General features: G+C 43.2%; 4 protein-coding genes across 8 annotated transcripts; all 4 read right to left on the bottom strand.

Moving 5' to 3' along the window:
- Nucleotides 1-21,825: 21,825 nt before the first annotated feature.
- On the bottom strand, nucleotides 21,826-24,519 carry LOC125168541 (cathepsin G-like). Its single transcript, XM_047863661.1, has 5 exons — nucleotides 24,393-24,519; nucleotides 23,476-23,623; nucleotides 22,900-23,035; nucleotides 22,478-22,732; nucleotides 21,826-22,078 (listed from the first exon to the last, which is right to left on the bottom strand). Exons 1-5 carry the CDS (start codon nucleotides 24,445-24,447, stop codon nucleotides 21,905-21,907), a joined length of 768 nt encoding a protein of 255 aa, XP_047719617.1. The 5' UTR covers nucleotides 24,448-24,519; the 3' UTR covers nucleotides 21,826-21,904.
- Nucleotides 24,520-37,266: 12,747 nt separating this feature from the next.
- On the bottom strand, nucleotides 37,267-40,607 carry LOC125168540 (granzyme H-like). Of its 4 annotated transcripts, none has more exons than XM_047863657.1 (5): nucleotides 40,328-40,598; nucleotides 39,095-39,281; nucleotides 38,428-38,563; nucleotides 37,967-38,224; nucleotides 37,267-37,538 (listed from the first exon to the last, which is right to left on the bottom strand). In XM_047863657.1, exons 1-5 carry the CDS (start codon nucleotides 40,380-40,382, stop codon nucleotides 37,383-37,385), a joined length of 792 nt encoding a protein of 263 aa, XP_047719613.1. In that variant the 5' UTR covers nucleotides 40,383-40,598; the 3' UTR covers nucleotides 37,267-37,382. The 4 variants fall into 4 exon arrangements, with proteins under 4 accessions (XP_047719613.1, XP_047719615.1, XP_047719614.1 ...); XM_047863659.1 differs by having other exon boundaries at nucleotides 39,095-39,255; nucleotides 40,328-40,595; XM_047863658.1 differs by having other exon boundaries at nucleotides 39,095-39,242; nucleotides 40,328-40,594.
- A 998-nt stretch (nucleotides 40,608-41,605) lies between these two features.
- Nucleotides 41,606-45,077, bottom strand: LOC125168539 (mast cell protease 1A-like). 2 transcript variants are annotated; one of them, XM_047863654.1, is made up of 5 exons: nucleotides 44,958-45,077; nucleotides 43,671-43,821; nucleotides 43,306-43,441; nucleotides 42,848-43,111; nucleotides 41,606-42,490 (listed from the first exon to the last, which is right to left on the bottom strand). In XM_047863654.1, the coding sequence occupies exons 1-5, from the start codon at nucleotides 45,010-45,012 to the stop codon at nucleotides 42,218-42,220; spliced, it is 879 nt and encodes a 292-aa protein (XP_047719610.1). In that variant the 5' UTR covers nucleotides 45,013-45,077; the 3' UTR covers nucleotides 41,606-42,217. The 2 variants fall into 2 exon arrangements, with proteins under 2 accessions (XP_047719610.1, XP_047719612.1); XM_047863656.1 differs by lacking the exon at nucleotides 42,848-43,111.
- Nucleotides 45,078-59,922: 14,845 nt separating this feature from the next.
- On the bottom strand, nucleotides 59,923-63,492 carry LOC125168542 (granzyme B(G,H)). The gene is made up of 5 exons (XM_047863662.1): nucleotides 63,360-63,492; nucleotides 61,640-61,787; nucleotides 61,050-61,185; nucleotides 60,589-60,846; nucleotides 59,923-60,106 (listed from the first exon to the last, which is right to left on the bottom strand). The coding sequence occupies exons 1-5, from the start codon at nucleotides 63,412-63,414 to the stop codon at nucleotides 59,936-59,938; spliced, it is 768 nt and encodes a 255-aa protein (XP_047719618.1). The 5' UTR covers nucleotides 63,415-63,492; the 3' UTR covers nucleotides 59,923-59,935.
- Nucleotides 63,493-142,856: the final 79,364 nt, after the last annotated feature.

Raw genomic sequence — 142,856 nt, forward strand, 5'->3', positions numbered from 1 at the left:
TAGATTAATTTTGCCTATTTATTTTTAAACTTTATACATTTAGAATCAATCAGTATGTATTCTTTTGTGTATGGCTTCTTTTATTCAACATTGTTTTTATTATTTTTTTTAATTTTTTTTTTAATGTTTACTTATTTTTGAGAGAGAGAGAGAGACAGAGTGTGAGCAGGGGAGGGGCAGAGAGAGAGGGAGACACAGAATCGGAAGCAGGCTCCAGGCTCTGAGCTGTCAGCGCGGAGTCCAATGTGGGGCTCGAACTCACAGACTGTGAGGTCATGACCTGAGCTGAAGTCGGACGCTTAACCGACTGAGCCACCCAGGTGCCCCAACATTGTTTTTATTTTTTATTACTTTTTTCAACATCATGTTTTTGAAGACTCATCTTTGTGGGTTGTTTGGAATGGTTTTTCTTTCATTCTCATTGATGATTCATGTTCTATTATGATTATTCTACAATTTATATGCCCATTTTACTGGATATTGGAATTTCCAGAGTTTTTGCTATTGGCAATAGAGCTGCTGTGAACACCATGTATCAGTATCTTATTGCAGTTTTTATCTTTTTTGTCTTTAGCCATCTCTGAAGACTAATACTGTTGCAAAATTTTTTACATACTTATGGGCCATTTTGGTATTATTTTGCAAAATGTGTGAGATTTTGCTCATTTAAAATATTACGTTGCTGAGGAGTGCCAGGGTGGCTCAGTCAGTGGAGCGTGTGACTCTCGATCTCGGGGTTGTGAATTTTGAGCCATGTGTTGGGTGTAAACATCACTTAAAAATAAAATCTTAAAAAAATTACATTGCCTGTATTTATCTCAGTGATTTGTGGAAGTTGTGTGGCTTTATATATTCTGGATGTAAGTCCTTTGTCAAATATATGCCTTGCAAAGGTTTTCTCCCACTTTACGGTTTGCCTTTTCACTCTCTCATCTTTTCATAAACAAAAATGCTTTTTAAAGATATTTTTCCTTATGATTAGTGTTTTTTTGTGCCTTATTTAAGAAAATTCTTACCCACCTGGAGGTCATGAAGATAGTCTTCTATATTAACTTCTGAAGTTTTCTTTGGGAGAATATTTTATTTTTATTTTTAAAAGAGATTTTATTCATTTATTTATTTATTTATTTTTATTTTTATTTTTATTTTATTTTTATTTTATTTTTTTTATTTTTTTTTTTTCTGAAATTTATTGACAAATTGGTTTCCATACAACACCCAGTGCTCATCCCAAAAGGTGCCCTCCTCAATACCCATCACTCACCCTCTCCTCCCTCCCACCCCCCATCAACCCTCAGTTTGTTCTCAGTTTTTAACAGTCTCTTATGCTTTGGCTCTCTCCCATTCTAACCTCTTTTTTTTTTTTTTCCTTCCCCTCCCCCATGGGTTCCTGTTCAGTTTCTCAGGATCCACATAAGAGTGAAACCATATGGTATCTGTCTTTCTCTGTATGGCTTATTTCACTTAGCATCACACTCTCCAGTTCCATCCACGTTGCTACAAAAGGCCATATTTCATTTTTTCTCATTGCCACGTAATATTCCATTGTGTATATAAACCACAATTTCTTTATCCATTCATCAGTTGATGGACATTTAGGCTCTTTCCATAATTTGGCTATTGTTGAGAGTGCTGCTATGAACATTGGGGTACAAGTGGCCCTATGCATCAGTGCTCCTGTATCCCTTGGATAAATTCCTAGCAGTGCTATTGCTGGGTCATAGGGTAGGTCTAGTTTTAATTTTCTGAGGAACCTCCACACTGCTTTCCAGAGTGGCTGCACCAATTTGCATTCCCACCAACAGTGCAAGAGGGTTCCCGTTTCTCCACATCCTCTCCAGCATCTATAGTCTCCTGATTTGTTCATTTTGGCCACTCTGACTGGCGTGAGGTGATACCTGAGTGTGGTTTTGATTTGTATTTCCCTGATAAGGAGCGATGCTGAACATCTTTTCATGTGCCTGTTGGCCATCCGGATGTCTTCTTTAGAGAAGTGTCTATTCATGTTTTCTGCCCATTTCTTCACTGGGTTATTTGTTTTTTGGGTGTGGAGTTTGGTGAGCTCTTTATAGATTTTGGATACTAGCCCTTTGTCCGATATGTCATTTGCGAATATCTTTTCCCATTCCGTTGGTTGCCTTTTAGTTTTGTTGGTTGTTTCCTTTGCTGTGCAGAAGCTTTTTATCTTCATAAGGTCCCAGTAATTCACTTTTGCTTTTAATTCCCTTGCCTTTGGGGATGTGTCGAGTAAGAGATTGCTACGGCTGAGGTCAGAGAGGTCTTTTCCTGCTTTCTCCTCTAGGGTTTTGATGGTTTCCTGTCTCACATTTAGGTCCTTTATCCATTTTGAGTTTATTTTTGTGAATGGTGTGAGAAAGTGGTCTAGTTTCAACCTTCTGCATGTTGCTGTCCAGTTCTCCCAGCACCATTTGTTAAAGAGGCTGTCTTTTTTCCATTGGATGTTCTTTCCTGCTTTGTCAAAGATGAGTTGGCCATACGTTTGTGGGTCTAGTTCTGGGGTTTCTATTCTATTCCATTGGTCTATGTGTCTGTTTTGGTGCCAATACCATGCTGTCTTGATGGTGACAGCTTTGTAGTAGAGGCTAAAGTCTGGGATTGTGATGCCTCCTGCTTTGGTCTTCCTCTTCAAAATTCCTTTGGCTATTCGGGGCCTTTTGTGGTTCCATATGAATTTTAGGATTGCTTGTTCTAGTTTCGAGAAGAATGCTGGTGCAATTTTGATTGGGATTGCATTGAATGTGTAGATAGCTTTGGGTAGTATTGACATTTTGACAATATTTATTTTTCCAATCCATGAGCAGGGAATGTCTTTCCATTTCTTTAAATCTTCTTCAATTTCCTTCATAAGCTTTCTATAGTTTTCAGCATACAGATCCTTTACATCTTTGGTTAGATTTATTCCTAGGTATTTTATGCTTCTTGGTGCAATTGTGAATGGGATCAGTTTCTTTATTTGTCTTTCTGTTGCTTCATTGTTAGTGTATAAGAATGCAACTGATTTCTGTACATTGATTTTGTATCCTGCAACTTTGCTGAATTCCTGTATCAGTTCTAGCAGACTTTTGGTGGAGTCTATCGGATTTTCCATGTATAATATCATGTCATCTGCAAAAAGCGAAAGCTTGACTTCATCTTTGCCAATTTTGATGCCTTTGATTTCCTTTTGTTGTCTGATTGCTGATGCTAGAACTTCCAGCACTATGTTAAACAGCAGTGGTGAGAGTGGGCATCCTTGTCGTGTTCCTGATCTCAGGGAAAAAGCTTTCAGTTTTTCCCCGTTGAGGATGATGTTAGCTGTGGGCTTTTCACAAATGGCTTTTATGATCTTTAAGTAGGTTCCTTCTATCCCGACTTTCTCAAGGGTTTTTATTAAGAAAGGGTGCTGGATTTTGTCGAAGGCCTTTTCTGCATCGATTGACAGGATCATATGGTTCTTCTCTCTTTTTTTGTTAATGTGATGTATCACGTTGATTGATTTGCGAATGTTGAACCAGCCCTGCATCCCAGGAATGAATCCCACTTGATCATGGTGAATAATTCTTTTTATATGCCGTTGAATTCGATTTGCTAGTATCTTATTGAGAATTTTTGCATCCATATTCATCAGGGATATTGGCCTGTAGTTCTCTTTTTTTACTGGGTCTCTGTCTGGTTTAGGAATCAAAGTAATACTGGCTTCATAGAATGAGTCTGGAAGTTTTCCTTCCCTTTCTATTTCTTGGAATAGCTTGAGAAGGATAGGTATTATCTCTGCTTTAAACGTCTGGTAGAACTCCCCTGGGAAGCCATCTGGTCCTGGACTCTTATTTGTTGGGAGATTTTTGATAACCGATTCAATTTCTTCGCTGGTTATGGGTCTGTTCAAGCTTTCTATTTCCTCCTGATTGAGTTTTGGAAGAGTGTGGGTGTTCAGGAATTTGTCCATTTCTTCCAGGTTGTCCAATTTGTTGGCATATAAGTTTTCATAGTATTCCCTGATAATTGTTTGTATCTCTGAGGGATTGGTTGTAATAATTCCATTTTCATTCATGATTTTATCTATTTGGGTCATCTCCCTTTTCTTTTTGAGAAGCCTGGCTAGAGGTTTGTCAATTTTGTTTATTTTTTCAAAAAACCAACTCTTGGTTTCGTTGATCTGCTCTACAGTTTTTTTAGTTTCTATATTGTTTATTTCTGCTCTGATCTTTATTATTTCTCTTCTTCTGCTGGGCTTAGGCTGCCTTTGCTGTTCTGCTTCTAGTTCCTTTAGGTGTGCTGTTAGATTTTGTATTTGGGATTTTTCTTGTTTCTTGAGATAGGCCTGGATTGCAATGTATTTTCCTCTCAGGACTGCCTTTGCTGCGTCCCAAAGCGTTTGGATTGTTGTATTTTCATTTTCGTTTGTTTCCATATATTTTTTAATTTCTTCTCTAATTGCTTGGTTGACCCACTCATTCGTTAGTAGGGTGTTCTTTAACCTCCATGCTTTTGGAGGTTTTCCAGACTTTTTTCTGTGGTTGATTTCAAGCTTCATAGCATTGTGGTCTGAAAGTAAGCATGGTATAATTTCAATTCTTGTAAACTTATGAAGGGCTGTTTTGTGACCCAGTATATGATCTATCTTGGAGAATGTTCCATGTGCACTCGAGAAGAAAGTATATTCTGTTGCTTTGGGATGCAGAGTTCTAAATATATCTGTCAAGTCCATCTGATCCAATGTCTCATTCAGGGCCCTTGTTTCTTTATTGACCGTGTGTCTAGATGATCTATCCATTTCTGTAAGTGGTGTATTAAAGTCCCCTGCAATTACCACATTCTTATCAATAAGGTTGCTTATGTTGATGAGTAATTGTTTTATATATTTGGGGGCTCCGGTATTCGGTGCATAGACATTTATAATTGTTAGCTCTTCCTGATGGATAGACCCTGTAACTATTATATAATGTCCTTCTTCATCTCTTGTTACAGCCTTTAATTTAAAGTCTAGTTTGTCTGATATAAGTATGGCTACTCCAGCTCTCTTTTGGCTTCCAGTCGCATGATAAATAGTTCTCCATCCCCTCACTCTCAATCTAAAGGTGTCCTCAGGTCTAAAATGAGTCTCTTGTAGACAGCAAATAGATGGGTCTTGTTTTTTTATCCATTCTGATACCCTATGTCTTTTGGTTGGCGCATTTAATCCATTTACATTCAGTGTTATTATAGAAAGATACGGGTTTAGAGTCATTGTGATGTCTGTATGTTTTATGCTTGTAGTGATGTCTCTGGGACTTTGTCTCACAGGGTCCCCCTTAGGATCTCTTGTAGGGCTGGTTTAGTGGTGACAAATTCCTTCAGTTTTTGTTTGTTTGGGAAGACCTTTATCTCTCCTTCTATTCTAAATGACAGACTTGCTGGATAAAGGATTCTTGGCTGCATATTTTTTCTGTCTAGCACCCTGAAAATCTCGTGCCAATTCTTTCTGGCCTGCCAAGTTTCAAAAGAGAGATCAGTCACGAGTCTTATAGGTCTCCCTTTATATGTGAGGGCACGTTTACCCCTTGCTGCTTTCAGAATTTTCTCTTTATCCTTGTATTTTGCCAGTTTCACTATGATATGTTGTGCAGAAGATCGATTCAAGTTACGTCTGAAGGGAGTTCTCTGTGCCTCTTGGATTTCAATGCCTTTTTCCTTCCCCAGTTCAGGGAAGTTCTCAGCTATGATTTCTTCAAGTACCCCTTCAGCACCTTTCCCTCTCTCTTCCTCCTCTGGGATACCAATTATGCGTATATTATTTCTTTTTAGTGTATCACTTAATTCTCTAATTTTCCCCTCATACTCCTGGATTTTTTTATCTCTCTTTTTCTCAGCTTCCTCTTTTTCCATAACTTTATCTTCTAGTTCACCTATTCTCTCCTCTGCCTCTTCAAGCCGAGCTGTGGTGGTTTCCATTTTGTTATGCATTTCGTTTAAAGCGTTTTTCAGCTCCTCGTGACTGTTCCTTAGTCCCTTGATCTCTGTAGCAAGAGATTCTCTGCTGTCCTGTATACTGTTTTCAAGCCCAGCGATTAATTTTATGACTATTATTCTAAATTCACTTTCTGTTATATTATTTAAATCCTTTTTGATCAGCTCATTAGCTGTTGTTATTTCCTGGAGATTCTTCTGAGGGGAGTTCTTCCGCTTGGTCATTTTGGATAGTCCCTGGTGTGGTGAGGACCTGCAGGGCACTTCCCCTGTGCTGTGGTGTATAACTGGAGTTGGTGGGCGGGGCCGCAGTCAGACCTGATGTCTGCCCCCAGCCCACCGCTGGGGCCACATCAGACTGGTGTGTGCCTTCTCTTCCCGTCTCCTAGGGGTGGGATTCACTGTGGGGTGGTGTGGCTCGTCTGGGCTACTTGCACCCTGCCAGGCTTGTGATGCTGGGGATCTGGCGTATTAGCTGGGGTGGGTAGGCAAGGTGCTCGGGGGCAGGAGGGGCAGGCTTAGATCGCTTCTCCTTAGGTGATCCACTTCAGGAGGGGCCCTGTGGCAGCGGGAGGGAGTCAGATCCTCTGCCGGAGGTTTGGCTCCGCCGAAGCGCAGAGTTGGGTGTTTGCGCGGAGCGAGCAAGTTCCCTGGCAGGAACCGGTTCCCTTTGGGATTTCGGCTGGGGGATGGGCGGGGGAGATGGCGCTGGCGAGCGCCTTTGTTCCCCACCAAACTGAGCTCTGTTGTCAGGGGGCTCAGCAGCTCTCCCTCCCTTTGTCCTCGAACCTTCCCGCTTTCCGAGCAGAGCTGTTAATTTATGACCTCCCAGACGCTAAGTCGCGCTTGCTGTCGGAACACAGTCCGCCCGGCCCCTCCGCTTTTGAAAGCCAGACTTGGGGGCTCTGCTTGGCCGGCGAGCCGCCCCTCCGCCCCGGCTCCCTCCCGCCAGTCCGTGGAGCGCGCACCGCCTCGCCGCCCTTCCTACCCTCTTCCGTGGGCCTCTCGTCTGCGTTTGGCTCTGGCGACTCTGTTCTGCTAATCCTCTGGCGGTTTTCTGGGTTATTTAGGCAGGTGTAGATGGAATCTAAGTGATCAGCAGGACGTGCGGTGAGCCCAGCGTCCTCCTAAGCCGCCATCTTGCCGCAACTCTCATTTATTTATTTTAAGAAGTCTCCACACCCAGCCTGGGGCTCAGTCTCACAACCCAAAGATCAAGAGTTGTGTGCTCTATGGACTGAGCCAGCCAGGCACCCCCTCTGGGGGAAGATTTAAAATCAGATTCTATCTCTTCAACAGACATTGGGCTAGTCATATTTTCAAAGTTTCTTGTGTCAGTTTCGATGAGTTATGTTTTTCTAAGAATCCATGAATTTTCTAATCTAGAATTTCAAATTAGTTATCATCAAGTTTTATTATGTACAATTATAATATCATTTAAAAATATGTTTATTGTCTGCAAAATGTGGAATGATGCCAAACTTAGGAGATAGGAAGAAACTGAAACAGCATTAGGGTGGGAAAGTCAGGGTAAGGCAGTAGGGGCATAGCAAGGATTCAGAAACCAGGCCACGGTATTCCAAAAGAGTGTCCAGAATCTGCTGGGGAAGGTGGACAGATGATGACACATGTAAGAAATAGGCAGAGGTCTTACCCTTCAGGGGCTCTGAGCATACCAGGGCTCAGGAAAAAGGTCTGCTCAGTCCAAGTTGAGTTGGGATGGGGAGTAACTTCTTTCTTCCTTCTCTCTCTCTCTCTCTCTCTCTCTCTCTCTCTCTCTCTTTTTCTTTTGAGCCCCCAGCAGGAAAATGAAATGCCCCTTAAGCATTTTCTCCTGGGCAGAGTAGCTGGGGGTGGGGTGGGGGTGGGAATGTGAGGTCTGGACATTTTTTAGTGTGAAATTTTAGTGCTGGTCCTGGTGGGGACTGGGGAAGTCCTAAATATGTAATGATTTGCATTTAACAAATTGCAGGGTGGGAGTGACCATCTTTCTCCAGACTGCTTCTTGAATTGGGGGAAATCCTGGGAGTAACAAAATGAAGTGAAAACCAGATAAGGATGTTGGTTTTCTTGAGTTCATCACTTTCTCATCACGAGTCTCATCAAGATCATGGCAAGTTCTCACTTGCATGGTGGCATTCTTTTCTCTATCCTGTCCATCACTTTTCAGAAAGCTGATAAATGAAGTCACATTTTTTTCCCCCAAAGGAAACATAAAAAAGTCTTAAGGGTGTAACCCTAAGCCTGTGCTCCTCATCTACTCTTTCTTCAAAGGTCACTGCCTAAGGAGCTTTACAAAGATGGGTCCCTTGGCTCACTCTTGGACCTGAGGCTTACGGAAGCTTCCCTCTGGGCTTCTTCTCCCATTGAATTTCTTTGCTTTTCCTGTCAGATTGTCTCAGTATCAGCTAGACACAATTCAGGAGAACTTGGTCCTAGGAACATCCCAGCCCTGGGCTCTGAGAGAGTTTTCAGGGAGGGTCTTGTGTGGTGAATGGGCTCCCTGCTATCTCACAGAGCAAATGAAGAACTGAGAGTGAGGGTGTTTAACTCAGAACACAGTGGAATTGCCTGGGTTGGGATGGGGCAGGTGTGTGTGGCAGCTGACTGGAAGCATTATATGGACTGTCATATGGTTTGTGTTTTGTTTGGACCTATGCTTTCATATGTATGGTGGAAAAGGGAAGAGGTTGAATTCCATGTACTTTCTGTCCAGGTTGTTGTCTGAGTAGCCAGATGGGGGAGGTTGGGATGCAGGCTGGTGAGGAAGGAGGTGGCTACGCGAACTGAAGCTCTCTTGCTGCTGAAATGGTTGCGTCTTGGAGAGTACTGGCCTGGAAGTTGGGATACCAAGGTTCCCATCTGGGGACAGCTCTCTGAATGGCCCCATGTGGTTACTTCCCTTTCTGTGCCTCAGTTTCTTCATATTTCAAAGGAGGAAGTTGTTATACATCAATGGGTTTCAAAATTATTAATTTTATAATGCCAGGTATATCTTTTATCAAAGAAAATTTTATACCTATGCCTCTACCTGAAAGAGCTAGAGATAGGCTCTTCTGATAGAATCAGAAGTGAGGGACTGGGACCTGAGATTATTTCATTCATTACCATTCTCTTCCTGTTTAAAAGCCATGGAACAAGATGATAAATTACACAAACAACCTTCTGTTCTAGTGCCAATAGAATGTATGTTTAGGACTAATGAGCAAAGGAACTGAAACCTTGACAATTTTGAGTCTTTCTATCCATGATCATGGAATACCTCTTCATTTATTTAGTTTTTCTGTGACATCACTCATCAGAGTTTTGTTGTTTTCCTTATATAGATCTTGCACACATTTTGTTAAGTTTATACTTAAGTATTCCATTTTTTTGTGCCAATAATGTAAATAATATTGTGTTTTTAATTTTGAATTCCACTTGTTCATTGCTAGTATATAGAAAAGTGATTGATTTGTGTTTATTAATCTTGCACCCTGCAACCTTGTTATAATGGCTTATTAGTTCCGGCTGTGTTTTTGTCAATTCCTTTAGATTTTCTACATAGATAATTATCTCCTCTGTAAATATAGACTTTATTCTTTCTTCCCAATCCATTTACCTCCTTCCCACCCTTTCTTATTTCATTAGCTAGAACTTCCAGTATGATGTTGAAAAGAAGTGGTGAGAGGGGACATCCTTGCCTTGTAGCTGATCTTAATTGGAAACTTTCTCGTTTTTCACCACTAAGTATGATAATAGCTGCAGGTTTTTTGTAGATATTCTTTATAAAGTTGAAGAAGTTCCCCTGCATATCTAGTTTACAGTAAGTTTTTATCATAAATTGGTGTTAGATTTTGTCAAATGTTTTTCTATATCTATTGATATGGTCACGTGAGTTTTATTTTTCAGCTTGTTGATGTGATGGATTACATTAATCGACTTTCAAATGTTGAACCAGCCTTGAACACCTGAGGTGAACCCCACTCATTTGGGGTGTATAATTCTTTAAAAAACATTATTGGATCTGATTTGATCATGTTTTATTGAGGATTTTTGCATCTATGTTCATGAGAGTTAATTGGTCTGTAGTTTCTTTTCTTGTAATGTCTTTGTCTGGTTTTGGTATTTAGGTATAGCTGGCTCCAAAGAATGAGTTAGGAAGTAATCCCTGTACTTCTATCTTCTGAAAGAGATTACAGAGAATTGGCATAATTTCTTCCTTAAATGCTTGGTAGAATTTACTAGTGAATCCATCTGGGCCTGGTGCTTTCTGTTTCAGAAGGCTATTAATTTATTGGTAATCTCTTTAGTAGATATAGACCCATTCAGATTGCCTATTTCTTCTTGGGTGGGGTTTGGCATATTATGCCTTTCAAAAATTGTTCCATTTCATCTAGGTTGTCAAATTTGTGGGCACAGCGTTATTCAAGGAATTCCTTGATTATTCTTTTAATGTCCATGCAATTTGTGGTGATGTCCCTCTTTTATTTCTGGTTTTCATGACCTATGTCCTCTCTTTTTTTCTTAGTTAGCTAGAGGCTAATTGATTTTATTAATCTTTTCAAAGAGTCAGACTTTGGTTTAATTGATTTTCTGTATTGATTTCCTGTTTTCAATTTCATTGATTTTTGCTCTAATTCTTATTATTTCTTTTCTTCTGTTTACTTTGCATTAATTTGGTTGATTTTAGAGATTTCTTCTTTTCTAATAATATAGGCATTGACTGCTATAAATTTCCCGTAAGCATTGCTTTTGCTACATCTCACTAATTAAAACAATTTTTTAATGTTTATTTATTTTTGAAGAAAGAGAGACAGAGCGTGAGTGGGGAAGGCAGAGAGAGAGGGAGACACAGAATCCAAAGCAGGCTCCAGACTCTGAGCTGTCAGCACAGAGCCTGACATGGGGCTCGAACTCACAAACTGCGAGATTATAACCTGAGCCGAAGTCGGACACCTAACTGACTGAGCCACCCAGACACCCCAACATCTCACTAATTTTAGATAAGTCATGTTTTCATTTAGTTCAAAATATTTTAAAATTTTTTGTGAGATTTCTTTTTTGACTATATGCTCTTTAGAAGTTTTTTTTTTTAAATGTTTATTTTTGAGAGAGACAGAGTGAGTGGAAGAGGGGCAGAGAGAGAAGGAGACACAAAATCTGAAGCAGGCTCAAGGTTCTGAGCTGTCAGCACAGAGCCGACGTGGGACTCGAATCCCTGAACTGTGAGATTCTGACCTGGGCTAAAGTCGGCTGCTTAACTGACAGAGACACCCAGGTGCTCCAGAAGTTTAATCTCCATGTACTTTATGATTTTCTAGTTATCTTTGTGTTATTGATTTTTAGTTAAATTCCATTGTGGTGCAAGAGCAAACATTGTATGATTCCCATGATTTTATTTTTTTTTTAAAGGGTATGTATATTAAGAAATTTTTTTATGTTTATTTATTTTTAAAGGAGAGAAAGACACAGTGTGAGTGGGGGAGGGGCAGAGAGAGAGAGGGAGATACAATCCAAAGCAGGGTCCAGGCTCCAAGCTGTCAGCACAGAGCCTGACTCAGAGCTCGAACTCGCAAGCCATGAGATCATGACCTGAGCTGAGGTCAGATGCCCAACCGACTGAGTCACCCAGGTGCCCCAGGATATGTATATTTTAAAAGTTTGTTTACTTTGAGAGAGAAAGCGAGCATGCATGTGGAGGAGAGGGGCAGAGAGAGAGAGTGAGAGAGAGAATCCCAAGCAGGATCTGCAATGTCAGCGAAGAGCCCAATTATGTGAGATCTTGACCAGAGCTGAAATTAAGAGTCAGACACTTTACTGACTGAGCCACCCAGGCGCCCTGATTTCCATTCTTTTAAATTTGCTAAGGTGTGTTTTATGGCCCAGAATGTGGTTTATCTTGGTGAATGTTCCATGTGATCATGAGAAGAATACATATTCTGCTGCTGTTGGATAAAAGAGTCTAGAGATGTCCCTTGTATCAAGTTGATTGATGGTATTGTTGAGTTCAACTATGTCCTTACTGATTTTCTACCCCTGGATCTGTCCACTTCTGAGACAGAGGTGTTGGAAGTCTCCAGTTATGATAGTGGATTCATCTGTTTCTTTTTTCAGTTCTATAGTTTTTGCTTCAAATAGTGTGATGCTCCTGTGGTTAAGCAAATGCATCTTTAGAATTGTTATATCTTCATGGAGAATTAGCCCCTTTATCATTATGTAGTGCCCTTCTTTATCCCTGATAACTTTCCATGCTTTGAAGTCTGGTCTGGTGAAATATAGCTATCCCTGCTTTCTTAAAAAAATTTTTTTTAATGCTTATTTACTTTTGAGAGACAGTGAGAGCCATGGAGAGGCAGAGAAAGAGAGGGAGACACAGAATCCAAAATAGACTCCAGGCTCCGAGCTGTCAGCACAGAGCCCAACGTGGGGCTCAAACCCATGAGCTGTGAGATCATGACCTGAGCTAATCCACCAACTGAGCCACCCAGGCGCCTTTCCCTGATTTCTTTTGATTAGTGTTACCATAGTATATTATTTTTCTCTATCCATTTACTTTTAATCTATATGTGCTTTTAAGTGTAAAATGGGTTTGTAAACAACATATAGTTGAGTCTTCTTTTTTGATAGACTCTGACAATTTCTGTATTTTAATTTTTTTTTTAACGTTTATTTATTTTTGAGACAGAGAGAGACAGAGCATGAATGGGGGAGGGTCAGAGAGAGAGGGAGACACAGAATCTGAAACAGGCTCCAGGCTCTGAGCAGTCAGCACAGAGCCTGACGCGGGGCTTGAACTCACGGCCCGTGAGATCATGACCTGAGCCGAAGTCGGACGCCTAACCGACTGAGCCACCCAGGCGCCCCAATTTCTGTATTTTAATTGGTGCATTTTGACCACTGACATTCAAAATGATTATTGACCTACCATATTTGTTACTGTTTTCTTTCTTTCTTCTTTGCTTTTTGTAGTGGTTGACCTACAGTTTGCAATATATTTACAACCAATCCCAAGTCCTCTTGCAAATAATACTGTACCATTTCACAGGTAGTGTGCCTCCCTTATAATAACAAAATAATCCTAATTCCTCCCTCCCATCCCTGTATCATTACTGTCATTCATTTCGCTTATGTATAAACTTACATTCCATAATATATATATATATATATATATATATAATATTCTATTATGTCCACTTACACATGTCATATATATATCACATACATATATAACATTTATGTATTAAGTATATATATATAGGATCTCACTACAGACACCATGGACATTGCAAGGATAATCAAGGAACACTATAAACAGTTCTTTGCCCACAAACTTGATAATCTAGATGAAATGGGCCTATTTGAAAGATACCACTTGCCAGCCTGCATGGTTTCTGAGGAGAAGTTGGATGTAATTCTCGTCTTTGTTCCTCTATAGGTTAGGTGTTTCTTTCCTCTGGATTTTTTAGGGATTTTTCCCCTTTATCTTTGATTTTCTGTAGTTTGAAGATGAGATGCTTTGGTGTAGTTTTTTGGGGCAGTTATCCTGCTCCATGTTCTCTGAGCTTCCTGGACCTTTGGTTTGGTGACATGAAATTTGTGGGAAATTCTCAGTCATTATTATTTCAAATATGTCTTCTGTTCCTTTCTCTTTTTTCCTTTTCTGGCATTCTCATTATGCATGTTACATATTTTGTAGTTGTCTCACAGTCCTTGGATGTTTGTTTGTTTTTTTTTTCAGTCTTTGTTCTCTTTGTTTTTCAGTTCTGGATGTTTCTGTTGAGATACGCTTAAGCATTGAGATTCTTTCCCCAGTTTCAATCTACGAATAAAACTCATCCAGTTTCAATTTACAAATAAGCTCATCAAAGACATTCTTCATTTCTGAAAAGCATTTTTGATCTCTAGCCTTTCTTTTTGGTTCTTTCTTGGCATTTTCACCTCTCTGCTTACATTGCCCATCTGTTCTTGTGCCCTGCCTTCTTCTCCATAGAGCTCTTGGCATATTAACCATAGTTGTTTAAATTCTTGCTCTGATAATTCCAATATCCCTGCCATATATGGCTTTGATGCTTGCTCTCTCTCTTAAAATTTTATTTTTTGATTTTTGGTATGCCTTGTCATTTTTCTCTTGATAACTAGACATGATGGTAAAAGGAACTGCTATAAATAGGCCTTTAATTATGTGGCAGTAAGATATGGGGAGAGGGGAAGCATTCTGTAGTCCTTTGATTCCGTCTCAGTCTTTTAGTGAGACTGTGCCTCTGGACTGTGAATTTCACGTGTCTCCCTGGGGGGGACAGGATAGCTAGGGGGGCTGGAGTTGGGTATTTCCTTTCTCCCGGGTCAGTTAGGTCTGACAGTACCCCAGCAAGTTAGGCTTAGGAGAAACTGGTTTCTCCTGAGGGCAAGGCTTTTTAAGAAGAACAGAGTCTTCTGTTTTCTTTCAGAATGGCTCATTTTCCTTCTTTCCCTGCCAGGAGCACGAGGGGATTTTCCTCCAGGATTTACTGTGAAAATCTGATCGAGCACTAGGAGGTAAATCTCACCAAAGTGTGGGGTCCCTCTGTGGCCAGGTCGTCCTGCAGTTTTTAACTCTCAGCCTTGTCCACACTGAGCCTCCAGCAGTCTGTCAATTACAGCTCAGGTTTTTCTGCACCAGCACTGGTTCCCACAGTGGTTCTTGCTCCGGGAATCTCGACTCCATTGAGCTGTGGCTCCCTGTATTTGCCTGTTAGTTTTTCCAAATCACAGGGGTAGTGGTTTGCCCTCTCCCCCCCACCTCTTATGACCCCAAGAAGGGTTTGCTGATTGTGTAGTCTGTCAGCTTTTTACTTGTTGTTTGGATGGTCTGTCAACTTCCAAGCTCCTTACATTCTTAACTTTAGGCGCTAGCTGATTGTGTCAAGTTGGATTGGATGTTGCCAGATAAGTGCCTTTAGACCTGGGGTTTTGTGGCCGCATATTGAAATCATGTCTAATTTGATCACTTTCATATTATCAAAAACAGTTTTGTATTTTCTAAGATTTTATGATGCTTTTTCAGGTTACTTGTTTTTAATTTGGGGACTTCCTTTTCTTTTTCTTTTTGTGTTATTTATTTATTTATAAAATTTAAATCCAAATTAGTTAACATAGAGTGTAATAATGATTTCAGGAATCGAATTTAGTGATTCATCACTTACATATAACACCTAGCGCTCATCCCAATAAGTGCCCTCCTTCATGCCCATTTGAGCCATCCCCGTACCCAACACCCCCCAGCAACTCTCAGCTTGCTCTCTGTATTTAAGAGTCTCTTATGATTTGTCTCCCTCTCTGTTTTTATCTTATTTTTCTTTCCCTTCCCCTATGTTCATCTATTTTATTCTTAAATTCCACAAAGGACTGAAATCATATGATATTTGTCTTTCTCCAACTGACTTATTTTGCTTAGCATAATACTCTCTAATTCCATCCATGTAGTGGCAAATGGCAAGATTCCATTCTTTTTGATAACCAATATTCCATTGTATATATATACCACATCTTCTTGATCTATTCATCAGTTGATGGACATTTGGGTTATTTCCATACTTTGGCTATTGTCAATAGTACTGCTATAAACATTGGGGTGTGTGTGTAATTTGGGGACTTTCTGACAGTAGCTCCTGGGATAGATAACCACTTTCAGCTTTGGAGAATGAGAAGTTCCAGCCCTCGTTTTCAGCTTTCCTCTGCTGCCAGGATCCTGTGGCATCCTAGTAATGTCACTTTTTGGGTGACAGGGTATGACCCATCTAGGGGAGAGGACACATTATGTCTCTTTGGAAGCAGTTTTCTGTTCTGTAATTTCTGTACGTTGTATATCCAATGACAGACCTGGGGCTCAGAAAATTTATGGGAGTGAGGCAAGAAAGAATCATAGTAATAACCTCCCTGGGATGCTGGGGAAGTGTCACTGCTGGCATAAGCCAGGCCTCTGAGTCTAGGGATTGTTACATAACAAACATTCAGCTGAGGAAAGTTTAAGGATCTAATTGGCTTTATTAAATGATTTATGAGTCAGGCAGCATCGCATCTAGAAAACAGAGGGTCGCTCCGAAGAGATGCACAAAATGGAGGGTTTTTATAGAAGGAGGATGGGGCAAGAAAGCAGAAGGAAACGATTTGTTTCAGGCAAGGTGGCTTTTCCTTAGGGAAAAAACAGATTACCTCATCTTCCTTAGGGGCCTGGAGAGGACCCACAAGGCAGACTCAATGGAAAAATTCCTGACTGACAGGTTTAGACAACATTTCTGAGGGAGGTTGAAACTGCAGTTAGATTAGGTATCAAGCCCTGGTTTGGGGACTGGATCTAAGTGAAGCCATTTGGGGCCTGTGGTTTTCTTTTTAACAGAATGGTCCCTTACCTCCTGGAGGGTAGGAGATCAGCCAAGAAAAACAGGAGTAGAAGTAAATTCTTGAAAGGCATTAATGGGTCTGTTAAGAGGTTTTCTTTTTCCAGGCTTTTCAGTCCTTGAGGGGAAGTAAAAAAAGGGGCTGGCTCAGTGACCACCAATTTTCTCCTGGTTCTGATTCTCAGGCTATGAGCTTTCACTATATCGCCCTTCCCCTCACACGGAAAGATCTTTTCTGTGGTGAGGTTGTTGCAGGAACCACATTTCTAGGCTGTTGATAGTGTTATCAACAATGATAGTATCATTGCTCTGCAGTTCTCTGTACACAGGAGCTTCAGAGCTATCAGCTTTTTTTTTTTAATTTTATTTTTTTAAATTTACATCCAAGTTAGTTAGCATATAGTGCAACAATGATTTCGGGAGTAGATTCCTTAATGCCCCTTACCCATTTAGCCCATCCCCCCTCCCACAACCCCTCTAGTAACCCTCTGTTTGTTCTCCATATTTATGAGTCTCTTATGCTTTGTCCCCCTCCCTGTTTTTGTATTATTTTTGTTTCCCTTCCCTTATGTTCATCTACTTCGTCTCTTAAAGTCCTCATATGAGTGAAGCCATATGATATTTGTCTTTCCCTGACTAATTTCACTTAGCATAATACTCTCCAGTTCCATCCACGTAGTTGTAAATGGCAAGATTTCATTCTTTTTGATTGCCAAGTAATACTCCATTGTATATATATACTGCATCTTCTTTAGTCATTCCTCCATCGATGGACATTTGGGCTCTTTGCATACTTTGGCTATTGTCGATAGTGCTGCTATAAACATGGGGGTGCATGTGTCCCTTTGAAACAGCACACCTGTTCCTTGGATAAATACCTAGTAGCGCAATTGCTGGGTCATAGGGTAGTTCTATTTTTATTTTTTTGAGGAACCTCCATACTGTTTTCCAGAGTGGTTGTACCAGCTTGCATTCCCAGAGGGCTGTCAGCTTTTGGATAGAATACAATCAACCTGATACTTCCAATGACTTCTTTGTTCATTTATAACTTCATACAGATAAGAGAAGACCTCTGAAATCTTATCTCAGATTGGACATAATGTTGATGCTGCTTTTGTATCTGTTGGATAGGTCATCACTTGGAAGGTAGAACATATAAAGTAACTTCTTGTTTTCATTCTTGGCCCCTAACTCTCACAGAGGGTTAAGTAGCTTGGTAAGTCACACTAATACAGGGATTCCAGAAGATACTCAGGTTAGTCAAACACTGTCACTTGACAGAGCTGTACGGATTGTGGGAAGCCACAGGGAGGCAGGTTTCATTTCGGAGAAGGGAGAGACAGGATGGGTCCACTTGGCCTCAAAATACAGACATGAGAGTGGCAGGCCCACGGCCATGTGGCCAAGGGCCTGGGAGAGGAGAAAGTGTGAGGAACAATATCTTTTCATTGGCAGAACTGGCTGGGAGTTGGGAGCCAGGGTCCAGTGTTGTGCCTGAGAAGAACTCACCCCAGGGCCGTGCTGGTCGCTTTCCTTTCCGGGTTTCTCTTTTAATGGAGCTGGTTAGTGTCTATCAGTGTCCTTCAAAATTGTGACTTTCTTAAGCCATGAATATTTTCCTTAAGTAAAATTTGGACCTGTGCTAAGTATTTATAATTGATGAGCTGTTCTGATGGGGTGGTATGGGGTGAGGCTGGTCCCTTCGTTCTCCTCCCCTTTCAGGCGGTGCCCCAATTTGAAAACCATGTGACAGGATGGATTCTGACTAATGGCTTGCCCACCAGAGCAGTCCTGCAGGCCCAATGGAGACACAGTTTTGGAGAGCTGGGAACTAACTCCTGCAAATCAAATTGCCTGTTGCTGGTGAGAAGTAAAATCCTCAGTATTGCACACTCAAGCGTTTCTGCTGAGAGGCTGTTTAGCTTGAGGAGACCAGGAACCAGCCAGAACTGCAGGTCAAAGTATATGATGTTTGAATATAATTCACTCTGTTTTTACCAAAAGAAGGAAGGATGTTCTCAAGAGGCAGACAGTTAGATCATCTAGTATCATTGTAAAAGGAAACAAGAAAAATGGTGAGATTCTACTCTATCATAAGACAGAGATAACACAGCACTGCTATTTTAATCATATGTAGGCATTGTCTACCTAATCCTTATGTATTTATTTTTTCCTTTAGAATATTGATATACATAATGATATACTTTTTTTTGTATATTAAAGCAACACAATTAAGATACAACGAAGTGTAACTCTAAGAAAAGATGAAAAAAAAAGTGACAGAAACACAAAATAGCATACTTTACCATACATATTAATGTTTCATTAGTCTTAGTTACTAGTTAGTTACTAGCGGCCATAGTCAATAATCTATTGTTGATTAGTTTAAAAATAGCACATAAGAGAGAATTAAATAAGAATGAAATAAATTTTTGAAACACCTATGGAAACACTCAATCTTAAATAACTTAGATGTGTATAATTATTTATTACATATTATATTATTATGTTTTACTTTTTGTTGTCTATTTTGGCTAACTCCCCAGGTAGCACTCTAAAAATTAGTCTCCCTAGTACTGGGAGAAATATACTTGGGTAAATTTTGACTTTCTGTGCCTTTTTACAGGGGGCAACATGTTTCTCCTAAGACCATGTTGACAGTGAAGGGTGCAGAACACATTGTCCTGGGAGGGCAGAAGTGCAAGTGCAAATGGCGTGGTTTGGGTTGGCAGAGATGGGGTGACCCTAGTGCCCACGTCTTCAGTGTCCCCTACCTCTCAGCACACCTGTTTTTTAAAAAAAATTTTTTTTTTCAACGTTTATTTATTTATTTTTGGGACAGAGAGAGACAGAGCATGAACGGGGGAGGGGCAGAGAGAGAGGGAGACACAGAATCGGAAACAGGCTCCAGGCTCTGAGCCATCAGCCCAGAGCCTGACGCGGGGCTCGAACTCACGGACCAGATCGTGACCTGGCTGAAGTCAGACGCTTAACCGACTGCGCCACCCAGGCGCCCCAGCACACCTGTTTTTTTGGAGCAACAGTCTGGAGGCAAACTTCACTTTCTGTCAAGGCTGGGGTTCCCAGGTCCTGTGCATTCCGGTTCCATTTCTTCTGTCGCTGTTGACTCAAGGTCAGGGCTGTCCTGTGGAGGTGACAGAGCCACGCTCCTTGAAGAACCCCAGCCCTCAATATCCCTATCCTATGTCTAACTTTCCGTACCTGTCCAACTTGCTCTTGGAGCACCCACCTTTCCCCTCTTTTCCTCAGACACCATTATCAAGGTCACCACCCCTCACCTCTGTAGCTCTGCTATAGCTATGATGAACTGCCAGTGTCTAGTTTCTCCTGACTCTGATGCTCTGCCTTGGGGGTGGAGGGGAAGGTGGGGGGGGGGATGAGTGGAGACACCAAGTCTCTGTAGATAGGAAGTCTTCTGTAGCTATTGGTTTGGGAGAAGTTCCCAGTTGGGTTTCTGTGTACGAGCTTGTCATGGTTGTTTTATGGCTTTTCAGTCAAGTCAGGAGGGCATGTAATACAGAGTTTGCACCTGGAGAAAGAAAGTGGGAGAAACCGAGTCCTTTTGCACTAGTTTTCAGTGTGCAAAAGACTTGCTTCCCAAAGTTTTGCTGCTGCGGTTTACTTAATAGGGAAGAGTGCAGACCTGTGGAGGGGTGGGGATAGGCTTGGCTTCTGAGATGCTCATGATCAGAATTGTCCTCTGGAGGTGAACACTGTGAGGTCTGCGGCAATCTTCCCAGCAGGGCAGCGGGAGAGAGAGAGATGCCTTGGAAGTGCTGACTGGCAGAGAAAGACATGGAGGTGAGATGGGTCGGCCCTGGTGTTTCCTGGGCACTGAGTCCAGAGTGGTGCTCTTGGGCTCTGAGTAAATGTCACGGAGAGGCAGGGCTAAATGGACTCATTCGTCGCTCTGCCTTCCCTTTTCCCCACCAGCAAGTACTCTTTCTGTTTGCCAATGCAAACACTTAATAATGAGACTGTTATCCCCCAGAACATGCAAATAATAGATAATTCCTATGGATAGATGATAACAAATATAGAGAGTGCCTGTGTATTGTCAAAGATGTGATGTTGATTACAATTTGGTTGATAAATGGCTTACACTGAATATTATAGGCAAATGACTTTCTGATAAAAAATAGCCATACGATAATGATTAAATTTACTTCAAAGTATTTTTGTATATAGCCAGTTAGACTTGATAAAATATGAGTTCAGTGACTATTCCATTTAAGATGATGGAAACTGCAAAAAGTCAGATGGTAAATGTCACACTGCAAGGAGTAATTAGCATTTTGATGGATGTTAAAAAAAAAAAACCCTTCCAGCTGATTCTGTGCAGTTATCTTAAGAAGGTGTTTAAAGTATGGTTTAAATTATGCAATTTTTAGTAATCTTTTATTTGAATATAGTATTGGTATACACAGTTATGGGCTAATTTTTAGGATACACATCCTTATTTTAGTCAACATTTTGTGTGGAGTTTTGTGTAATGTTGGAGTATCAACATAAGAAAATGAGAGGGCCTAGGTGGCTCAGTCACTTAAGTGACTCTTGATTTTGGCTCAGGTCATGATCTCACGATTTGGTTCATGGGATGGAGCCCCGAGTGGGGCTCTGTGCTGACAGCGCATAGCTTGCTTAGGATTCTCTTTCTCCCTCTCTCTCTGCTCCTCCCCGACTTGCATGCATGCATGAGTGCACTCTCTCTCTCGAAATAAACATTAAGAAAAGAAAGATATTTAAAAAAAAAAAAAAGATGAGAACAGTGGTCTGTAATTCAGTGGGGTTTGGTTGTAGCCTAAGGGTTTAAGAGAAGAATGTTGGCTGTCCATAGGCCCTTGGATTGCTTCCATTTCTTGGCCATCGTGAATAACGGTGCTGTGAACGTGAGTGTTTGGTCGCTATTTTTAAGCAAGCAAATCTTTATTTTTTTCTTCCTTCAAGTACTTGTATGGTTTCATTTTTTTGCTTTTAGATATTTGATTCATTTGAGGTTTATTGTGGCTTACAGTGCAAGGAGTAGGTCCAATTTTATCTTTTTTCCCCCAAATGACTACTATCTCGTTGTTCCAATACCATTTATTGAAAATTCATTGTTTCTCAGTGATTTGAGATGCCACCTTTATCATGTATTAAATCAAGCTTTGTATTGAATTTCAATTCTGTCCGTTTGGTCTCCCTGCCCTACACATAGCACTGGCATACAGTTTTAGAGTCTACTTTAATACCTAGTAGGGGAATCTCTGGTAGGGTGAAGAGTAGAGAGCTTTGCCCTGAGAAGAGATATGTCTTTCCACCCTTCTCCCAGGTGGTGGGGGGAGGAGAAATGAGGGAATGGATGGCCGGGAGGAAGGAAGTAGCTCATCCTGATCTCCAGAGTGGTGTGGGAAGGGTTAATTTGTCCTGGGGAAGAACCCCATTTTCCTGGAGGAGCCCAGACTCTGTCCTGGCATGTGCTTGTTGTGTACCGAATGATGTTTAATGAACCCATGAAAAGTCAGTTAATTCCACTCTAGACATGGACATTTATTAAGGCTCTGGCCACCCCCTCTGGAGCCGCCCCAGAGCAGAATCAGTCACAGCGGCGTCCAGGTCTGGTTCTGCTGCTTGAAGCGTTCCATTGTTCTGGTTATCCAGTTCACGAAGCTGGACACCCTGGTGAAGACTGCGGGAGGAATCCCCCTCCTGTCTCCATAGGAGACAATCCCCTCGGCCACATTGTTACATATCAGGGGGCCTCCGGAGTCCCCCTGTGGACAAGGAGAGGAAAAGACCTTAAACCAGGCCTCTGGGCTCCTGCTGCCCTAAGGCCTGGCTCTCAGAGAAAGCAGGGGCGAGTGGGGGGAGGATGGAAGGGCGGTGGAAGTATGGAAGTCAGCCTTCCGGCCTTTCCATGGTTGGGCTTCAGGCCTGGCTAGAGTTACTGTCTCTAGCTCAACCCAAGTCAAGGTGCCTTTGCCTTCTCCAGGAAAACACTGCACACGTATATGTTGTGTGCCCAGTGCTCCTCCTGTTACCCTAGAGACCAGATTGATGGGAAAAGACCCTACCTCCCTCTACTCTGACCCCTCCAGACTGACGCCGTGGGGAATAGCCTGTTTCGACTGCCCAGCCTGTCAGGCAGTATTGGCAGATGCCCATGGCCTTACCAGGAAGGCGGACTTCCTCGAACTTGGGTTTCCCACACAAATTTGTGTTTGGCTGGTGTAGAAACTGAAGCGATCGCGGCACCTGCTATCCCTCTGCACGGTTAGCTGCACCTCATGGAGTCTGTTTGTACTCCTGCTCAGGCTCACCAGGCCCCAGCCTGCCACGGTGCACACGGCCCCAGGTCTCAGTCTGGCCTGTGCCTGAGGCAGAGACACTGTCCTCACAGCTTCACTCTGTTGGATTCTGTTTTCCAGCTGGCAGGAGAAGGGGAGGGGGCACTCAGGGGCGGTGTGTGCAGCACACCGTCCCCACCCTGCGGCTCTGCCCCTGCCTCCTCCTCGGCCTCCCAGGATGGCCAGGCCCCCCTGCACTGGGAGTGGACTGGCTCAGCAGGAGAACTGGAGGGTCGGGTGGGCTGTACCTGCAGTAACATGATGTCATTCACGTTGCTCTGTTGATTGTATTCAGGGTGGCGGATGGCTCTGAGCACAGACCTGCGCTGCTGGGTTCTTTCCTCCCTCCTGATGTTGTGGGCCCCCAGGATGACGGTGATAGGACTGCAAAGGAGAGGTGGCCTAGGGGTAGGCGTGAGCCTCAGGAGCTCAGCCCGCAGGCTCTGCAGGCCAGGTGGATGGCCCAGGGCGGCAAGACTGCAGCCGAGGGAACTGAGGGGACAGGAGGGTTTCAGGGGCTGAGTCCTCTGTGCTTCTCCTCAGCCCTGAGCTGAGGGTGGTGGGGGACGCAGTGACTGAGCCTTGCTTCCCCTGGAATAAGTTGAGAAATAGCTTGAACTCCTATTTTGAGCCCTACTGTGTGCTTTCATCTCCTCCTCCTGCTCTTTTTGATCATGTCCTCCTTTTCTCTTCATTCACCCTGGCCCGTTCTCCACCCCCAAATCCCACTCATCTCTTTTTCCCCTTTGTTGCTGGAAGCTTGCTTTCACATGGCTGGTCAGGGGCTCTCCTGGGCCTGCAGTACTGGCACACGAGCTGCTCACCTTCCCCAGCAGTGAGCTGCCGTCAGCACAAAGTCTTCTCTCACCAGGAAACCCCCGCAGGTGCTGTACCCCACTGGAGTCTGGATTATAAGAAAAGCCATGTAGGGGCGGGAATGAGGCCTGGCCTCTTGGCCTCCGATGATCTCCCCTGGAAGGAAGCATTGCGCACTTATCTCTGTGCTTGCTGACCCCGTGGTGTGGGCATCAGGGTGGTGGCTCCAGAAAGGCTGGCAGGTGAGGAGGCGGGAGACATGAGAGAGTGGAGGAGTTGCGGGTGAGAATTGGGTTTGCAGGGCACCACACGTTGGGGGAGGACTCCCGGGTTTGGCAGGAACCACTGCTGGCTCCCCATCCCAGACCTGAGCTCCCTCCCAGCTCCCCGGAGGATAGCTCTGGTTCCAGGCAGGGTCAGATTCAGGCTCCCACCATGAGGAGAGGTGGTCTGCTGCTGGGTGGCAAATCTGGAGCCCTCTGGGATGGCCTCTTCCGAAGTTCCCTGGTACTTTCTTCCTCAGGGAGCTTCCCAGGTCCCTCTGAGGCCTCCTCAAGGTCAGCACATGAGCAGCAGGGGACTGGTTTTTCAGATTCTAGACATGAGCTGATGGTATTGTTATTGCTGCATCCTTATTTCCTAGGCTCGGACACACGGACTGCAGAATGAATCTAGAGAGCACATGTATATCATGTGTCCTTTGTGCTGGCGGCAAGTCCAAGGGTTTCATGTACACCAACTAACTTAACTCTCATTGAACTCTAGGAGGTACACACTGGTATTCTTCCTAGTTTATAGATGAGGAATCTGAGGAACTGTGAATTCAAATAACTTGCCCAACGGTACAGAGTTAGGAAGTGTCTAGGCAGTCTGGCTCCAGGGTCTGTGAAAGGGGTCGGGCCTGAGGTTGGGGGTGGTCACTTACCTGCCCCAGCCCCGGGGGGTAGGAGAAAGGCCATCAGGAACAGGAGCAGCTGCATCTTCTTGGGAAGACTGCCCCAGTCAGATGCCGCTGCCGCTCTCACTTGCCAGACTTGTACCCCCCAAGAGAGGAAGGAAGTCTGGGGGTGGGGGCTCAAGAACAGTCCCGTACTCCTGCTGGTGTGACAGGTTTCGTCACCTGTGGCTGCCCAGGAAGCTTGCCCACCAACTGCCGGTGATGTGGGGGAAGAGAATAGTCCAAGCCAACGCTGTCCTGCACAGCTGCTGAGTCAGTGCTGGCGGCAGAAATGGGCACCTGGGGTGACAGGGAAGGGGGCTTGGGGCCCTGTGTCCCAGAACCCTAAACCCACCAAATTCAGTAATATCCCAACAAGGCAGGAAAACTGGTAGCTGCCTATCTCCTCTGTTTCCTGCCTTTCCAGGATGAGAGCCTCAGTCCTTTGGCACTTGAGTTTTTTAAATGAATGCACATTTCCTAGATTGCTTATTTATTTATTTTAATTTTTTTTAGGGAGAAAGAGAGCGCATGAGAGTGGGAGAGAGGGGCAGAGAGAGGGGCTGTGTGTGGAGCCTGACGTGGGGCTAGATCCCATGACCCTGGGATCATGACCTGAGCCAAAATCAAGAGTTGGATGCTCAGCCAACTGAGCCATCTGGGCACCCTCTAGATTTCTTTTTTTTTTTTTAATTTTTTTTTCAACGTTTTTATTTACTTTTGGGACAGAGAGAGACAGAGCATGAACGGGGGAGGGGCAGAGAGAGAGGGAGACACAGAATCGGAAACAGGCTCCAGGCTCCCAGCCATCAGCCCAGAGCCTGACGCGGGGCTCGAACTCACGGACCGCGAGATCGTGACCTGGCTGAAGTCGGACGCTTAACCGACTGCGCCACCCAGGCGCCCCTAGATTTCTTCTTTAAGTCATACTTAGTAAGGTGGGGCCATGGGTGAATGAAATATGGGTGTGGCGTGGTGGGGGGATGTGATGAGGACACTAGGAATAAGTCAGAAGAGGAGGCCAAAGAGTGAAGAGGAAGCCTGCCTATCTTTACCCTTTGGTCCCTGGACCCCCTGCTGGCACCTTTGCTACTCCCACTTCTTTCTAGAGGTTGTGGAGGCAGATCAAATAGCTCCCTCTCTTGAGTGGGTAGAGTGCACTGCCAGGGAAGGAAAAGGGCAGAACAAGGCTCTGCCACTGATAATTACTTTCTCAGGGCACTTGAGCCCCAACAAACTCTCCGTGAAAATTATCACACAGTTGAGAATTTCTGTTTTCCTGCTTCCTACTTAAGGTGAGGACCTTTTTGTCCCAGAATGTTCCCTGCGCACAGAAAAGACCTAGAGACTTAGTTTTGTTGAGAGCTGTCAGACCCTGGCTGAAAAACAGCGAAGATCCTTTTCATCCATGATATGAGTCCAATTAACTTAATCCCCGTTCTTTGCCCCCAGGGGCTTCTAACAAGGGAACGCGTGCTTGCTGTGCTCCCTGTAACACATAAAGCACCACCTACAATACATAAAGAACATGCAGTCCACGTTGAGAAGAAGGCAGTACAGAGTAACACAGACACACTTAAAAATACTTAGAAGATTCTGTGGGTGCACAGAAAAACATTGTAATATAGCATAATTTTTGCAAAAATGTCAGAATTAAAAACTAATACAATTCTCAAACTTTTATGGATATGATGGCCCCATTTGAACGTCTTATGAAAATTAAGAATCCTCTCCTTATATACAAATATACATGCTTTTCACAGCTGCAAACAACTTCATCCTTCCCTGATACATGCTTAATGATGGCAACCTTGTGAAATTTCTTTCTGCATCTAGAAAGAACTGTGTAGAGAAAAGAGAAACTATTATAAGGGCTTTATTAGTGCCTTAGCTTTTGGGACAATTTTAATTTATTGCTACTTAAATGTTTTCAACACTTTAAAAGCATTAGTCTATGGGAATGCAAGCTGGTGCATCCACTCTGGAAAACAGTATGGAGGTTCCTCAAAAAACTAAAAATAGTTTTTTTTTTATGACTATGACTCAGTTTTTTATGACCCAGCAATTGCACTACTGGGCATTTATCCAGGGGATACAGGTGTGCTGTTTCGAAGGGACACATGCGCCCCCATGTTTATAGCAGCACTATCAACAATAGCCAAAGTATGCAAAGAGCTCAACTGTCCACCAATGGATGAATGGATAAAGAAGATGTGGTATATATATTCAATGGAGTATTACTCAGCAATCAAAAAGAATGAAATCTTGCCATTTACAACTACGTGGATGGAACTGGAGGGTATTATGCTAAGTGAAATCAGAGAAAGACAAAAATCATATGATTTCACTCATATGAGGACTTTAAGAGACAAAACAGATGGACATAAGGGAAGGGAAACAAAAATAATATAAAAACAGGGAGGGGGACAAAACCTAAGAGACTCTTAAATATGGAGAACAAACAGAGGGTTACTGGAGGGCTTGTGGGAGGGAGGGATGGGCTAAATGGGTAAAGGGCATTAAGGAATCTACTCCTGAAATCATTGCTTCGCTATATGCTAACTAATTTGGATGTAAATTTTATTTATTTTTTTTATTTTTTAGAAAAATTTTTAACGTTTATTTATTTCTGAGACAGGGAGAGACAGAGCATGAACAGGGGAGGGTCAGAGAGAGGGAGACACAGAATATGAAGCAGGCTCCAAGCTCTGAGCTGTCAGCACAGAGCCCGACGCAGGGCTAGAACTCACGGACCGCAAGATCATGACCTGAGCTGAAGTCGGCCGCCCAACCGACTGAGCCACCCAGGCGACCCTGGATGTAAATTTTAAAAAATAAAAAAATAAAGTTAAAAACAAACAAACAAACAAACAAACAAACAAACATTAGTCTAACTCTTTTAAAAAGGGGAAAAGGATAAAGACCAGCCTGAGGGGAAAAGGGGAATAAAATGTATGCTCCCAATGATCTACATAGAAATGTGGACAGAAGAGTTCATGAACAGCGACCTAGGATTTCATGCCAACCTTCCCACGAGAAACAACCCCAAGCAAACCTGTTCAAAATATCCCAAACCTTATAAGCCTCAAAGAACTGCCAATGCAGGAGTGTTTATCACGCTAAAAAGGAAGGAATAATGGGCGTTAGGTGGCTACTATTGTTCTGAGGGAATTTACTGAACCTACAAAATTCAAAGCTCTGCTTTGATGGCCACATAAGGTGAAGGGTGTAGAAATCAAAGACCAAAACCCACACAACCAGGTCCAACCAGAGACACTCCTCACAATGAGCTGGGGCATTAAAACTGTATACTCTCAAAGTAACAAAGAAGAGGTAATGAGCTCATCCTTGCAAGTGATTTAATGAAAGATTGGAATTACTTGGACCTTTCATGGAATCTCAGACCTTGAACTTGCATTGATGTGGTTATGGACTGTGTCCCAAAGTGCCTGATGGAATCAAATGCAAATCTAGAGGAAATTCACTTAATTCCAGGGTTTGATTTATACCTAAAAATTATTTTTCAAGTAGAATGACAAGCATATAGTCAAGTATAAACAAGAGGATAAGCAAAGAGATAAGACAACAGAAGTAGGAAATGATAGACAATAAGAACAGAGAACAAATTTAATTATTGGGATAAGTGTATTAGAATAATAAAATATAGATAATAAGACAATTATGCCGAAATAAAAACAGGCTTTAAAAAAGCTGCAGGGAATATGAACCTTAAAAAAAGTGACATAACATTTGAAAAAGTGAAAAATGTAATAACCAAAATTAAAGTCACAGTGAAAAATGTAATAACCAAAATTAAAGTCACAGTGGAAAAACTTAATAACAGATTAGACAAAGCTAAAGAGAATTACTAACCTGAAATGGCTCAGAAAAAAGTGTTAAGAATGGAACCTAGACAGACCTAAAGATAAAAATATAGAAAATAATAGAATTAGAAGATTGTACATATATTTACTTGGAATTCTAGAGGAAGAAGAAAAAACAAGAGGTCATATAAAATAGAATAGTGGCTGAGATTTTTAAAAAGTTGATGAAAAATATCCAACTAGAGGTTAAAAAAAAACTTCAAGCAGAATAATACAAAGAAATTAATACCTAGAAATCATTGTCTTAAAGAAATGGCAGAAATCTTAAAAAAAAATTTTTTTTTATTAATTTATTAAGTCAGCTCCATGCCCAATGTGGGGCTTGAACTCTCAACCCTGAGATCAAGTGTTGCATACTCCATTGACTGAGCCAGCCAGGCGCCCCAAGAAATGGCAGAAATCTTAAGAACAATCAGAGAAAGAAAGATTACTTTCAAATTAATACTGGATTTGAGGCTGACTCCTTAGCAGCAGCAATGAGTGAATACTCTCCAGGAAGAAACAACTTCATAGTCATTTGGGAAGATTTTAAAAACACATCCTTTCTTAAAAAAAATTTTTTTTTAAGGTTTTATTTTACTTTTGAGAGAGAGAGAGAGAGTGCGAACAGGGGAGGGGCAGAGAGAGAGGGAGACAGAATCTAAAGCAGTCTCCAGGCTCTGAGCTGTCTGCACAGAGCCCAATGTGGGGCTTGAACTCACAAACCATGAGATCATGACCTGAGCTGAAGTCGGAGGCTTAACCAACTGAGCCACCCAGGTGCCCCTAAAAACCTAAACTTTTAGAAGATAAGATAGAAGAATTAATTTTTTTACAAACTTAAGGTAGGGAAAAAAAACTTGAAATAGGACATAAAAAGCCCTAATATAAATTATAATTACAAAGGAAAAAAATAGATAAATTGATCTATATAAAAATTTCAGAAATTCTGACCACTAAAGCCACTATTAGCATAGTGAAAAGTAAAGCTACAGAATGGAAGAAGATATTATCAATAACTGAGAAATGGTTTGTATTTGGGAGATACATGTGTGCATATTTGTATATAAAAGTCATATTTATATATAAGCCATTGGAAAACCATTATGTAATTTTGAAAATCTACATGAAATTGACAAATCCTCACAAAGTTTAACTTAATGAAACATATTCAAGAAATTTGCATTTTCTTATAAACACTAAATAAATTGTTCAGTTGTCAAAAATATTCCATTAAGGGCAGCTATAGACTCATATGGCTTCACTGGAAATCTCTACAAAATATTCAAAGAATACTACACAATTTCTTCTAGAGAGTAGATGGCACCTATCTCCTTTATGAGACTAGCAAAATGTTGAGGCCAAGCCCAATGAAGACAATATGGGAAAGAAACATTACAGGCCGTATCAGTTCAGAATATTGATGCAAACCAAATCAACCAATTAGTAAAAAGATACCATGACCTTCCTAGGAATGGGGAGGGATTTCATTCAAAACTCAGTTGCTGAAACACGTCACATTGATTGATGGGACAAGAAACATATGAATCTTCACTGGAAGCAAACCAAGGAAAACATTTGCCATAATTCACCCTCATTATTAAAAAAAAAATTTTGGTAATCTATGAATAGAAATGATGGCTTTAATCCGGTAAAAATTATCCACAAAAATCTCACAGCAGTCCTTATACTTGAAGGTGAAATGTTGAATTCTTTTTGTTCAAGAGCAAAACAATACAAGGACACCTGAGTACCCATAATTATCATTTCTCTTCAACATCAGACTGGAGATTTTAGCGAGTGCAGTTAGGCAGGAAATAGAAGTGAAAGTTATGGGGAACAGGAAAGAAGGAAACAAAACTGTCATTGTTTGAAGATATGATAGTGTACATAGAGAATGCCAAAGAATGGACAGATAGATTACCATAATTAAAAAGATAGTTTACCAGATTTGTTAGACACAAAATCAATTTAAAAATTAATCACATTTCTGGGGTGCCTCGGTGGCTCAGTTGGTTAAGTGTCTGACTCTTGATTTCCACTCAGGTCATGGTCTCACGGTTTGTGAATTCGAGCCCTGCATCTGGCTCTTGCTCTGTCTGCCTACCTCTCTCTGCCTCTCCCTCACTCTCTCTCTCAAAATAAATAAATAAATATTAAAAATTAATCACATTTCAATATAGATAGCAATACTGTTAGGAAATGAAATTTTGGAAAAGGTAATATTTAAATGACATGAAAATGATCAAATAACTAAACACAAATCTAAAACAAGATGTGCAAGATGTCTTTGGTGAAAATTATAACATTGCATTAAGAGACACTTGACAAAACCCAAACACAGAGAGATTCTATGTTTGTGGATTGGAAGACTAAATTAAAAAAAAATTTTTTTTTAACGTTTATTTATTTTTGGGACAGAGAGCATGAACGGGGGAGGGGCAGAGAGAGAGGGAGACACAGAATTGGAAGCAGGCTCCAGGCTCTGAGCCATCAGCCCAGAGCCTGACGCGGGGCTCGAACTCACGGACCGCGAGATCGTGACCTGAGCCGAAGTTGGACGCGTAACCGACTGAGCCACCCAGGCACCCCTAGAAGACTAAATTTTATAAAAATATCAATTCTCTAAAAGTGATCTGTAGATTCATTGTACTCAAGAAGTATTTCATACAGCTTAATCAGTTCTAAACATGTGTGGAAAAACAAATGGCTAATAGCCAAGACACTCTTGAAGAATAAGATGGGAGGTCATGCTTTTAGCAAATAAAGCCATAGTAAGGAAGATGGTGTGGTAGCGATATGGGCACAGGAACATAGACTGATGGTCTGGGAATAGAGATCCCATACACATTTGGGCACTGACATACACATATGGACACATGTGATATATGGACACTTGATTTATAATGGAGTTTGAATGCCAAAGCAGTGGGGAAAAGACTATTTTCTTGTTTCTCCCTGATAAACACAGCCAGGACAATAGATGTCTTTATGGTGTCCCATAGACACCCCCCAAAATAAAACATGACCTTTATCACATACCATATCCAAAAATCCATTTTCAGTGGATTATGGATCCGAGCATAAATAAAGATTTGAAAATATAATATAACAATATCTTCACAATAGGTAAAAATTTTAAATCATATGCATAAAAACACTAATCATAAAGAAAAGGATTGATGAACTGATACATTAAAATCAAGAGGAAACAAAGACAATAGGTAGAGGGGGCAAAGATGCTTATAACACACATAGCACTTACATTCCAATTATGTAAAGAACTTCTATAAATCAATAAGAAAAAGACAATTCAATAGAATAATAGGCAAAAAACTTGAACAGCTTCATCTCGAAAAAGAAAACATCCAAGTGGCCAACACACGTATGAAAAGATGTCACTCTCAGTAGATACCAGAGAACCAACCAGTTTAAATCACAGGGAGATACCGGTTACAGTCATCAGGTTGGCTCTTTTCCTAAGTATATATTCTAGAGAAGCATATGAACATTTCCACCAGATACATGTCCAAGAAGGTCATAGCAGCGTTATTCATGAAAGCCTCAGACTGGAAACAGCAGTAAGACTCATCAACAGCAGCACAAACATCAAATCGTGGTATAGTTATATAATGGAATATTGCATATCAATGAAAATAACTAATACCACATGCAGTCCCACAAATAAATCTTACAGACGTAATGTTGAGAGAAAAGTCCCTGAAGAATTACATTCACTGTGAAAATGAAACTATTTTGGATAGAAATGCGTCCATAGGGGGTAAGGGCATGATGCAAAGCAGGGAAGTGGTTATCACAAAAGTCACAACAGTAAGTTAATTCTGGGGTTGGAGGGCAGAGAGGGTATTTTTAGCAGGAAGAGACACATGGGGGCTTTCTGAAATTTGGCCAGCATTCTTAAGTGTATATATATTTCATGTGTGTATATTTTGCAATAAAAATTTCTTTTTTTATTAAAAATTTTTTTTAACATTTATTTATTTTTGAGAGAGACAGAGACAGAATGCGAGTGGGTTATGGGCAGAGAGAGAGGGAGACACAGAATCCGAAGCAGGCTCCAGGCTCTGAACTGTCAGCACAGAGCCCGACGCGGGGCTCAAACTCACCAGCTGTGAGATCATGACCTGAGCCGAAGTCGGATGCTCAACCGACTGAGCCACCCAGGCGCCCCTGCAATAAAAATTTCTTAAAAGTCGGTTTTCCAGTGGTTGGGGATTAGAGAGACCATTTGGACAGAGAATGGAATGTCAGAGAATAAATGGGGGCACATATTTTTTTTAATGTTTTGATTTTCCCTTTTAATAAAAATTGTGATATTTGAACAAACATGACTCTGGTACATTTCACAATATTCCTAGCTGGTTACATCTACATTTGACTGTTTTATTACATTTCCGTCAGTTACAATTGTTTTCTCCTCTGGGATATTGGGACATTAAAGTAGGATGTCTCCCACCTCCTCCCTGGGCCCCATATACCGCCAAAATGCAAAGCTCTGGGCAGGCAGTTGCCTGCTGAGGCTGGGACACTTCCTCTCCCTCCCTTTGATGCTGCTCTGGTCAGAAACCAATCTGGTTGCCCTTGGCATTGTAGGAGACCAGTGTACTACTGAGAAGTTCCGGACATTCTTAGGGCTGCCCTAATATCACAGTTAGAAGGACAGACTAGAAGCTCCTTGGGAAGTTTCTACTGATGAGCTGGTGATTGTTTTATGGAGTGCCAGCCCTGGGAGAAGTCTGTTTCTTCACTATTGTCTTCCCACCACACATGTCTGCTGGGAGTGAGGCACTTTCTTGCAAAGAACTGGCCCTTGTTTTGGTCTAGTAGGAAAGAGCAGGTGACAAAAGAAAGTCAATGGGATCTGCATACAATCTCCCCATCAGCGTAGTTTGAGGGAAAGAAGAACCCAGAAACCCTGGATGTGGCAGAGGAAGACTTGAAAAGAGGCTCAAGGACCTCAGTGTCTCCTGGAAGAAAAGGACACTAGTGAGATGGAGTGACTGGCCCTGGGGCCTTGGGTCAATGTGAGAAAGAGGTGGAGGTGGACATATACCTTGAGACTCTCTTCCCAATTGCTCAGGGCATCCAACTATTCAACAATAGGGGCTCAGTAATATTAATTCTGATATATTCATGGAATGAAATACTATCTGGCCATTAAATAGCATGTTTTGGAAGACTGCTTAGTGGCATGGAGCACTTTGCACCACCTAATAGTAAGTGGAAAAAGTAGAATATGATGTGGTGTATGCAATTTGATACTAATTCTGTTTAAAAAGAGCAACAGCCAGAATAATCATTTTATGACTCTTTTTTTTCACCTTTATATTATCCATTTTTTTCTGTCATCAGTGTGTATTAGTTTTATAGGCAGAACAAAATTTAGGGCCCATGATCCTTATAAACAGCAAACACTATAACGAATTGTGGTAGAGGCAAGCTAGCAGTTTAGCAAAACAATTTCCTTTTCTTGCAGAGGACCTGGGTGAACCCAGTCATCCAGCCTCACTTGAGGTGAGGTGTGACTGTGTGATTACTGTAGCAAATGGGGTGTGAATGGAGATGGTGTTGTACCTTTCAGACCGGCCTATAACGAACCTCTACCTGGGTTCCACTTGGATGAACAAGAGGGACTTGGAAGACATCGTTAGGAACTTGAGCCTGGTTTCCTTAATCATGGGCACACATGTAACTTTTGTCCCAGCTGGGATACTTGAGAGTAAAAAGGGGCATTACTCAGCAGGAACACTCATTTTGGACTGTGGGTGAGTGAGAAACAGGTTTCCATTGTGTGAGTCACTGAAATGCTAAAGTTTATCTGGTAGAGTAGTTAGGGTTGTCTTAACTAACACATGTATCAACTTTTTTTTTAATAACTTGCCTATTAATGTTTTTGGCTTAGTTTTCTTTCTTTTGTTTCCTTAGCCTAGTTTTCTAGAGCGGTGGACAATGTAGATGTCAATGGCTGCATAATACATAATATAAATGTGCCATATTTTACCATTTCTCCATTTTGGACATTAATAGTGATTCCAATCTGAGGTCCATTATTAAATAATGGTGTGATTAATGAACACCTTTTGAATAACTTTCCTACACACGTGCAGGCACACACACACACACACACACACACACACACACACTTTAAACCTTATATAGGATTAAGTTCTAGAAATAAAAATCACAAAAGCAAGAGAGAGAAATAGGTGTGAACTGACTTCAAAATTTTAAGGGAATGTCAACAGCAGCCCAGTCTTCATGATGCTACCGTCATTGTAAGGTAATAGTTTTTCTTCCTAACGTATGTCATACTGTGTCAAGTGCTTCTATCAGGTGTAAGGGAAAAACTGACCCATCAGGCTCTGTCTTTCAAGGTCACACACCTCTGCCCCTGGTGGTGGATGTCTTTGGTTACGCTGCCCTTGGCTCAACCTTGCATCCTGGGGCTCCATGGAGCTCTTCATGGCTGACTTTCTGAGGTCTCTACATTTCTTAGGTGTGATGGCTTCTCCTCAGAGGGTTGTTTTTTACTGCTGTGCCCAGAGCTGTCCCCTGGTCATCACCTTCTACTGTTCTCTTGCTCACCTCCATACATGCATTCAGCTTTAATCTCACCTGTGCTATTGCTTTGTGCTGTGAGCTCCAGGGAAGACTTGGCAGACGGACATAGGGACAGTCTTGTGTGAAACATTGGCTTTTATTTGCTTTTCACTTTTTTTTCAGTGTACTGGATTTTGTTTTTCACATCTATGTGGTTTGTTTCCTTTTTAGTGAAGTTCTTTCTTTCTCTCTCTCTCTTTTTTTGAGAGAAAGAGAGAGAGAGTGCATGTGTGGGGGAGAGGGACAGATGAGAGAGAGAGAGAGAGAATCTTTTTTTAATTTTTATTAAAAAATTTTTTTTAACGTTTATTTATTTTTGAGACAGAGAGAGACAGAGCATGAATGGTGGAGGGTCAGAGAGAGAGGGAGACACAGAATCCGAAGCAGGCTCCAGGCTCTGAGCTGTCAGCACAGAGCCCGATGCGGGGCTTGAACTCACGGACTGCGAGATCATGACCTGAGCTGAAGTCGGACGCTTAACCGACTGAGCCACCCAGGCGCCCCGAGAGAGAGAGAGAGAGAGAGAGAGAGAGAGAGAGAGAGAGAGAGAAAGAGAGAGAGAGAGAGAGAGAAAGAGAGAGAGAGAGAGAATCTTAAGCAGGCTCCATGCCCAGTGCTGAACCCAACCCAGGGCCTTATCTCACCACCGAGAGATCGTGACTTGAGCCCAAATCAAGAGTCGGACACTTAACTGACTGAGCCACCCAGGTGCCCCAGTTCTTTCTCCTTTTGATATGGGTCCTACTTGATTCAGTGTTTGTCTAGTTGTTCAGCTATCGTGAATTTGTTCTGTCACATTCAACTCACTAGTTGTGGTGTTTGAAGGATATGGGACCCTAAAATAAGGTTATCTGGTCACAATGAACTATCTTCCACCTGAAATGTGGCATTTCATGGGTCTGTGGACTAAAGTTCATGTCTTCTACGTGTGAAATAAAAATAAGCCTGCCTCTTCTCCCTCTCTCCCTCCCTCACTTCTGGGCATGGCGTCTATCGTGCATAGATTACAAACCTGAGGACCTGTGAGTCTCCCACTTTCTTCCAACTTCACATTGCCCTTCTGGAACCAAACAAAGTCATGCCTGTGAAACTGTGATGTGCGATACAGATAAAGTTTAGGGATGTCAATTATTTTCAAGGCAAGTTTTCTTGGGGCACCTAGGTGGCTCAGCCGGTTGAATGTCAGGCTTCGGCTCAGGTCATGATCTCATGGTTCATGAGTTCAAGCCCCATATCGGACTCTGGGCTGATGGCACAGAGCCTGCTATGGATCCTCTGTCCCCCTATCTCTGCTCCTCGCCAGCTCATCTCTGTCTCTCAAAAGTAAAATAAACATTAAAAAAAAAAAAAAGAGAGAGAGAGAGACAAGCTTTCTTGTGGATTCTAAAAACAGATCCATTTATGCCAAACTGAACTGCTTGGTGGGAGGAGAGAAACCAGGGGAATTTAGGAGAAATGTCTTATCACTGTGTGTTTCCCAATGGCAGGAACAGAGCCCCTTATATGCTTGGCACAAAGAGATCAATTTTGATCTGGTGGATGGCAATGTGGTACTTTACAGTCCAGCAGCCTGGAGCCGTCTGCCTCACAAAGCTGCCATAACCCAGGGTACCAGCAGGGAGAGTCTGGGTCCTGAGACTAGGCCAGGCTTAAAGGGGCTGAACTACTGAGTGAATGACTCCATAGGCTATAGTAGCTAAGCTCCTGGGGGATGCTGGTTTGGACTGAGGGACTCAGCAGGTCCTACTCCTTGGGAGGTGGGTACTGGCTCCTCTGACAGGCATTGGGTGGGTTGGCAGCTCCAGGTGTGGCAGGATGGAAAACAGAGGCTGTTGTGGGATGGTCAGCCAGGGAGGAAGGTTAACTGAATTTAGTCCTGGGCCCTGGGCAGTGCAGAAAAGTGAAACCTGGGTGGGGCTGGGGCTGCATCTCAGCCTCCTAAGCTGCAGAAAGTCTTGGCTGCAGGAGAAACCTGCCCCCATTGCCCCAGAAAGACCCCCCCCTGGAAAAAGGAAATGGAATGCTTGTGGCATGGTCCCCTGGAGTTATTCCCTTTCTACTGACCAAATTGTGGGGTTGGTGATGGTGGTTGGCTTAGAGAAGTTATGGCATTTTTATGGCACAGAAAAGATAATTTTTGGGGAGAGAGGATTGTCCTTTTAGAATAGAGTTTAGGCTGAACCCTTGCAGAGGGCTAAGCCCCAAAGAGGTGTTATTGAGAAACTGATGAGAAACTATGCAGCAAAGGGTTTAGGGAGGACCAAGGGCTGGGGGAGATAGGAGAAAGCAAAACCTGGAATTGATAGCAGAAAACTTCCTGGGACAGTGTTGCTGCATATTGAAAGTGGTTCAGTGAATAAATAAGACCGCAGCCATACTCGCTCTAGAGATCTATTTATTATGACCCTGCAATGCCCACTCCCCATCCCCCGAGCCCCAAGGGGTTCTTGCCTCTGCCCCAGAAAAGGTGGCCAAGCACAGAGGACAATTAGCCTCACGCCTGCTGAGAGAAGTGCTTCATTATTCTCTTTATCCAGGGCAGGAAGTGTGAGACCTTGTCGAAGACCCCTGGAGGTGTCCCATTCCCGTTTCCATAAGAGAAAGTCCCTTGGGCCACGTTGTTACACACGAGGGGTCCCCCAGAGTCCCCCTGTGGGCAGAGAGAGGAAGGACTTGGCTGGTGACCGCACTCCTGGTGGTCCTGCCCTCCCCACTGCCCTGGGGCTGGGGGTCTGTGTCAGGGGGCTGCATGGGAGATTGGGCCCTGGGCAGACCTTGTCCCCTCTCTCGGTCCCTGCACTCCATCCAGGCACTGACTGTTCTTTCCAGCACCACCCAGGCCAAACATTTCTCTCCAAACCTCAGGGAAACACAGGTGACAAGGCTGCTGTGAGGAGACTAAGCCTTCTTCCCCCAACAGGGGACCACTGGAAGGGGTGGGGAACTGAAGACTGGATTTGTAGACCCAGCTGCCCAGGCTCTCAGGCTGAGTCATGAAGGCACAGCCACTCCCATACCCTGGACATCCCTAGGTTCCTCAGCCCTGGGGCCTGTCTAGGTAGATGCTGGAAGCCTGACCTTGAAGCTGGTCTTCATCTTCTTCGGGTCTCCTACACAGATCTGGGTGGCCCCCATGTAATAGCCACGGAAGCGGGATCTGCACTCCCGATCCTCCTGCACGATCAGCTCTACCTCCTGCAGAGTGGTTGCTAGAGTGCCCATGGCCATGCGTCCCCAGCCGGCCACACTGCACACCTGTCCTGGCCTCACCCGGTCCTTGCCTTTGGGCAGGCCCAGGGGCCTCACAGCTGCAGTCAGCTTGGCCTTTTTCACCAGCTGATGGAAAGAAACAAGAGGGGCCAGCTCAGTCAGTGGTCTCTGGGCCCAGGTACTCTATGCGGCTGCCCTGTCTTCCTTCTCCCCTGAGCCACTGAGACTGGTCAGGTGGCCAGGCCAGGTATGAAGGAGGGGACAGGTCCCAGTGGGAGAGGAGACAATGTGGACCCAGGAGAGCGAGGGCAGTGGGGAGGTCTCCTTACCTGCAGTAACATGATGTCGTTGGAGTAGTTCTTTGGATTATAGTCTGGGTGGGGGATGGCTCTTCTCACGGGGATGATCTGCTGGGTCTTCTCCTGCTTCTTGATGTTGTGGGCCCCCAGGGTGACGTTGATGGAGCTGTGCGGAGAGCAGAGCGGGCAAGGGGGTGTGGGGTCACAGGACACAGCTCTGCCCAGGAACCAGGAAGGGCAGGTGACAACCGGGGTGGGCAGGACTGGAGCCGAGGGGCACATAGAGGTGACAGATGGCTCCGGGATTCTCTTTTTTTCAATGACACTGAGGGTAGGAGCTCTGGGAGCTCTCTTTTGCTCTCAAGTAATATCATAAAATTACTGTGAGTTTGCATTTTGGTGCTAGGGCATGCTTCTGTCCTCCACTGCTGCTTTATTTGCCTGGTGTGGTCCATCTCTTCTCCACTGTGCCACTTACTCTCACATCTGATCCACCGACTCCAAAGCTCACCTGTCCTATGTGTCAGCCTTAGCCCCAGCCACACTCTCAGCCACACTCTCAGCCCCAGCCACACTCTCAGCTGGCTCCTTTGATGAGCTCTCATAGGCTTGAGTGACCAGGAGCCTCGGATGGCCCCCTGGGCTTCAGCCCTGGGGAGGAAGGACAGGGGTCCCCCTAGGGGTCTTTGCCCCTCACCTTCCCAAGCAGTGAGCAGCCGTCAGAACAAAGTCCTCGTTCACAAGGGCACCGCCGCACCTCTTCTTGCTGTTCCCGACGAGAAACTGAACAAATACCATGTAGGGCCGAGAGTGGGGCTTGGCCTCATGGCCCCCGATGATCTCCTCTGAAAGAAAAGGCTGGTGGATGGGGTGACTGGGGGCAGCTGTGGTCAGGAGGGAAAGAGTAAGAAGGCGGTGACTGATGGTCTTCTCAGGTTCTCCTTGTAGCCAGAGGACCTTTCCTGAACCTCATGCCTCAGAACCCCCCTGAGAAGGGACAGTGCTTGTTCTCCACATCCTATTTCAGACAAGTGTGTGGGGGAGGTAAGATCTACCTTCAAGATGGTAGAATCTCAGAGGATCGTGGACAGGACTCCCCTGATGCCTTCTTTCTCAGTGAGTCCCCCCGGGCCCGTCTGAGCCTCTGCTAACATCCTGATGGGTGCCATTTTCTAATAAGCTACCTATGGCCTTAGGGAGTTGGATTCTCTAATATCCTCATGTTCCAGGGCCTCGCACATCCTAAGGTGTCAGTAGACGTTTTTAAGTTGCATGAATGCACAGCTTTCAATTAGCATTTGGCTGAGGTTGGATGGAGAGATAGGGCTGATGGGATTCAAGGCCGCAGGAATCAGGGAGGATATCGGCAAAGACAGTGGAGCAGCCGAGGGCCTAGGAAGGCAGGGGTGGGTGGCACTGACAATGGGTTACACGGGCCTGGGACTGAGGTTGGGGTACAGTCATCTAGCTGCTGCTGAGATCACCCTCTGTGGGCAGGATGGAGCACATGGAGAGCACTGAGAAATTTAATTGGCTTTTAAAGCTGAGTCCAGGGACAACACCCTCTACTGCAGCTGGTTGGTCTGAGCTTACCTTTCCTGGGTTGGAGCGAGCAATTTCAATGCCTGTCTTTTGTAGTTTCATATCTCCTACCAAATGTCTTTCTACAAACAACCCACTTTCCAAGCCATAAGAGAGAGGCTAACCCCTACCAAACCTTCTAGGGAGTACCCTTCCTGCTGGCCATCCTTGTTGAGTGTGTCTGTCGAGCATCAGACCTATCAGTCTTGGTTTGAGATAGGAGCTGGGGCTCAGAAAATTCCTGGGCTCAAAGGAGGACAATCCAGGGCCGCACTGGGCAGAAGGGTCAGGACTTACAGGGGGCTTTGTGGGATGGGCTCAGGCCTCTGGAATGGGGCTGGTCACTCACCTGTCCTGGCCTCAAGGGGCAGCAGAAGGGCCAGCAAAAGCAGAAGTGGTTGCATCTTCCCTGAAGTTCTGCCCAGGTCAGAGCAGCCTGTCTTTCTTCCTTCCAGAAGTGAAGCCCCGAGGGGAATGAAGGACAGGTGGCTCACTGACCGTCTAGGCCTCCTCGACTTGTGTTCCTGTAGAGCTGGGCGTCGTCATACAAAGTGGTTTTCTTGGGCTGGGTGACAACGGTACTGCCTCCACACTTGCACTCCCACTGCTGAGTCACGAGGTGAACGTGAGAAGAAATAACAAGAAAGTGACGGCTGGGACTGCAGCCCGCAGAAGGGCTGGTACCTCAGAAGCCACTCGGTGACTAAATCGAGACAAAAATGTCTTTATTTCTCGGCTCTTGGCTCTTTTTCCATTCTGAGGAAACCGTGAATAATAACTGAGCTAGCTGGGTGTGGGGACATGAGAGGCATGGCTCCTGAGCTTGAGATGCTGATGGTCACCAGGGGCAGACCAAGAATCTGCGCTGAGTGTACCTTTCCTCTCAGTCTAAGCATACTCATCAATGGCAGACATTCAGCAAACCGCTTCTTTTCAGGCTGCCTTCACTTAGGTGGGGGTTTTATTTTATTTTTTTGTTACTGTTTGCTTAAATGTTAATTTCTTTTGAGAGGGAGAGAGAATGAGTGGAGGAGGGGCAGAGAGTGAGGGGGAGAAAGAGAGAGAGAGAGAGAGAGAGAGAGAGAGAGAGAGAGAGAGAGATCCAGGCAGGCTTTGGGCTGTCAGCAAGGATCAGGACTGTGAGATCCTGACCTGAGCCGTAATGAAGGGTCAGATGCTTAACCACCTGAGCCACCCAGGTACCCCTGAGGTGGGTGTTTTTAATTTTTTTTTATGTTTATTTATTTTTGATGGAGAGAGACAGAGCCTGAGTGGGGAAGGGGCAGATAGAGAGGGAGACACATTATCCACAGCAGGCTGTCAGCACAGAGCCTGATGTGGGGCTCAAACTCATGAGCAATGATATCATGACCTGAGCCCAAGTCGCCCACTTAACTGACTGAGCCACCCAGGAGCCCCTAAGGTGGGTGTTTTTATATAAGAGACTTAGTGATGGTTGAAAAATGGGAGAAAAAATTTACTCGATAAGCTGTAAGCTATAGGACACCTTTGAAATAATAGGATACCTTTGAAACACAACTTTTTATTATAATTTTCCTTTGGAGACACACTCACACGTACACACACACACACACGCATGCACGCATGCACACACATGCGAATCAGTGTGAGGTGGGAAGAGGCTGGATTAGACCAAGATGGAAGAGCACCTGAAGGTCATTCAAGCCCATGGAAGATGGGTTGCAGCACACCAGAGGGTGCGACCATGGCAAGGCTGTGACAGGCACTCGGGCTAGGCTGGGAGTACCGAAGGGTCCTCTTGAAACTTCTCAGGCTCCAAGCTGCCACCCTGATTTGGGGAGGAAGTGCTGCATGGGGAGAGCTACAGCTCTCCAGAATCTTCTCGCCCATTTCTCTTAGGGTGGAGAAGTGGCCCCCTATCTCAGAGCTTCTGAGGTGGTCCTCCTTCCAAATGGATTTCTTTATGTTGCCATATTGAGGTAGGATGGGGTGGGAGTGTAGGTGTGGGAGGAGGTAGAGGGCAATATGGATGAGACAGAAGGGTGCTCTAGAAGAGGGTCATTTTTCCTGGGACAGTGTCTCCCTTTTCCCGATGGAGCTAACAGTCAGCCTGGCAGGGGGCTGTGGCGCTGGGAGGTGTATTTGGAAGGAGCCGGGTCTCAGTGCAGCAAAACTTTTTATTCTAGAGAATGTGAACCAATGGTCGCCATAACGAATGAATGTTGTTTTGGTGAATAAGGGAGGAATCTAATTTCCACTAGAGATGGAAGTTTATTAAGTCCCTGGCGGCCTCCTCTCCACCCCCTTTGCCCAGTGCAGTTCTGGCCTCTGCCCCAGAGAAGGTGGTTGCACTGATCCTGGAGGCGTCTGAGTCTGGTCCCAGTGGGCTGAAGTGTCTCATTATTTTTTCTATCCAGTGCATAAAGCCTGAAATCCTGGTGTAGACAAGTGGAGGTGTCCCACAGTGTTTTACACAGGAGACAATGCCCTGGGCCACGTTGTTGCACACAAGGGGGCCTCCGGAGTCTCCCTGTAGGCAGAGGGAGGAAAGGCTGAGCCAACCCTTCTTTGGTCCTGCCTCCCTGCTGTCCCTGGGGATAGGTGGTCTCTGTTAGGGGGCTGTGGGTGAGATCAGGGCCAGGGTAGGCCTGTGGCCTCACCTGGTCCTGGGGTTCCAGCCTGGTCCTTACACTCCCTTCCCTCTTCTCCCTCAGAAAACCTCTGCCCATAAGGAGCTGTGGGACAGTCTCTCACCCCTGCTACAGACACAGGGCCAGAGATGGGTTTGGATGGAAAGGCTGAAGACAGGGATATGGCTAGTTCTCACTGCCTCTTCTCAAAGCACGGCTGTCCCAGGGCTGGGCATGGACAGTACTGGGGATCTCACCTGAAGGGCAGACTTCTTCCTTCTTGGGTTCCCCACACACATCTGGGTGGCGGGGTTATACAGGTGATTGTAGTGTGACATGCATTGCTCATCCTTCTGGATTTCAAGCTCTACCTCATGCAGTTTCTCTGCCCCAGAGGAGCTGTCCATTCTGAATTGTCCCCAGCCGGCCACACTGCACACCATCCCTGGCCTCACCCTCACGTTCCTTTTGGGCAGCTTGATGGGCCTCACGCTGGCATCCAGGCGGGCCTTTTTTGACAGCTGAGTGCCAGAGGAAAGGCATTGTAATCTACCGATAGTCACAAAGAGCCCCGGGACAGTCATGGCATTGCCATCTTCACAGCCCCGGGTCAAGTGGAAGGTCATACTGGGAAGGAGGGAGAAGAATGAGGTCCCAGGGAATGCAAAGCCCCCAGGAATAAAGTGCACAAGAACCAGTGGAGCGAGGGCCCTACCTGCAGTAACATGATGTCATTGAGGAAGGTTTCAGAAGTGTAGCCTGAGGGGCGGATGATATCTCTCACGGGGATGCTCTGCTGGGTCCTCTCCTTCTTCTTGATGTTGTGGGCCCCCAGCGTCACAGTCATGAGGCTGCACACAGAGCAGGGTGGGGGGTGGGGTGACAGGAGGTACAGCCTCAAAGCCGTGGAAGGAACAGGACAGGACAGGAATTGGAGAGTAATTATAGGCAATGGGGCCCTGGGGCTGAGCATCTCTGTGCCCTCTGCTTCTTGGCAGCCCAGGCTGGGCGGAAGTTAACTTCACAGTTAACACCTGAGAGGTGTCACAGAAGGGCGGGGTTCCAGGTGTCCCTTCTTACCTTCCCCAGCAGTGAGCTGCTGTTAGCACAAAGTCCTCACGTACAAGGAAACCCCCGCACTGTTTCCAGGTTTTGTCTGGTTTGTAGATCCGGAGAAATGCCATGTAGGGACGAGAATGAGGGTTGGCTTCATGGCCCCCGATTATTTTCCCTGAAAGAAAAATTCTACCCTGCCTGCTGTGCTCATGAAACCAAAGGCTGGATGCAGAGAAACTGCGGCAGGTGGGAGTCGGGGTGGTGGAGAGCGCAGTCCCTAGTAGCCAGCAGCAACCCAGAAGGCTTCCTTGGGCAGCCTTCCTGGCTTGCTACATGACCCGTGAGACTCACATCTTCCCTCTGACAAAGAGCAGAGGAGCCCTTGTTCCTTATTTCCTGCTGCAGACACATAGGGTGGCAGACAGAATTTGCATTTGGAGCAAGCAGTGAAATCCCCATGGATCCTGGAAAATCCTTTCCCTGAATGTACCTACGTCCTCTCTCCCCTTTTGTTTCCCAGACCTTAATGAACTGCTCCTCGTTTGTCATGTTTGGAACGTGAGCTCAAAATGCTCATGTTGTATTGTGGGTTGCGTTTGATCTTTGCCAGAGCCCTGCACGTAGTAGGTGCTCAGTAAATGTCTTGGCCGCCTGAAACAATGGTTCTCGATGAGCCTCTCGATGAGGGCTGGTCATGGTTCTAAGTAGCAGGGAATACGGGGCCTGCCAAAGCCATTGTGCCCGTTGTGACTGACAAATTACCAGAGGGAACTTGAAACAAAAATGGTCCAACGTAAGTGTTATGGGGACCAGGATGCCACCAACTGTGAGATCAACTGGGTCCTCGACTTCTTTCGTGGACAGCATAAGAATGCCAAAGCTTGGAGAAATGAGTGAAGGTTGAGGGTAGATTTTAACACCTTGGGTTAGAAAGTTAGCGGGCGTTACTTTGACTACAGAAGCCGGTCCCCTTCTCCAAGCTGCCCTTTCCTGAGGCATTACTCATTTCTCATTCCTACCTTCCAACCTTCTTTCAGATGCCTTCGTAAAAGAACCCAAATTCCAGATGACTAGGTTAGGACCTGGGAAGGGGATGGTACCCACGGGCCCTCCTGGGGATCAGCCCCCTGCCCTGCCATTCCTGCTGAGGGTTCATCCCGCTTCAGATCTGCCCATCTCTGAGTGAGGTGGGCAGATCTGATGCGGGATGAACACTCAGCAGGGCTTGGATGTGCCTGAGTGTAGCATGTAGGCAGGGCTGAGCCACGGTGGGATGGGGCTGGGCCTCTGCTGGTGGGGACAGTCACTCACCCACTTCAGCCTTGGAGGCCAGAAGAAAGGTCAGCAAGAGCAGGAGCGGCTGCATCTTCTCAAGAAGGCTGCCCAGGTCGGAGCTGCTGGTGCCTCGTCCTAGTGTCCTCTCCCTGGTGTTCTTCTCTGGTGTTGTGGTATTCATCACATAAGGCTCCTCCCTCTGAGTGCCTCCTACTGCTGTCTGATCAAGTCCTGGACTGAGTGAAATAACTTATCAGTCACCATATTGGTATCCGTAGCTCTTGACCACACCAGCTGAAAACAGGAACCACAGGCTAGAGATGGGGTGGTTAAAAATGTCCCATCAGAGAGCAGCAAGTCCCTGAGTTGCAGAAATCTGAGCTTCATGATGATAGATCCAAGATGTTTCCTCTTCCTTGGCTCTCTTTAGCCCGTCAGGACGATCTTTTACGGAGGCCCCTTTCGAGTGAGACTCAGGGGTATTGGGGGTGAGATTCTTTGCTTCTGGTGGAGGAGACAAAATCATCAGTGACCTGATAAGGATGATAAAGGCCATGGCTAGAGAGATGGACAGAATGAATGGTGTGGGAGTCATGTTGAAGAGGGCTTGGTCCAGTTACTAAAGAACTGAGTGGTTTATTATTTAAAAAAAAAAAATTTTTTTTTCAATGTTTATTTATTTGTGGGACAGAGAGAGACAGAGCATGAACAGGGGAGGGGCAGAGAAAGAGGGAGACACAGAATCGGAAACAGGCTCCAGGGTCTGAGCCATCAGCCCAGAGCCTGATGCGGGGCTCGAACTCACGGACCGCGAGATCGTGACCTGGCTGAAGTCGGAAGCTTAACCGACTGCGCCACCCAGGCACCCCAAGAACTGAGTGGTTTAAAACAACAGCAGTGACACCACCAACACGACCACAACCACCACCACCATTTATTTTTTCCATGAATCTGCAAGTTGGTCAGGGTTTAACATGGAGAGCTTCCCTTTGCTCCCCTTGGTGTCAGGAGAGGCTTGAAGGTTGGAGGCTGGGATCACCTGAAGGCTCAGTTACCAGTGCCAGTGGTTGGTGCTGGTTGTCTACTGGTATGTCAGCTCCTCTCCATGAGGTCCTCTCATGTCATCTTTGCATGGGCTTGTTTAGTCTTCCTTGCAACGTGATGGTTGGCTTTCCCAGAGGGAGGATGTCTCCCAAATCAAGCCAGGGAGAAGCTTTACCAGACTTCGAAGTCATATGGCATCCATTCTACTAAGTTCAGCTTCTTGGGGCAATCAAAAGCCTCCACCCATATTAAAAAGGAAGGGGCACAGAACCCACTTCTGAGGGGGAGGAGTGTTTCAGTCATGTCAGAAGAGCCTGCAGGATGGGGGACATACAATGTCAGTCATAGTAAAGGACAATCTGCCACACGACTTTAGGGGCAGGTGGAGTTGGTCAGAGGACTTGAAACCACTGATTGGTTTCAGGTTATAAGTCGAGGTTATAGCCTTTGGACAGATTGAGGCCTGCTCTGTTGAAACCAAGTGTATTGAGGATGGAAGAGAGTTGGGTCTCTGAAACGAATTCCTGATAGTGTGTGAAGTGGCAATGAGTGCCAGGGAGCTAGAACAGGATCCTCACAACACTGTCTGGAGACCTATATTCTCATATCCTTGTAGTATTTGCTCAATAAGTTCTTCTGATGGTCTCTCCATAATGGATAACAAGAAGGGAGTCATGGAATTGAAAATATTGTTGCTTCTAAACATGTTGATCCCAGTTCTCTTGAGAAGCAATGAAGTCAACAATGACTCTGGCTGGTGGGGAGCCAGAGTGAACCAAAAGATGGCTTTCAAGCCCCTGCGAGGTGGGGAAGGTGGTCACACCAGGCTTCCTATGCGGACACCCTCCCCCTTATCCCGCATGGGCTTGGACGCCCTGCACTGGGCAGTCCAGCTTGGGATGGCAGAATAAACGTGAGGTGAGGAGGGCAGCCCAGCTCGGAAAGTAGACGCCTAAGTGCTGTGAGGGGGACATTCACATCAGGGACTGGCCTAGTAGGTGGTATCAGAGCTCAAGGAGGCAGACAGGGGCCTCCACTGAGGGGGCAGTCTGGTGCAATTCATCAGAGCAGTTGGGTATAGTGAAGTTTGCATTGGCACGAAGGGGCTGCCTTTAAAAGAGAAACAGCATATGCCAAGGGCAAGGCTTTTTTTTTTTTAATTTGTGTAGCAAGGTGTATATTTTTTTGTCTATAATTTTACTTTCATCTTATCTATGCCTGTATATTTAAAATGTATCTCTTGTAACTAGTACAAAATTCGGTCTGGCATTTCTTAGCTAGACTAACAATCTCTGCCCTTTAATTAGAGTATTCAATCTCTTTTTATGTTTAATGGAGCTGCTGATAGGGTTGGTTGAAGAATATCTTATTGATACTGATTTGTATTGGTGTGACTTAGTCTTTGTTTTTTTGTTCTTCTTTTTCTGCCCTCTTTTGTTGTGTTCCATTTTGTCCTCTTTGTTGGCTTTTATTTATACCTGTATATTTTATCTTATTTACCCTAGGATTACAATACGACTCCTCACGTATCACAGTCTCTACTTTGAATTGATGTTATGCCACTGCACATAAGAACGATGTCTCTCCGTTTAACTGCCCTCCCACCATTTGAGTTATTTCTGTCATACATTTTACAATATGCCATAATTCCTAAAGCATTCTCGCCTAAAGTAATCAATAATCTTTAAAAGAAATTTACATAAAAGCTTTTATATTAAGTCACATTTCACACTTTTATTTCTCTTTTTCCCTTCCTGCTTTCAATGGGATCATTTCCCTTTAGCCTAAAGAACTTCTTTTAGTGTTCTTTGCAAAGCAGTTCTGATGGCAACAGTTCTCTTACCATTGTTTTCCTGAAAATGTCTTCATTTTGCCTTTACTTAATTTTTTAAAAAATTTTTAAAATTTAATTTATTTTTTTAATTTACATCCAAGTTAGTTAGCGTGTAGTGCAACAATGATTTCAGGAGTAGACTCTTTAATGCCCCTTACCCACTTAGTCCCTCCCCCCTCCCACAACCCCTCTAGCAACGCTCTGTTTGTTTTCCATATTTAAGACTCTCTCATGTTTTTTCCCACTCCCTGTTTTTATATTATTTTTGCTTCCCTTCCCTTATTTTCATCTGTTTTGTGTCTTAAAGTCCTCATATGAGTGAAGTCATATGATGTTCGTCTTTCTCTGACTGACTACTCTCGCTTGGCATAATACCCTCTAGTTCCATCCGTGTAGTTGCAAATGGCAAGATTTCATTCTTTTTGATTGCCGAGTAATACTCCGTTGTGTATATGTACCACATCTTCTTTTTTATTTTTTTTTTTTTGGTTTTCTTTTTTTTTTTTGCATTTATTTTATTTATTTATTTATTTTTTTAATGAAATTTATTGACAAATTGGTTTCCATACAACACCCAGTGCTCATCCCAAAAGGTGCCCTCCTCAATACCCATCACCCACCCTCTCCTCCCTCCCACCCCCCATCAACCCTCAGTTTGTTCTCAGTTTTTAACAGTCTCTTATGCTTTGGCTCTCTCCCACTCTAACCTCTTTTTTTTTTTTTTTTTCCTTCCCCTCCCCCATGGGTTCCTGTTCAGTTTCTCAGGATCCACATAAGAGTGAAACCATATGGTATCTGTCTTTCTCTGTATGGCTTATTTCACTTAGCATCACACTCTCCAGTTCCATCCACGTTGCTACAAAAGGCCATATTTCATTTTTTCTCATTGCCACGTAATATTCCATTGTGTATAGAAACCACAATTTCTTTATCCATTCATCAGTTGATGGACATTTAGGCTCTTTCCATAATTTGGCTATTGTTGAGAGTGCTGCTATGAACATTGGGGTACAAGTGGCCCTATGCATCAGTGCTCCTGTATCCCTTGGATAAATTCCTAGCAGTGCTATTGCTGGGTCATAGGGTAGGTCTATTTTTAATTTTTTGAGGAACCTCCACACTGCTTTCCAGAGCGGCTGCACCAATTTGCATTCCCACCAACAGTGCAAGAGGGTTCCCGTTTCTCCACATCCTCTCCAGCATCTATAGTCTCCTGATTTGTTCATTTTGGCCACTCTGACTGGCGTGAGGTGATACCTGAGTGTGGTTTTGATTTGTATTTCCCTGATAAGGAGCGATGCTGAACATCTTTTCATGTGCCTGTTGGCCATCCGGATGTCTTCTTTAGAGAAGTGTCTATTCATGTTTTCTGCCCATTTCTTCACTGGGTTATTTGTTTTTTGGGTGTGGAGTTTGGTGAGCTCTTTATAGATTTTGGATACTAGCCCTTTGTCTGATATGTCATTTGCGAATATCTTTTCCCATTCCGTTGGTTGCCTTTTAGTTTTGTTGGTTGTTTCCTTTGCTGTGCAGAAGCTTTTTATCTTCATAAGGTCCCAGTAATTCACTTTTGCTTTTAATTCCCTTGCCTTTGGGGATGTGTCGAGTAAGAGATTGCTACGGCTGAGGTCAGAGAGGTCTTTTCCTGCTTTCTCCTCTAAGGTTTTGATGGTTTCCTGTCTCACATTTAGGTCCTTTATCCATTTTGAGTTTATTTTTGTGAATGGTGTAAGAAAGTGGTCTAGTTTCAACCTTCTGCATGTTGCTGTCCAGTTCTCCCAGCACCATTTGTTAAAGAGGCTGTCTTTTTTCCATTGGATGTTCTTTCCTGCTTTGTCAAAGATGAGTTGGCCATACGTTTGTGGGTCTAGTTCTGGGGTTTCTATTCTATTCCATTGGTCTATGTGTCTGTTTTGGTGCCAATACCATGCTGTCTTGATGGTGACAGCTTTGTAGTAGAGGCTAAAGTCTGGGATTGTGATGCCTCCTGCTTTGGTCTTCTTCTTCAAAATTCCTTTGGCTATTCGGGGCCTTTTGTGGTTCCATATGAATTTTAGGATTGCTTGTTCTAGTTTCGAGAAGAATGCTGGTGCAATTTTGATTGGGATTGCATTGAATGTGTAGATAGCTTTGGGTAGTATTGACATTTTGACAATATTTATTTTTCCAATCCATGAGCAGGGAATGTCTTTCCATTTCTTTAAATCTTCTTCAATTTCCTTCATAAGCTTTCTATAGTTTTCAGGATACAGATCCTTTACATCTTTGGTTAGATTTATTCCTAGGTATTTTATGCTTCTTGGTGCAATTGTGAATGGGATCAGTTTCTTTATTTGTCTTTCTGTTGCTTCATTGTTAGTGTATAAGAATGCAACTGATTTCTGTACATTGATTTTGTATCCTGCAACTTTGCTGAATTCCTGTATCAGTTCTAGCAGACTTTTGGTGGAGTCTATCGGATTTTCCATGTATAATATCATGTCATCTGCAAAAAGCGAAAGCTTGACTTCATCTTTGCCAATTTTGATGCCTTTGATTTCCTTTTGTTGTCTGATTGCTGATGCTAGAACTTCCAGCACTATGTTAAACAGCAGTGGTGAGAGTGGGCATCCTTGTCGTGTTCCTGATCTCAGGGAAAAAGCTCTCAGTTTTTCCCCGTTGAGGATGATGTTAGCTGTGGGCTTTTCATAAATGGCTTTTATGATCCTTAAGTATGTTCCTTCTATCCCAACTTTCTCAAGGGTTTTTATTAAGAAAGGGTGCTGGATTTTGTCGAAGGCCTTTTCTGCATCGATTGACAGGATCATATGGTTCTTCTCTTTTTTTTTTGTTAATGTGATGTATCACGTTGATTGATTTGCGAATGTTGAACCAGCCCTGCATCCCAGGAATGAATCCCACTTGATCATGGTGAATAATTCTTTTTATATGCCGTTGAATTCGATTTGCTAGTATCTTGTTGAGAATTTTTGCATCCATATTCATCAGGGATATTGGCCTGTAGTTCTCTTTTTTGACTGGGTCTCTGTCTGGTTTAGGAATCAAAGTAATACTGGCATCATAGAATGAGTCTGGCAGTTTTCCTTCCCTTTCTATTTCTTGGAATAGCTTGAGAAGGATAGGTATTATCTCTGCTTTAAACGTCTGGTAGAACTCCCCTGGGAAGCCATCTGGTCCTGGACTCTTATTTGTTGGGAGATTTTTGATAACCGATTCAATTTCTTCGCTGGTTATGGGTCTGTTCAAGCTTTCTATTTCCTCCTGATTGAGTTTTGGAAGAGTGTGGGTGTTCAGGAATTTGTCCATTTCTTCCAGGTTGTCCAATTTGTTGGCATATAAGTTTTCATAGTATTCCCTGATAATTGTTTGTATCTCTGAGGGATTGGTTGTAATAATTCCATTTTCATTCATGATTTTATCTATTTGGGTCATCTCCCTTTTCTTTTTGAGAAGCCTGGCTAGAGGTTTGTCAATTTTGTTTATTTTTTCAAAAAACCAACTCTTGGTTTTGTTGATCTGCTCTATAGTTTTTTTAGTTTCTATATTGTTTATTTCTGCTCTGATCTTTATTATTTCTCTTCTTCTGTTGGGCTTAGGCTGCCTTTGCTGTTCTGCTTCTAGTTCCTTTAGGTGTGCTGTTAGATTTTGTATTTGGGATTTTTCTTGTTTCTTGAGATAGGCCTGGATTGCAATGTATTTTCCTCTCAGGACTGCCTTTGCTGCGTCCCAAAGCGTTTGGATTGTTGTATTTTCATTTTCGTTTGTTTCCATATATTTTTTAATTTCTTCTCTAATTGTCTGGTTGACCCACTCATTCGTTAGTAGGGTGTTCTTTAACCTCCATGCTTTTGGAGGTTTTCCAGACTTTTTTCTGTGGTTGATTTCAAGCTTCATAGCATTGTGGTCTGAAAGTAAGCATGGTATAATTTCAATTCTTGTAAACTTATGAAGGGCTGTTTTGTGACCCAGTATATGATCTATCTTGGAGAATGTTCCATGTGCACTCGAGAAGAAAGTATATTCTGTTGCTTTGGGATGCAGAGTTCTAAATATATCTGTCAAGTCCATCTGATCCAATGTCTCATTCAGGGCCCTTGTTTCTTTATTGACCGTGTGTCTAGATGATCTACCATTTCTGTAAGTGGTGTATTAAAGTCCCCTGCAATTACCACATTCTTATCAATAAGGTTGCTTGTGTTTATGAGTAATTGTTTTATATATTTGGGGGCTCCGGTATTCGGTGCATAGACATTTATAATTGTTAGCTCTTCCTGATGGATAGACCCTGTAACTATTATATAATGTCCTTCTTCATCTCTTGTTACAGCCTTTAATTTAAAGTCTAGTTTGTCTGATATAAGTATGGCTACTCCAGCTTTCTTTTGGCTTCCAGTCGCATGATAAATAGTTTTCCATCCCCTCACTCTCAATCTAAAGGTGTCCTCAGGTCTAAAATGAGTCTCTTGTAGACAGCAAATAGATGGGTCTTGTTTTTTTATCCATTCTGATACCCTATGTCTTTTGGTTGGCGCATTTAATCCATTTACATTCAGTGTTATTATAGAAAGATACGGGTTTAGAGTCATTGTGATGTCTGTATGTTTTATGCTTGTAGTGATGTCTCTGGGACTTTGTCTCACAGGGTCCCCCTTAGGATCTCTTGTAGGGCTGGTTTAGTGGTGACAAATTCCTTCAGTTTTTGTTTGTTTGGGAAGACCTTTATCTCTCCTTCTATTCTAAATGACAGACTTGCTGGATAGAGGATTCTTGGCTGCATATTTTTTCTGTCTAGCACCCTGAAAATCTCGTGCCAATTCTTTCTGGCCTGCCAAGTTTCAAAAGAGAGATCAGTCACGAGTCTTATAGGTCTCCCTTTATATGTGAGGGCACGTTTACCCCTTGCTGCTTTCAGAATTTTCTCTTTATCCTTGTATTTTGCCAGTTTCACTATGATATGTCGTGCAGAAGATCGATTCAAGTTACGTCTGAAGGGAGTTCTCTGTGCCTCTTGGATTTCAATGCCTTTTTCCTTCCCCAGTTCAGGGAAGTTCTCAGCTATGATTTCTTCAAGTACCCCTTCAGCCCCTTTCCCTCTCTCTTCCTCCTCTGGGATACCAATTATGCGTATATTATTTCTTTTTAGTGTATCACTTAGTTCTCTAATTTTCCCCTCATACTCCTGGATTTTTTTATCTCTCTTTTTCTCAGCTTCCTCTTTTTCCATAACTTTATCTTCTAGTTCACCTATTCTCTCCTCTGCCTCTTCAAGCCGAGCTGTGGTGGTTTCCATTTTGTTATGCATTTCGTTTAAAGCGTTTTTCAGCTCCTCGTGACTGTTCCTTAGTCCCTTGATCTCTGTAGCAAGAGATTCTCTGCTGTCCTGTATACTGTTTTCAAGCCCAGCAATTAATTTTATGACTATTATTCTAAATTCACTTTCTGTTATGTTATTTAAGTCCTTTTTGATCAGCTCATTAGCTGTTGTTATTTCCTGGAGATTCTTCTGAGGGGAATTCTTCCGCTTGGTCATTTTGGATAGTCCCTGGCGCGGTGAGGACCTGCAGGGCACTTCCCCTGTGCTGTGGTGTATAACTGGAGTTGGTGGGCGGGGCCGCAATCGGACCTGATGTCTGCCCCCAGCCCACCGCTGGGGCCACAGTCAGACTGGTGTGTGCCTTCTCTTCCCCTCTCCTAGGGGTGGGATTCACTGTGGGCTGGTGTGGCTCGTCTGGGCTACTTGCACCCTGCCAGGCTTGTGATGCTGGGGATCTGGCGTATTAGCTGGGGTGGGTAGGCAAGGTGCTCGGGGGCAGGAGGGGCAGGCTTAGATCGCTTCTCCTTAGGTGATCCACTTCAGGAGGGGCCCTGTGGCAGCGGGAGGGAGTCAGATCCGCTGCCGGAGGTTTGGCTCCGCCGAAGCGCAGAGTTGGGTGTTTTCGCGGAGCCAGCAAGTTCCCTGGCAGGAACCGGTTCCCTTTGGGATTTCGGCTGGGGGATGGGCGGGGGAGATGGCGCTGGCGAGCGCCTTTGTTCCCCTCCAAACTGAGCTCTGTTGTCAGGGGGCTCAGCAGCTCTCCCTCCCTTTGTCCTCCAGCCATCCCGCTTTCCGAGCAGAGCTGTTAACTTATGACCTCCCAGACGCTAAGTCGCGCTTGTTGTGGGAACACAGTCCGTCAGGCCCCTCCGCTTTTGCAAGCCAGACTCGGGGGCTCTGCTTGGCCGGCGTGCCGCCCCTCCGCCCCGGCTCCCTCCCGCCAGTCCGTGGAGCGCGCACCGCCTCGCCGCCCTTCCTACCCTCTTCCGTGGGCCTCTCGTCTGCGTTTGGCTCCGGCGACTCCGTTCTGCTAATCCTCTGGCGGTTTTCTGGGTTATTTAGGCAGGTGTAGATGGAATCTAAGTGATCAGTAGGACGTGCGGTGAGCCCAGCGTCCTCCTAAGCCGCCATCTTGCTGCAACTCCTGTACCACATCTTCTTTATCCATTCCTCCGTCGGTGGACATTTGGGCTCCTTCCATACCTTGGCTATTGTTGATAGTGCTGCTATAAACATTGGGATGCATGTGCCTCTTTGAAACAACATACCTGTATCCCTTGGATAAATACCTAGTAGTGCAATTGCTGGGTTGTAGGGTGGTTCTATATTTAACTTTTTGGGGAATCTCCATACTGTTTTCCAGAGTGGCTGCACCAGCTTGCATTCCCACCAGCAGTACAAAAGAGATCCTCTTTCTCCACATCCTCGCCAACGTCTGTCGTTGCCTGAGTTGTTAATGTTAGCCATTCTGACAGGTGTGAGGTGGTATCTCATTGTGGTTTTGATTTGTATTTCCCTGATGATGAGTGATGTTGAGCATTTTTTTATGTGTCGGTTGGCCGTCTGGATGTCTTCTTTGGAGAAGTGTCTATTCATGTCTTTTTCCCATTTCTTCACTGGATTGTTTTTGTTTCATTGATTGTTTGTTTCACTGGATTGGTGTTGAGTTTGATAAGTTCTTCATGGGTATTGGATACTGACCCTTTATCTGATATGTCGTTTGCAAATATCTTCTCCCATTCTGTTGGTTGCCTTTTAGTTTTGCTGATCGTTTCCTTCACTGTGCAGAAGCTTTTTATTTTGATGAGGTCCCAATAGTTCATTTTTGCTTTTGTTTCCCTTGCCCCCGGAGACGTGTTGATTAAGAAGTTGCTGTGGCCAAGGTCAGAGAGGTTTTTGCCTGCTTTCTCCTCGAGGATTTTGATGGCTTCCTGTCTTACATTGAGGTCTTTCATCCATTTTGAGTTTATTTTTGTGTCTGGTGTAAGAAAGTGGTCCAGGTTCATTGTTCTGCATGTCGCTGTCCAGTTTTCCCAGCACCACTTGCTGAAGAGACTGTCTTTATTCCATTGGGTATTCTTTCCTGCTCTGTCAAAGATGAGTTGGCCATACGTTTGTGGGTCCATTTCTGGGATCTCTATTCTGTTCCATCGATCTGAATGTCGGTTCTTGTGCCAGTACCATACTGTCTTGATGATTACGGCTTCGGAATACAGCTTGAAGCCCAGGACTGTGAAGCCTCCCACTTTGGTTCTTTTTCAAGATTGCTTTGACTATTCGGGGTCTTTTCTGGTTCCACACAAAGTTTAGGATTGTTTGTTCTAGCTCTGTGAAGAATGCTGGTGTTATTTTGATAGGGATTGCATTGAATATGTAGATTGCTTTGGGTAGTATCGACATTTTAACAATATTTGTTCTTCCTATCCAGGAGCATGGAATCTTTTTCCATTTCTTTGTGTCTTCTTCAATTTCTTTCATAAGCTTTCTGTAGTTTTCAGTGTATAGATTTTTCACCTCTTTGGTTAGATTTATTCCTAGGTACTTCATGGTTTTTGGTGCAGTTGTAATTGGGATGGATTCCTTGATTTCTCTTTCTGTTGCTTCATTGTTGGTGTATAAGAATGCAAGCGATTTCTGTGCATTGGTTTTATTTCCTGTGACTTTGCTGAACTCATGGATCAGTTCTAGCAGTTTTTTGGTGGAATCTTTAGGGTTTTCCATATACAGTACCATGTCATCTGCAAAGAGTGAAAGCCTGACCTCCTCCTGGCCGATTTGGGTGCCTTTTATTTCTTTGTGTTGTCTGATTTCTGAGGCTAAGCCTTCCAATATTATGTTGAATAACAGTCATTTTGCCTGCACTTTTAACAATATTTTCACTGGATCTAGAATTCCAGGTTGAATTCTAGAAATACGTTGCCTGTTTCTTTTTTTTCCCTTCAACTGTTTAAAAAATGTTATTTGACTGTCTTCTGACTTCTATTATTATCTGGAAGAAGCTCGTTGTTATGCTTCTTGTTTCCTGTAAAGTAGTGTATCTTTTTTTCCCCTCTACTTTCATTTTTTGATCTTTATCAGATACCAATTTGACTATTATGTGCTTAGATGTGGCTTTCCTTGTCCTACCTGAGACTCACTGAAGTTCCTGACTCTGGGGATGAGAAATGCCATCCAGCAATAGGCCTGTGATGAAAAGGAACCCATGGCTGCCCTTCTCTCGTGGTGAAATATGTTGGTTGGTCAAAAGCAGTGTCGTGTGCGATACAGATTGGTAATAAAGCTGTAAGTTCTCTAAGTCCACAAGTGTGGTAATGGAAGGCCGAGCCATCCCAATGCCCGTCCCTGAAACAAATGAGCAAGATTTGGCATTCCTCAGGCCTATCCCCCACCAGAAGCTGGCTTTGCATTTCTCTCTCCAGTCACACTGGGGCCTGACTCTTCTGGTGGGTATGTGGGGAAAGAAGGGTAGTGAAAGGAGATCTTGGGGATGAGGGGCACTTCCTTGAGGTCTTTACAGAGTTAATTTATTTTGTTTTATTTCTTAATTTTCATCACAGAGATTTTTAAGCAAGGGAAGAATTGTTTCCTCTGAGTTGGGGGTTGAGGGATATTTCCCCAGACAAAGGAGATTTGAAGGAATTGGCATGTTAAGGTGCTCACCTACTTGCATGCGAATGTGCCCATGAATAGACTGCAGCTTTACCAAGGCAGATGTTTTGAATACTTGTCAAGGAATGGCTGCCACAGGAGCCTACAGGCTTTTTCTCCAGGGGGGTGTCTGAGCAGAAGCTCATCTTTTGTTCAGGGTTGCTGATAATCCATCACAGACTGGGCATTAGAAAACATGTCAGGCTTCTTTTTAGAAAAATTAAAAAAGATGTTTATTTATTTTGAGAGAGAGAGAGAGAGATAGAGAGAGAGAATCCCAAGCAGACTCCATGCTGTCAGTGCAGAGCACAACTTGGGGCTCGATCTCATGAACCTGAAGTCATGACCTGAGCCAGAATCAAGAACTGGACTCTTAACCAACTGAGCCACCCAGGCACTCCCGTCATGTAAGGCTTCTTCCTGGCCTGGCTGTCAGGAGGCCTGGGTTCAGTCCAGGTTCTGTCCTAACTCTGGTCCCTTTAGTCAGTTATGATCTGTTTCTGGTACTTTGTCTCTCCTTCATCTCTTGAGGGAGGATAAGAGACTACAGCAAGTGTTCTCAAGCTTGTTTTAAACCACAGAACCATTTCCTCAAAGCAGCTGTGCTATGTGAACTGAATATGCAGGTGGCTGGGCAACTTTAAAGAATACTATTTTTAATTTTGCTTTCTGCATTTTCCTTTTTGTCTTTTCCTTTTTTTTCTTTAACTTTATTTATTTTGAGAGAGAGAGAGAGAGAGAGAGAGAGAGAGAGAGAGAGAGAGAGAACAAGTGGGGGAGGGGCATAGAGAAGGAGAAACAATCCCGAGCTGGCTCTGTACCATCCGTGCAGAGCACGATGTGGGGCTCAAACTCATGAACCCACGAATCGTGAGGTCATGACCTGCGCAGAGATCAAGAGTCAGACACTTAACTGATAGTGCCACCCAGGTGCCCCTCCTTTTGTCTCTGTTAATCAAGGAACCAGGTCCTTAGTATGCGTTCGATGCAGGGATTTTTTTTTAGCTCCAAATCAGAAGTTGTATGATCTCATCGCTCTTCCCTTGCAAAAGTACTCGAGGTCGTTAAAAGATTGTGTTGCTTCAGGCTTTGTGCATAAGATGTGAAAGGGCATGCCTTTGAGGGTTACATGATCCCAGAGTGTTTAGCCCATGTCACAAAAGAGGATGGTGTTGTGTATTTTTGGTGCAGGTTTTTTGGTGCAGGCTAAACCATCAGCCCAGAGCTGGGACCTTAGGCCCAGCTCCCAGGCAGTGCCCACACTAGTGGTAAGACCTTGGTGGTATGGCTCTTGCTGGTGTCTGGTGGGGTAAGCCCAGCATAGGGAGATCCTCGTTCAGCAAAAAATCACATCTAAGCCTCTGTATCGTGGCCTCCAAGCCACAAACTACCAAATGTGGAAAAGTCTAGGCAGTCTTAGGGTCTGTGGATGCAACTACGTAACCATGGGCCTAAAGGGCAGTGGTGGTTCTCCATTTTTCCACACCACGTGAGCCTCCCTGATTCTAGTTTGAGTCTGCACAGGAAGGGTCTTGCAGTCATGACTGGGATCGTTACTGGCCTGTCCAACTGGATGGGTGTTTAACTTAAGCTTAAATTGCCTTTGGGCAAATATATAATGTGGTTTTTTTCTACCATTTGAATCTATGCAATGACATTCATACCTGCTGCTTTTGAAGCAAATGTCCCCTAGGTATAGAGGGTGTTACAGTAAACAGAGTTTGGTAACTTCATGTCTAGACGCTAAATGACTAAAGTCATTTCCAAATCTATGCACTGCTGTTCTAGAGTCACATGTGATAATATTTATACAGACTGTGACCAGCAATAATAAATAAGTACAGATTCTTGATTCAGGTGGACTTCCCATAGAGATGTAGGCCGTGTGGACAGGTGTGAAGGAGGGAGAAGGGGTTAGATGATTCGGGTGAAATTCAACAGTGTCGGATTCACCTGGGCTCAAATGATAGAGCCTGCATTATGTTTCCTTCGTGTCTCCAATCAATGCCTGACACTTAATAAGTGCTCAATCAGCATTTGTTTATTGGTTGATGGAAAATATTGTGCTTTCCAGTCCTACTGCAGCGAAGAACCCTTTCAAACTCAAAAGACTGATATAGCCCAGGGTGGTCAGCAGGGAGTGTCAGCCTAGAGGCTGGCAGTGACGAGAGGGACAGGTGGAGAGGGACTTAGGCTATGGAGTGACTAGACAGCCAGTGGACCCTGAGCACATGGGGTGACATTGGGCTGGATGTGAGGAGTTGAGCTGGCCCTTCCCAGGTGATCGATGGGGCCAAGGGTTCTGGAGAGCCACCCGCCAGCCCTGTCCTCCATAGATCCTGTCTGGTGCCCTCACAGGGCAGGGGCCTCTGATGCCCCTCTCTGTGAGGGCATGGACTGGGCTGACATCTCAGTGGCGAGGCCCTGTTGGAACTCTGGGTGTTCTAGGTGGAAGGGATATGAGGAAGGGGCCGGCTCAGATCAGTGTTGTCTGGAGGGGGCAGGAGTTGTGGCCACAGAACACTCCCAGGGGTTTGGAACACTCTGAGGTATGGAGAAGAAGGGGCAGCCAGGAGACTAGAGGCTGAGCTGGCCCCTGAGCTCAGAAGAGGTCAGGGAAGGGAACTCAGTCGAGATGAGAATCAAGAGCTACTCAAGAGACCCAGCCCCACTCTGTGCCAGTATCCTTGTTTGTGGGAGAGAAATGTCCTTCCACTTCCCAATGGGGGACTATGTCCTTGGGCCACAGCCCAAGACTGGGCAAGCGTGGTTTCTAGTACCCATGTTGTTATCCTTCCTCCCTGCCAGAGAACACAGGGGAAAGAGGTAAGAACTTCACCCTGAGCTCCAGGACCAGAGAGGTTCATGCTTTCTCCTGATGGTGCCCAGCTTCAGCCCTGGCAGAAGAGCAGGCTCTGGGGAGACAGGTGTGGGTGAGAGGGAGCTGGAAGGAAATTTTCATGGGGTTGAGGGGGGCGGTGGGGGAAGGAAGAAGAAGAGGAAGCAGAAAACAGCAGAATTGTGTCACTGGCCTTCTAAGCACAGAGTGGATGCCAGGGAAAGAGGGTCGGTAAACACACACAAGAAACCAGCCCTTCACACTCAGTTGAGAGACATTTATTTGACAGCTGGCACCTTCCCTCCCACCCTCCCTAGTGTGATTCTAGATCAGCTTCAGAGCAAATAGTCTGGTTCCTGCCGGAAGAGGCCTCTCATCGTTTTCTTTATCCAGGGCAGGAAACTTGTGACTTTAGTGTAGACCCGTGGAGATGCCCTATCTTTTAGTCCATAGGAGACGATGCCCTGAGCCACATTGTTACACAGGAGAGGGCCCCCAGAGTCCCCCTGTGGACGGAGATGGGGAAGGAGTGAGCCAGCTCTCCTGCTGTCCCTGCCCTCCCTGTGCCCACTCCCCAACCTCACCCCCCACACCGCCCTCCCCAGCCCCTTTGAGAAGGGTGCTTTGTGTGGCCTTCATGGGAAGTCAGGAAGTCTGAGGGCAGGGCAGGCCTGGACATGGTCCCTGCTTCACTTCACCCCAGGTGGCAGCTTCCTCTCCTCCCCTGGTCCCAGATCCTCTGCTGGGGACTGCTGGCTTCACTCTCCTCTTTAGACCCCCCTCCCCCAAAGCAGGTGGGCGGGGCTGCTCCTCAGCATGGAGGAGGAGCCCAGTACCCCAGGCGGGTGCCAGCTATGAGGAGCCCCCTGTTTTTCTCACCACTGCACGCCCAGGGCGCACAATTTTCTAACATCGGTGCCCTGGCACGGGGCAGAGTGCTGCCAATCCCTCCTTCTGGAGGAGCACTGTGTTTGGATCCATCGCTCACCTGAAAGGAAGACTTCTTTTCCTTTGGGTCTCCCACGCAGAGCTGAGTTTTGTGGTTGTAATAATTGGGGAAGCGGGATTTGCACTCCTGATCCTCCTGCATGATCAGCTCTACCTCCTGCAGTGTGTCTGGGTATCTTCCCGTGGCCACCCGTCCCCAGCCGGCCACACTGCACACCTGTCCTGGCCTCACCCGGTCCTTGCCTTTGGGCAGGCCCAGGGGCCTCACAGCTGCAGTCAGCTTGGCCTTTTTCACCAGCTGATGGAAAGAAACAAGAGGGGCCAGCTCAGTCAGTGGTCTCTGGGCCCAGGTACTCTATGCGGCTGCCCTGTCTTCCTTCTCCCCTGAGCCACTGAGACTGGTCAGGTGGCCAGGCCAGGTATGAAGGAGGGGACAGGTCCCAGTGGGAGAGGAGACAATGTGGACCCAGGAGAGCGAGGGCAGTGGGGAGGTCTCCTTACCTGCAGTAACATGATGTCGTTGGAGTAGTTCTTTGGATTATAGTCTGGGTGGGGGATGGCTCTTCTCACGGGGATGATCTGCTGGGTCTTCTCCTGCTTCTTGATGTTGTGGGCCCCCAGGGTGACGTTGATGGAGCTGCACGAGAGCAGAGTGGGCAAGGGGGTGTGGGGTCACAGGACCTAGCCCAGGATCCATGAGGGCAGGTGGCAGCTGGGGTGGGCAGGATTGGAGCCGAGGGGAAACTGAGGCAACAGAAGGGCCCAGGTTTGAGCTGTCTGTGCCTTCTGCTTCTCAGTAGCTGAGGTAGGATTCTGGAGCCGTTGCTGACCATGCCGGTGGTTCTCAGGGGACAGTTCCCCAGAGAAACGTGAAATTGCATGACTTTGCATTCAGAGGTCAATGCAGGCCCCACCTCTTCAGCAATGCCCCTAGCTCTGGCCTCCCCTCTCCCCACAATGTACGGCCCTCCCTCACTCCCTTTCAGGAGGCCTCCTGACTCCTGTCTTCCTTGGAGCCCTGGGAGCTCCCATTGCAGAAGGCAGGGCTCCCCGCTGGGCTTTTCAGGGCTGTGCTGGCTGCTGCTCCTCACCTTCCCCAGCAGTGAGCGGCTGTCAGCACGAACTTCTCTTGTATCAGGAACCCACCACACTTACTGCACACCTCCCTATTCTGGATCCACAGATGTGCCATGTAGGGCCGGGAGTGGGGCTTGGCCTCATGTCCCCCGATGATCTCCCCTGAAGGAAAAATCTGTTCTGCTCCCGTGCACCCACTGAATCCACAGAGCAGCGTGGCCTGGATCTGGGAGGGCCATGGAGGGGGCCTCAACTTCCTCCTCTGGGAAGGGGATGGGTAGTAGTCTTGGTCTGTGAATCTATCTTCTACATATAATTGGAGGTGAGCATACCTGTCTTTGGGATAGCCAAGTTCTAGAGGCTCCTGAAAACTCCTTTCCTGACTTTGCTTTGTTTCAACTGAGTTTCTAAGGCCCCTGTCATCCTGTGAAGTCTAGGATGTTGCTGCTTTTCCAGTGGCTAGGATTTAAGTTTAGGGATCTAGATGTTGTCTGACATAGTCTATTTGCTAGGGCATGACATGGAGCAGGTGCCTAGTAAGTGTTGGTTGGCTGCCTGAAGGCGTGGCTCCCCAGTGAGCCTCTTGGAGGAGGGTCGGTAGGGCTACTGCTGGTAGGATTCTGGAAAGCAGGGAAGTTTAGGTCTTCCAAGCTCATCTTTGAAAAAGTTGAGCCACAGCCTTCAACAAGTACAAAAAGATTGAGATCATACCGTGCATATTTTCAGAACACAATGCTATGAAACTTGAAATCAACCACAAGAAAAAATTTGGAAAGGTAACAAATACTTGGAGACTGAAGAACATCCTACTAAAGAATGAATGCGTTAACCAAGAAGTTAAAGAGGAAATTAAAAAGCTCATGGAAGCCAATGAAAATGATAACAACACAACCCAAAACCTCTGGGATGCAGCAAAGGCGGTCATAAGAGGAAAGTATATAGCAACCCAGGCCTTCTTAAAGAAGGAAGAAAGATCTCAGATACACAACCTAACCTTACACCTTAAAGAGCTGGAAAAAGAACAACAAATAAAACCCCAAACCAGCAGAAGACAGGAAATAATAAAGATCAGAACAGAAATCAATGCTATTGAAACCAAAAAAAACCCCAGTAGAACTGATCAATGAAACCAGAAGCTGGTTCTTTGAAAGAATTAACAAAATTGATAAACCACTAGCCAGTTTGATAAAAAAGAAAAAGGAAAGGACCCAAATAAATGAAAGAGGAGAGCCACTAACACGCTGGGAAGAAAAGCAGAGTTGGAGAAAGGGGACAGACTTGGGACAGAGCAAAGGCCACAGCAATCTTGTGGGGACAGTGATCCCACGAACTCTGGATGCAGCTGAGCCCCGGGATTCTCTCCCAAGCAGATGCTTCAGGAAGCACCTGGCTCATCTCACTCGGAAGCCAGGCCTACTCTTCCCTTTGCAGGGGGATTTATTATGTTCTCTTCCAGTTCTCATCCTCTGCTAGGAAAGTTCCATTTCCAGATGGCAAAGGTAGAGCCTGGGGAGGGGACAGTTTTCCCTGGCTCTTCTGGAGACCAGCCTTCTGCCCTGGCCATTCCTGCTGGTAGCTAATTCAGCATCATACTTGAGAGTGTGAGGCAGGATGAAGCCTGGGGTTCCGAATGTTCCTGGTGGATAGATGGATCAGGGGTGTGCAGAAGGGGCAGGAGAGCTCTACCCACGGTGGGATGGGGTCGGGCCTCTGAGGGTTGTGGTGGTCACTCACCTGCCTTTGCCCTAGAAGGCAGGAAAAAGACCAGTAGGAGCAGGAGAGGCTGCATCTTCCCAGGAAGGCTGCTCAGGTCGGAGATGCTGGTGCTTTCTCTGTGCTCTCTTTTAGCTCCCACCAGAGGAAGCGGGTAGAGATGGGCTCATTGACCTTGAACTCCCCTCTGGTTTTGTGGTGCTTCATCTTCGATGGCTTTCTACGAAAGCTTCCCTGCCCCCACTCCCTCTGTCTGATGGTGTTCCCTGGGTGGTTGTGTGAGAATCGTGCTGTGACCACATCAGAACCCACACCAGTTGACTCAGACCTGACCACTTGTTCCTCCCAGAATAGGAAACCAAAGGTACCATGTTGGGGCTGAAGGTTGTGGTATCAACCTGTAGAGGTACTAGAGTCCAGAACCTGAATCCCCAGTGATAAGACCACCAATGCCTCATTTCCATGCTGCTGCTAAGTTCATGAGGATAATTTCTTTAGTAGAAGTGTATGTAGACCCTTGTCTGTATGCTCAAACGTATTAGAGATGTGTCTCCTTCCCTCAGAGGGCTGATGGTCTGGTGGAGGAGACAGAAACAGCAGTGATCAGGATCCAGTCTGGTAAGCGCCATGGTAGAGGGATACACAAGACGGTAAGAGAGCATGACTACTACCTACTAAATCCATACAGTAACCCATTCATCATTGCACCTTCTTTCCTAGGGATTTTTAGCATCTGTTTTTAAATTACAAAAATGCTCAGTGTGATAAAGCTCATCTCTCCTGTCAATGTTTGTTTTAAAATTATTTTTAAATGTTTATTTATTATTGAGAGACAGAGACACAGAGCATGAGCAGGGGAGGGTTAGAGAGTGGGGGAGACACAGAATCCGAAACAGGCCTCAGGCTCTGAGCTGTCAGCACAGAGCCCGATGTGGGGCTCAAACTCACAAACTGCAAGATCATGACCTGAGCCGAAGTTGGTTGCCCAAACGACTGAGCCACCAAGGCGCCCCTCTCCTGTCAATGTTTTTAACAAAAGTCCTGCACCTAATACGTATTGGTTTAAATTAATGGACCACTGTGACCTAGATGTTGAATCACTGATTAAGCCTAGGTCATTCCTACTTTGGGTGGACTGGGGTCAGTCCTACCCAAATCATAAGAAGTCCAGGTTGGTTCAAAGAAGTCCAGGTTACTAGATTGCCAATACCATATGAAGTGGGAAAGCGTGCTGGGCAATCAAAGACCAATAGTTGTCCTTTCAGTATTCTCTGTCCTCTGTCCAGAGAGCCACACTCTTGATATAGCAGGCTTGGCACATAATAGATTCACATTTGCTAACCAAACTCTGTTGCTGATCTCACTATAATGGATGGGAGGGACCAATTTTTTGTAAACAGCCAAGCCCAATTCTGTTTAAAGAACAACTAAGTAGGGGCATCTGGGTGGCTCAGTCAGTTGAGTGTCTGACTCTAGATTTTGGTTCAGGTCATGATCCCAGGGTTGTTGGATAAAGCCCCATGTTAGGCACTATGCTGAGCGTGGAACCTACATGGGATTCTCTCTCCCTCTGCCCATCCCCCCTACATGTGCACTCTCACAGCACTCTCTCTCTCTCTTTCTTAAAAAAAAAAGAACAACTAAGTATCTCTGAGTGGTTAGAATCTCGTGATTTATGTTTCCATATCTACATTTTCTGTATTTTACGATTTTTCTATGAGGAATATTATGTATAAAAAGATATAATTCCAGTGTTAATATCCTCCTTATCAAATCAAGTATATTTTTCAAAGCTACTTTTTTTGAACTTAGCTTGCCCAGTAGTGGACATTTAAAAAATAAAAGTATCTTTCTGATTATAGTGGTAATATATGTTCATTAAGAAAATTTGGAAAGTAGAAAGAAAAAATGTCACTCATTTGTCCGTCTCTTACTGATAGACTGTTACCATAAGCAGTGCATTTTAAATACCTGGAATCCAAGTACATATACAATGTAGTTTTTTTTTAATCCTCACTTAACCCTATAGCTTAGGTATTTTCTTTATGCTCTTAAGAATCTATTAGCAATATCACTATAGTCTCTCTTTCCTAGTTGTTAAAAAATTTAGCACGCAATTATTTTCTAAAATTGTTGGAAAATTTGAAAAATAACTTAAGCAAAGAGAAGACAATTAAAATTATATGATTTCTCATCATTCATTGATAATCATCTTTAATGTCTTGAAGTATGATCTAATATATTTTTCTTTCATGTATATCTACATTTAAATTTTTTATTTTTATTTTTTTTAGATTTTTTCAATTTTATTCATTTATTTTGAGAGAGAGAGAGAGAGAAGAGAGAATCTCAACCAGGCTCCACACTGATAGTGCAGAGCCCAGTATGGGGCTTGATCTCTCTCATGAACTGTGAGATCGTGACCTGAGCTGAGATCAAGAGTTGGACTCTTCACTGACTGAGCCACCAGGCACCCCACCTGCATTTTTTAAAATTAAAAAAGGATTATGCTAAACATGAGGCTATGACTCAATTAAAAATTGAGGTGCTATGTGAAATTCACATAACATAATTCATTAAAGTGTACAATTCAGTGGGATTTAGTGCATTCAAAATGTCGTGTGACTACCACCGTTTCTAGTTTCAAAATTTTTCATCACCCCAGAACATCCGTCCATCCCATTCATAACTTAATGGGTACTTAATAACTTTCCATTCTCCCTTCCCCACCCCTGCCTGGTCTACTAGCGACCACTAATCTTTCTGTTTCCATGGATTTGCATATTCTGGATATTTCATATAAAAATTATCATGTAATATATGACCTGGCTTATTTTTTTTTAATGTTTTTTATTTTTGAGAGAGAGAGAGAGAGAGAAACAGCATGAGCAGGGGAGGGGCAGAAAGAGAGGGGGACAGAAGATCTAAAGTGGGCTCTGCCCTGACAGCAGAGAGCCTGAAATGGGGCTCAGGACCATGAGTCATGAGATCATGACCTGATCTGAAGTCGGATGCTTAACTGACTGAGCTACCCAGGTGGCCCAATGTCTGGCTTTTTTGTAAGCATTACTACTTCTCCACATCTTCATCAATACTTGTTATTTTTCATTTTTTTATTATAGCTATCCTAGTGTGAATGGGGTTGTAGCTTGTGGTTTTGATTTACATTTCCTTATGACTAATTATGTTTAGCATCTTTACCTATGCTTGCTGGTCATTTGTACATCTTCCTTGGAGGAATGTCAGTTCAAGTCCTTTGCCCATTTCTCAATGGAGTTGTTTGTCCTTTTGTTGTTGAGTTATAAGAGTTCTTTATATATCCTAGATACTAAACTTCTATCAGATGTAATTTGCAAATATTTCCTTCCATTCTGTAGACTGTATTTTTATTTTTTAATTTTCACTTTCTTGACACTATTCTTTTGTGTGAAAAATTTAAAAATTTTTAATGAAATCCAATTAATCTATTTTATCTTTTGTTGTTTGTGCTTTTGGTATCAAATCTAAGAATCCAGTATCAAGTCAGAGGTCATGAAGATTTACCCTATGTTTTCTTCTAAGAGGTTTATGGTTTGACTCTTATATTTAGGCTGTTGACCCATTTTGAATTGATTATTGTGTATGGAGTGAGGTAGGGGTTCAACTACATTCTTTCCATGTAGTTATCTGTTTGTCTCAGCAACATTCATTGAAGGTACTATTCTTCCTCCACTGAATAGTCTTGGCACCATTGTCAAAATCAATTGGCCATAGATGTTTGAGTTTATTTCTGGACCCTCAGTTCTAGTCCAGTCATCTATATGTCTATCTTAATGCTGCTACCACACTATTTTTGATTGCTATATCTTTGTAATATGTTTTGAAACCAAGAAGTGTGAGTCCTCCAACTTAGTTTTTCTTTTTAAATATTTTAGCTTTAAATATTTTAAATATTTGGGGCTCCTTGCAATTCCACTTGAGTTTTAGAATTGGCTCTCCCATTTCAGCAGAAAAGATCATTGGAATTTTGACAAAGATTGCTTTGACTCTGTAGATCACTTTGGGGAGTATTACCATCTTAACAATATATGCCTTCCAATCCATGAACATGGGATGCCATTACATTTAATTAGTTCTTCTTTAATTACTTTCAGCAATGTTGTAATTTTCAGTGTATAATTTGTTCACCTCCTTGGCTAAATTAAATTTAGTCCTAGGTATTTTATTCTTTTGAATGGTATTGTAAGTGGAACTGTTTTTAAAATTTCCTTCTTGATTTTTCATTGCTGGTGTATAGAAACAACTGATTTTATATTTTACCTGCAATTTGTTGAATTCATTTTACTAACTTGTATTCAGCTCCCTCCCATGTTCTTATTGTCAGAAATTACACTTTTATACATGTGTACACATTAATATAGCTGGGATCTGGCTCCAAATCTGTGATCTTATCCACAGCTCTATAAATGTCATCATATATGTATATATATAGACATATATATTTATGTGTGCTTACAGTTCTTTCATGGTCTAGTGGCTAGGATATACTTACATGTGCTGTGTGTATAGTTGTATGTTTTTATTTGTTTTGATCCCTTCAGTTTTTCTTTCTGACCATGATTTTGGTACATTGTTGTTTCAGGAGGATTTTTAGTGTTCAAACAGAAACTGTGTGAAGTCAACTATTTTCCCCTCATTATGAAGTAGTCAAGATCTTTAAGATATTCTGCTACAGAGGTCTTTGTGGGTAACCACATGTGAGAAGACATGACTTCAAGGGTAATGGGAACCCAGAGGGAGTTATTTCCTTTGTGTGAGGATGAGTATCATGTTAGTGGTGTATGTTATTTGGCTGGGGAATATTCATCCACAATTGTGACTAAATTTAAATCCAAAGTAGCACCCCAGATTGGCATCAAGACCTGGGAGGGGGTGACTGCTGGGCATGCCTGGCTAGACTGCGCCAGGCACAGAGTCAAAAAAGAGTCTCATACCACATGTGTGGTCTCTAAGCTAAGAGCTGAATGAATTTTAAGGGTCATCATGGGCTTGAAAACTCAGTGTGTTGCAGTAACCATGATGCTCTGAAATTTAGAAGTTGTTCTCCATTTTTCTGTCACCATGAAAGCCTCCCTACTCTGGTATGATTTAAGGAAGATAAGGAAATGTGGTATCTCCTCCATGTCAGAGTTTATATTGAACTTTATACCCCATAGGATACCCTAAGTGTAAACCATAAATAAATGGCTGCCCCGGTTATATATTTTCCTTCCTGCATCTCTCCTGCATCCAGAAGTAGGTCTCCAGTGACATCAGAATTATTAACTCTAATCCTAGGGTCAAATGTGACAACATACATGAAAACTGGACGTTGTAAGACAAATATTAACCTTGAATAAGATGACTTTCATTTGTGTGGATTTCCCACACAGATTCAGTCTAATCCAACCAACCTGATCAAGGAAGGAGATTTAGGGAAATTCTGATGATTGTCCTTTGGCCTTAAGTTTCATGAGGGCATGGAAAGTGCCTGCCATGCTCACTTCTGAGCCTCTCATTTATTATGAGCACATAATAGGTGCTCAGTATCTCTTGTTTGCTGATTGATAGCAAAAGTAATGCTGTTAAGTTCCAGTGCAAAGTTGCTTTCCCTTGCTCAACAGATGGCTATAGCCATCTTAGATGGATCTTAGACCAGAAGCCATGTTACCATGGGTGATCAAAAGACTGGCCGAAAGGGGCCAAAGCTGTGAGTGAATGGTCTATGAGTGAACTCTGAGCCTATGGAGGATGTGGGACTGGGTGTGAGGGGCTCAGCCACACAGGAGGTGTGGAAAAGAGTCAGGCTGGGTCATAACATGGCAAGGAGTTATGAGGAGGTGGTGAGAGGTAGAAGAGAGAAAGAAGCAGAAGGCAGAGGAGCAATGTGAGCAGAGGGAACAGAGGCAGACTTGGCCCATAGGTGCTACCCAGTGATTATTGAATAAATAAAGGATAAATCATTTCATTCTAGAAATGGATATTTACTAAGGCTGTGGCAGCCTCCATGCAGGGAGATCTGGACTCTTCCCCAGAGACAATGGTCAGTCACAGAGGGCACTTTGCTTGGTCCCTGGTTTTATTGATCTCTTTTTCCAGGCTAGGAAGCTCAGGATCTTGAAGACCTGGAGGTGTTCCATTTTTCATCCAAAGGAGATGTGTTCTGTCTTCACAGGGGGGTACTTCATGGTACAGGGGGGTACTTCATGTTCTAGGATTTTCTCAGTGGTGTCTTGTCATGAATAGTTATTGATTATTCTTCTTGTGGAGAGCATAAGCAGGGGAGGAACAGAAAGAGAGGGAGAAAGAGAATTCCAAGCAGGCTCTGCACAACTAGCACAGAGCCCGTTGAGAGGCTAGATCTCACAAACCATGAGAAAATCATGACCTGCACTGAAAACAAGAGTCAGGAGCTCAACCGACCGAGCCACCCAGATGTCCATTAATGCTTTTGTTTTTTGGGAGTGAGAGCCTGCAAATAACCAGTTAATGTTTTTAGCCTGGTTTTCTATAGGGTTCCTAAAAATCCTATTTATGTTTATACCATACTCTATTTTGTGGATATACCATATTAATGATTCCCTACTTTGTTATATAGGCCATTTCTAATTTTTGACAATATTAAATAAAATTGAGAGTAATATCTTTATGCTCAAAGTTTATTGTTTATTGTAGCCTCTGTGTGTGTGTGTGTGTGTGTGTGTGTGTGTGCGCGCGCGCTTTGGGTTCTGCTTTTTACTCCCAGTGGTAGAATGGTTGTGTCATATCATATAAACATTCTAAAAAATGATATTGGAACACTGAACTGTTTCTCTTTTTTCTTGGGAAACCCACAAAGAAAGACAAAGACACCTAGGATCCTGGCTCATCAAGCACTCTCTGGTTCTTGCCTGGCCATGGTCATTACCACAGTGTGGTACTGTTTCTTCCTTGTGCCTCTCACCCCTAGGATCTTGCCTTTACACCATTAGACAGGGCCAGGGTTCCCACCAGGTGCTAGCAATTTAGGAGGATGAACATGAGGGTAAACCCACCTTGTGAGGATCAGGGGATGGTTGGGGGGACTTTCATCCCTTCTCTTGCTCCAGCCTCAGTCCCTTATCTGCTGGGTCAGAACATCTCCCTTAGCTGGTTTCTCAGGTCTTTCCCTTTCTTTTTCCATTATTCTCTAGCCTATCAAATAACAATTTGAAGTGGAGAAGTCCCATTGGATATTTATAGTTTCCTCTAAGTGGTACAGGATTCCCCTAAATGTAGCAAAGGGGATTTTTAAAATTCAGGAAGAGGCTATTAGGAAAGAGTTTACACACCAGATTGGATTAACTGCTTATAGGAGTCATCACGCGAAGAAAACCAACCTATGACAAATTTGGGTATTTCTCACTGAGATTAAATGGTTTTTCTACATGTTACCAGGAGAGGAGTCCACTAAAATGTAGTCGTTGAATGATTTTCTGTGATTTTGTCAGGTAAAGAATAACTGCCAAAAAGATAGGGCAATGGCTTGGGAAAATAATTATAATTATGGCCCTCACAGGAGAAAATGAATCAGGTTACTTGAATAAATACAAAAGTAATATGCCGACTTCTATCTTTAGCTTTAGTGGGCCAGGTTAGTTAGTCTAACCCTCTGAACGAAAAAGAGGGGAGAAAAATTTTTTAAAGCACTGGTGAAACTGACAAGACAGCGGAGAACTGTCAGGTTAAATTTTGGATTTAATTCTGAAACCCAGAAAGGCAAGCAGAAGTCAAAGCAACACAAAGCATTTTTTGCCCTGAAGGTATTTGCCATCTGAACAATTTGGCCCTAGTTTTGGTGATTTCTTGTGGCAAGAAGGATAAAAGTCAAAGCCCTGGGCTTAAGCAATATGGAGAATCAAGTAGAAAACTCCCTCACTCAAGTCTGATGTCCCATGGGCTCTCCTTTAGCATAAAGGTAAAGTGGAATGAAATCTATCCCCACCAGAGAAGACAGCCTTGGTACTGAATAAAGTAGAGAAACAGCTAAAAGGGAAAAACAACCAAACCCTGAGAAGAAGTTGTGACCAAGGGCCAACCTTCCTGAAGATTTACAGCCTAGGTTCTCATTGACTGGACAGACAGTGTCGAAAGCAGTGGTCTTGATTTTCTGGTGGTTTTGAAGGGAAATGCCCCCAGGTACCACGCAGAAGCAATCGTGAATCCTCTCCAAAGGAGACTTTTTTTTTTTTTTTTTTAATGTTTAGTTTTGAGAGAGAGAGAGAGAGAGACAGAATGTGAGCTGGGGAGGGGAAGAGAGAGGAGACACACAATCCGAAGCAGGATCCAGTCTCTGAGCTGTCAGCACAGAGCCCGATGAGGGGCTTGAACCCATTAAGGGTGAGATCATGAACTGAGCTGAAGTCGGATGCTTAACTGCCTGAGCACCCAGGCGCCGAAGGAGACATTTTTATTCTAGGCCTTGGAAATCCTTCCATCCTCTACTCTCCCCCAATATCTTTTTAAAAGTGGCGAGCTGCACATAATCAAAATGCCAAAGAACACAAGAAAACATGACACCATGAAGAAGAGTCAACAGAAATAACACTTAGCAGGAACAGGTCAGCAAGTACTTGAGATGTTGGAATTATCTGGCACATATCATGTGCAAACTTAAAAATAATTGTAAAGAACAGGAAAATATGAAGTGTCATAACAGGTTTGATAAACGGGACTTGCAAAAATAATAAATGCAATAACAAAATTAAAAATTAAATGGATGGTTTGGCTTACAGACAGAAGACAATAGAAAAAAGCATTACTAGCTGGAAGAAATATCAGAAGAAGTTATTAGAGTACAATACGGAAAAAAAAAAACTAAACTAATCTAGTTACCAGGAACTATTAAAAGAAAATGAACATTGTCTATACAAAATGATCACAATTTCTAATAGTGCTTAAAAAATAGGCTGGAATTAAAATGCAAAAATGTTGGGAGAGGGTAATTGAGATTAAAGTTCCTAATTTCTTTTATTTTCAGGGAGGAGGGTAAGCCTGATTAAATTTAGTCTTTGATAAGTTAAGGAAACATAATGTACTTTTATGTAATCACTAAAATAATATAATATGTATATATATATATTAAAAAAATTTTCTTTTCAACGTTTATTTATTTTTGGGACAGAGAGAGATAGAGCATGAACGGGGGAGGGGCAGAGAGAGAGGGAGACACAGAATCGGAAACAGGCTCCAGGCTCTGAGCCATCAGCCCAGAGCCTGACGCGGGGCTCGAACTCACAGACCGCGAGATCGTGACCTGGCTGAAGTCGGAAGCTTAACTGACTGCGCCACTCAGGCGCCCCTATAATATGTATATTTTGAATAAAAATGTATACATATTTTGAAATATGTATCTCTTTCAAATTAGTAGAAGAGAAAAAAGGAAAGGTAAAAAGTAATCTATCCTAGAAAAGGTAAAAAAGAAGAGGGAAAAAACATAGAATAGTTGGGGACAAATAAACAGCATATTAAAAGAGTACACCAATGACTATATTAAAGGTAAACATACAGAATGCTCCAGTCAAAACTCAAAGAATGTCAGATCAACTATGAAAACAAAACATAAATATGTTTTCTGTGCAATAAACAGGTTTAAAAAGTTGAAAGGAAAAGAAAGGAAATGAATACACCATTGATAGTAACCATAGAAAACCATTATAGGTGTATTCATACCAGACAAAATCGCCTTTAATATAAAGCATCTGTAAAAATAAATAGGGCTGTTTCACCAACAGGTTCATCAATAAATAGGTTAAGTTCATCAGGAAGACATAATGATTTAAAATTTTAATGTGCCTAATTTTATGGCAAGAAAATACATAAAACAAAAACACAAAGAACTTCAGGGGAGATAAATAGTCTCAGGAATTGATAGCATAAGTAGACATCCCCCCCCCCCCAAATCAGTAAGAATGATTTAAACAAAACAAAGGACAAATTGGACCTAATATACATATTTGGAACATTGCACCCACCCCAGTGCAGAATATGTTGTCTTTATAAGTATGCAGAAAACATTTTCCAAAATTGGTCATATACTGACCAAAAAGCAAATTTTGAAAAATTCCAAAAACATAAATCTTGGGACTTTTTTCTGGCCACAACATAATTAATCTAGAAATCAATAAAATGGCAGCTAGAAAAATCCTTATAATATTAGAAAAAAACCCCATACTCTTAAATAACCCACAAGTCAAAATTCAAAAAGAAATTAAAAATTGTGTTGAATAATAACAATAGCAGTTCTTTTTTTCCCCAATATATGAAATTTATAGTCAAATTGGTTTCCATACAACACCCAGTGCTCATCCCAAAAGGTGCCCTCCTCAGTACCCATCACCCACCCTCCCTTCCCTCCCACCCCCCATCAACCCTCAGTTTAACAATAGCAGTTCCTAATAAAAGTTGGGGAATGCAGCTACAGCAAGTGGAGGAAAAGTTTATAGTCTTAAAACTCACATATTAAAAAAACCTGAAATTGTATATCTGAAGAAGTTAGAAATTAAAAGTGAAAAAAATCAATGAAGCATGAGGAAGAAAGCAGAAGTTAATGAAATCACAGGCAAACATACAATAGAGAGGTTTAATAAAGCAAAGATTAATTATTTGAAAAGGTTAATAAAATTGACAAACCTTGGGAGAAACTAATCAAGGATAAAAGAGAGACGGAGCAAATATTTAATATTATGAACTAAAAAGGGAGTATTTTTACAAATGCTGCAGGCCATTAAAAGATAAGCCAAGAATATTATAAAAAATCTTTGTGCTAACAAATTTAAATTTCAGACAAAATAGAAATATCACTGCCTAGCCCCTATTCAAGAAGAAATTGCAAATTTAGGTAATCCTGGAACTGGTAAAGAAATTGCATTAGCAATCAGCAATTTTCCACATAGAGAACTGATCTAGATGGCTTTATTATTAATTTTTACTAAAATTCAAGGAAGGAAAACTTTTAATCTATACAAACTCTTCCAGAAAAGAGGTAAAGAAGGAACATTACCCATCTCACTTTATAAGGCTGGCACAGCCTCGATACAAATAACAGAATAAGAAAGAAAATTTACAGGTCAATCTCCTTCATGATTCATAGACACAAAAACTCTGCCCCAAGTATGAGCTCTTGAAATTCGTCCAACAATATATAAAAAGGTCAATATACCACAGGCAGGTTAGGTTTACACAAAGAATACAGATCTCATTGAACCATAAGAAAGATCAATGAATGTAATTTGCCACAAAACAGATCTAAGAGAAAAGTCATAGAGTTATTTCAATAAACAGAAGAGCAGTTAATGTAATTCAACATCCACTCATGATGACAAAGATATCCTTTTACCAGACCAAAATGGAAAGACATTTCCTTAATCTAATGAACGGTGTTCATAAATCCTCAGAAACCCTTTACTCAGCTCCTCATCTAGTAAGAAAATTGCTGCTTCCGCCTTTCCCACAAGAATGCAGGAAAGTCCTTCTCTCTAGGCTTCATAGCATACAGACTGTGTGATACTGGTATTCTCCTCCCGGCTATTTTCCTCGGGAAGCCTGAATTTGGAAAAGATCTCAAGTGAGAAGTCTGTAGAGATTGAAGTCTATGGAGACTGAAGGGGGAGAATGTGAGAGTACATCTGAGAGAGAAAGTGGGATTGGACCAGAGTAGGGCAAGGTTTGTAGCCCTACAGATTCTGTTTCTAACCTCTCATCCAAGTTCTCTGGACCTGGTGTATGCTCCTGTGTTTGGGGCCCTGGGGTTCTCTTGTTCAGGGAAGATCATCAGGGCACAGAGATCAAGCTCCACTCCTGCCTAAAAGTAATTTGCAAGTGAAAATTACTACTAGGTAGTGGGTCCAGGTGTGGTAAGTTAGTTTGTTTGTTTATTCATTCATTCATTCATTCATTTATCTTTATTTTTATTTATTTTGAGAGAGAGGGAGAGAGAGAGACGGACACACACACACACACACACACACACAGAGAGAGAGAGAGAGAGAGAGAGAGAGAGAGAGAGACAGTGAATGAATGAGAATCCCTTATGGGGCTGGTCAGAGAAAAAGTTTTGGCTTCTCCATGTGTTGGACAACCAGAATAAAAAATGTATGGAGATAGCATGGGGGTAGTAGTTTGGGCTCAAGGAATCTATTTATTTTTGAAGAAAAACTGAGAAGGAAGCACCGATATTCCCACTTATTCTGGGATATTAATCCCTGTGGATAACTCCTTCTTGGGCCTGTCTCCAGGAAATTTTGTGCCTTAGTTCTTACTGTCCAGGGCCAGTAAGCAATTGTTGTGGAGAAGCCCCTGGGTGACGGAGCTTGCTGAGCAACTTGCCTTAGCAACTTGTGACGTATGGCTGGCCGTGGTAACACCACGTATCACGTGGCATTGTATCTTTCCTTGACTCCTTGTGTTTTTCTCAATGTGATCGACCTGGGTTTGGACCTCCTAAATAAATTGTTCCTACCATAATCCTTGCTTCAGGCTCTATTTCCTATAGGAGTCAGAATAGGACAAAGTGGGAAAGCACAATTTTTAGCATTTCTTCCTTGTATCTCAGATTGGAAGTTGAAACTCAAAAGGAGTCTTTTCATAAATTACAAACCAGATAATCTCCTGGGATAGGCTTCCCTTAAAATCTTTCCTCCTTATGGCATCCCGTCCTGGCAGTCTCTGGATCTTTCTCCCCTCTTTGTAACCAAGTTTTAGGATGGAAGGTCTTTTCTTATCCCCTTTCACAGTGAGTTTCTGGGGACCAGGAATGTCACCCACATACTTTCTATTGGTAGCATAAAGCCAGTGTTGTAGCCTTAAAAAGAGCAGCCTGAGATTCTCAGCCCCACCGAAGGAAGGAAGCTTATCCTGTGCCTACTGAAGGCAGAACATCTCATAGGGAAAATGAGATGTTTATACTGGTAAATACTTTAGTAATCGAGAAAGAGTTGGGGCTCAATCCTACAAAGTCACCAAAAAACCCTGCTGGCCTCAAAATTGGTTGTATCTTCCCTTACTCTTCCATTACTTCATTCTTCCTGTTTTACAGTTGTGTGATTGGCAGGATGACAAAAAAACAGCCAAAGAGTAACCGAATGTGCACTGTGAACACAACGCACCTGTAGAACTTTATTTAATGCAGTCAGGAATGGTGGGGATGATAAGAAATGATGCGAAACACAGAGATGTGGGCTTTAAGGCATGGGATGAATGTGGAGTCATAAGGAAAAGGGTAATGAGAAATAAAGTGATAGTTCATAAATTACTTAGTAGATAGTCAAAAGTTTGCTGAAGAATCAGTGATAGAAAAGAGAATGACTTTCCAGGAGCTTGTTGAGATTTCCAGGAAATCGGGCGTGGAGGAATCTTTTAGAATGGATTAGTTGTCTTCAATTGCATTTTGGCGTTTTTCTTAATCCATGCGACAAAGACTTCATCTCTTACTTTCTCGGTGTCTCTATAGGTTTTTTCATTTCTGGCATTTGACCTGGTCCTCTTTGCCTTTTGTGGATTACTTTCACATGGCGTGACATGTAGCCTTTTTCCTGCATGTCATTACCTTTCCACTATGCAGTGTCCTTTCTGGGAACGTGACATTCTAAAAGTGGAGACCAATTGTATAACTTCAGTGTTGCATTTTTGTAGGAAGAATAAATAAAAATGTTTCAAATTTTTTATCTAAATTCCAGGTAATGTCCAGTGTAATATTAGTTTCAGGTGTACAATATAGTATGTTATTAGATTCAACACTTCCATAAATCATCTGGTGCTCATCACAGCAAATGCCCTCCTTAATTCCCATCACCTATTTAACCCATCGCCCCAACAACTTGCCCTCTGGTAACCATCAGTTTGTTCCTTATAGTTAAGAGTCTCTTTCTTGGTTTGTTTCTCTCTTTTTTCCCCCTGTGCTTGTTTTGTTTTTTTTGTTTTGTTTCTTTCTTTAAAAAAAAGTGTATTTAGGGGCGCCTGGGTGGCTCAGTCGGTTGGGCGTCTGACTTCAGCTCAGGTCACGATCTCGCGGTCCATGAGTTCGAGCCCCGCGTCAGGCTCTGGGCTGATGGCTCAGAGCCTGGAGCCTGCTTCTGATTCTGTGTCTCCCTCTCTCTCTGCCCCTCCCCCATTCATGCTCTGTCTCTCTCTGTCTCAATAATAAATAAATGTTAAAAAAACTTTAAAAATAAATAAAAAAAATTAAAAAAGTGTATTTATTTTGAGAGAGAGAGGGATAGCATGATTGGGGGAGGAGCAGAGGGAAAAGGAGACAGGGAAGCCCAAGCAGGCTCTGTGCTGTCAGTGAAGATCCTGAAGCCTAAGGCTTGAACTCATGAACCATGAGATCATGACCTGAGCTGAAATCAAGGCTCAGATGCTTAACCAACTGAGACAGTCAGGCACCTCTCATGGTAGTTTTGATTTGGATTTCCCTGATGATCAGTGATGTTGAGCATCATTTCATGTGTCTGTTGGCCCTATGGATGTTTTCTTTGGAAAAAGTGTCTATTCATATCTTCTACCCATTTTTTAATTATATTATTTGTTTTTTGTGTGTTGAGTTTTATAAGTTCTTTATAGATTTTGGATCCTAACCCATTATCAGATATGTCATTTGCAGATATCTTCTCCCATTCTGTAGGTTGCCTTTTAGTTTTGTTAATTATTTCCTTCGTTGCGCAGAAGTTTTTTATTTTGATGTAGTCCCAATAGTTTATTTTTGCTTTTGTTTCCCTTACCTCAGGAGACATGTCTAGAACGAAGTTGCTATGGCTGATGTCAAAGTAATTATTGCCTGTGTTTTCTTCTAGGATTTTTGTGGTTTCATGTCTCACATTTAGGTCTTTCATCCATTTTGAATTTATTTTTGTGTATGGTGTAAGAAAGTGGTCTAGTTTCGTTCTTTTGCCTGTAGCTGTCCAGTTTTCCTGACATAATTTGTTGAAGATACAGTCTTTTTCCTATCTGATGTTCTTTCCTGCTTTGTCAAAGTTTAAGTGACCACATAATTGTGGGTTCATTTCTGGATTTTTTATTCTGTTCTGTTGATCTATGTGTCTCATTTTTTTGTGCCAGCACCATACTGGTTTGATTATGACAGCTTTATAAGATAACCTGAAGTCTGGAATTGTGATGCCTCCAGCTTTACTTTTCTTCTTTAAGATTGCTTTGGCTATTTGGGGTCTTTTGTGGTTCCATACCAATTTTAGGATTGTTTGTTCTAGCTCTGTGAAAAATGCTGGTGGTATTTTGATAGGGATTGCATTACATGTGTAGGTTGCTTTGGGTAGTATTGATATTTTAACCACATTTGTTTTTGAAATCCATGAATATGGAATGTCTTTCTATTTGTGTCACTGAAGAATAGATTTTCATCTTTTCATTTTCATTCCTATGTCACTGGACTCTCTGTTTCCTATTTGATCTCCACGCTCTTTTTCCTTTCATTATATGAAATGACTGTACAACACATACCTGATACTCAACATCAATGTTTTTATTTGACATCTTGCCTCCAACCCAAACTCTAGCCAGGCTGAGGAGAGGAGGGCACCTTGCTATACTTAGGAAATCTGTGACAGGCAGACAATGGGAGCATTATATTGTGCTATATAATGGGGTCTATATGTGATAACCCTGTGCTACGACATCCAGATGGAAAGTAGACATTCCAATTGCCTAATCAGTCATAATATAACCTCGATACCCCTTTCATTGCCCCAGGCTTAATGAAAATAAAATAATCCCTTGAAAACATGTCATAGAAAAAGTGCAAAATGCCTGGGACCTGAGCTAAGGCTGGGGACTCATTTTGATTAGTCAATAACCACAAACTTGCAATTAACTGCTGTTACCACAGATCATTCTTCTAGGGTTTACTGTGTTGCAAGAGCCGTTGACTCTTTACAGTCATTGTAGCCACAGCGGGAACCTCATGAATAGTTCACTGTGGGCTTTAGATCAAAGATAGAGATGGTGTTTCCTGCAGATTCTGAGTCTTTCCACTACTTGAGCTGACATGGGGAAGCCAAATCTCAGAACCTTGGAGAAACAGTCCCTAAGGGAAGGGTTTTTATATAATACAGATGGAGGTGGAAGGTTCAGGTCTGGGCAATTCTTAAATTCAAAAAGAATGTATTAAGTACTTTCTCTCTGTGTGGCATTGTACAAAGCACTGGGGATCAGATGGTCAGCAATACCAATTTAGTTTCTAACTTTGAGGAGCAAGACATACATTAGCCAAATAAACATACCTGTGTGTGATTATGAATGGTGGCAGTTACTCTGAAGGAAAAAAAATTTAAGAGAATAGGACAGGTTACCCTGACCTTTATAGGGGTCAGGAAAGACCTTCCTGAGGAGGTGATATTTGCCAGCCATGAAAACACAGTTGAGGATGGAAAGTGTTTTCCATTACATTTAAGTAATTATCTTGAGGTGATCACATACCTGGAGGTTCTGGAGTATCTGAACATTATGACATATGATGAAGAGTTTTGCCAGAAACTAATATCTTCTATTTTCCAGAAGATATGTGGAATTCAAAGACAATAGACAGAAATTAACTGGAGTCTTTGAAAATTTAAATCTTCTGTTTTAACCAAGGCATCATCATAGTACAGAAAACAACTCTGGGCTGGGAGACGATATTTACAATTATCTGTTGAAAAAGGCATCTAGAAGGGGCACCTGGGTGGCTCAGTTGGTTAAGTGTCCGACTTCGGCTCAGGTCATGATCTCACTGCTGGTGAGTTCAAGCTCCGTGTCGGGCTCTGTGCTGAGAGCTCGGAGACTGGGGCCTGCTTCGGATTCTGTGTCTCCCTTTCTCTCTGCCCCTAACCTACTAGCATTCTGTCTCTCTGTCTCTCTCTCTCAAAAAACAAACAAACAAACAAAAACATTAAAAAAAAAAAAAGAAAAAGGCATCTAGAATATATAAAGCAATCTTTAAGATTCTTAAAGAAAACAACTCAAATGTAAATGTGCAAAGGATGTGACAGACAACTCATAGAAGAGCAAACTGAAATGGCCAGTAAATATTTGAAAAATAATGAGCCTCACCAGTGGTCAGGGAAGTGGTAATAAAAACCCTCATGATTTCCCATTTCACCTTGAATAGACTGACAAAAAGGATTATGCTTTACAACACTAAAACACTGGAACAATAACTTTGTGAAGCAATTGGGCAAGACCAAAGACGAGTGAAGGTACATATACTCTATGACCCAGCCATTCCACTTTAAGGATCTACTCTGGAGAAATTCTTGCACGTATGAACATAGAGGGACAGTAAAGAGTGTTCACTGTGACCTTATTTTTAAAGCAAAAATTGGAAACAACCTAAATTTTCTAGGAATGGATACACAGAGTGTGTTATTGTGCATCGATTACTGTGAATAGGCTATACTTACATGTACCAACACAGATAAATCTCAAAAATACATCACTGATCTGTTTCTTTTAGAGAGGGAAACAGGATGCCTAGCAGTCAGAGGTGAGAGGAGGATTTTTACTTTTTCATACTTTTGGAACTTAAATTTTGCACCAGGTAAACATATTTCTTTAAAAAAATACAATTAATTAAAAAAATGTTGAATAATTGCAAGGTTGCAGAGGCTGGTATAGGATCAACCATTTTTTTTTTTAATTTTTTTTCAACGTTTATTTATTTTTGGGACAGAGAGAGACAGAGCATGAACGGGGGAGGGGCAGAGAGAGAGGGAGACACAGAATCGGAAACAGGCTCCAGGCTCTGAGCCGTCAGCCCAGAGTCTGACGCGGGGCTCGAACTCACAGACCCCGAGATCGTGACCCGGCTGAAGTCGGACGCTTAACCGACTGCGCCACCCAGGCGCCCTGAGGATCAACCATTTTTAAAAAGTTTTAAGGAAGAACAGCCAGCTCTCTTCTGCTCCCCATATTGTTTCAGCAACTCACACTGCTCACAATTTAACTCAGATGAGTCCAGACTTGCCCTGTTGTTTCTAAACCTGAACTACCTGTGGCATTGGCTGGGAACCAAAGCTCTTGATTTTCTTCCATTATCTGCTTCTGACAATGGAGACACCAGGGGGAAGAAAAATTTATCAGGGACCAGTGAAACATTGGAACCTACACAAGGGAGAGGCCGAGTTCTCATTTTCCTCCTACCTCTGAGGGCAGGCACCTGGTGTGCAGAGCAGCCCCTGCTCTGGAAAGCCTGGCTTCTCTGGATGATCTTTTCAGCTCTTCTTCCTTTCTTTTTTTTTTTTCTTTTTTTTTTTTAATTTTTTTTTCCAACGTTTATTTATTTTTGGGACAGAGAGAGACAGAGCATAAACGGGGGAGGGGCAGAGAGAGAGGGAGACACAGAATCGGAAACAGGCTCCAGGCTCTGAGCCATCAGCCCAGAGCCCCACGCGGGGCTTGAACTCACGGACCGCGAGATCGTGACCTGGCTGAAGTCGGACGCTTAACCGACTACGCCACCCAGGCACCCCTCTTCTTCCTTTCTTAAGATTGTTTGCTTCCTTCTGAAACTTATCATGATGTGCAGGCTGGGTTACAACAAGGCGCTTTGCTGAAATCTGTTGTACACATTGATATCTACAGTGTAGACTGATTATCTCCCTACTCAGATTTCTAAGTCCTGGTGTATCTGAGTTCAGCTCTCTTATGAGGGAGAACTGACCCTTCTCTTCGGCCCCTCCAACTGGAGGATGAGGCCTAAGTTTAATGCCTAGTTGACAAGGTCTTGGATCACTAGCCCAGCCTCTTCTCTCATTAAGTCCCTCTTCTTTGCACTGATTCCCAGTGCTTTGTACAATGCCACACACAGAGGAAGTACTTCATACATTCTTTTTGAATGAAAGAATTGTCCAGGAGTGCTTGGGTGGCTCGGTCAGTTAAGTGTCGGACTCTTGATTTCAGCTCAGGTCACGATCTCACAGCTATGAGATCACGCCCCTCATTGGGATCCATGCAGGGTGTGGAGCCTGCTTGGGATTTTCTCTCTCTCTCTCTCTCTGTCTTCCTCTGCCCCTCCCCTGCTCATGCTCTTGCTCGCTCTCTTTCAAAAAAAAAAAAAAAATTGCCCAGACCTGGACATTCCACCTCCTTCTGTATAAAAGCCCTTCCCTTAGGGACGGTTTCTCACGTGTTCTGAGATTTGGCTTCCCCATGTCAGCTCAAGTAATAGAAAGTTTCAAAATTTACATCTTGTACCTCCTATGGGTGGTGGTGAGGGGGAGTATTCTTAAGTGACTTTGTGGCATTAGTAGTATCCTTGAACAACTTCCTGAGTTAAATTGGGAGAGAAAAGTCTCAGAAAGAAAGGTGTATACTGCACCTGGACCCCCACAAGTGGCCAGGCTAGCCTAGGACGGAGAAGCATCAAGTGAAGGAATAAAGGAGAAAAGAGCTGAGGTGATGGGGTCATGGAAACCTGCCACTGCTCGGGCCTACATCTCAAGATTCTCAGAGAGAATCTCCCTGCTGCGTGAGTTCCAAGTGCGTAGGGACACTTGGCAAGCAGTCCAAAGATCTCTCCTCTAACTGAAGACAAAAACTTCTTGGTGGCCCCAGAGCAGGCTCCCTGTCATTGGCTGGGGAGACCCTGTAAGACCATAGATGTTTATAGAACAGTAAGGTGAAGAAGTAAAATGACAGGTTTGTGGCTTTTCGTGCTAACTCTTCAGCTGCCACCACCTGAGGACTGGGTTGGGTGGGGTGGGTAGATTTCTTCCGTAAAGCTCGGGTCTAGTTGCATGAGTCTCGTCCTAGTGACAAAGCAACCCCATCAAAATGTCCCTTTTGGCTCTAAGCTCTAGCAGTGTCCCATTATATACAATATACACATTATATACAAAAAAATAGTTTTGTACATGGGAAGAAACAATATAAATTCAAAAGTGACAGACAAGGATTAGCTGTATCACTGACCTCTTTAAAAAGTGTATATGGATATCCAATCAAAACCAACACGGTATCTCCCTTGAAATGTTATCTATACGAATTTCCAAGTAGACCACAGGACTGTTTTGGAAGGTCCTCAGAAGGCTCCATCATTGATCAGGTAACAGAGTAAAAACTCTGTTTTTACAGAGTCCTTTTCTTTCAAGTGGAAGGGGGAAAAGATAGAAGGATGGGAGAAACTATTCAAACTTCGTTTTTCCTTGTGGCTTGCGGGCTCCTGCTCCTCCTCAGCCTTCTTGGAAGCCTCCTGGCCCTCCAAAGCCTCCCTGGCCTCTGCCACCACATCCATCTCAGCCTCCTCTGCCACCACCTTGGCCTCCAAAGCCGCTTCTGCCTCCCCCTTAGCAGATGAATTTTATTCATTAAGTCTGTATTCTCTTCAGGGATTTTAAGATCTCTTCGGGGGCCCCTGGGTGGCTCAGTTGGTTAAACACCCAACTCTGGTCATGATCTTATGGTTTGTGAGTCTGAGCCTCGTCTGGCTCTGTGCAGCTTGGAGCCTGCTTGGGATTCTCTCTCTCTCCCTCTCTGTTTGCCCCTCCCCTGCTCGTGCTCTCTCTCTCTCTCAAAATAAATAAATGAACTTAAAAAAAAAAAAGATCTCTTCAGACAGCCCCAACATTTCCTGGCTAACATTTGTGAAGAAGGCTCTAAGGCTTTGTGTCCTCATTTTTAAAATGGAGGCTGATGTTGCTGGTTGCCTGTCCAGTAGCCATCTCTCCTTCTTCCTCACTAACCAACTCCCATTTTACTCAGAGTGGTAATGGCACCCAGTTAAATATACCCACCATCCCAGACTCCTTTGCACATAGGGATTTAAGTGTGATACAGTTCTAGCCCAAGGAAGTCACTGAGCAGGGTTTCTAGGAGAGGTTTTAAAAGGGCATCTTCTCTTTATTCTTTGTCCCTTCCTTTCATGTTTGGAGAGGGAGTATCACTTAGGACATACGGCTGTGAGATGGTGCGAGTGAAAACTTCTCTCCCTTCTCTACTCCCTCCTTTTTACTGCTCTCTCCTTTTCTCTCCAGGACAGTAGCTTGTTTCCAGTGTGCATTTTCTACCTGTGCAACAGCTGCTGATGCTTTCATGAAGCACTCGGTTGGATTTACCTTCTCATTACACTTTTCAGAGGGAGTCACCTCACAAGCACAGATGTGGTAGAGAGCCACAGGATGGGAGATGTGCAGATAAAACAGATTCAGAAGCAGAAAACTGACTACACTAATGGCCCATGATGAGAGAGGGTACTCTCTAGCCCCCAGGCCATGGACATGTTTCAGACCATGGACTATGACATGACCTGTGTGTGACCCTAGCTCAAACCAAAATTACATCAGTTTATAGAAGATAAGAGGTGATATATTTCAAATTCTGGAGTTTTAATTTTTGTTTTATTTTTAAAAAAAATTTAAAAAATGTTTATTTATTTTTGAGAGAGCAGAGCAGGGGCAGAGAGTGAGCACAGAGGATTCGAAGTGGGCTCTGTGCTGACAGCAGTGAGTCTGATGCAGGGCTCGAAGTCACGAACCATGAGATCATGACCTGAGCCAAAGCCCAGAGTTGGATGCTTAACCAATGGAGCCACCCAGGTGCCCCATGGAGTTTTTAAACTTTATACCTGTACATTGATAATTTTGAGTGATTAAACATGCTTAAATCAATGCAATACTTCTTAGGGAAAAAAATCATTGAACAATCTAATAGGATCTACAAACTAATAAGAGAGTTCAGCAGTGTTTCTGGGTGCAAGATAAATATAGAAAAACCAATTGAGTTCCAGACAATTTTTTAAAAAGAAATTTATTTGCAATAGGAAAAAAGTCACTAAGGTATAGAGAGGTAAATAATAGGGGGGTGGGGTGAGGCTTTTATGGAGAAGATTATTTTATTTTATTTATTTTTTCAATATATGAAATTTATTGTCAAATTTGTTTCCATACAACACCCAGTGCTCATCCCAAAAGGTGCCCTCCTCAATACCCATCACCCTCCCTCCCCTCCCTCCCACCCCCCATCAACCCTCAGTTTGTTCTCAGTTTTTAAGAGTCTCTTATGCTTTGGCTCTCTCCCACTCTAACCTCTTTTTTTTTTTCCTTCCCCTCCCCCATGGGTTTCTGTTAAGTTTCTCAGGATCCACATAAGAGTGAAAACATATGGTATCTGTCTTTCTCTGTATGGCTTATTTCACTTAGCATCACACTCTCCAGTTCCATCCACGTTGCTACAAAGGGCCATATTTCGTTCTTTCTCATTGCCCTGTAGTACTCCATTGTGTATATAAACCACAATTTCTTTTTTTTTTTTTTAAATTTTTTTCAACGTTTATTTAGTTTTGGGACAGAGAGAGAGACAGAGCATGAATGGGGGAGGGGCAGAGAGAGAGGGAGACACAGAATCGGAAACAGGCTCCAGGCTCTGAGCCATCAGCCCAGAGCCTGACGCGGGGCTGGAACTCACAGACCGCGAGATCGCGACCTGGCTGAAGTCGGACGCTTAACCGACTGCGCCACCCAGGCGCCCCAAACCACAATTTCTTTATCCATTCATCAGTTGATGGACATTTAGGCTCTTTCCATAATTTGGCTATTGTTGAGATTGCTGCTATAACCATTGGGGTACAAGTGCCCCTATGCATCAGTACTCCTGTATCCCTTGGGTAAATTCCTAGCAGTGCTATTGCTGGGTCATAGGGTAGGTGTATTTTTAATTTTCTGAGGAACCTCCACACTGTTTTCCAGAGTGGCTGCACCAATTTGCATTCCCACCAACAGTGCAAGAGGGTTCCCGTTTCTCCACATCCTTGGAGAAGATTATTTTCAAAAAAATGGTGAATCATACTATGTCCTTAGATAAGAAGACTTACTATTCCTAAAGGTGTCACTTCTCCCAAAAATTCACTGTTGCAATATTGTTTTCAGCAAAAGCCCAGTAGAGTTTTTCAAGCAACATAATAAGTTGTCTTTAAAAGTTCAAATAACCAAGAAAAAAATTGGAGAAGAATGAGATGGGGGCTTAATGAAGCAAATATTAATATTTATTACAAGGCTATAATTATTAATACAATGCAGTATTTACACAGAGATTAAAAGAAGAGAAGACCAATGGAAGAGAGTAGAATGTTCAGAAAGAGACCACTTTGGGGCACCTGGGTGGCTCAGTCGGTTAAGCATCTGACTCTTGGTCTTGGTTCAGGTCATGATCTCATGGTTTGTTTTGAGCCTCGCCTTGGGCTCTGAGCTGACAGCATAGAGCCTACTTGGGATTCTCTCTCTCCATCCCTCTCTGCCTCTCACCCGCTTATGTGTGTGTGTGTATGTGCTCTCTCTCTCTCAAAATAAATAAATAAACATGGAAAAAAAAAAAAGAAAGAGACCTCCTCACATTTAGACTCAATACATGACAGAGGCATGATAAATTACTGGAGTAAAGATGGCTTCTCATCAATGGTGCTGGACAATTGGTTACTCATGGGGAAAAGTTAAATGACATCACTAATTCATACCATCATCAAATTAGAGAAAATTAGAAAAAATAGAAATTAAACTGGAAATTAAAGATAGAGATATGAATGTAAGAAACATTTTTATAAGTCTAAAAGAAAATACAGAATACATTTGTAACCTTAAAGTAGACAAATTGACTTAACAAGACACAAAAAGCACAGACCATAAAGAAAAATACTAATATATCTGTTTAAGTGAAAAAAAAAAAATCTGCACACCAAAAGAAACCATAAACAAAGTTAAAAGACACGAATTCCTGAATTCCATAGCAATCTAACCCCTGAAACAACATGCTGTTTCGACAAGAGATATGTTTTGATCCAAGTTTGAATATTGGTTTGATCATTTACTAATTTTGTGACTTAAGCCAAGTTATTTAAACTCTTTGAACTGTTTCTTATATGTTAAAAATGTCAGTACGCAGGACTCCTAAAATGATTAAATGAGATAAGGTATGTAAAACACCATGCCCAGAGCTTGGCACATGGTGGGTACTTTTTCCAGACAATTTTGTGGTACCAACCGGGAAAAATGTAGTGATGCAGTCCTACCTGGGAAGATGCTGGTGAACTTTATAACTTCACTGTAAGTCAAAAAGTAGTGTTGCGCTATTTTACACCTGCCAAACCTATGACGTCCCCATCTATATGCCAGCCCTTCAGAAATTTTTGGATAATTCTTATTTCCTCCCTTAATCCTTTTGGGGGGGCAGCTATTTATCTTCAATGAAAAGGTGCTTAATATCACTAGTCATCAAGGAAATGCAAATCAAAACCACAATGAGATATCACCTCACACCTGCTAGCATAGCTATTATTAAAGATAAGAAGTAACAAGTGTTGGTAAGAATGTGGAGAAAAGGGAACCTTTGTGCACTGTTGGTGGGAATGTAAACTGGTGCAGCCACTGCAGAAAACACTATGGAGTCCTCTCAAAAAATTAAAAATAGAACTATCATACAATTTGGCAATTTCACCTCTGGGTATTTATCTGAAGGAAATAAAAACACTAACTAGAAAAGATAAACGCGCATCCATGTTAATTGTTTACAATAGCCAAGACATGGAAGCAACCTAAGTGCCCACTGATGGATGATTGGATAAAGAAAATACATACATACATGTATGGATGGATGGATAGTTGGATAAAAAATATATATAATGGAATGTTATTCAGACAGAAAAAAAAAGAAGAAAACTTGCCATTTGTAACATCATGGATGGACTTTGAGACCATTATTCTAAATGAAATACGTCACAGAAAGACAAATACTATGTGATCTCACTTATAGGTGGAATTTGCACTCCCTACCCCCCACCCCCCAAACCCCCACCCAAACCTTGAACTCATAGAGAACCGATTGATGTTTGCCAGAGGCAGGGTTGGGGGTGGGGGGGTGAAATGGGTGAAGATGGTCAAAAAACAAATTTCCAGTTATAAGTACATCCTGGGATATAATACATAGCACGGTAGCTATAGTTAATAATGTTGTATTATGTATTTGAAAGTTGCTAAGAGAGCAGATCTTACAAATTCTCATTACAAGACAAAAATTTGTAACTGTGTGTGGCGATGGATGTTAACTAGCCTTATTGTGGTGATCATTTCACAGCATATACATACATTGAATCATTATGTGATACAAGTGAAACTAATTATATATCAATTATATTTCAATGAAAAAGAAACTCATCAAAGTTTTCCTTCCATAATACTAAGATTGAAATTAAGATCAAAATTCAAATTCTATGCAGAAATTAGAGTTGGAGGCTTAACTTGGCATACCATTAAATCTTGACGTTTAGCTTTTCTTGGCCTCCTTTTTCTTATAGGGGAAGTAGGAGTGACAATGATACCTCATGACTATTCGGGATCAGAGCTTCAACCTAATATAGGAATTTTAGAATAATAATTTCATTATTTGTGTCCAAGAGGTTTGGTCTTACACCTAAGAGTAGATGAGGGAAAGCTGTGAGCCTTCTATCTCTTTTGGATTTTCTTCTCAATCTAGAGTTTGTGCTTGGTTTAAGAGGAGGAGTGGTCTACCCAGACCCATGCTACAACAGCCCACAGTAATGTGGCTTTTTCCCACCACTTCAAAGGCACTGTCAGGAAGTCCACGTCCATTGTGCTGTCAGTAGGACCTGCCTAAGAACCAGCATCCGACAGATGGGGCTGCCCTGGGAACACATGGCAGAGCGTAGACAAGCAGAACAGCCTGCTCTGGAAAGTTCTACTTATAGGTGGGGGAATCGGCTCCTCTCTATGAGAAAATAAGCTATGTGATTGAACTTTCCAAAATGTTATTCTGGGAGATACAGAGAAGTTAAGTTTATAACTTTTGGGGTTAGGGAATGCCTTCTATTTCAAACCTTATACAAGTCAAATTTCATCTTGACCTCTTATTGACCCAAGGGATCATTGTTAACCACCTTTCTGCACCATAACATTATTTATTGTAACCTACAGCTTAGGGCATTTATCTGGAACAGAAAATGTCATCAAAATGGTCCATCATGCAGGCACTAGTTACGTGTGAGACTTCCTAGCTTAGTGCCTGGAACACATCTTATGCTTAATAAACCTGTGTGAAATCCACATCACTGTAATGTTAAAGATTCTGTTTGAAATTGCTATAAATATTTTCAACATATAATAATGGAGAAAATGGTACAATAAATGTCTATACATCCCTTATCCAGGTTGAACAGTTAACAAATTTGCCATATTTTCTTTTTTGTGGTTTAAAATTTTTTTTGCACTTTTATCCATTCTTTTTATTTAAAAATTTTTTTAATGTTTATTTATTCTTGAGAGAGAGAGAGAGAGAGAGACAGAGCATGAGCAGGGGAAGGGCAGAGCAAAAGAGGGACATGGAATCTGAAGTGGGCTCTAGGCTCTGGGGTATCGGCCCAGAGCCTGATGCAGGGCTGGAACTCATGGACTGTGAGATCATGACCTGAGCCAAAGTCAGACGCTTAACCGACTGAGCCACCCAGGTGCCCCTATTTGAGTTTTTATTTCAATTCCAGTTGGCTAACACAGTGTTATATTGGTTTCAGGTGTACAATATAGTGATTCAACAGTTCCATACAACACCTGGTGCTCATCACAGCAAGCGCACTTCTTAATCCCCATTACCTATTTCACCCATCCCTGCATTCCCCCTGACGATATTTGCTTTTTTAAATGCCATTTAAAAAGTCATTTGTGCCCTGAAATTTGTTCCAAATCAGAAAAGACTTGGAAGAAAGTATGACCTGGCTTTGCCAGTCACAGCACCACATCTCTTCTTGTGACACACCAAGCCTACCGCAAGGCTCCAACAAGCCTACCGCAAACACGTGGGACCACATGCTGGAGAGGGCAAGGGAGGCCTCTCACACTTTGCTTGGTACAGAGAGAAGGAAGATAAGGAGGAGGGGCCTGTGGTGACTTGTTCTGATAATGTGTCAAACATAAGTCACATTTTTTACCATTTTGCCATGTTAGAGATTTCCACTCCCATCAGAGCCAAGGCTTTTATTATTATTATTTTTAAAGTAGGTTCCACATCCAGCATGGAGCCCAATGCAGGGACTGAACTCATGAAGCTGAGATCAAGAGTCGCACTCTTAACCAACTGCGCCACCCAGGTGCCCCGTGCCAAGGCTTTTCTGCATCGAGAAAGTTTGCATACAACCTTCTTCCTTCATTAAAAACAACGAATGAATACAAAGCCCACACTGATGAGGAAACCTTTCAAAGGGGAGACAATCAGAGACAATGAAGGAATTTCTTCCACTGTGGCCTATTTTCCACTCCATTTCTACTAGGGGTTCCGAGGAGAATTCACATTTATCAATTTCTACCTCCAGCCTGATGACCCGCAAATCTAGAGCTCCAGCCCAGACTTCTCTCCCCAGCTGAGACTGGTAATCCAAACTGATTTCTAGTACCTTCACCTAAATGCCCCATGGACCTATCAGACTCAGGGGTCCCAAACTGGACTAATTATTTCCGCTTCCTCTCCAGAATCTTTTTGAAAGCCCCAGCATTCTCAGATTTAACTTTCACAAATGATTCCTAAATGACCCTGAAACTTGCCCTCCCCCCATTTTTTTAATTGGGGCAAAAGTCACTTAACATAAAATTAACCATGAGCCATTTTATTTTATTTTTTATCAATTTTTTAAAATGTTTATTTAAATTTCAGGGGCGCCTGGGTGGCGCAGTCGGTTAAGCGTCCGACTTCAGCCAGGTCACGATCTCGCGGTCCGTGAGTTCGAGCCCCGCGTCAGGCTCTGGGCTGATGGCTCAGAGCTTGGAGCCTGTTTCCGATTCTGTGTCTTCCTCTCTCTCTGCCCCTCCCCCGTTCATGCTCTGTCTCTCTCTGTCCCAAAAATAAATAAAAACGTTGAAAAAAAATTAAAAAAAAAAATAAATTTGAGAGAGAGAGGGGGGCGGAGAGAGAAAGAGAGAGAGAGAGAGAGAGAGAGAGAGAGAGAGAGAGAACGAACAAGTGAGGGAGGGGCAGAGAGACTTGGAGACACAGAATCGGAAGCAGGCTCCGAGCTGTCAGCACAGAGCCCGATGTGGGGCTGGAACTCATGAGCGGTGAGATTACAACCTGAGCTAAAGTCAGATGCTTAATCGACTGAGCCACCCAGGTGCCCCAACCATGAGCCATTTTAAATTGTACAATTTAATGACATTTAGTGCATTCACAGTGTTGTGTGATCATCACTTCTATCTAGTTTCAAGACGTTTGCATCACCCCCAAAAGACATACACCCATTAAGCAGTCACTCTCCGTTTCCCCTCCCCTCAGGCCCTGGAAAACACAAGTTTACATTTTATCTCTATGGACTTGCCTATTCCATATGTTTAATGTAAACGGAGTCATGCAATATGTGATGTTTTGTGTCTGGCTTCTTTATGTCAGCAGAACGTTTTCAAGGTTCATCCATGTTGTAGCATCAGTGCTTTAGTCCTTTTTCGAGGCCAAATAATATTCCATTGTATGGATGGACCACATTTTGTTTATCCATTCATCAGCTTCTGGACATTTGGGTTGTTTCCACTTTGTGGCTATTGTGCGTAGTGCTGCTATGAACACTCATTTATGTGAGTTCTAGTTTTCAATTTCTTGATATATACCTGGCAGTGGAATTGCTGGGTCATAGGGCAGTTCTGTATGACTTTTTGAGCAACCGCCAAACTCTTTTCTGCACGGGCCACACCATTTGACATTTATGTCTTACTCTTTGCATTCCCACGGCAACATACAAAGTTCTAATTTCTTCATATCCTTGCCCACCCCCACCCCCACACATTAAAAAAATTGTAGCCAGCCTAGTGGGTGTGAGGTTGTGGTTTTGATTTGCATTTTCCTAACGAGTAATGGCATGGAACATCTTTTCAGGTGCTAGTTCGCCATTTGTATATTTTCTTTGGAGACGTGTTTATTCCCCTCCTCTGTTCATTTTTTATAACATCCTTGACTTAAAAAAATTTTTTTTAAGTTTATTTATTTATTTTCAAGAGAGACAGAGAAAGTGAGCAAAGGAGGGGCAGAGAGAGAGGGAGAGAGAGATCCCAAGCAGTTTCCCGCACTGTCAGTGTGGAGACCAATGTGGGGTTGGAACTCATGAATCGTGAGATCACGACCTGAGCCAAAATCAAGAGTCAGACGCTTAACCGACTGAGCCACCCAGATGTCCCTTAATGTCCCTGACTTTTTATTGAGACCAGAATTTGAATCTCAGGCTGCAAGCCTGGTGTGTGGGGCAGTCACTTAGCTGGGTGGCCAGCAATTGTAGCAGAGGGAGCTTTCTCTTCCATGCTTGTTTTCTTGCACTCTTTCCCAGTGGGCAGTTGTTATACAGAAATCTAGTCAAGACTGTCATGAATCTGTTGTCTTGGTTAAGGGCACTATCATCCACATAGTCATCCAAGTTAAAACTTTGCTGTAATCCCTCACTCCTCCCCCTTCCTAACTGCCCTTATCTGCTCAGTTACCATCAGACAGCAGGAAGTGCCAAACCTGCAGCTCAGCTTCAGAAACAATACTAAAGTTTAGGGTGGTGTATTGGAAACTGACCTTAATCCTGGGTTCATTTTGTATTAATGCCAGAATTTCCCCTTTGTTTCTGATTCTTCATTTCGAAATTTTGTCATGTGGTGTAAAATTTTGCAAGCTGCGTCACATGTGCTTTCTTAAATCCAAGGTGAAAGTACAAGTTAAAAAAAGGTTTACACAGTTTAACTCCTGTATAGTTCTGTGAAAACGAAACAGCTTTTATCATTTGCTAAGTACTCATGAAATACGTGCTTATTTTGGAAATGCAGAAACTGCACACAACAAGCAAACACATAAAAAGAGTAAAATAAAAATCGTCTATAAACTTACCACTAAGTCCTGTTAATATTTTGGCAAATATCCTTTCAGTGTTATCTATCTACACTATTTGTTTTAAAAAATAGGACTATATTATAGATATTTTCTATAACCTATGATTTTCATCTGACAGTATATCATGACCATTTTCCTTCATGGTTAACTAGACTTCCACAGATGTAAGTTTTTAAATATTATATGCATTAAGTGTCACTGGAGAAGCCTGTTAAAATAAAGATTCCAAGTCATACTCCCAGAGATTCTGATTCTGTAGTCTGGATCTATGCCCAGAACTCTATACTTTTTTTAATGTTTGTTTGTTTGTTTGTTTATTTATTTATTTATTTATTTATTTATTTATTTATTTATTTATTTTGAGAGAGAGAGAGAGCACGTAAATGGGGGAGGGACAGAGAGAGAGAGAGAGAGAGGGAGAGAGAGAATCCCAAGCAGATTCTGCTCTATCAGCATAGAGACTGATGTGGGGCTTGATCTCATGAATCGTGAGACCATGACCTGAGCTGAAATTGAGTCAGACGCTTAACTGACTGAGCCACCCAGGTGCCCCCAGAACTCTGTATTTTTAACAAGCCCTTGGCTAATTCTGATGCAGGCTGTTCTTTAACAGTTTGAGAATCACCTTTATACACCAATAATTATAACTCTTGCCCAATTTTCCATTGCGTAGATATACCATTGTGTATTCAACCAGCTATTTATTTCACAACAGTTATATTAGTTGCATTTTTTCACTGTGTTATTAACACACCTGCTATAGATATCCTTATCCCTGCAATTTTGCCTTCATGCGTGACTGAACGTTTCTTGGTCACACTCAAATTGGGTGGGTTTGTAAAAGTGATGCTGCTTGGTAAATGCTCCTGTAATTGTTGAATGGAAGACTGAAAGCATAGAGGCTGTAGAAAGCCTCTTGAGAAGCCATACTGGGGCCTGAGGGAGACAGTTGAGAGGAGTTAGGGTTTCAGAGGGGAAATGAAAGTGGAAGCAGATGAACGTGTGAAGGAGTGAGATTCAAATTTTATCTAATGGAGGCTAGAAAGGTTTTACCCCTGGGCCCAGCTAACAAGGTGTTCTACTTCTCTAGAAACCAGAAGAGGGACAAAAGCCATCCCTTTTACTGAAAGCTTCATAGCGGAGCATCAGTCTTGGGTCAAAGGAGAAGGGGTAGGGGCACTTGGGTGGCTCAGTCGGTTAAGTGACCGACTCTTGTTTTGGCTGAGGTCATGATCTCAAGATTTTGGGGCAGAGAGCCTGCTTGGGATTCTCTCTCTCTCTCTCTCTCTCTCTCTCTCTCTCTCTCTGCCCCTTCCCTGCTTGCGTGAGTGCGTGCGCACGTTCTTTCTCTCAAAATAAATAAACTTAAAAAAAAAAAGGAGAAGGGGTAATGCAAGGAGAGAGAGGAAGACAGGGAGACAGCCCAGGGTGTGTGCCCCAGCTCAACTTGTGGAAGAGAGAGGTCAAGGGCACAAAATGAAAGCATTCTTTTCCCTAAAACTCTCGGAGAGACAATGAGGCCGGAGCAGAATTGCTGTGCTGCCGGAATGTCAAATCCTAAGACTAGAACCAGGAAAGAGGGAAGAAGTGTTGACACCACTGAGGCATGAGACACGGTTAGGTTGGGTGCTTTTAGAACTTCAAAGAAAACACAGCATCCTTTGGTCTCCACGGCCTGTGTTCATTCATGGGACATTAGAAGAGGCGACGGCTCAGAGGTGATACTACAGACAGTGCTGCGGTGTGTTGGTGTAGCTTTGCAGGCCGTGTCCTGCTCGACAGGGAAGAGGACGTCAGTGCCAAGGAAGAGGGCAATTGCAGCTCTGTGGATTGGCAAAGACCTTGTTTGTGAGCACTTGTGACGCACCTCCTTTTAGGGGCTTCTGGGGAAATACGTAGCAGGAGGGGAAAGATGAGGACATGGGTGAGGTACTTGGAGCCTGAAAGTTCTATATTAGAAGCCAGCAAAATACAGGAAATCACGGACCAGAACTACATGTGTGGGGCCCAATCACAAGGCTGTGGAGCAGAGAGTATGCCTGGAAAGGATTGCTCATCTCTGTGCGGTGTGCGTGACCACAGAAGTGGGTGGTAGAGAGGACATCTGCCAAATCACTTATCAGAAGCCCCCTCATGAGTGACCAGAATATGGAGGTTAGTTCTAAGAAACTCATCTCATTTTGAGGTGAGAGAAGCTAATGTTCCCCTCCACCCCTGTTCCCACTGCTCCCCACACTGGGCACACTGAGGGTGGGTTCTTGCTGCTGCTTTTGAATCAGCTCTAGTGAAGCCCACTCAAAGTCTTGCTATAGGTCAGAGAGTGAATGTAGGTGAGGGGAGGGGAGGCAGAGGGGAATCCAGGGCTGAGGGCACCGCCGAGGACGGGTGTCCCTGTAGTATAGAGAAATGTAAAGGGAGCTTATGCAGTGACCGGGGTGGGAGGAGGGGGACAGATGCAGTGACGAAAGCAAACAGCCTCGAAACATCTGGGTTGGTACCAGAAAAAGCCCAAGAGGGTCCAGAACCGGATGTGGTGGCTTCCTGTTTGACATCTCACACAGCTCCGCGGAGAGCAGCAGTGTTTACCAGCCAGGTTAAGATTGCCACAATTGCCTGCAATCAATTAATTTATAAATTAGTTGGGGGAGAATGGCCATTTTAATTGATTTTTACTAAAAAATGCTTATTTTGTGTGTGTGAGAGAGAGCGCACACATATGAGTGCAAGCAGAGGAGGGGCATGGGGGGGAACGGAGAGAGAGGTGGGGGGAAGAGAGAATCCCAAGCAGGCTCCACATTGTCAGTGCAGAGCCCTATAGGCTCAATCTCACGACCCTGGGATCATGACTGGAGCCAAAATCAAGAGTCAGACACCCAACTGTCTGAGCCACCCAGGTGCCCCCAAAAGCAAGAAATTTGTCTAAAGACACAGTACCATTATTAAAATCAGAAGTTAATATTGCTAGGGGTGCCTGGGTGGCTCGGTCGATTAAGTGTCTGATGTTGGGCTCAGGTCATGATCTTGCAGCTTAGTGGGTTGGAGCCCCGCCTCAGACTCTGTGTGACAGCTCAGAGCCTGGAGCCTGCTTCGGACTCTGTGTCTCCCTCACTGTCTGCACCTACCCCACTCACGGTCTCTCCTTCTCTCTCTCAAAAATAAATAAATAAAGTTAATATTGCTATAGTGCTATTATATAATCCACAGAACTTCTATTTCTCCAACTGCTTCAATTCTATTCTGTATAATGACAGAAAATCCAAGATCACATGGAGCATTTTGTCCCATCATTCTTTAATTTCCTTTAATCTGGAACAGCTTCTGAGTCATTCTTTATATTTCACGACATTGACATTCTTAAGAGTACAGGCTAATTATTATGTAAAATGGCCTTCAATTTGGGTTTGATAATTCCTCATGACTGGATCCATGTTATGGACTTTTGGCAGGGAGATCACAGAAGCGATGCTGAGTACTACTCCTGCATGACACCAGGAGGCACTTGCTGTCAATCAGTCCCATTAGTGGTAAGAGTAAGGTTACTATTTCACCTTTTGTAATTAATAAGTATTTGTGGGGAGACCCTTTGAAAGTACATGATATTCTGTTACTCCTCAAATGTTCACCCACTAGTTGGGATAGTTCTTGCCTATAAACATTATCGTGAGGCTGGACCTAACAGGAATTACCAGTGATTTGGAATTACAACGTTCGGAAGAGAGGGGTCAAAAGTGATTCCTGGGCTTTGGGCCTGAGTAGCTAAGAGATGGTGGTGCCAACAGGGGAGAGTGGAGGGAGGAACAGGTAAGGGAGGGAGAAGACAAATCAAAAGCTCTGTTTTGCACACGGTTGCATGTGTCATGTCTATTGCACATATATATGGAGTCTGGGTGGACCAGTTGGAGCACTGGGAAAGGTCAGGGTTCAAGATGGCAGTCTCCAGCCATTTGGGGCTGAAATGAGATAAAGCACACGGACAGACTTAGGGCCCTCTAATGGGCGGTGTGTGTGCACAAGGGATAAATGACTAGATACTTCCTCTTGGTTGCAGGATCAAATGTGCTTGTTACGATTTTAGTAACTAAAACTCTCTTCTCATATTCCAATTGATCTTCTGTTCAATAAATGGCATAATGCAGGTTTTAAGAATGTACATTTCTCTTGGAACTCAGTAAAACTATTATTTTAAAATAAAATTACGTCTTCCACTAATAGTTTTATTTTCCCTGTGTTGCTCCCTCATGTGGGGGAAAAAAAAATTGCACTGGACTGCCTTGCCGAGACTGTAAGAAAACCAGTCTGGGCACCAGAGGGCGCCATGCAGTCAGTGCCGGCAGGAAACCAGAAAGGTGGCGATTGAGAGGTCCCAGATTTCCTTGCCTTTTCTCTCTCTCCTAATTCATAAATCAGAATCCTGGGATCTGATCCCCGCAATACTAGTACTCTCAATAAACTGTACATGAACTGTAAGGGCATCTGGAAGGGGGCAGGCTGACCTGCATCATCTTGACAGCAAAGGATGATTGGAGCCAGGGGTCCTGTTCAGAGCTGATAAAATGTCTATGAAACTCTCCCGCTTCCCCCCTCCCGCCCCCCCCCCCCCCCCCCCCCCGCTCCACTCCCACTGCTAGCCCTCCCGAGAGTCACCACGAGAGTCACCACCGGGAGAGTGTTCCATAGAAGGGGAGGGAGATGAAAAAGCCACATCATCACCTCTTCCCTTTAGCCCTTTCCCAAGCTCTTGTAAAAATTTCAGCTTCTCTCCTTAGTCATTTCTCCCCTCTAATGTTTTGTTTCAGAATTAGCTAGAAAACTTCTGTTTTTTGTTTTTTGTTTTTCCTCTTCAGCATTTTGCTTATCCTATGGTTTATTGAACTCTGGAGAATTATGCCCTATAAACAAATAAAGGTATTATTATTATGTAGCTCTATTCAGAGAATTAGTTGAAGGGGAAAAGTGAGATTTTTCTTTATTTGCTTAGAAATATATTGCAGTCACCATAGCTCTCCTCCAGCTATGGATTAATGGCATAATTATTCACACTGGGCAACTGAGATGGAATGAGTTTGAACTTGGCATGAATTAGTATACTAAAATATGCCTCCTGTTCTCTCTCATTGCCTAATTAATTCTGAATTATGAAATTCCCTTTGAGTTTCCCAAAACTCATGGTCACTGGATTCTGGTGAAATTATTCTTTCTCTGCAATACAAATCAAGTGATTTGATAATTATGGGCTATTTGAAAAGATAATGTTCATTTGAGCATCCTGGGAGGGAGAGAGCAAATCGAAGAGAGCTTTCTAGAGGTTTTATAGTGAAGAACCTGTACATGTTGTGTGTATAAGAGTCCCAAAGGAGACTGAACTTGGCACGAGCCAGCATCACCATGGAAGAAGCATTATCCCAAGTCTTTCTGCCAGTCCTGTACCTCAGTGTCTGAAATTTCTACTCTGAAGGCCATGCCTTTGATTAGGACATCGTCTTCAGAGTTTCCAAGTTAAATATGAATGAGTTGCCCATGGAGAAAACACAATCATCCACCTATGCAGTGGGGGAGAACTTGTCCTTCTATGACTAACCTGCCCATGTCCTTACTAGCTGTCCCTTGAAGGGAGGAACGGTCACTAACATGAATTATTAGAACTCAAGACATTACCTGGGACTTAATAGGTAACGGATAAGACATTGTGACATAAGTAGCACAAACAGAGGCCCGTGAAGGGCCTCTCTCTTCACTTCTATGGGGATGTGTAAGTGGATTCAAGACCACTATCCTCAAATGACTTTCTTCCTGAAGTTTGCTAGAGAGGTTAAGATCTTAAGAATTGGATCCAAGTCTTGAAGGAGAAGCCTGAGATGTGGAGTCTTAGTCAACCATTGTGAAGACTTTGAGGTGGGTGGAGTATTAGGCACTGTAACAACCATTGGTAGAGTGGCATTTAATTTTTTGTTATTCGTTGTCTGTGGCTCCTTTATGATCCTCGGGGAATTGGGGGTGAAGAGAATAATTGGCATCATAAGATTTTAATATTTTTCTTTGGATTCCTGGTGATGGTATAGTTATACGTTATCAGTATAAAAACTCCAGTATAAAATCTGGCAATATTCATCACTCATCTGGGCATCAGTTTATCATATTAGTTCGAAATGATATCTCTCTACTGGATTTTTCTCATCAACATGTAAACATTCTGTATTATCTCTCATCTGGAAAACAAAACAGAATTTCCTAAACCTCTTGCTTGCTCCATGCCTTTGTTCCCCTTTAGGGAAGATTTCTAAAACATGTCATTTGTACTTTTTGCTTCCACATTCTCACCTCATATTCTACCCAATTTTTGTCAGTTTTCACCCCACCGATTCACTGAGCTCATTTTTGTCAAAGTCATCAATGTTCTCTCTCTTGCTAAATTTAATGTAATTTCTGTGTCTTTTTCTTTCTCGTATCCTCAGCTGTTTTTGGCATCACGGACTTTGTTCTTTTTCATAAATCACTTAAAAATTTTTTAAAATGTTTATTCATTTTTTTGAGAGACAGCATGAGCAGGGGAGGAGCAGAGAGAGAGAGGGAGATACAGAATCCAAAGCAGGCTCCAGGCCCCGAGCTTTCCGCACAGGGCCCAATGTGGGGCTCAAAATCATGAACCGTGAGATCAAGACCTGAGCTGAAGTCAGATCCTTAACCGACTGAGCCACCCAGGTGCGCCTTCATACGGCACTTTTTAAAAAAATTTGGGATATCTTTGCCCATGGATTTTCAGTCTGTTTTCCTGGAGTTTCCTTTTCCCAGGACTCAGTATTTTTCTTTATCTATGCTCATTCCCTAAGCGATGACATTAGGTGCTATGGCCTCGAATACACTGCCTATACACTGATGACCCTTGGGTATTATATTATCAATTCTTGGTGCAGTAGCAAATCACTCCAATATCTCAATGCCTTACAATAAGCACGTGTTTCTTGTTAATGGTACATAAATGTTATGGGTCAGCTGTGGCTCTGCCTAACTTGGCTGGACTAGCATGACTTCAAATTCTAGACCTAGTAGCCAATTTCTGCATTATGTTGTGCTTATGGTGGAGGGCAGAGCCGGAGAGTGCAACACAAGCCATGAAATCACATTGCAAGCTTTTGCTCAGCCGTGGGCCTGCCCATGTCACTAACCAAATCATATCCTAATGTAAATATATGAAGTGGAGATATATTTTCCCTCCAAACCATGCACAGATAACTCACGTGACAGAAAATTAGTGAACTGTCTGCTCAATATGGCCATAGAGATGTCCAGTAAGCATCTCAGATTTATTATGTCTCAAACAAGACTCCTCACTCCTCCATCCCAACCTGGATGTGTTGCCTTCTCAGTAAACACCATCGCTGCCCAGATGATCAGGCCCTCACCTACAAGTTGTCATTGACTCATAGGCCATGTAAGAGCAGATTCTGCTGCTTCTGCCTTCAATATATATCCCACCTTCTAACTGCCACCAGCACTATCATCCCAATAGTCCCCTACCTGGTTTCCCTGCTTCTTCTTGCCCACCTACAATAAATTCTTCACACAGCAGGCAGAGGGATCTTTTTAAAAAAAATTTTTTTAACGCGAATTTATTTTTGAGAGAGAGACAGAGCGTGAGTGGGGTCGGGGCAGAGAGAGAGGGAGACACAGAATCTGAAGCAGGCTCCAGGCTCTGAGCTGTCAGCACAGAGCCTGATGTGGGGCTTGAATTCATGAACCATGAGATCGTGACCTGAGCTGAAGTTGGACGCTTAACCGACTGAGCCACCCAGGCGCCCCAGAGGGATCTTTGAAGAATACAAATTATAACTTGTTACTGCCATACCCCAAACCCTCCAGCACCCTGGTTTCTACACAGCCACTAGGTTTCTGCATGGCCAAGTGTCAATTGTAGTCTCAGATGGACAGGAAAATCAGTCTCAGATACTCAGGCACGTGTAAACCAAACTACATTTACTTATCTAAAAAAATTACAGGAAGGACGTCCTTACACTCTGGGCACATGGCAAATGTATTAGCAACATTTTCCTGAACAGGTGGCAATTGCAAGCTTTTAGACCCCAAAATGCCTCATCAACTGGCCAGCAGTTGCAGAAAGCAAGGTCTGGGTGAGTGGAGGTCACATCAGAGCTTTTGGAAACTCCTCTCCTTCCAGATCCCCTACAAGGGTGGCAGAGTATCTGATGGTCTAGACTGTGGGCAAGCTCAACCTTATCTGAACCAGGTACATTCAAGGTCATTTAATATACAAGATCACCACAGAGAGCAGTAAGCACCATACATTCAGGCATAAATACAGACCTCATGTAGAACCCCCAACCCCCCCCCCCCACCCCAGCTAACACAGCCTGATACAAGTGACCCCTGAACTTGATGGTGTATAACTAGGGTCTGTTACCCAGGAGCCCCTGGGAGTTATGCTAATTGGCCTTCAACGTGGCTCTAAGTCCTCTCCTGCCGTCCTCCATCATGCTCCAAATAAAACTCAAAGTCCTGAAAATGGCTTCAAGATGCAAGATGGTCTGGCCTCTGATGAACTTGTCTCTCCTGCTGGTCACACTGGCTTCTTACTTGTCCTAGGACATCCCAAGCTCATTTCTGTCTGAGAACATGTCCTTTCTTGTATCATCCGTCTGACTGCATGCTCTTTTTCTAATTCCTCTGATAACTATAATTTCATTGGGGTACCTATCCAAATCCCCCTCACTCCTTAGTGAGGATGTTTTACCATCCAATCTAAAATAGCGTCTGCTCCAGTTCACATCACTTTATATTGCCTTTTAATATTTTTTAAAAACAAGTTCATTTATTTGAGTACTGTCTACATCCAATGTGGGGCTTGAACCCATGACCCCGAGATCAAGAGTCTCATGATATTCCTACTGAGCCAGCCAGGTGCCTCTTCTTTTAATATCTTCATAATACTGAACACTTCTTGCCTTTATGTCATATATTTATTTGTTTAATCTTTAATCCTGTCTGTCCTGCCAGGATACAAACTTCATGAGGGCAAACACTTTGACTGCATTTGTCCCTGCTGTATTCCCATTAACACAACAGCATAGGTGGGGAACAGCATAGACAGGGTTCAATAAATATTTGTAGAATGAATCACTTAATGCATGAGTGAATGAATCAGACACACAATAAATAAGCTAGGGGAGTGATAAGGAGAGTGTTTTGGTGAAGATAATTATGATAACAACATGAAGAAACGTATTATTATTTTACAGACAACAAAACTGAGGCCTAGAAAGTTTGTGTGCCAAAGCCACACATTTAAGACTCTCCATGCTGCTTCTGATATGCTAAAGCAGTGGTTTCTGAAATGGGGGTATTTGTATCCCAGAGGAGGGAAACTTGGGAGGGGGAGTATGGCAGAAAAATTAAAATGTCAATTTCTGCTCTTTTACCAACATATGTGATTTTAATTTCGATTTTATGTAGGTTTTATAATGTATTCAGTTATATCATGTACCACTAGTTCATATTTTATTGCTAAATAAATATTTACAGATGTGGCATGTTTGCTCCAAAAATGTTTGGAGGCCACTTAAGTAGACTACTGTGCGTTTCTCATAAGTTCTGAGCAAGATGGGGGCACTGTGTGCCCACAGTGGCGAGGAACATGGAATCCGTGGAGGTGGAGGGATGTTAACCGCTGACACCTTCAGCTTGAGTTTGTGGGTGGGGCTAACACGTAGCTTCCGTTTTCCCAGGTGCCCCAGGTGCCAGGGAGGCACGCCCACTCGCTATCCCCACAGCCAATAGGGGACTGAATTAGTTTCTGAACAGTACTGGACACATAACCAATGGAGGCTAAAGCCTTTAAGGAAGTGCTTCTCCAAATTCTGGAGAGGGCCAGGCTGGGAACTACTTCCTAGTTCTTCCCTCCTACACTTAACCTTTCGCTCGCATGCGCACACAGATTACATAGACACACACTCCCACACTTCCAGAATGTGAGAGATTAAAGAAATTATCTAGCCCAATATTTTCATTCTGTAGATTAGAGATGGGAAACACAGCTCGTTTGTGGCAGGACCAGGACTAGGTCCTCCTGATCTGACTTCTGGCTCCCGGGCTTCCTATCCTTCCATGGAAGCCTCGCTTATGGCCATTTTCTTATTGGGTAGCTTTTACCCAGAAGGCTGGTCCCATTCTCGCAATACTGGGTCTTTGCAATATTGGAACTCTTGGGACCGTCAATAAGCAGGGTCCCCCGGGTGCATTGCCCACTTTCCCTTCATTTCAGTATGATGTGATCCTCAGACGATGAGGCCTGCGAAATAGGTCCCTGAAGCACTGAATGGCTCTGTCGCCTTTATTTCCATACCTTTGCAGTTAGTTCTCTTGGCCCAGCCCTCCAGGCAGCAGCTCTCCCCGCCTTACAGAGCAGGAACCCAAGCAAGTACTGGAAGCTTAATTGATCTGGATGTTTGGAATCAAACTTCATTAGCTCAAATTACTTCAGTTTGCCTAATTTGTTTCTCTATGTGAGCTCTGATAAGCTTGGTTTAACATCTTCTAAACTGTGGTGTTTATCATCATCAATGCCTACTCAAATTACCCCTGCAGAGCAATGGACCAGGAGAAAAATGGTTTACAAGGTGTAGCTATTTTGTATTTTTATACAAGTGCACAGAATGCGGAGCCCAAGTTGGTGGATTAGCGCATTTATTTCCCTAGGACAACTCTACTTTTTAAAAAATAGAATGCAGCCAGAAAGATCCCTTCCGTCATTAATATTCAAGTATAATTTGTGTAAGTGTTTCAAGTCCCATAAACTTTGAGATTTTTTTTTTTTTCTATTTAGAGATAGGGACAAATCCATCATTCTTGTTTTTGTTCAAATCCGTTAGAGACTTTTGACTGACCTGTGTGTTTACATGTTTGCAAATATGCATATTGTGCTTGAGGACAAATTATCCATCTGAAAAGAGGTGTGTCTCCCTCGGACTATTGATTCATGCTAAGTGCAGAGAAACTTTTAGCACTATGGAAATTCATACTGAGTCTCTGGAAGGAACTATAGCAATGGTTGCTTCCAAGATAAGGTCCTGAGAGGGAGATTTCCTTCTATAATACCCATTTATAGGTGTTTTATTGCATGTATTATCTTTCCCCCAAATTAAAAGCAAAAATACTTGTCAGTAACAATAACCCCAAATAATGAGTTTCCCACAATATGAAGGCCTGTAAGCTGTGCTACATATATAGCTTCTAATTTTAGGTAAATCCAAATACCTTAATTCCAGCGCTTGATACGGTAGCCAGGTCGGTGTTTCAGACTTGTGACAACTATCTGTCCATTGGTTACCACTTTAACATGGAAATTACACGTGAGACAGCGTGGCCGACACTGAGAATATGGAGGCCTATGTTAACATCATCAAACTTACCTCAATAATCTTGTGTCCTTCTCCTAGAATCTGGAACATCCAAATGTTGTCATTCATTGCAAATGCTGCTGGAGTGATGGGCTCACAGATTAATAAGAAAAGCCTGTGTTTTAGCCTGTCCAGGTACCTCTCTGCACGGACGAAAATCAGCTCATTTCCCGTATTTCTTTGCACTCCATAGGTGTATCCACTTACACTAGAAATGGAAAATTCAGACGATAGAACATATACTCCAGAGCCTCGGTGCTATACACACCAAGATAAGAAGTTCGGATAATCAGGCAAAATTGTCTTCCTTATTTTTCAAGTGGTCCAAATAATTGTACCAATTCCCAACTTCGCTTCTATACCAAGTATCCCTCGACTGACCCCACCGGGTACAAATAATGTCGAGTGTGAATGTGGTCACATCAATATGCATATTGCGGTTTAGCTCACTCGATAGTCCTCCCCAGTGGGATCTGAAACATCTGTGTCTCTGCCCCCTTGAAAGGTTCCACCCACATCTCCGGTCTTAAGGAGCCTCTGAGGGGTCAGAGTTCACTCAAGAACCAATCCAGGAAACAGCACGGGCTGCCCGGTGTGATGTCTGAGCTGCTTGCCACTCCTCTGGGCCCCTCTGTGCTCATTCACTTCCCAGCCTCCATCCGGGACCTCCCCCAGGCTGTCACACGTACCCCTGGAGCTGTCCACTTGGCTCAGGAAACTCTGCCTGTCCCGTGCTTGGGTCCTTGCTGCTGTATTGCATTGTCAGTAGAGGGGGAAACAGCCACCCTCTTGCTTGGGTTTGGCTCTCTGGCCAGGGTCCCACAGCAAAGCGGCATGGGCCCAGAGCTGCCACAGTGCTTTTACTTTGTTAAAAAAGAGCTTTATCGAGACATAATTCATGTACCATATGGTTCGTCCATTTAAAATGTGCAATTCTTTTTTTTTTTTGCTTTGTTACATTATTAATTTTTTATTTTTTAATTATTATTATTTGTTTATTTGAGAGAGAGGGAGAGAGTGTGTGCACATGCACAAGAGTGGGAGGGGGCAGAGGGAGAGAATCCTAAGCCGGCTCCACATTCAGCATGGAGCCTGATGCAGGGCTTGATCCCATGACCCTGGGATCATGACCTGAGCTGAAACCAAGAGTTGGATGCTTAACTGACTGAGCCACCTGGGCGCCCCATAGTCTTACTCATTTTTAAAAATGTAATAATCCATCATATTGGTAATACTTAATATACTAAACCGTATTTCTGATATTAGGATCATTAGGTAGATTCCCAGGTTTTGCTACTTAAATCACCCTGCAAAGACAATTTTTCAGGTGCCCGGCTAGAAAATGTTCTTGTTCAAAACAGTCAATAAAAATGGGGAGGAGAGGCAGGCACCCTGATCCACTCCTGACACCCTGGCCATGAAGGGGGAGAAAGAACAGTTGCAGGAAACAAGTCCAGCACTAAAAGGAGTCTGGCTTCCAGAGCTCTTCTTGGTGGGGACTCTGAGCTGCTGTCACTTCTGAACTCAGATTGTCAAACTGATGGAGAGAGCGGTAAACAGCACTTCAGGTACTTCCGAGCAGAGCAGTAGACGTTGTCTGAATCCTGCACACATCTGTCGTGACACATTTCCCTGCAATCACCGAAATGGCTCTTGGCTGAGGCTCCTGGGTGGCTCAGTTGGTTAAGCATCTGTTTGGCTCAGGTCATGATCTCTCCACCTGTGAGTTTGAGCCCCACGTCAGGCTCTGTGCTGACAGCTTGGGGCCTGGAGGCTGCTTCAAGTTCTGTGTCTCCCTCTCTTTCTCCCCCTTCCCTGCTCACGTTCTGTCTCTCTCTCAAAATAATAAACATTAAAAAAATAAAACAAAATAAGTGGCTCTTGGCTTAGTAGAGTCCTGGCACCCCTCCTTCCTAATAAGCAGGATGTTTGGTGAAGACTACTCAGGCCCGTGTCTTCTGTAAACATTCTTCTCTCTTCAAGTTTGATAGTTTCCTCTTTATTTGCCAATCAGCAGCTAGTTCTCATCCATGTTGTCTGTAGATTTTTCACAATGGTAATAGGTACACAGTTAACAATGTATAGAGCCTGTCTGGTGCATCTGCTTTCTCGTTATGGACAACTGCACATGAGTAAGGTATGGAACATTCCTTATTCCTTTGGCCCAGACAGCTTTGTTGAGCCTTGTGTCAATGTGCACATCTGGACTTCCCATCTCCTTTATGGCAAGTTTCTGGATCTCTTTCAATGCATGAGGGCCATGGTTCTTGAAACCCACCCCATGGACGTGCTTGTGAATGTTGATAGTGAATTCTCTGGTCACTACCTCGCTGATGGGAGAATAGCCCTTCTCACCACCCTTCCTTGTGGGAGCCATTCTGCTGGGCCCAGGTTGGAAAGCTCACTTCAACAATTAAAAAAAAATTTTTTTTTTTAATGTGTACTTATTTTTGAGAGAGTGAGCGTGAGTGAGGAAGGGGCAGAGAGAGAAGGAGACACAGAATCTGAAGCAGGCTCCAGGCTCTGAGCTGTCAGCACAGAGCCCGACGTGGGGCTCAAACTCACGAGCTCTGAGATCATGACCTGAGCTGAAGTCAGATGTGTAACTGACTGAGCCACCCGGGTGCCCCTGGGGAAATCTTTTAAAAACATTTTCACACAGACTGGCCTGATGGCTTTCACTGAAGTGAGAAACAGTCAATTATTCATTCAACTAGTTAGGAGATGGTTACTAGTGGTGCTGGTTGGGGCCCGCCAAGAATTGGGCACTGAGATGGGATGAAATGAGAAAGACTTATTAGGGATATGCCTGAGGGGAAGGTGAGAGGGGACCAGAGGAGACTGTGAGAGTCATTCTGAGGCACAGGTCTCGTGCCAGTGGGGGAGGGGAAGGGAAAGTTGGGTGGAGGCATCCTAGATCCCTGTGCAGTTGAAGGAAGTCTGGCAAGGCTGTTGGGAGTCCTCAGTCAAAGTCAGCTGTCAGAGGAGCCTGTATCTCCCTGGAACAGACCTGCCTCAGTGTCCCTGCTCTGCTTTGCCTTTGGCCAGGAGAAGCCCAGGGCAGGTGTGGCCTCTGCACAACACAGTGAAGGGCTGAAGGCAGAGCTCTGAGAGGCACAGTTCCAGTGAAATGATCAAGTGGGTTTCACATTTAGAATGATTCTTGGGAGATTTTGAAAAAAAATTTTTTTTAAGTTTATTTATTTTGAGAGAGAGAGCACATGTGCACATGAGCTGGGGAGGGGCAGAGAGAGAGAGAGGGAGAGAGAGAATCCCAAGCAGGTTCAACGTTTTCAGTGTAGAGCATAACGTGGGGCTCGAACTCAGGAACCGTGAGATCATGACCTGAGCTGAAGTCGGACGCTTAACTGACTAAGCCACCCAGGTGCCCCTGGGGAGATTTGTGAAAAAGAAATTCTGCTAGGAAGATCTTTTGCCATTTCCTGTTAGAAGTCTTCCTCCCTATTGGATGTTTATGCTGGAGAACACTGACTTATCACACAGCTGGGTGGCAACTCCTCATCTTCTAAGATGCCTGGGGTCTGGGGGCAGCTGTGTGTGAACCCCCTGGATCAGAATGGAAGGTTGTAACTCCAGCAACCTTAACAGAAGATCCCTCACACCATGTTCACCGAGTGCCTATCATATTGGGGATGTGATGACTACAGAATGGCTCCATTCTGATCATGTCATTTACCTGAGGGTGCGAGGGGCAGGGTCAGAACTGGAAAGCAGGGTTCCCGACTCCCAATCCAGTACCTCATTCAGTATCATTGGATGACATTTCATTTCCTCCTTCCTTTCTCGTTGTTTGGGGTTGGTTTGTTCCCCTGAAGACTTTAACCTGCCTTGTGGCTTCACCCCAGCACCCATGTGTCTATGAAGAATGCTTGCTGGTAGTGTAGTGGGAGGGCTCTGTTTATACCATGTCACCTCATCTCGGTACCTGGCTTCACTGTTTCCTACTCATTAGAATCCTGACCCCTTTCTCCCCGGCCCCAGTGTCCTTTCTTGGTTCCCACCATGAACCTTGAGTTACACTGGGCTCTCTTCCCTTGCCTCAGAGTCCCAGGGGGCAGTCGACCAGGAGCTGTCTCTACACTAGCTGGGCCTGGGGCCTGCCCCCTCCTTGTGCTAAGGGACCCATCCAGGAAGGTTGGGGCTTGTGGCTTGGCCATGTATGGAGGGGAGAATCGTGGATGTGCATGAACAGGCTTTTGAGTTCATTGGTCCTCAGATGCCTACCAACCCAGAACCCGTGTACCTCTAGAGCTCTATTCATAGCAGGAATATACACTTCCACGTGGCACTGAACTAAATTAGAGAAAATGCATTGACTGTGGACAGGGTTGGGAGTAGTTGATTAATTAGGGCCTATCTCATGCATCCCAGCACACTTCACTGCTCCTGCTGTTGCTGGACATTAGCATTCCACTGTTGCAGAGCTTTAAATAGTACCCGTTCCCCTGAAGGGAAAGTCCAAGGTCCATTTATTTGCTAAGGGCTAAGATTTTCCCCAGGGGATAAAGTGCTAGACTGTCAGCTAGACCCCAGGAGACCGTGTTTACACAGTCCTTGCTTTGGCCAGGCCAGGTAAGGCTTAAGCCTGGAAAGTGTATGTGGCGATGGCAGGACTCCGCGTGTGCAGAGCCTTTTCACACTCAGCCCTTCACTTCATCGTAAATCCATCTTGAGTGGTTGGCAGGGCAGATGCTGTTATCCCCATTTTGCATGAAAAGCATCATGCTTTCAGCGAACACGTTTTGGGTACTTACTAAGGTTTTCTTAGTATTTACTGAGTGCTCACTACATCCCAGGCACAGGCCACTTGCTGTCTCATCCAACGTCCAAAGTCACCCAGTGACACAGCTGCTACGGCTAACCCCATCAGGCGGATGCAGAAATGGAAGCCCAGAGAGGCGATGAGATTTACCCAGGACACGAGTGAGCGGCAGAGGTGAGGTCTGAGTTGTGCAGTCCGCCTCCAGGCCCTGGGCTGTTCCGCTCCACTGACAAGCATTCTGTTCAGTACGTGAGCCAATGATTACTTAGTTACAGCTGAGGGAGGCCCCGAGGGAGAAGTAGCACGTGCCATGAGAAAATAAAAGAGGGCTCCCAACTTGGCGTGGGGAGAAGGAAGGCTTCCCTGAGGATGTAACATTTAAATGCAGGCTCAAAAGAGGAGCGGGGGCAAGATGGGGGTGGGGGAAGGTGGGAGAGAGGCCAGGCAAAGGCCCAGGCAAAGGCCGAGGGGAGACTAGGACCTGCCCCCAAGGACCTGGAAGAGCCTGCTCTCTTTGCTGAGTGAGCAGCGTGGGGCAGCGGACGGAGACAAGGTGAAGGAGGTCGGTAGAGGTAGGATTTTGTAGTCCACACTGAAGACTGGTCTTGGTCCAAGAGCACTGGGAACCAGCTGAAGGTGGGGTGAGGGCTTCTCAGAGCACACTGTGGCTGGGAGCAGAGACGATGGAGGCACAGAGTGGGGCCCGGGATCGGCAGACTCGTACAGTTACAGTCCTGCTGGGGAAAGAGTGGAGATGGGGAGAAATGGGTGAGCTCGGTGAGCTTTGGGAGGGAGAGTTTGTGCTGACACACACTCACGGACTCTCCGTGAGCACTGGCAAGAAGGATGGATTGTAATGCAACATTTATACGAAGCACTCCTTCAACAATAAAGCCAGTCCTAAAATCATTCATTTTTTTTATTTGCGAACAGTATTAAATTAGGACAGGAATGAAAGGTGGGATGGGGTGAGACCTTGCCTATGGGGATCGTCCCTTCTGGTTGCCATCATGTCTTCCAAAGGAAGGGGACAAACTCTTCCACACCTGGAGAGGACTTAGAACTATTCTTCATGAGGGGTCAGAGGATCCTGGAGGTGTTTGAAGGACACAGCAAAAAGGGAAGATTTCTAACTGTGTGTCCGTGTGTGTGTTTCCGAGTCTGTGTGTGTCTGCACTTGAAGCCAGTTTGCAAAATCGGATCACAAAACTCCTGTGAGAAGTGCCAGGCAGTGTTTCTAGGTAGTTGGCATAGCCCATATGAAAGGAAATAAATTCAGCTGCTTACATGCACTTAAAAGATGTGCTTAAAAAAATGTACCTGAATTTACTGGATGTTTTGCCATTGGGTAGCTATAACCTGCTCTAAATTTTGTTCCAACCTGGCCCCCACAGGTTGCTCTGTCCTCCAGCTGTTATTATATGCTGACTAATGATAAAGTGGGTCCCTCGTTATAATTTTCCCATAGCCTCACGTTTGTGGTTGTTTTGAGCCCTTCCTTCCAAGTGGTAAAAGATCATTGGTTGCAGTTCCTCGAACTCTCCTTCCTCCATCCCTCCTTTCCTTGTGTAGCAATAGCAGCTGTAGAAGAAACCTGGAGTAGCACACCCTGCTAGGAGATGCCACCAGGTGCAAACAAAATATTATTAGCACCCAAGTTTGAGGCATTTGATTCTGGAAAGTAACTACCTATTTGATACACCAGAAAGGGAGGCAAGCCATTTGACTTGAAAGAAAATAACAATGTGAGTCAGCGTCTCTGTCAGAAGCTCTTGCCTCTTGAATGGTATTGTCCTCATGCCTGAGAGCAACTAACCCATTAGACAACTGAAGGTCGCCTTGACCTTCACTGCATTAGAGCATCAGATAGAACCCAGTGAGGCCCAAAGATGAGCAAATAGAGCACGAAGCCTGTAGAGCCTGCCAGATGCCTGAAAACATTTTTTTGAAAGACTCCTTCATTGTGAAGTTTCTTCAAGAAATTTGATCTGCTCAGTTCCTTAATAAATCACCCTGTACTTTCTCAGTGGACAACGTGGACAATATTTACTTGATTTGAATAAATGACTACCAACGTGCATAAGGAAGCTTCTCTTCAAAGTGCATCCATTGATTAATGACTCGGGCAAGAATCACTTCACGGCTCTTTGCTGCATTATTAGTCATTTTGTAATAATGGCTTTTTGTCACTTTAAAATGCAATTTTCTTTATAACTCAGTTATGGTCGCGTGTGTTTGGAAAGGTTAGCTGGTGACTGTGTGATTATACTCACCCTGTGACCATTTGGTGACTTTGGCTTTGCAGGAAAAATTTACAAAACTTTTGGACAGCGTGCCCTTGAAGAGCAGTGCCCGGTGATACGCAGAGCTATAGGGCTGGGTGAGCCCGTAGATCTTTTCCTGCACAAGTCCCTGAAGTTGTGGAGGAGGAAACCGAGGTACGGGGGTGATATGAGGGCTGCCCTCCCCAAATCGGCCCAAGTTTCTCAGTTGCCTCCGCTGTGCCTCTACTGTGCTAAGTGCTGGGGAAACACATGGCTTTGGTCTCAGGCTCACCCTCTACTGGGGGAGGTAAGAGCTGGCAACAGGCAAACATTTAAAGACAGCATAGGGCAACATATCAAATGTGAGCAACTGGGGCCCCGACTAATGTACTGCGCTGTGCTTTAGAGCCATGCTGCACATCACGGTCACTCGGTAGGCCAGGTTGGAAACAGAGCGAGTGTTGAGGCAGAGCAGAACTGTGAGAGCATCATCCCGGGGGACAGTGGAAAGCGGGCCATACGCAGCTTCAGTCTAGGTCGTGTATGGCAGGAGTGCCGGAGGATCAGAGGGCAGCCCATTGAGCTTAGAACCACGGTGACAGTAAGGAGTAAGGTCAGGAAAGCCAGAGCGTTCCTTCCCCACAGAGCTTCTTTCCTCCTCACTCCAGCAGCGGCAGCGGGCTTGAACCCTGTCATGGTTTGACTTTGAGCAAGTTGTGTCACTTAAGTTTCATTTCTGTAACTGTAAAATGAGAATAATAATTAGTGACTGCCTCATATAATTTTGTGAAGATCAATTGAGATAATGCATGAAAGTAAAGCACACAGCAGTCTGACATAGAGCTATGCTTATTATAAGGATCTATTATTAATATATTCAAATCAACTATGCTGTTAGCACAGTTGCCGATAGCAACGAGAGAGAGAGAGAGAGAGAGAGAGAGAGAGTGAGAGAGTATATGTTTCCATTTACTGTACTGTGGCTATTTTAGCCATCGAGGAGAGACCTGGATTATGGAATCCAATTGGTTGTACAATGAACAGCTCTTTAAATGGCCAAAACAACAAATGGCGTTAAGGTGGAAACACGAAGAACAGTTCATTTGTAAGTGGCCCTCTAAGAAGTCTGTTAGGAGTTTACCTGTTTCTTTTTTTTAGACTACATTTCCCAGAGTCCCTCACAGGTAGGTGCAGATCATGTGACAGGCTATCAGCCAATAAGATGTGGGAAGGAAGATGTACTCTGCTTCCAGGTTGAACAAAACACTGTATGATCCCCCCCACTTTCTCCACTCTTCCTTCTTCCATGGTCTTGTGTTCCAGATGGTAAAGCTACTAAATGGAAAGATCACATATCCCTGAGTCACTGCTTGTAATAGAGCCAAGGAAGGGAGTTGCCCAGAATTTACTGAACATTGCATGAGCCCGAATAAATTTTCACTATGTTAAACCTCTGAGATCTGGGGAACATTGTAAAAACTAGTTTTAATTACATTTACTTGCAAACTGGCCAAATGGAACCATTCGAAAGCAAAAAATGTAAAGATAACAAAAACGTTCCCTCCCAAATCATTCAAAAGCCATGTTTAATATCACTTTTATTAATAAAATGTACAAGCCATATTTAACTTGACAAAAAAATTGTTATATTGTTAGATTGTTTCTTTTTGAATTTTCTGTTATCCAAAAACTATTATTTATTATTATTTTTTAAAAATAATGCTCTAAAGGTGGCATTCTGACTCAGGTCTGAGAGCTGGGTATATGCTTAATTGTTGCCAGAAAATGTGCTTCATCATATGCTGCTAGGTGGGAAAAAAATCGTGTTTCCAAAAAGTAAGGATTGATCCCACACAAAAAAATTACATTGTCAATAGTGATGTCTCTCATGGTGGTGGGGTTGATAGCCAAGTAATTCTTTTCCATATGCTTTATTATATTTTCTAAATCTTCCACAAGAAGCATGTATAAATTGTAAACAAAAAGATAAAAAGCCATTTAAAAAGGGTTCTTTAAAATTTATTTTATTCTTTTAAGCCCTTCATCCTTTTACACATCAGTAACCCCTGAAATTGCTAGAAAAGGGAAAACAAAACAATAACAAAAACAGATTATTCACATAATAGATTTTGGCAGCAAAACCTGTGAAGGACAGAGATTTGAAGGAATAGGCTCTGGTGAGCTAATCATGTCATTACTGCAAGTTTTGGGGAGGAAACACACACGTGAGCTGGTGGTGCTGGGGGCATGTTCAAAAGGTTCTTACGCTGAAACAGCAGAAAAACCAGAACCTTGGCTGGAAATACTTAACATTTGCTTTGGAGAAGCAACAGTGAGGAAAAGTTCCCAATAAGAAAGACACTTCTGGGGCCATTTCTTTAAGAGCCCTATAGCGGGCCTGTCATTCGAAGGGTCAGCCTATTCTGCCTACCATCGCCCCACGTCCTCGCCTGATCTGCCCTTATGTCTGTGTTGTGGGGGGTCGTTAGTGAGGGGCAGCCCCTCCATCTTCCTTAGGTTCTGGTAGAATTAAGATGGGAGATCAGAAGACATCAGATCCTTTTTTTTTTTTTTTTATAGTCGGATGTTTTATTTTTTAAAATTTAAATCCAAGTTGATTAACATATAGTGTAATAATAATTTCAGAACTAGAACTTAGTAATTCATCACTTACATGTAACACCCAGTGCTCATCCCAACAAGTGCCCTCCATAATGCCCCTCACCCCTTTAGCCCTTCCCCCCCACCCAACACCCCGCCAGTAACCCTCAGTTTGTTCTCTGTATTTAAGAGTCTCTTATGGCTTGTCTCCCTCTCTGTTTTTGTATTATTTTTGCTTCCCTTCCCTTATATTCATCTGTTTTGTTTCCTAAATTTCACATATGAGTGAAATTATCTATTGGAAGACATCAGATGCTTTTTTCAGCATTCCTCAGTACTCTACCTTTCCAAATTCAGTTTCATGAGTCCTCGTAAGATTGCCCCCTTGATTACAGAAATCATAGAAATAGGATTTGAAAGAGCATGCACTTGTAGTTAGAAGATCTGAATTCTCTCACCTGCTTTTGGTGTGACTTTAATCAAGGTTTTTAATCTTTCATTTAAAAAGATGACAAGAACAAATTTGTCAACCAGGCATTTGTCTGCGAGAAAGGAGACACAGGTGCGCCTTGTATTTCAACTGGGGAAGCATTATTTACATCAACTCAGCATTTAGGCCAAACTAAAACTGAAAAGTTTGGAAATCTGGAGTCGACTTATTTTTTTTTTTTTTAAGAGAGAGGGAGAGAGAGAGAGCTAGCACAGGTGGGGGAGAGGCAGAGAGAGGGAGACACAGAATCTCAAGCAGCCTCTGCAACATCAGTGCAGAGCCCAATGCAGGGCTTGAACTCAAACGGTGACATCATAACCTGAGCCGAGATGAAGAGTCAGACACTTAATCAACTGTGCCACCCAGGCGCCCCAACCTGGAGAATGTTTAAAGCTGAAGGGTCCCTAGAGATCATGTAGTCCAACACCTGCCTCCTCTTTCACTTCCAACTGTCCTGTTAGAGGTGAGGGAAATGAGGCTCGGAGAAGTAAGGGGAATGTGCTTGCTTGGCCTCACAGCTGGTTGGTGTCAGAGCCAGGCTCTGGGTCCTTTCTGTGGTGTTTCGTCCCCTCCCATGGGACTAAGTCCTCATGGGAGGACCAAGACTTCTCCTGTGGCGTTGCCTTGTCTCAGAGCCAATGAAGGTCCAATCGCTGCCCCGAAGGGCCCCAGGGTCTTGTGAGCCTGCAGCAGGTGCAGGCGGGTGGGAGGCGGGTAGTCAGAGCAACCTGAAGAGATAGGCCTTTTCCACTGGACCTGACTCCTTAATAGCTTGAGTCTCTAGACCCAGCTTAGGTTTGGCCTTCTCCTATCCCATTTTTATTGAACTGAAGCTGGGCCACACCTGAGAGAGTGTTGAACTTCAGTACACAGTTGCAAAACCATTCATGAGCATTTGCCAGGCACCATGTTAGGCCTGATGACCCACCTGCGCTTTCTCATCTGATCTTTATAAAACCTCTGCACGTCACTAACATTTGACAAGACTCAAGCTCAGATGGCCCTCTAGACGTTCCTTCTTAGATTAAACTCAGAGTGCCATAGTCAATCCTGTCAATAGATTGGAGCTTGTGGTTGTCTTCCCCCACTGATGTGATTTAAATGATGAGGTAACACAAGAGGTGGTGGCGGGGTTTTGGCGGGCAAACCTCCAGCTTCTCTGCGCATTGAAGTTGTTCTGTTGTTCAGTGCTACGTTAGGCATAGCAAAAGAAGCATGTCTCCATATGCCACCCACAAAACACAGGTTTTATGTTCTGTGGCTTCAGGATGAAGGGGAAGAATAGTTCTGGGAAGTTCCTTTCTCCACTGACATCTGCTTTGAATGTGGCGTTTCTCAAGGTACACAGCTGCAGGTGCAATGTGTGATGTTTTCTGCAGAAGTGTATACTCCCATAACCCGGAATATGTCTCTTGCTAGCCTTGGAGCTGAACCTCTCTTGCTACCCTGATGCTGAACCCCAAATCCTCGTATTTCCTTCCTTTGCCTTACATATTGAAAAAAGAATGATGTCAGAATGGGTCTCACCTCCAAAACCATCTTAACATTCAGAGAGCTATCACATTACTGAAGCACTCAGAATATATTTCCTAGACTATTTATTTGCAGTGAACCATTGATGGTCAGTCACCCAGTGCCTTTCTTCATATTTTTGCTAACTTTTTGTTACCTATTTGTGCCTGCCAATGAATACTCAAACTCCTCTCTTTTGTAGTGACCCAGAATTGTCGAAGGTAGATGCTAAATAACTATTTTTAGTGGGGTTAAACAGTGATCTTCCATGGCTACCCATTTACTTCTTAACTTGGATTAGATTTAGGAACATTAGAATCAATGGTGAAGATGGTTTCATCTCATTTCCCAAACCCACTTCCCAGTATTGTGTATATGAGAAAGTCTCAGAGGTTGTGAGCTGCCTGGGGAGCCCAACACATGGGTGGGAGCGCTGGGTCATGACTCTTCAGCCCAGTGCTCTCCCTGCTACAAAGTGCTGCCTCCAGGTATCTCATGGGCAACTTCCACTTTGCTTTCTGGAGGAAACCAGTTTCCATAAAAGAAGTTCAACTACTCTAGGGTGGCCATGCCATGAGAAGCCCAATGCTGCCATCTGGAGAGTCCACATGGAGAACTGAAGCCCCTGGCTGATAGTCTCAGTGGGTCTCAGCTGCCAGCCAGACCAACTTGCCAACTATTGGAGTAAGCCGTCTTCGAAGTGGACACTCCAACTCCAGTCAACCTATCCCAACTGGCTGCACATGGAACGGAGGCAAGCTATGCCTACACAGCCTGCTGAGATTGCAGAATCTTGAACAATAAATGGTAGTGCTGTCTTGGGCTATGAAGTCTTGAGATGACTTTTTAGGTGGAGATAGGTAACCAAAATAGTAGGGCAAAGGCAAAGGGCTGGCCTGTGGCTTGGAGATGCGGAGCTAGGGGGTCTAAAAGCAAGCTCCAGCGCGAAAGCTTAGGAATCCAGGGATAGACCACAGCACTGAATTCAAAACAGGTGGCCAAGAGACATAACGCAGAACCTCAGGGAGGGTCTGTATCAGAAATGACACAAAGCAGAAGAACAGGGGACAGGGCCAAGGAGAGGATGCCTGAAGATGGTGAATGAAGCAAGTCTGGGTTTTTTTCCAAGGGTCAGACCAAGAAGAATTTTTAAGGTTTTTTTTTTTTTTTTTTTTTTTGTAATCTTTTATAGGAATTGTTCAAAGAATATGACTAAATCAAGTACAAAAGAAAACATTTCTGAAATATCTGTAATTTTCCCAGGGCCTGGAAGCAGGTGTACACTCCAGACTCAGTGGCGGGGTCAAGAGCTGTCTGAGATACAACGCAGGTGAACCTCTGCGAAGCCTTATTCATGCTGGGTAGGTTCCCAGGAAGTCTTAATGAAAGAGGCAGAACAGGTGAGCAGGACACACTGTAGTGAGTTGTTTATACAGTAAATTAGAAATGGGTCTCATTTCTTGCAAGGGCCCATATAGGCCCAGTCTTTTTGTTATCTTCATAAAGGTTGGAGTTAAAGAACGCCTCTAGGTACTGTTACATAAGTACATACTCAGGAGGCACCCTACTCATGTGAAGTTTCTAATACTAAAAAGTTACTAAAAAACAAGTAAGCATCACCTTTTCCAGATTTTTATCTTAGTTGTGTTTATTTCCAATGGTGTGTGCTATGTGGTACGTTAACATAGTTAATATTTGATGTACTATCACCTTAAAGAAGTTGGAGTTACTATTCTGGCCACCCCTTGCTTCAATCACACAGTTTACCAGTGTTTAAATATCACCTGTTTGCATTTCTCTGTTACTTAAGAATGTGGAACGGTTCTAGTGTCTCAACAAAAGCTATGCTGAGGGTGTTTGCCCCGTTGGTTTTTTTTTTTTTAGAGAGAGAGAGAGAGAAAGAACATGCATGTGTGTGGGAGGGGGGGGGGAGGGGCTGGTAGAGGGAGAGAGAGACAATCTTCAGCAGGCTCCATGCCCAGCGCAGAGCATGACACGGGGCTTGATCCCATGACTCTAAGATCATGACCCTACCCTAAATCAAGAGTCAGACACTTAACCGACTGTGCCACTCAGGCGCCCCTGCCCCATTCTTTAACAGAGCCAAACCTAAGCTAAAACATGGAATGTTCCAAGGGTGTTTCCTGTATCTGCACCCTTCTTGATAATGTGTTGCTTCCTTCCCCAAGGGAGATGGGAACGTCACATCCCCCAATAAATAGCGCCAGTCCTCCTGTGCCCACCGAAGCACGTGATCCTTCTCAGATCCTTCATGCTCCTCACCCAACTCTTCCTCTGGAACACTAACTCATCCTGATGATGACATGTTATGCGATATGTAAGTTTTTGAGTAATTTCTGACATGGTGAAATGCTCACAATATCCTGTATTTTTAAAAGGATACAAAATCACATCCTATCCACAGTATTAAAAAACATAATAGGGGTAGACATTTCATTATTTTAATGACTGGCAATAATGTTTCTTCCAGGGGGTACACTACTCTTGCTTTAGAAAATAACTTGATGTGGGGCCCCTGGGTGGCTCAGTTGGTTAAGTGTCCGACTTCGGCTTGGGTCATGATCTCATGGTTTGTGAGTTCGGCCTGTGTCGGGCTCTGCACTGACAGTGCGAGTCTACTTGGGATTCTGGCTCTCCTTTCTTTGCCCCTCCTCCATGTGCGCGCGCGCGTCCGCAGGTGTACTCTCTCTCAAAAAAAAAAAAAAAAAAAGGAACTTGATGTAAGCCCTTGAGTTAGAAGAGAAGACTCAGGGGTTGGAGAGGGGGCAGGAGCCTAAACAAGAGCAGGAAGTGGCTACAGTGCTCTGCATGAGGCCAGGAGCAAAGAAAGAGGGCAAGGGAGGTATTCCCGGACCGACGACAGCAGGGCAAATAGTGGCTGGTGGGAATTCTCTGGCAGAAGGAATGGCCAATGGACACTGTAAGAAAGGCCTGGAAAATGCCTCATTTGAAGCTGTTTGCTGCAATGCATACTTCTTGTCCCTCATCTTCAGCTTACCCCAGGCACAAGTGTCTCATGTGAGCGGGGTTGTGTGTGTGCATGTGTGTGTTGGGGTGGGGGTAGATCTGGTAAAGAGTGGAGATAGCATTTTTGGAGGGAGAATCTGGAACTAGGGACTGACTATGTAAAAGCCAACTCCTCATCTGTCTGCAGAAATCTGGGGGATTTCTTCAAGTTGTGGAATGGAGTTTGCATCCATTTATTTAGGTCTCAAGATGTATAATTATTTAGCTGGATAGGAGAATCAAAAGTTCAGATTAGTTATCTCATGCCGGGGGTAATTTTCCTCATTAGAGTTTTCTACAATGAGCATTTATTATTATGATGAGAAAATATTCTGTTTAAAAGTGTACTCAATTCTGAGCCTCTCTGGTGTTAGCCATCAAGTTGGGAAGGATTTAACAACTCAATCTCATAGTGACCACTAATGACTAATCATGAATGAGGCAATGTGTGCAGGGGCATGCATATTTTAGCAGAGGGCTCCTGGAGACTCTAATTCTATAAAAACAGAGGAACATCATTTCAACCAGAGTAAGAAAACCATGATTCAAACCACTCAGCTCCATATTCTGCCTATGTAAAGATTAATTTTTCCCTTTAGCTAAAAATGTGGATAAGCATTGGAATTTGAAGGAGGGGAATTATATTTCATGGAGACGTTTGAGAAGAGAAAAAGAGCTCCCCAAGGCATACAGACACTTTTACCTGTGAAAATCCTGGCTCTGTTTGACAGAAATGGCACTAATATTTTTCTAGTGAGTCTTGAGCTATCATGAATTGGTTTTTTTTGGAATTTTTTTTATTAGACATTGGAAACATTACTTTTTTTCCCCATCCAGTGTGGATACAACCCCAAATAGGGTGAAGCCCAGAATTTGTGGCTGTATGTTTCATGGGAGGGAGGGGTCATTTTTATGTTCCCCAGCTGCATTTGTAGGACTCAGGGCAAAGCCTGAGACTTAGAAAAAGATATAATAATGACTAAGTATAGCTACTATTAGTGTTTGCAGTGTGATAGCGCTTGTTCTAAATATTTTCTTTTCTTTTCTTTTTTTTTTTTCAACGTTTTTATTTATTTTTGGGACAGAGAGAGACAGAGCATGAATGGGGGAGGGGCAGAGAGAGGGAGACACAGAATCGGAAACAGGCTCCAGGCTCCGAGCCATCCGCCCAGAGCCTGACGCGGGGCTCGAACTCACGGACTGCGAGATCGTGACCTGGCTGAAGTCGGACGCTTAACCGACTGCGCCACCCAGGCGCCCCATAAATATTTTATATTCTTACCCATTTTCATTTTGAAAGTTCTACTCTCTTAGAAGTCACTCAATTAATGGAAGGGAGGAATGAAGAAAACGGAGGAGAGAGACAGAGAGGGAAGGAGACAGGGTGTTCCTGTGTGGAGTTTGGTCTAGTCTCTTAAGTACTTTTCTTTTCCCTTGTTGAGATATAGTAGAGGCCAGTAATTACTTCAGAATTCGTTTGGGGACCCCTTGAAAATGAACGACAGAGATTCTCCATCACGTGAATAAGGAATTGGACTCCTGGCACCCCCATTCCTACCTACACATTAGCTGGATCATTTGGGGTCTCCCTTGCATTTAGCTTCAGCTTGGAAGCTATCCGCTGAGAGGCAGGGCGGCTGAGCGGGTCCCAAGAAGAGGCTGTGCCCGCCGCGCGACACAAGAGGGCAGTATTTCAACAGGCCTGAGCTTTCCGACGCATCGCGAGCTGTGCTCGCATTATCTCCAGCAAAAAAGCCTGTTGGACTGATTATTTCAGCTCAAGAATTTTAGAGTCCAGGGGAGGATGCATTTTAATGACTCCAGGGAACGGATCAAATTAAACACATTATCCCGGATTTTCTTCCCTCGCCTGCTCTCACCCGCCTTCTCCGCGACGTCTGTCGGCGCAGCGTGGGCCCCAGCCGCGTGCCCCGGATCAGCCCCTCTGCAGAGCCGCAGCCCGTGCTAAAAAACGTAGGGCCTCCGCAGCTTGTCTTGGCGCAGATCCTCCAAGGTCACCTTCCAGCAGAATAAACTTAGGAACCGTAGGAAGTTGTGTGCCCGGCCACCAGGTCTGCAGCTGTGCGGAGAAAACAAACCCAGACCCCAAAGCTGGCACAGGCTACGGGGGGCGACACACTGTTCTTTACATATAGTATCTATAATTCCCCAAGAGCCAGCAAGAATAGTAGTATTGTCTTGTGGTAGATGAGGAAACAGGTTAAAAAAACGTTTTCAAGGTCATGAAACTAGTAAGTGCTGAGCTGGGACTCACCCCAGAATGTCTGGTCCCAAAGCCTGGAGCATGCATAGTATCTCCCCAGAGCTAAGTCCCATTTCTCTTACCCTTGTAAGTATCCTGTGACACTTGGCCGGAACATGAGGTCACACATCAAAGGGCTTCCATGGTTGGGGTGATGGTGTTGGCGTAGAGGGTCAGGCTGCTTTGTGCATCTTGAGTGTGAACTTCCAAGTTCTATTTATCCTCTGTCCTATGCAGCTCTTGGAATCATCCGGCATTTAATGGGTGCTCACTGCTGCACAGGACAACTTAATTAGATTTAATTAAATTCGTGGCCCCTTGGGTTATTTGGCAGATTTGACAGATTTACTCATGATTTGAAAGAAGTTTGTTTCTGTCTCACCTTTATATAGAAGTTCTTTCTGTGGAGCTTCTTGTTAAAACACTCTCAGAAACCTACAAGTAAGTCTTGTAATTGCTTTCTCAGCTTTCTTCTCACTGATAAGATATGAGTGATTTTTTTTTTTAAAGGCAGCACTAACTAATCAATCAAAACAAACAACTGTAATCTGATTTTAGAGCAATCTGCATGATAAGAGTTGGCCAAGGAGAAATAATTTCCTATCCCGGTGGGATAACATGCAAATGAAATTTCAACTACAGGCTCCCTCGCCTCACAGAATGTCAGAGAAGGAGGTGCCAAGCAGAACGTGTTTATGAATGGGAAAGCCAGTGGTGTTATATTTTCTCTTAGGTTATTCTCAATCTCGTTTTCATAAGGAACAAAACAGCTCTAAACATTTCTAAATATTTCACTCCATATGGCCCAAATCCTAAACTTAAAAATATCTACCCACTGCCCACAGAAAGGTTTTTAAAAGAGAAATAATTGATTTTATTGGACAATTTCCTCAGGAAAATTTTTCCAGGGGTAAAAATCTGGGCTGCCCTCTCAGCAGTGGAGCTGTGTTTACACAAAGGCTGGACAGTTATTATATTAGCCATGTCATGGACAATAATTGCACTTGGTAGAAAGCTGGACCAGAGGACCCCCTAGGGAAGGTTCTGCTGACTCCTTACAAAATCCTTGTAAATGAAGCACATGAGTGGTGATTGCCCTTTAATCGTTAAAAAAATTTTTTTTTAACTTAAAAATTTTTTTTATTGTTTATTTATTTTTGAGAGAGAGAGACAGAGTGCCAGCAGGGGAGGAGCAGAGAGAAAGGGAGACACAGAATCAGAAGCAGGCTCCAGGCTCTGAGCTGTCAGCAAGAGCCCAACATGGGGCTCGAACTCACAAACAGTGAGAACGTGACCTGAGCCGAAGTTGGACACTCAACCGACTGAGCCACCCAGGTGCCTCTGCCTTTGACCTTAATAAAATTCATTATATTATCTTGTGAAGAGCCAGGACCAGTGACCAGTGACCTCCTCCACTGTGTCAGAGGGCTCGTCCACCTTCCCCAGACCCACTTTCCGACTCCTGCAAGCCGGAACTGGCCACAGGCTGTGAATAAATACTTCAGAGAAGAACAAGAGAAAACTACAGTCGTTAAAAATGGGTCACCACTAAGAGAAATGGGTTAGGGCACAGTAGATGTACCTAAAATGAGCAAGCTCTATAGCTGTTCTTACTATCTTGAAAACCAGCTGGTACATGACAGATGCAATTGTATCAGCTCAAATCCTATAATTCTTTCTTTCAGCGGTGAGCCTAAATGCTGTCCCTCCAGCAAGGGAATGGCGAGGCTGATACACACCACTCCTCCGAGGCCTGCAGACCCCTGCGAGTTTGTGGTTGCCCCTGGATGAGGGGAGCAGCTGACCCCCACACAGAGCAGCGCCATCATCTTTCCCCTTGCCTGTTTGACCAATATTTCTTCAGTGTCGACTATGTGCCAGGCAAGGTGCTTGGGATACGGCAGTGACAAGGAAGATGAGAGCTTATATTCTAGTGGAGGAGACAGACAGCAAAAGAATGAATACATTAGAAAATAATAGCAATAATTGCTATGAAGAAAATAAAACATGAAGGTGGGAAAGTGAGGTCTGGTAACTTCTTGAGGATGGCTGGTGAGAGAGGCCTCTTGGAGGGGTGGCCTGAGGGTTGAGGAAAAGCCAGCCAGGTACAAGTCTGGGCAAGAACATTCCAGGCACAGGAAACAGCAGGTTGGAAGAGCAAAAGGAGGAAAGCTTGGTGTGCTTGAGAAACATAAACACCAGTGTCCTGCATGAGGAAGATGGTGGTATGACATCAGGTCAGAGGGAGAGGCAGCTCTACTAGAACTCGAGAGTGGTTGAATCCTGCCCCCCGCCTTGGACTGTGTAGCCAGCCTCAGTCGTATGGATAAAGGACATATCTGGACAGCCACAGCTGCTGAACCTACTGCTTGATTTGAACCTTTCAGGGTACTATTAGGATCCAGCCATAATTACTGTTGGCAGGAATGCCCCACATTCTCTCAGAACGATCCCTCACGTGCAAGCCTTGAATCTGAAAAGTCAGCTGGGGGAAAGAACCACTCGTGTCCTCCATCAACTTTGAAAACCCCTCCAGCATCCATTTTCTCTGATTGTAAGTGCAAGGTTGCCAGTGATTTTTCCCATTATATCTCTGAAACCCGTGTACGGGTTTTCCTCAGAGTTCCATCAAAACAGCACTCTTTGCCGATGTGAACAATTTTAAAGCATCGTGATATTACATAGCTCACTAAAGAGCGGCCCAGAAGGGGAATGACATCGATGGCTGGGGTTTTAGTACCTCCCGTAGCCTCGAGCCACACAGGGCTCCACCCCCCAGGACAGGTGTTTTTCTCCCCTGACTTTTCTATATTACACTTAATATCCTATGTATAAAGGTAGGTGGAAAATTCTTAGTTTCGGAAAATCACTTATATGGAAACAGAAGGTATCTGAAGAGAGTCCCACTGGGGCTGGTGCTTCGAGAGAAAGGCCTTCAGACACCAGTGACATGTCATCCATTCGTGGAACAAAATGAGGCCAAGACTCCCCCCCCCCCCCCCCCCGTCTTCCACGGTGGCACTTTCATTTTAGAAGAAAGTCCTCCCTGCTTTGGCCTCTTCCCGGCGTCCCGGTCTTGCTCCGAGCTGTCAGCCAACTAGTCCTTCCGGGTCACCCCGAGGTGAAGCTCGGCAGCCTGGAAGTTGAATCCCGGCCGTGCTTCTGACAAGCTGTGTGCCTCGGACACACTTCCAGCCATAGGTCTTTCATTCCTAAAGCCTCCTGACTTACTTCACTACCAGTGCTGTGGTTTGACAAGACTTGGACGGTTAATGGCCATCCTGGTATTTGATGGCTGTACTGGGTCGGGCGTTTGGAGCGATTATGAGACCTGGGTGGTGCAGTGTAGGCAAACCTGTGTGTTGACCTAGAATCCTGTGTATTACTCTTTGTGCTCTTCCTACTTTTCTGTGTGTCTGCAGGCTTCTCCCGGGTTGTCAGAGCATCCAGATAGAAAGAGAAAGAAATGGTTAATAATATTTGTGTTTGTCTGCTTCCCCCCACCTTTTTTTTTTTTTTTAAGAATCCCTTATTTAAAAAAAAACCTTTTAAAAAATGTCTTCATGTATTTTGAGAGAGAGAAAGAGGGAGAGCACGTGGGAGGGGCAGAATGCCGGAGAATCCTGAGCAGGCTCTGCCCCATCAGCGCAGAGCCGGATGTGGGGCTTGAACTCAGGAACCGCGAGATCACGACGTGAGCTGAAATCAAAAGTCAACCGAGTGAGCCACCCAGGAGCCGCTTGTTTTTGTTTTCTTTTGTCTGATTTCCAAACTAGGTTATGGGGATTCGTAAAGGAAGCTCCTGAGGGGAGCAAAACATAGTATGTGCCATCACAGAGATTAATAATAGCTGGAGGGAGAGGTTGACACCATGTCTTCCTCCCCAGGAAAGAGTATGAAGGTCATCTGGGGTGAGGATAGGAAGCATAGGTGATCCTGGACCCAACTGTGGAGGCCGCCAGAGGCTACGTGAGAAAGGTTCTGACTTGAGGGGTGGGGGACACAAATGAGAGCAGTCACTACAGAGAGAGGCAGAGCGCCACACAGCCTCCTGCCCTGCCCACTGCCTGGGGCTCCCCCAGCAGATGGGCACACACGGAGGCCTGATGTACCTGAGCTTCGACCCACACTGTCCTGTGTGCACCCACCTCTGTCACCGTTCCAGGATACTAGGAAGCTCTTCCCTCACAAAATAGAGTGAGGGACCTGAATTTATAGAGAGGGGAGTGTTGTAGAGAACAACAACAACAGCAACAACAACACCCCAAACGGAGACCAGCGTGTTGCTAGCCAGCGGGGAAAATAAACCTTATTACCCACTTTATGGGATCGGTTATGATTGGTATCAGCACAGGAGGGTGATTGAGCTTAAGGAAGTCCAACATCCTTTCCCCCGACGTTTGGAGGACAGTCCAGGAATGCTGAGAGGCAGGTAAGCAGTCCCACTTGGGGAGCCCAAAACAGGACGCTTTGAGTAGCTTTAGGGCTTCGGTGGCATAAACATGGGTCACGTGGTTTTCCCTTTAACTTTGGGACTTCTAGGGCTTTGGCGCACCACATGGCTACTTTTTACAGTGATGCAATTATCTTCTGAGGAGTGAGGTTGGGCTGGCAGCTTTAGGCCTTAGATTTTTAGCAAACAAAGCCCAAGAGGATTTTGACCTAGCAGCTAATGCCAGCTTCATCCACAGGCAAGCAGCTGTTTAAAAAAAATTATTTTAAATGTGTATTTATTTTTGAGAGAGGGACCGATGGAATGTAAGCAGGGGAGAGCCAGAGAGGAGGAAAACACAGACTCTGAAGCAGGCTCCAGACTCTGAGCTGTCAGCACAGACCCGGATGCAGGGCTTGAGCTCCTGAACTGCGAGATCATGACCTGAGCTGAAGTCGGGTGCTTAACCCACTGAGCCACCCAGGCACCACAAGCAGCTGTTTCTATACAGGCGAGGTGGCAAGTGCCAATCTTACAAAAACGCTAGCACTGCCTTGAGCTCAGTAAACAGAGGGAGCTGAGGCAAGGTTGTGATTAGAGGGAAAGAAGAATGTTTTCATATGTCAGCTTTTAGGTCTAGGGAATGGAATAATTTTTTTATTGCTTGGCTGCAAATCTACAGTCCAAGACTTTAAAAAGCAGAGAAGCTGTATTTCATGTGCTCTGAAAATCATTTATGTGTGAGGTTCTAGCTTTAAAAGGATGTGCCAGGCATAGATAGGCAGTGCTAGGTCAGCCACACAACTTCTGGTCCTCTTTTATACTATTTTGAAAACCCAACAAGGACTATTTCCAGGGATAGAGAGGGGCATGATATAGTGAGAAAGTGGTCAATCCACTGAGAGGAGATAACTATTCTATATGGATAGGAACCCAATAACAGAGATTCAAAATCCATGAAGCAAACGCACACCCAGCTAAAAGAAGATGCAAATCCACAATTATGGTTGCAGACTTCAATGCACTTCTCCCAGTAAAAGAAAAAATAGAAAATAAAGGAAGATTTCTAAATCTTGAATAACATTATCAGTCAAGTTGACCTAACTGCTGTTTATAGAGTACATCATTCCAAAACAGCAGAACACACACTCTTTTCAAAACAGCAAAACATGTTTTCAAACATGAAAGTCATCAAGACTCTGAGTCATAAGTCTCCATAAATTTAAAAGCTCAAATTCATATAAGAGCAGTAAATTAGCACACACATTTCTAATTAGGAATTAATTAGAAATCAACAAGAGAAATATCTTTAAAAAATTCCAAGTTAAAAGCATATTTTAAAAATAACATATGGGTCGAAGATATCACAAAAAATAAATGTTTTTGAAGTGAATGAAATTGAAAGCACAATACATCAAAAATTTTGGGATGTATTTAGAGCAGGGTTTAGAGGGAACTTTATGGCATTAAATGCTTTGAATATAAAAAAGAAATATTTCAAATAAAAAACCTAACCTTCCACTGTAAGAAACTAGAAAATGAGAGCAAAATAAATCTAAGGCAAAAAGAAGGAAAGAAACAATAGAGAGAACATTGGAAACCCATAAAATAGGAAATGAACAAACAATAGAGAAAAACAATGAAATCAAAAGCTTCTGTAGACTGAGTAATGGTTCCCCAAAGAAGCCCAAGTCTTAAGCTCTGGGACTTGGGAATATGTTACTTTACAGGTAAAAGGGACTTTGCAGATGTGATATTTTAAGGATCTTGAACTGGAGAGATTATCCTGGTTTATTGGGGTGGGTCCAATGTAATCACAAGCATCCTTATTAGAGGGGGCAGGAAGTCATGGTTAGAGAAACATTGGTAGAAGCAAGAAGTTGGACGATGCAGGGGGTGGGTCATGGGCCAAAGAATGCAGGTAGGTTCTAGAAACTGAAAAAGGTGAGAAAGTGCATGTTCCCCTCAGACCCTCCAGAAGGAATAGGCCCTGCCAGTACCTTGACTTCAGTTCAGTGAGACTGATTTTGGACTTCTGACTTCCAGAACTGTAAGATAACAAATCTGTATTGTTTTAAGCCACCAAGTTTGTGGTAATTTATCACAGCAGCAATAGGAAACTAATACAATAATCCTTCGAAAGATCAATAAAATAGATAAATTTCTAGTCAGACTTAGCAGGAAATCAAGAGAGAAAATGTAAATTACCAAGATCAGACATGAGAAAGGGGATTACTCCAGATATCAAAAGGGTAATAAAATAATGAATGACATATGAATGAAATGGACAATTCTCTTTAAAAAGTACCAAATTACTGTAGTTGAGTCAAGAAGAAATAGATAACCTAAAATGATAAACTATATTTATGAAAGGAATTGAGTTCCTAATTGTAAATCTTACAACAAAAACAGCAACTGCAAGTAAATTCTGGGCCCAGAATTGGCTTCGCTGTGAATTTTTACAAATATTTAAAGAAGCTATAACACTAGTTCTACAGAAATTCTTCCATAAAATGGAATGCAAGATGTTACTTCCTGGCTTATTTTAGGGGTCAGCACTATCCTGATGCCAAAATTAGTCAAAAATATTACAAAAGAAGAAAACTACCCATATATAGGTGTAAAAAAATATCAATGCAACTTTTGCAAGTTGCATCCAGTAGTATATAAAAAGGATAATAGATAATGACCAAGTAGGGTTTATCCCAGAAATGCAAGTGTGATTCAATATTAGAAATAATCAATAATATAAGTCACCATATTAACAGATAAAGAAGACTATCATAGATGCAGATGGACAATTAGAAACTGAAATTTTAAAATATCATTTACAATAGCACTGAAAAACATGAAATAATTAACAAAATATGTGAGAGATCTGTACACTGAAAACTGAAAAATATTGCTGAGAAAAAAAAAAATTAAAGACCTAAATTGGTAGAGAGATATACCATGTTTATAATTGGAAGACTCAATATTGTTTCCCTGCAAATTGATCTATAAGTCCCAAGCAATATCAGTAGGAATTTCTGCAGGGATTTTATAGAAATTGACAAGGTGATTCAAAATTTTACATGATAATGCTAAGGCCTAGAATAGACAAAACACTTTTGAAAAAGAAGAATAAAGTTGGAGGACTCCCGCTAATTTTAAGACTTTCTATAAAGCTACACGTAATAATGATGGTGGGTGATTGGCATAAGAACAGACATGAATATCAGTGAACCAGAATAGAGTTCAGAAAGAGACTCACACATACATAAGCTATTGATTTTTGACAAAAATACCAAGGTAATTCAATGGAGAAGGAGTAGTTTTTTACACAAATGGTGCCAGAACAGACTATATGGGGGAAAAATACTTTGACTTTCCTCTCACACCATATACAAAAATTAACCTGAAATGAATCCTAGACCTAAATATAAAAGCCAAGCCACAAACTTTCTAGAAAAAAAACTTAGGAAAAAAAATTTGTTGTGACCTTTGGGTAGGCAACAATTCTTTAGACAGGAACTTGAGTGTCAAAATGAAAAACTTCTACTCTTTAAAGGCCTTTTATAAAAAAAATGTTTTTTTAAATTTAATTTTTTATTTTCAGAGGGGGGGGGGCAGAGAGAGAGGGAGAGAGAGAGAGATAATCCCAAGCAGACTCCACGATGTCAGCACAGAGCCCGACTCTGGGCTTGATCCCACAACCCTGGGATCATGACCTGAGCCAAAATCAAGAGTTGGATGTTTAGCTGACTGAGCCCCCAGGCGCCCCAAGGACAGCCTCTTTAAAAAACAGTCTGGCAGTTTCTTAAATAGTTAAATATATATTTACAATATGGCCCAGAAATTCTGCTGCTAGGTGTTTATCCAAGAGAATTAAAAAATGTGTTCATAGAAAGACTCGTATGTGTATATTTATAACACTGTTATTCAAAATTGTCTCAAGCTCGACATTACCCAAATGGCCATTAACTACTGGCAATTGGACAAATTCTGGTACTTCATACTATAATGTTACTCAGGGATAAAATAAGCTGCTACAATACATGCAACAACCTGGATGAATCACAAAAGCATATGGTAAAGTGAATAAAGCCACACCTACAAGATGACATACACCATGATTCATTTATATAATTCTCTAGAAGAAAAGACCAGACCAGTGAATCCTGTGGACTGTGGGTTGCAGGGAGGGTCTGGACTTCAAAGAGACACAAAGGAAATTTTTGAGTGGTGATGAGAAATGTTCTATGTTTTGTTGGTCACGGTGGTTACATGACTATACATTTGTCAAACCTCATCAAATTCCTCCTTAAAAATGATGATTTTTTTTTTTTTTCTTTTCTGGGCCGCTACTGCCCAGTGGTTCACAGCTGAAGGTTGTAAGAGAACTATTTACCTTCAAGGTCATTAGACAACTACTTCTGTCCCATGGAAGAGAGCTCACCTGCAGCTACTGAAAGAACCACAGCCCTACCTAAATATGGAGATTCCTCTAGATGGACTCAGAAGGACTCAGAAGAATAAGAAATTAGGGAGGATGGAATTTGGGACTCATTTTCTTTTGGCTTTGAACACAAAGGCAAGATGGTTTGATTTTGGACTTTAATATTCAGGGAATTTGATTTTTTGGAGTTGTAATTTCAACCTGCGAAATTCGTGATGGAGAAGGTTTATACCCAAATGGAATTTTTTGTTATTAATGTATTATTGGAATATCTTTTTTAATGCTTGTTTGTTTATGTATGTATGTACGTATGTATGTATGTATGTATGTATGTATGTATTTATTTAGAGAGGGAGTGGGGAGGGGCAGAGAGAGAAGAGAGAGAGAATCCCAAGCAGGCTTCACACTATCAGCCTAGCTGCTGACATGGGGCTCGATGCCATGAACCGTGAGATTACCACCTGAGCCCAAATCAAGAGGCAGGCACTTAACCAACTGAGCCACCCAGGTGCCCCTGGAATATCTTAATGTTGCCATTTAGTTTCACCAAAGAATCTCTGATGAGCTCTTTTGGACAGTGTGGCTGGACCTAATTTAGGATGGGAAATAGAATAAGGAGTGCTCTCGTCAGTATGGCTTTTGAGTTTTAAAATTGATGTTATGACCCACTACGTAGCTTTCTGGGGACAAAAATAATTACTGTGCATTAACAGTGCCATGAAGGAATAGTGGTCAGTATTGAGGGAGAAGCCCCATGAAGCGGCAGCTATACTTTTTGGATGGACTGCTGACTCCCTCCCCTGGATGGAGGACCACACCTTCACAGAATTAGGGGTTCAACCCAATGGGTTAAGAAGGAAAACAAAAAGCTGAGGAATCATAGGAGGAAACACTCCTTTCTCTTCTTGGTTCCAATGCTTGTCAAGGTTGACAACCACTACCTCAGAGCATGATTCATTGCTTGGGAACTTGCTACAAATGCAGATTCTTAGGCCTCACTGAGACCTGTGGAAGCAGAAACTCATAAGTAGGTCCAGTAATCTGTGTTTATACCAAGCCCTCCAGGTGATTCTGATGCTCAAGTTTGGGAAGCATAGCAGTGGAGAAACTTTGCTGGTCCCTTGCCACATGCTTGACACTTCTTGGTGAGTGGGGGGAAGGCAGGAGTGACCTGTCAGATGAACGAGTTTGAGAGAAGAAACTGGGCATGTGAGGTGTTTCTGGCACTGCTTTCTTTAGTTCCTTCTGGCTTCTCCTTCTTTGGAAACTGCCTGCCTCTTTTGGCCTATTATCCCCACTATGCGACAAGCCTGAAGGGCAGGCACTGTCCTCAGTCAGAGGGGCTCGAAGCCTGGGAAGTTTAATTTAGGCAACAGTAGTAAGTTTATTTGCCTTTCCTGCCCATGTTCCCCAGAGCTGTACTGTTAATAGTTATTTGCCATCTGTCTGACTCCTGTGTTTATCTCCCCGTTGGTTCTGAACTTGGGCAGGGAAGAGGGACAATATTTATTGGGCAGTCCTAACCTAGGGGGCAGTTTTGGTACATTTGCCATCCTTGAATTAGGCTAATTAGGCTGTGAAGAGCCTGCTCTGTGAAGGTGCTTGCGTGTATACATAAGGAATGGGAAGCAAACAAATTATTTCCTGGGTTCTGCTGTCTGAATGCTGTTGCTGCGTTCCTACATGGCTCCACTACCATGAATTTATTTGTTGAAACAGAGTCAAGGAAAAGAATATTATTCACATTATAGGCTGGAGGCGCTCCGTCAGAAATTAATCAAGAGTAAAGTGACAAAGACTTAAGGTAGTTCATTATGTTGTCTGTTAGACCCAGATGTGCCCCCAAAAGTAGTGGCTTGTGTCGACCTTTGGATTCTCTGTGGAAAATATATGGACTATACGACCACCCATTTATGATCACTGACAATCAAAAGTCACCCTCGCTTAGAAGAGATCTAAAATGGAAGACATGTCCAAAACTGGATAGAGGCAAGCAGCCAGAAGACATCTCCAACTTGATTTCTAAGTTTTATGGTTGCAGACATGTACATTTCCCCTCCTATGACAATACGTTGTGATTCACTATGCACCTTATTTTCTTTTTATAGCCTTTGGGTCTCTAAGATTAAAGTAGCTACATGTCAATACATTTTATATTTTCGTTATTTCAACCAAACGGTGCCACTTCCCAAGATGAATTATTGAAGTTTGGATGAGGACACAGCCTCAGGGAAGAAGATAAAATATAAGGGAAGTTAGGTTCAGGCTTTTGTGTACCATTGAATCTTTTCCCAGTGGATTGGTTCCCGAACTTTTCCCCTAAAATAAGATTGGGTCAGCATCAGGCATTACAGGCATTAACATGGAGAACCTAGAAATAGAAATAATCTAGCACAATTGCCCACTAGGATTCTGTGGAAATTGGCCCTAATCCCACTAGGATTATGTGTAAACTGTGTAAACTGTATAATCTGGCCCAGCACTGAGGCCCATCTTTATGATGGATTAAGTAAAGGGGTGCCTGAGTAGGTCAGTCGGTTAAGCGTCCGACTCTTGATTTCGGCTCAGGTCATGATCTCATAGTTCATGGGTTTGAGCCCCGTATTGGGCTTTGCGCTGGCCTGCTTGGGGTTCTCCCTCTCTCTCTTCCTTGTTTGCTCACACTCTGTCTCAAAAAAAAAAAAAAAAGCTTAAAAAGATGGAGTAAGAAAGCTAAAAATGATGGCAAGATTCATCAACGTTAACATCTGGAAAGAAAATCAGACCAGAAATTTGTGACAGTCTATCCTTGGCTTATAAATATGTTATGCTGATTGTATTCTCACATTTCCTTTATTGTCAGTTGTTGAGAACTTAAAAAGCTTAAAAGCCATTTTTTTCTTTTCTCTTTCTTTCTTTTCTTTTTATTTGTAGATGGTATAATTTTGAACCACAAATTATAATGCAACTGAGAAATTATTAAAAATTAAGAACATTCAGTGAGGTGCCTAGTTTCACAAATATGTAATTAAAAATGACTTTCTATGTAAGAGCAATAACCGATTAGAAAAATGCAATGAAAAAACCAGTTACAAGAACAAAATTGTATAGAACTTACATGAAGAAAATGAGAAAAAGTTACTCAGGAATATAATACCTTAATAAATGAAAAGGCATGTTTCTGGATGAGAAACAAAATTTGTAAAGCTAATGAGTTTTCCCAAGTAGTTTATAGGATTAACCTATTTCAGTCAAAATCCTAATGTAAAACTTTAGAAAACATAAAAAGAATAAAACTGATCCAGAGTCTTTGGAATAATATACCACAGGCTGGGTCCTGGGAAGGCACTGGTGGCCTTGCCTCTGAGCAGACAAATCAGGAAAGTCTGGCTATCGGGTGGTCAAAGAGAACAAATATCCCCTACAATGAAGACACTTCATTCTTTTTGATTACCGAGTAATATTTCATTGTATGTATATATACCACATCTTCTTTATCCATTCATTCATCGGTGGACATTTGGGCTCTTTCCATTCTTTGGCTATTGTTGAGAGTGCTGCTATAAACATGGGGGTGCATGTGTCTTTTCAAAACAGCACACCTGTATCCCTTGGATAAATACCTAGTAGTGCAATTGCTGGCTTGTAGGGTAGTTGTATTTTTAGTTTTTTGAGGAACCTCCATGCTGTTTTCCAGAGTGGCTGCACCAGCTTGCATTCCCACCAACAATGCAAAAGAGATCCTCTTTCTCCGCATCCTTGCCAACATCTGTTGCTGCCTGAGTTGTTAATGTTAGCCATTCTGACAGGTGTAAGGTGGTATCTCGCAGTGGTTTTGATTTGTATTTCCCTGATGGTGAGTAATGTTGAGCATTTCTTCATGTGTCAGTTGGTCATCTGTATGTCTTCTTTGGAGAAGTGTCTATTCATGTCTTTTGCCCATTTCTTCACTGGATTATTTGTTTTTTGGCTGTTGAGTTTGATCAGTTCTTTATAGATTTTGGATACTAACCCTTTATCTAGTATGTCATTTGCAAATATCTTCTCCCATTATGTCAGTTGCCTTTTACTTTTGCTGATTGTTTCCTTTGCTGTACAGAAGTTTTTTATTTTGATGAGGTCCCAGTAGTTCATCTTTGCTTTTGTTTCCCTTGCCTCCGGAGACGTGTTGAGTAAGAAGTTGCTGCAGCCAAGATCAAAGAGGTTTTTGCCTGCTTTCTCCTTGAGGATTTTGATGGCTTCCTGTCTTACATTGAGGTCTTTCATCCATTTTGATTTTATTTTTGTGTCTGGTGTGAGAAAGCGGTCCAGGTTCGTTCTTCTGCATGTCGCCGTCCAGTTTTCCCAGCACCACTTGCTGAAGAGACTGTCTTTATTCCATTGGGTATTCTTTCCTGCTTTGTCAAAGATGGGTTGGGGCGCCTGGGTGGCGCAGTCGGTTAAGCGTCCGACTTCAGCCAGGTCACAATCTCACGGTCCGTGAGTTCGAGCCCCGCGTCAGGCTCTGGGCTGATGGCTCAGAGCCTGGAGCCTGTTTCCGATTCTGTGTTTCCCTCTCTCTCTGCCCCTCCCCCGTTCATGCTCTGTCTCTCTCTGTCCCAAGGATGAATAAACGTTGAAAAAAAAAATTAAAAAAAAAAAAAAAAAGATGGGTTGGCCATACATTTGTGGGTCCATTTCCGGGTTCTCTACTCTGTTGCATTGATGTGAGTGTTTGTTCTTGTGCCAGTACCATACTGTCTTGATGATTACAGCTTTGTACTATAGCTTGAAGTCTGGGATTGTGATGCCTCCTCCTTTGGTTTTCTTTTTCAAGATTGCTTTGTTTATTCGGGGTCTTTCTGGTTCCAGACAAATTTTAGGATTGTTTGTTCTATCTCTGTGAAGAATGCTGGTGTTATTTTGATAGGGATTGCATTGAATATGTAGATTGCTTTGGGTAGTATCGACGTTTTAACAATATTCTTGCTATCCAGGAGCATGGAATCTTTTTCCATTTTTTGGTGTTGTCTTCAATTTCTTTCATAAGCTTTCTATAGTTTTCAGCATATAGATTTTTCACCTCTTTGGTTAGATTCATTTCTAGGTATTTTATGGTTTTTCGTGCAACTGTAAATGGGATGGATTCCTTGATTTCTCTTTCTGTCACTTCATTGTTGGTATATAGGAATGCAACCGATTTCTGTGCGTTGATTTTATATCCTGCGACTTTGCTGAATTCATGAATCAGTTCTAGCAGTTTTTTGGTGGAATCTTTAGGGTTTTCCATATAGAGTATCATGTCATGTGTGAAGAGTGAACGTTTGGCCTCCTCCTGGCCGATTTGGATGCGTTTTATTTCTTTGTGTTGTCTGATTGCAGAGGCTGAGACTTCCAACACTATGTTGAATAACAGTGGTGACAGTGGACATCCCTGTCTTGTTCCTGACCTTAGGGGGAAAGCTGTCAGTTTTTCCCCATTGAGGATGATATTAGTGTTGGGTCGTTCATATATGGCTTTTATCATCTTGAGGTATGCTCCTTCTATCCCTACTTGAGGGTTTTTATCAAGAGAGGATGCTGTATTTTGTCAAATGCTTTCTCTGCATCTATTGAGAGGATCATATGGTTCTTGTCCTTTCTTTTACTGATGTGATGAATCAAGTTAATTGTTTTGTGGATATTGAACCAGCCCTGCATCCCAGGTATAAATCCCACTTGGTCGTGGTGAATGATTTTTTTTTTTAATTTTTTTAACGTTTATTTATTTTTGAGACAGAGAGAGACAGAGCATGAATGGGGGAGGGTCAGAGAGAGGGAGACACAGAATCTGAAACAGGCTCCAGGCTCTGAGCTGTCAGCACAGAACCCAATGCGGGGCTCGAACTCACGGACTGCGAGATCATGACCTGAGCCGAAGTCGGCCGCTTAACTGACTGAGCCACCCAGGCGCTCCGGTGAATGATTTTTTAAATGTATTGTTGGAGTTGGTTGGCTAATATCTTGTTGAGGATTTTTGCATCCATATTCTTCAGGGATATTGGTCTATAGTTCTCCTGTTTAGTGGGGTCTCTGTCTGGTTTTGGAATCAAGGTAATGCTGGCTTCATAGAAAGAGTTTGGAAGTTTTCCTTCCATTTCTGTTTTTTGGAACAGCTTCAAGAGAATAGGTGTCAACTCTTCCTTAAATGTTTGGTAGAATTCCCCCGGAAAGCCATCTGGCCCTGGACTCTTGTTTTTTAGGAGATTTTTGATTACTAATTTGATTTCCTTACTGGTTATGGGTCTGTTCAAATTTTCTATTTCTTCCTGTTTCAGTTTTGCTAGTGTATATGTTTCTTGGAATTTGTCCATTTCTTCCAGATTGCTCATTTTATTGGCATATAATTGTTCATAATATTCTCTTATTATTGTTTTTATTTCTGCTGTGTTGGTTGTGATCTCTCCTCTTTCATTCTTGATTTTACTTATTTGGATCCTTTCCTTCATCTTTTTGATCAGACTGGCTAGTGGTTTATCAATTTTGTTAATTCTTTCAAAGAACCAGCTTCTGGTTTTATTGATCTGCTCTACTGTTTTTTGTTTTTTGTTTGGTTTCAGTACCATTAATTTCTGTCTAATCTTTATTATTTCCTGTGTTCTGCTGTTTTTGGGTTTTATTTGGTGTTCTTTTTCCAGCTCCTTAAGGCGTAAGGTTAGGTTTTTTATCTGAGATCTTTCTTCCTTCTTTAGGAAGGCCTGGATTGCTATATACTTTGCTCTTATGACTGCCTTTGCTGTATCCCAGAAGTTTTGGGTTGTGGTGTTATCATTTTCATTGACTTCCATATACTTTTTAATTTCCTCTTTAACTTCTTGGTTAGCCCATTCATTCTTTAGTAGGATGTTCTTCAGTCTCCCAAGTATTTGTTACCTTTCCAAATTTTTTCTTGTGGTTGATTTCAAGTTTCATAGTGTTGTGGTCTGAAAATATGCACGTATGGTCTCGATCTTTTTGTACTTGCTGAGGGCTGATTTGTGTCCTAGTATATGGTCTATTCTGGAGAACGTTCCATGTGCACTGGAGAAGAATGTATATTTTGCTGCGTTAGGTTGAAATGTTCTGAATATATCTGTTAAGTCCATCTGGTCCAGTGTGTCATTCAAAGCCATTGTTTCCTTGTTGAGTTTTTGATTAGATGATCTGTTCGTTGCTGTGAGTGGGGTGTTGAAGTCTCCTACGATTATGGTATTACTATCCAGGAGTTTCTTTATGTTTGTGATTATTTATATATTTGGGTGCTCTCACATTTGGCACATAAATGTTTACAATTGTTAGGTCTTCTTGGTGGATAGACCCCTTGATTATGATATAATGCCCTTCTGCATCTCTTGATACAGTCCTTATTTTAAAGTCTAGATTGTCTGATATAAGTGTGGCTACTGTGGCTTTCTTTTGTTGACCATTAGCATGATAGATGGTTCTCCATCCCCTTATTTTCCATCTGAAGGTGTCTTTAGGTCTAAAGTGGGTTTCTTGTAAACAGCACATAGATGGATCTTGTTTTCTTCTCCATTCTGTTACCCTGTGTCTTTTCATTGGAGCATTGAGTCCATTGATGTTTAGAGTGAGTACTGAAAGATACGAATTCATTGCCATTATGTTGCTTGTCGAGTTGGAGTTTCTGGTGGTGTTCTCTGGTCCTTTCTAATCTTTGTTGCTTTTGGTGTGTGTGTATGTATGTATGTATGTATGTATTTGTATTTTCATCTTTTCTCCCCTGAGAGTGTCCCCCTTAAAATTTCTCTCAGGGCTGGTTTAGTGGTCACAGACTCCTTTAATTTTTGTTTGTCTGGGAAACTTTTTATCTCTCCTTCTATTTTGGTTGACAGCCTTGCTGGAGAAAGAATTCTTGGCTGCATATTTTTCTGATCCAGCACACTGAATGTATCCTGCCACTCCTTTCTGGCCTGCCAAGTTTCTGTGGACAGGTCTGCTGCAAACCTGATCTGTCTTCCATTGTAGGTTAGGGACTTTTTTTTCCCTTGCTGCCTTCATGATTCTCTCCTTGCCTGAGTATTTTGTGAATTTGACTATGATATGCCTTGTTGATGGTTGGTTTTTGTTGAATCTAATGGGCGTCCTCTGTGCTTTCTGGATTTTGATGTCTGTGTCTTTCCCCAGGTTAGGAAGGTTTTCTGCTATGATTTGCTCCCATAACCCTTCTAAGCCTATTTCTCTCTCTTCCTCTTCTGGGACCCCTATGATTCTGATGTTCCTTTTTAACGAGTCACTGATTTCTCTAATTTGCAAATTGTGCTCTTTTGCCTTCATCTCCCTCTTTTTTTCTGCTTCATTATTCTCCATAAGTTTGTCCCCTGTATTGCTGATTCTCTGTTCTGCCTCATCCATCCTTGCCACCACGGCATCCATTCGTGATTGCAGCTCACTTATAGCATTTTTTAATTTTATCCTGACTAGTTTTTACTTCTTTTATCTCCACAGAAAGGGATTCTAATCTATTTTTGACTCCAGCTCGTATTCTTATTACCGTGATTCTAAATTCTGGTTCAGACATCTTGCTTGTATCTGTGTTGGTCAAGTCCCTGGCTGTCGTGTCTTCCTGCTCTTTCTTTTAGGGTGAATTCCTTCGTTTTGTTATTTTGCAGAGAGAAAAAGAATTCAGGTAGAAAAAATTAAAATTAAAAATATTAAAACTAAAAAATTAAAAACACACACAAAAACAATTGAATAAATTATTATAGATCCTAGGTGTGTTTTGGCTGGGGTGTTGTAATTGGCTTGAGAGACTAGAGAAAAAAGGGGAAAGAAGAAAAAAAAGAAATCGTTTCCCAATTTGAAAATATGAATACACTGAAGTAGACTAAAATGAGATGATGGGAGTAAACTAGATTTTGAAAAAATTTCCACAAAAGTAAAAAATATAGTAGAAAAAAAGTAAAGAAAAATATTTTTTAATAAAAATTATAAATGAAAATGAATTTTTTCTCTTTCTGTATTCAAGAAAAAGGAAAGAAATGAAAAGAGAAAAAAGAGGGAAAAAAATAAGGAAATCATTTGAAAATTTGAAAAAGTGAATACATTGTAGTAGACTAAAATAAAATGATGGACGTAAAATAGAATTTGAGAAAATTTATATAAACGCAACAAATATAGTAAAAAATTAAAGAAAAATATTTTTAATAGAAATTGAAGGTAAAAATGAAATTTTTCTTTTTCAGCATTCAAGAAAAAGAAATGAAAAAGAGAAAAAAGAAAAAAAAACAAAAGGAAATCGGTTGAAAATCTGAAAAAGTGAATACACTTAAGTAGACTAAAATAAAATGATGGAAGTAAAATAGAATTTGAAAAAATTTACACAAAAGTAAAAAATATAGTAAAAAAAGTAAAGAAAAATATTTTTAATAAAAATCGAAAATGAAAATGAATTTTTTCTCTTTCTGTATTCAAGAAAAAGAAAAGAATGAAAAAGAGAAAAAAAAAAGAAAATTGAATAGATGGACCTGCTAACAGATTGCTATAGGACTGAAATTACTCGTTTTTTCCTAGAAGTCAGTCTATGCAGCGCTTTATAGTCCATAAACTAGGCGGTGAGACTTGTGTTCTTGAAGAGCGAGATTGGCCCAGTTGGGGAAGGTTTAGTGTAATCACTCCCTTCTCCACTAGATGGCGCTGCTAGCCTACTGGGGTGGAGTGCTGTGGTGCTTGTAGGTGCATATGCGCATGCGCCGCAGAGGTGAAAATGGCGTCACCCAGTTATCTGGTCTCTAGTATGGGAACTCTGTTCTCTCTGATCAGCAATCGCACACCCGTCCTCTGTCTTCAGGTTTCATCCACTCCCCGCTTCTTCACTGTCCGTGACCAAGCCCCAGGCAGTACCTCTCTCCCGAGTTTTGTCTCAGCTGCGGCTGTTTTCCCCGGCCCCTTACTTCTAAAGGAACTGCGGCTTTGACCCGCTCCGCCCCTCTGCAGGAGGGTCTCACAGAGCAATGGCCGAATGAGCAATGGCCGAATGCCGGCTGCACCCAGGAACGCTTGCTGGACCCTGCTGCTGCCGGTGCCCTGAGACTGTGGCCAGGTGCCAGCTCGCCCCAGAAAAAGTTTGCGAGATAGTGTAGCAGCAGCTTTTCAGACATTATGGAAAATCACAACACACATCTGGCACCAGGCTTTACCCTTAATGACCTTGTTCCAGCACCAGCGAATGTGGCCATTTTCTGGGGTCTGCTGGGACCAGGTGGCTTCAACCGTCTCTACCAAATGTCCTTCCAGCAATGGAACCGCCTTTCCCCGTGTGGCCCGAGAACCTCCTGGACCCCACTCCATTCCTGGGGATTCGCCTTTCCCACCAGAGCACCGCCAGGTATGGACCTGCAGAGTTGCAGGCTCTGCGCTTCCCTTGTTTACAGTTTTAATGGAATTTAAACCCTCTCCTTTCTCCTTTCTCCCTTTTTAGATTAGTCCCTGCAGCTGTTTCCAATTTTCCACTTTCTCTCTAGCTGCTTTTGGGGAGGGGTGCTTTTCCTGTATTCTCCCCACCCCCATCTCCATCCTCTCTCCGTTGCCACAAAAAACCTCCCTTCGCGCGGCTTCTCGCTCCCCAAGTTCACCTCTCCATGCTGCGTACCTGCTGAATTCTGTAGTTCAGGTTGTGGAGATTGTTGTGTTAATCCTCCAATCAGTTTTCTAGGTGTGCAGAATGGTTTAGTGTTGGTCTGGCTGTATTTCATGGACGCAAGACACACAAAAAACTTCCATGTTGTTCTGCTCATTAAAGTACTTTTTAAGAGGGGAAAAAATGTTTCCCAAAGGTAACCAGGCCAGAGTTGAAAGAGAGAGCAGAAGGAGGGATGAGGGTTAGTGTGTGTGTGCATGTGTGTGTGTTGATATGAGAAATAGAGTTGCTTAGATAGAATTAACTGAGTCTGAAACCTGGAAAGTCCCAAGAAAAGTGGGAGGAGTGGCCTGGGCAGTCCCCCAGAAGAAATTTACCAAAGAAGAGAAAGACAATTTGGTTGATTGAGATAGATACATAATTTCTTTTTAAAAAATGTTTACTTATTTTTGAGAGAGAAAAAGCACAAGCAGGGGAGAGGCAGAGAGAGAGAGAGATGGAGAGAGAGAGAGAGAGAGAGAGAGAGAGAGAGAGAATGAATTTGAAGCAGGCTCCAGGCTCTGAGCTGTCAGCACAGAGCCAGTCATGGGGCTCAAACCCATTGACTGTGAGATCATGACCTGAGCTGAAGTCGGATGCTCAACTGACTGAGCCACCCAGGTGCCCCTAATACATAATTTCTTAAATTACTCCTAGACAGTATTTACCCAGAACTGTATCACTTCTTTAAAAAAAATTTTTTTTTAATGTTTATTTTTATTTTTGATAGAGAATGAGAGAGAGCGAGCAAGCAGTGAGGCAGGGGCAGAGTGTCACTTCTTGATTTGGGGGAAAACTCTAGAAGATTCCAGGAGGCTGGATGTTGTTGCTTTGCAAATGTATCCATGCATATGAGAGCTCATAAGGTGAATGTTCATAACTAGGAGCATGCAAACAAATTGATTTGCATATCAGCGAGAGCAGCTAAGTTTTAGTAATTCCAGTTCTTTGTAACCTTGGGTATTATTTGGAGGCAAATCAGAAGCTTCTAGATCTTTATGGTGCCTTGCAGCCACTACCAAATTTTTGGCCTGGGTTGATTTTGCCCTCTTTGTATGGGCTCAGCCAGCAACTTGGTGTTGTGGCAGTCGGGGGAAAGAACTCTTGCCTTTTTACAAATTGTTCATGAATTTTCAAGTGTGCCTGTTGGCCACTGATAGTGGCAGCTTCCTTAGACCTCCTACTGGATAATACCCTTGGACACGGTTGCTGGAGAGGCAGTAAATGAACTGAACTCCTTGTCCAGCACGTCAGATCAAAAGCAAACAGGCAGGGCTGTGCCAAGTTTAATTCACAAAATAGCCCCAAGGAAATGAATGCAAGTGTAAACCTGACCGCTCTCTGTGAGCATAAGCAGTCCCTATCTGTTTGGTGACGACATCCGCTGCAGAGCAAATCGTCCCGGAGCTGAAAACCAATTTGAGACAAGGCAGATATGTAGGGGTCAGCACTCAGGTAGGAGTTGTCTGTCATAGCAAAGTGTCAGAGAGAGCCTCAGCTGACAAGAGACCAGAACCACCATAGGATTCATTTCTCAATTGCAAGGAGTTAAGTATGAAATGCATATAACTTAGAGAGATTCATTATTAGCAATCAAATTCCTTTTGTAAACACAACATTGCATTCCTCCTTGCAAGGCTGTGCCTTTTGCTAACCAAGTCTCACAGACTGGGCTAGCTCTGAGTCACTCAAATGAACTTCCAGAGACTTTCAGAGGAAAGTCCTGAATCCAGCTGAAAGAGGGACAAACATGTTTAAATGGAAAATTGGATCCTCCTATCTGAGGACATCTGGCATTTCTAATTTGGTTTACTTATTTG

Source organism: Prionailurus viverrinus, chromosome B3, assembly GCF_022837055.1.
Source record: "Prionailurus viverrinus isolate Anna chromosome B3, UM_Priviv_1.0, whole genome shotgun sequence".
NCBI lineage: Eukaryota > Metazoa > Chordata > Mammalia > Carnivora > Felidae > Prionailurus > Prionailurus viverrinus.

Excerpts from the sequence above, each read along its gene's own strand:
- LOC125168541 (XM_047863661.1), bottom strand. The coding sequence starts at position 24,447 with ATGCAGCTGCTCCTGTTCCTGATGGCCTTTCTCCTACCCCCCGGGGCT. Across the intron at positions 23,624-24,392 it reads ACCCCCCGGGGCTGGGGCAG|GGGAGATCATCGGAGGCCAA; the intron begins GTAAGTGACCAC and ends GCTTCCTTCCAG. Across the intron at positions 22,079-22,477 it reads CGAGGAAGTCCGCCTTCCTG|GGGGACTCCGGAGGCCCCCT; the intron begins GTAAGGCCATGG and ends CCTTGTCCACAG.
- LOC125168540 (XM_047863657.1), bottom strand. The coding sequence starts at position 40,382 with ATGCAACCACTTCTGCTTTTGCTGGCCCTTCTGCTGCCCCTTGAGGCC. Across the intron at positions 38,225-38,427 it reads ACGACATCATGTTACTGCAG|CTGGTGAAAAAGGCCAAGCT; the intron begins GTAAGGAGACCT and ends TCTTTCCATCAG. Across the intron at positions 37,539-37,966 it reads AGATGAAGACCAGCTTCAAG|GGGGACTCTGGGGGACCCCT; the intron begins GTCAGGCTTCCA and ends CTCTGCCCACAG.
- LOC125168539 (XM_047863654.1), bottom strand. The coding sequence starts at position 45,012 with ATGCAGCCGCTCCTGCTCTTGCTGACCTTTCTTCTGGCCTCCAAGGCT. Across the intron at positions 43,822-44,957 it reads GGCCTCCAAGGCTGAAGTGG|GGAAAATAATCGGGGGCCAT; the intron begins GTGAGTGACTGT and ends TTTTTCTTTCAG. Across the intron at positions 43,442-43,670 it reads GCAGCTCACTGCTGGGGAAG|CCTCATGACTGTGACGCTGG; the intron begins GTAAGAAGGGAC and ends CTCTGTGTGCAG.
- LOC125168542 (XM_047863662.1), bottom strand. The coding sequence starts at position 63,414 with ATGCAGCCTCTCCTGCTCCTACTGGTCTTTTTCCTGCCTTCTAGGGCA. Across the intron at positions 60,847-61,049 it reads ACGACATCATGTTACTGCAG|CTGGTGAAAAAGGCCAAGCT; the intron begins GTAAGGAGACCT and ends TCTTTCCATCAG. Across the intron at positions 60,107-60,588 it reads AAAAGAAGTCTTCCTTTCAG|GGGGACTCTGGGGGCCCTCT; the intron begins GTGAGCGATGGA and ends CTCCGTCCACAG.